This window comes from Canis lupus, chromosome 38 (assembly GCF_003254725.2).
Source record: "Canis lupus dingo isolate Sandy chromosome 38, ASM325472v2, whole genome shotgun sequence".
Lineage (NCBI taxonomy): Eukaryota > Metazoa > Chordata > Mammalia > Carnivora > Canidae > Canis > Canis lupus.
The window spans coordinates 24,120,842-24,257,756 of NC_064280.1; the positions used below are offsets into that span (position 1 = coordinate 24,120,842).

Below are 136,915 nucleotides of genomic sequence, written 5' to 3' on the forward strand. Positions count from 1 at the left end.
ACAGAGAGAGAGAGACAGAGACACAGCCAGAGAGAGAAGCAGGCTCCATGCACCGGGAGCCCGACGTGGGATTCGATCCAGGGTCTCCAGGATCGCGCCCTGGGCCAAAGGCAGACGCCAAACCGCTGCGCCACCCAGGGATCCCTATTTTAACTCTTCTAAACCAAGAACAGACTGTATGTTTCCATTCATTCAGAACGTGTCTTTTGCCCCTCAGAGGACTCCGTGCCTTTTCTTCATTTGGGGTCTGTACCATTTTTGTGAAATCTCTTCCTAAGAATTTTATAATTCTGTCATTTTTTTTGAATGGACTATTTATTCCCGTTTTCAGGTCTAGTTGGTTATTGCTAATAGAGAGAATAGCTTTTTTAATAAATTTATTTTTTATTGGTGTTCAATTTGTCAACATATAGAATAACACCCAGTGCTCATCCCGTCAAGTGCCCACCTCAGTGCCCGTCACCCATTCACCCCCACTCCCCGCCCACCTCCCGAGAGAATAGCTTTGATTTGCATACACTTACCTTGTCCCCATGACAAAAATTCCCATCTAAATGCAAGTCGTTTTTTGCTCTGTCAAATACCGTTGCTTGGATTTTCTTTTTTTCTTACTGGGGTTCAATTTGCCCACATATAGCACCCAGTGCTCATCCCATCAAGTGCCCCCCTCAGTGCCCGTCACCCAGTCACCCCCACCCCCCGCCCACCTCCCCTTCCACCACCCCTAGTTCGTTTCCCAGAGTTAGGAGTCTTCGTGTTCTGTCTCCCTTTCTGAGATTTCCCACTCATTTTTTCTCCTTTCCTCTTTATTCCCTTTCACTATTATTTATATTCCCCAAATGAATGAGACCATATAATGTTTGTCCTTCTCCGATTGACTTACTTCACTCAGCATAATACCCTCCAGTTCCATCCACGTCGAAGCAAATGGTGGGTATTTGTCGTTTCTAATGGCTGAGGAATATTCCATTGTGTACATAGACCACATCTTCTTTATCCATCATCTTTCGATGGACACCGAGGCTCCTTCCACAGTTGGGCTATCGTGGCCATTGCTGCTAGAAACATCGGGGTGCAGGTGTCCCGGCGTTTCACTGCATCTGTATCTTTGGGGTAAATCCCCAGCGGGGCAATTGCTGGGTCGTAGGGCAAGTCTATTTTTAACTCTTTGAGGAACCTCCACACAGTTTTCAGAGTGGCTGCACCAGCTCACATCGTCCCCTCCAAAGCTAGAACACAGCAGAGTCTCCCATACAGTCCTCCTTCTTCAAAAAAGCTGGCAAGGTTGGTGGGTTCCCCCGTGGGGCCACAGCGTGAAGTCATGCCAGGCCTCTGACGTCACTGGGGTTGCCGTGGCGACCTGATGTGCTTTGACCCAGGGTCGGAGGGGCAGCCCAACGGGGCAAGAGGGTTCCCCTTTCTCCACATTGTTGCTTGGATTTTCCATGTATGAAAGGTCTTACCATCTGCAGGAAGAGTTAAGCTTAGCTCTTCTCGTCACATCTATAGAGGACACAAGGGTCCCTCTGCCTTGCCAGCTGGGTCTCGGGCTCGAGAGAAGAGGACTTCTGCTTGGTTTTCCAAAGGCCACGAGGCCGGCATCTCAACTCGGGCTCCTCACGGCTCACCAGGCCTGGCCCCGGCCTCCCGGCACATTCTCTGTGTCGAGCGCTCTTTGCCCAGCAAGAAACCGGCCCCACTTCCCGTTTCTCTTTTGCCAGCACCACGACCTTAAACGTCTGAAGTGCAGCGCAGGGTGTGCGACTCTGCACCCTCCAAAATGCGCTCCCGGGAGTGGACTCTACATTTCTAAGGTGAAACTGCCCCCAGGCCAGCGCCATCCCGGAGCTCTCAGGCCTTGATGTGGCCGGCGCTGCTGAAATCTGGAATCCGAGATCCAGGCCGCGGATGTGACTTCCCACTTCCCTCCATTTCAAGCTAGAGCTTGAAATTAATCTTCTCAGGAAGCTCTGACCAGGCTGCTTTCCCCCTCCGGTTCCTCTGCCCGCAGCTGCTGCGTGTCCGCACGCAAACGAGGCTTCCCTCGGAGGCCTTTTTCACACGGAGCACGTCGTAACCCACGGGGATGTCCGTGTGCATCCCGACGTCGGACACACTGTCCAGCACAGGCCCGGCGGGGGGGCTCAACATTCCCTGGCTCAGGGCTGGGGGTCATCCCTGACGCGGCTGCAGACAATGCTTCGCAACCCACAGGTGGCAGGTGTACATGTTCGACTGCAGGTTGAGCGCACAGCACTTTGCTTGGCTTCCATGCTCGACCTCTAACTTCTAGGTCTGAGCCTCACTCCTCTTGGCGGGGGCGGGGGGGGGGACACAGAACCTCAGCTTTCCCCAGTCTCTGCCGCGGTTCCCGGAGTCCTGACCCGAATCCAACAACCCCCGGTGCTTGTCCCCTGAGCCACGCAGACAAGCGAGGCTCAAATGTTCGCCTCGCTTCCCGCACCGCCTCTCAGATCCGGTGTCCGTCCTGACCTTTCGGTGCCACAGTCACAAGCATGTGTCACAGCTTCCCCGCTCCACCGCCCAGGACTGCCCCCTGGTCACTCTCCCCGGGACCTGCCGCTGCCCTGGCACACGTGTCACGGGCAGCTAGAGCCCTCACACACACCTTGCTCTGGCTTGCGAAGATCTTCCAGTCTAACCTGCCACGTCCTACACCGTCTGCCATCACTGAACCTTCGGCGACGCAACCTGGGGTTCCTGTCTCCCCGTTCTGCAACATTCTTCCCCGGGGCACACGGGAATGCACGGGCACCTTGTGTGCGTGGGTAAGAATGAAAAATAAAATCTCAAGGAAAGGAATGAAGACATGCGTTCAAACATGAAATATTATCCAGATACATAACTTCAGAATTTTTCCAAAAAAAAAATGAGTTTGGGCCCACAAAGTTTTTCCGCTTATGGTTTTTTATTTATTTATTTATTTATTTATTTATTTATTTATTTATTTATTTTTAGGGTTTTTTTTTTTTTTTGCTTGTGTTTTAAATGTCCCAGGCCGTCTAGGAACAGGGGTGCGCTCAAGGTGGGGAGCCCGCAGGGTCAAGACACCAGGCACAAGCCCCAGGGCTGTGCTGCACAAAGGCCAGGTGGAAGGGTCCAGCTTAGCAAAGGTGGACGTGTGTCCGCTGATAGACGTGAGGGGAAAGCCCCTCACCCTGTGAGCCAGAAGGAGGAAGATGTGGGACTCATTCCTGGATAATCCTGACTTTCCCAGGGAAATAGAAAAGACGGTCAGGTGCAGGGTGAAAAGCCAAGGGACTAAATGTAGAAGAGCCTTCTAGGGACGGTGCAGCAGGATCACAGAAGCCCTGGGGGAAGCCAGCCTGAATTGGAAACCGCAGCCAGAGGGCCCAGCCTCCCCGCGCAGCGCCCCACGGCAGCGGCCGCACTGAGCCAACGGGGCAGGGGGCGCAGAAGCCGTGGGGAGACCGTCGGGGCAGGGAGCCTGAGGAGTGGACAGTCGCACGGGAGGGTCCCCGTGGCCTCCGCAGAACAGAGGCCCATCCCGGGAGGTGGCGCTTGGAAGCCGGGGCTGTGCACGCACAGCAAACGGTACATCCCTCAAAAGCCTGTGCCCCGTCACGCCTGCCCTGCTTGGTTTATCACCGGGTCGCCTCCTAACCCCAGCATGGCCTGGCAGGGAAGCTCTGGGAGGGGAAGCCACGGCCTCACCGCGAAGCCCATCGACTCTGTGCCAGACTTAAGAGCAAGGGTCAGGTGAGGGACAGCCTCGGAGAGCGTGCCAAGGCCTCCATATGGTCACAGACGCACCACGGGCACCCACCCGAGTCCAGTTAGGAAGCAGAAACCACAGCATAAGCAAAACAGACGGGGGTTAGTAGAATCGGTAAACGTGAGAAGACGGTAACTAAGATAAAAAGAAGACCCTTCGGAAAACTGCAGGGCTGGGGAAGAATGTGCAAGGAGGCATGGCTGGAAAGGTGACCCTGCCCCTCCAGGGCTAGAGCGCAGGCGTCGTCGGAGCAGGTGGAGGCCGAGAGGGCCACACGCGGCCTGCAGTCGGTGCGCACGCTGGAGCAGTTCTGCAGACACGGCAGGGGCACGAGCATAGGCCGGGCAAGGCCCTGCAGGTGGAGTGGGCTCCCGGACGGACCGACGGACAACGTGCCAGTGATCCTTGGGGGCGCCGGTGTCGTGCAGACAGGGCATGGGAAGGTTATGGCCCGGCTGAGGGCACAGGGCCGTGTCCAGGTGCTCTGGGCAGGTGGCAGGGCCCGGCAGGGTGGGCACCTGCGCACCCACTGTGCGCTCCCAGCCCGGGGGGGCAGAGGGGCCTGGCAAGGTGGGCACCGGTACACCCACTGAGTGCTCCAGGTGGGAGGATGGCCTGGCAGGGTGGGCACCCACTCTCAGACCCACTGCGCTGGCCGGGACCTGGGGCAGCCCCTCCCTCCCTCGGGCAGGGCCCCCCCACCCCCACCGATCTCAGAAGGGACTGGAACGTGCGGCCTGAGTGTGCACCGGCCACCGGGAGGGTCCACAGCCTCCACCGCGGGAGGAGGATGAGCCAACTGGGCGCCTGGGTCAGGTGGTATCAGGGACGGTAACAGGGCGAGGGGGGGCGGTCCTTGTTTTAGTTTAAAGATTTTATTTATTCACGAGAGACAGAGGCCGAGACGCAGGCAGATGGAGAAGCAGGCTCCATGCAGGGAGCCCGATGTGGGACTCGATCCCAGGGCCCCGGGGTCACGCCCTGGGCTGAAGGCAGGCGCCGGCCCACGGGGCCCCCAGGCGCCCCCAGGTCCCTGCTGTGAAGGCGTTACACACCACACGCTGGTCCGCATTTGCTCCCCACCCCCGGGAGGTCACCTGTCGTCTCCCGCCGGGTGCTGTGCCCAGATGCCAGGAAGGGGTGGCTTATACCCCGTTCTGCAGGCTGGGGGTCCAAGGCCGGGCGCCTGAGTCAGGATCCTGCTTCCACTTGACACAGGAGGACCCTGCGGCCAAGGCCCTTGCTGGTTCGCCTCCAGCCTCCCCTTCCAGGAAGCCCCCCGCCCCCCGACTAAGCCCAGGCCCGGGGCCCCACTAGCCGTCGGAGGAATCCGTGGCACCGCGTTCCCCAAAGCCAAGGCGCCGCGTCTGAATGTCAGAACCCCCCAAAGGCCTGTTCAGACACACGTTCCGGGGGCCCCGCTCCCGTCCCTCACTTAGTAGGGCCGAGACGGGGTCCCGGTCAGGAGAAGGCAGCTGGGAACCAGGGCCCTGGGAGCCGGGAGGTCCTCGCCCACATCCAAGGCTCCACCTGCGGGCCCAGCGTACAAGAGGCCGAATATCCTAATTCTCTCCAGCAAACACTCTCCAAAGTTTAGCCCCACTTCCCGGAGACACTCGAGGGTCCCCAACTGGGCGGGACCAGCGCAGCCGGCCCAAGCCGACTCCTTCAGGACTCCCTTCCTCCAATCTCAACAAAGTGGCCGTTTGGAAAAAACCGCCCCACCCAGAGTAACTTCGTTTTGTTCTGTTTTTTCCTAACCCGCTCCCATTTCCCCTTCGCAAATCAGTTACAGCAAATAAACCCTGAGACACCCCCGTTTCCCACAGCCTTTCTCTGAAAGAGGAACATGTCCCCCTTGTTAAAGCCGGATTCGCAGAAGCAGCTGTGCCCCCGAACTACCAACCTGTCATTCAGGACCAGCTCTTTTCCAAAAGAGACCCGAACTCTGAGCCCGCCCGCGGCCATCCGGGAGCCGCCCAGGGGAACGCGGCGCGGGGCACACGTCTTGGAAGAGCTCGAGTGCGCGTGTTAACGGGCTCGCGCGAGAACCTAGCCATCGGCTCCCCTGGAAAATGTAGGCTCTTCCTCGATTCATGCGCCCCTTCCTCTCCGACTTCCTGGGGCGCGAGCGCTTCCCAGATCGCGGCCAAGGGCGCCACCCGACACTGACGGCCGCACACGGCCTCGCGCGGCGTTCCCTGCGTGCCCCCGGACCTTTGCACGCCCTGGTTTACAGAACCCCTTGCGGCTTAGAAACTTGCAGTTTACTGAGAAAGAGCTTTGACCTTAGACTGTTAAAGGGCCGTGATGCAAGCTGCCCTGTGAGTGTCCTGTGTCCCCGAGGCAGCCTTTCTTCACCCTCAGCCGCTGCGCCCACGTCCTGGGCCCTTGGGGTCCTGAGTCCCACACGGGCAGGTGCGGCGAGCACAGTCACAAGATGTCTTGATAGGAGCTGAGAAGGTGTAGGGGGGAGAAGGCATTAAGGGGGGCGCAGGGGGCGAGGCAACAGGGAGAGGCTGAGGGAAGGGGGGTCAGGAAGGGGACACCTACCGGCGCGCCCTGCACCAGGCGGCTGAGCATCCAAGGCACCCGATCACCAGGAGGGACCCCAGCACGGCCACGGCGACCAGCCACGCGGAGGAGCGGCTCCTCCCTGCGTGGGGATCACAGGCTCTCACCCCAGGACCCCTTCCTACGCCCACAGGAGGGTGTCGAAGCACTTCTCACCGCCTCCCCCCAGGGAGCGCCCACTCTGTTCCTCTGCAATCCAGGGAGCCCGTCTCGTCTCCGGGCCTAGGGGCCAGGACCCCGCGCTGGAGCACAAGGCGGGACCCCGCGCAGAGGAAGGACCCCAGCGGCCAGGCCGACCTGGGTCAGCTCTTCCACTCCCCCCGCGGGATCAGGGCCAGCGGACCCGACCCAGCTCAGTGCCCGTCCCTTCAGCCCTAAACTCAGAAGAATGGCACCGGTTTCAAAGGAGCTGGGGACAAGGGGCCTCCAGGCGGGGCACAGTCAGGGAGCCCTCAACCCTGCCTCTCTGGGGGAGGGACCCCTCCTGGGATTCTTTATTTGACACCTACTTCTGGACCTGCAAATTGTTTGGTCTCTTTTTTCTTAAATATGGGACATTTATCTCAACCCCCCCCCCTTTTTTTTAAGATTTTATTTATTTGACAGAGAAAAAGAGAAAGAAAGAGAAAGAGATAGAGCGTGCACTAGCACAAGCCGGAGGGTGGGGGGCGGGCAGCAGAGGGAGAGGGAGAAGCAGGCTCCCCACCAAGCAGGAGCCCCACCCAGGGCTGGATCCTATGATCCCACGACCTGAGCTGAAGGCAGACGCTCCACCGACTGAGCCCCCACCCACGGTGGACGGTGCCCCATCCCGACCCTTCTCCTGTGCAGACTTTGTTCCTCTAAGTGGCTGCCCTCCTGGCGGGGAGCGGGCTCATCTTGGAAACTCCTCTGTCCTGTGTGTCCAAACCCACCTGTGGCCCAGGCCCCTCTGGATGCTCGCAGACCCCCCTCCTCGTGCACAGTGGGGCCCCAGCCCCTCCTCACCCCAGTGGAGGACCATGTCCTGGCCCCCTAGACTGCTGTGCTTCACCCGGCAGGACAGGCCGGCTGCCTCCTGGGCTGCTACGTCCAGGGTCGCTCGGAGATACCACGTGCCGTCAGCATGGGGCAGGACGTCGCCTCGCCGGGTGCCCCGCTGCTCCTGCTCGCCCCGCATCCACGTCACCCGCACAGGCTTGGGGTGGAAGCCGGAGACGTGGCACACCAGCCGCAGCCGGCCAGGCCCGGGAGCGGGGCCCGCGGACAGCCAGGCCTCGGGTCGCTCTGTGTCCAACGAGGAAGCGGGGGATCTCAAGGTGGCGACCCGCTGGGGTGGAGGCCCTCCTGACTCTCCCTCACAGCCCCTCACAGATCCTCCGGGATCCCCTGCAGAGCCCTGTGAGGTGTACTGCTCTAACTGTTCCCCGGTCTCTTTGGGCAGAGACCCTGCTTGACCCCCACTGTCTACCTAATTCAGCTCCTGGGACCCCAGGGGTGCTGAGTGAGCCTCTGCAGGAGGAGTAAACAGCCTCAGGCCCCCACCCCACTCCCCGGTGACCCCAGAGTCTGGCCCCAGCGCCCATGCACCGGGGTGCAGGCAGGGGTGAGGGGCAGGCTCACCTTGCTTCTCCAGTTCCGACCTCCCTGCCTCCAGCAGGCCTCTGACAAACGGGGGGCAGGTGTCCCGGAGGAGCTCCCGCACCGTCCTCCTGGTCCCCTGGTCCTTGTTGAGCTCCTTGGTGGCCCTGTGCACCCAGCGCGGGGCCTGGGGCGCGGGCACCCAGTGAGACCCTTGGAAACTCAGGATCTCTTCCCCCTGGACGGCTGCGTGGAAGAAGTCCTCGGAGGTGTTCCCGGGGCGCACCTCGCAGCCGGCGGACACCTGGATCTCCAAGGGGTCTGCGAGCAGGCGGGGCGGGGACCAGGTCAGGGCGCGGGCGCGGGCGCGGGTCGGGGGCCCGGGGAGGGGGCGGCCGCCGGGGCCGGGGGCTCACAGCGCAGCTGCAGCATCTTCACGAGCTCCCGCACGTCCCGGGTGAAGCTGCGGCGGTACAGGCCCAGCTGCTCCTGCAGCGCGCGCCACCTCCCCGCGCCCCACGCGCCGCGCGCCCAGGGCCGGAGGCAGCGGACGGCGTCCGAGCCGTTGCTCCAGCCGAAGGCCTGCAGCTCCCCGAGCCAAGCCTGCCCGTCCGTGCGCGCCCAGCTGCCGTTGGCGAACACCGACACCTGCAGGCAGCGCAGCCGGGACGGGGACGGGGGCGGGGACGGGGGCGCGGACGGGGACGGGGGCGCGGACGGGGACCGGGGCGCGGCGGGCGGATCGCCGGCGCCCAGCGGCAGCCACGCGGCCCACAGCAGCCACCAGCCGCGCGGGATCCGCACCTGCGCCGTGGCCCGTCGGGGGCCCCGGGACCCTGGGTCTCCGGCGCCCCCCGCGCGCGCCGCCCCGCGCGCCCCCAGGGCTCCCCCGACCCACGGGGCGACCCCCCCACCCAGCGGCGGCCGCGGAGCGCCCAGGGCACCGGCTGGGGAGCCCACCTCGCCGCCCTCCCCGCGGGACGGCCCCTCCGCCCCAGCCCTCCCCCGCACCCCCCGGCAGGATGTCGCTCTTAAAGCCGCTCCTCGGGCCGCGCCCCCCGCGACACCCCTCCCCGTCCCCTCCTCCAATCTCCGTCCCCGGCCCATCCTCCCCCAGAGCCCCATCCCCGGCCCATCCGAGCCCACAAGCTCACATCTCTGGCCCCATCCGAGCCCACAAACTCCAAGGCCCCGCCCCTCCTCCTCCCAAGCCCCCATCCCCCGTCCCCATCCTCCCCCCAAGCTCCCATCCCCTGCCCCATCCTCCCCCCAGCTCCCAGCACCCGCCCCATCCTCCCCCCAAGCTGCCATCCCCCACCAGTTCCCAGCACCTGCCCCCATCCTCTCCCCCAAGCTCCCATGCCCCTCCCCATCCTCCTCTGAAGCTGCCATGCCCCACCACATCCTCCCCCAAGCTCCCATCCCCCACCCCATCCTCCCCCCTCAAGCTCCCATCCTCCACCCCAAGCTCCCATCCTCCCCCCAAGCTCCCGTCCCCCGCCCCCATCCTCCCCCTCCAACATCTGAATCCTCCGCCCCTCCAATCTCCTTGCCCCCACCTCGCACCCCCCAATCTCATCAATATCCCCCTCAGTGTCCCCAGCCCCTCTTTCCCCCCCATCCAGGCTCCTGTTTCCCTCCTGCCCCCCTGCCCCTCCCGCTCACCCCCTGCCTCTCCACCTGCCCCGTCTGCTCCAGCCCCTCCTCCGGTCACCCTCCAGATGTGAGCCTCTGCCCGAAAGGCCAAAAGCCCATTACGACTGCACGGGGACAGCAGGGCCCCCACGGCTCCCAGTGGCCCTGAACAACCGGCCGGGGCTCCAGAGCGTCCACGCTAGTGAGGACAGGCCCCTCTGGCAGGTCCAAACCTAGACGCCCCGACACCTCCCAGCCCCGCACTACTCTTACCTGAATCCTGGGCAACTCCTCCAGCCCCCGTCTTTGGAAGCATCTCGAGTGTGTCCTCCTCTACCTTTCCAGCGCCACCACCACCGCCCTAACCTGCGGCTGCATCTCCGGAAGTAGGTTTCTTAAGATAAAGACCACGGAGGTGGATGGGGCCTGGCCTGACCTCGGTGGCCCTGCTGTGTCCCTCCCATTGCTCCGTGCCTGGCCCAGCCACCAGGCTTTCAGTTCCTCCAACATGCAAAGCTTCTTCATGCCTGACCTCTTTGTAGAGTTTCCTCCACTTGGAAAGCTCCAGGCCCGCTCCTCCTGTCACCCCCTTCTGATGCGTAGTTTCTCTTACTCAGACCTCAGCTCAAAGGTCACTTTCTCAAGGGGTCTTCCCGGATCTCCCTGAATGAGCAAAGGCAGACAGGAAGACCCTAAGGGGCCCCTCTCCGCTGCCAGCTGTGTCACTCCCCGCTCCCCGCGCACATCTGCTGGTAATTACAACAAGAAGAGGGCCAAGCTCTGTCTCTCTCCCAGCCCTCCCGGCCCCCGCGGAGCCTGCGGGGTGCAGGGACAGTCCTCCAGAGACAGGGCTGTGTCTGGGAGGCAGCCCTTACCCAGCCCGCCTCGGGGCGCTCAGTGCGGCCCCAGAACACTTTGAGACCACACGGACAAATTATTTTGAGGGCTTCTGGGAGGCCCAGCTGCTTAGGCACCTCCCTGCGGCTCGGGTCATGGTCTCAGGGTCCTGGGATCGAGTTCCGGTATCGGGCTCCCTCCTCAAAGGGGAACCCGCTTCTCCCTCTCCCTCTACTGCTCCCCCTGCTTGTGCTTTCTCTCTGTCAAATAGATAAATACAATCTTCCAAAAAATTATTTGTGCTGCACGGGGAGAGTGACTGAATGAAGCTGTGAAACTGACCAAATAGTGGCTGGAAGCCCAGAGAGGAGGCGGAAAAGTAAAAGGATCAAGGCTCTCCGAATCCCAGCGCGGTGCCTCACTTAGCGTCCTCCCAGCGTCCAGCCTCCTGTCAAACTTGAAGAATCTGTTTATAGTTTATCTGCATCCTCGAATTTTCTAGTGCTAACATCCTTTCTGACTCAAGAACTGTTTGTGATTTTTTTTTTTTTTTATCAGAAACAAAAGCCAGGTAGCATGACCGTCAGAGATCGGGGTTATGGAGGAGATACGCCAACGAATTTTCCAAAGGTCGCGTGAGGCAGATGCATTTAGCCACGACAGCTTTAGCCGCTTCCTTCTGGAGGAGACTCATGGAGTCACCGGAGGACCCTGGGGGGCAAGGCCAGGTCCCATCCCACAGGTTGGGGTCACAGAAGCAGGGCACGGGCGTCATCAGGAGGAGGGGCCAGAGTGCTCCCCCGGTGCTGGGAACCGGCTACCATCCGAGCCCCCAGATCAAGCCCACCCTCGCTTCTAGAGCATTTTTGGTTCCCCAAGAGCCGTCACATGGGCCACTTCGCGTGCCCCCCATAACAACTGCTGGAGAGAAGGGTCATCACCCCAGGGGGCCAGGGAGCGGCCTGGCCACAGCAACGTGGGCCAGCACTCCGATTGAGGTCTGCTAACCCCTGGCCCAGGACTTCTTTTTCTCAGGGCTGCATTGGGGGGGGTGGGGGCGGCACGTCCTACTAGGAGATAGGATGATACCAGGTGACAGGATTCCTGTGGTTTCCTTCAGCCTCGAGGGTCCGTGACCCCAGGCCACCACGGCCGGGGCAGGGTGGAGGCCGCTCCGAGGATCACAAGGGTCTGACCAACAGTGGCCACAGACAGGACCAGCGCTGGAGGCCCGGCCGGGCACCTGGGTCTGCGGCTTGACTTCCACCCCGGCCTCCCGGTGGGGGGGAGGAGGCCCCGGGACCACCCGGGGGGCTTCTCGCGCCCCCCGGGGCTCCTTCCCACGCTGGGCCTGCCGCTGACCTGAGCCGACCCCGGCAGGCTCCACCCGAGTGTCGTGGGCGCTCTGACCCCCGAGAACTGGCGCCCGCGTGTCGCTCTCAGAAATCAAAGGGCTCCTTTCCGTTCTCACCTCCTGCCCTGGTCTGACTCGACACGGTGCCCAGTGGCCACTACACTGCCGGCCGCACCGCAGGTCCCGATGCATGTGTATCGGGCAAGAATGTCACTAAGCGCGTCTAGTCCGCGGCGTTCTGAGCCGTCTGAGCGGTGACTTACCCGTCCTGCTAAAGGCTCCAAAAGGTGTCTTGCCGGTTATGTCCCCTGCGGTCTTCAGCACTTACAACCGTCCCAGGCGCGCAAATATTTTTTTAAAGAGAACGAAGACGGGTGGTATTAACTCACCTTTCACTGCTGGGCTAAGTGGTGCGAGATTTCCGCGGGTTTCAGTGGGGACGCTGGGCCCCTAGCTCGGCTGCGTTCTTCCCAAGCATCACGTTCTTCCCACCAAACCTCGCACCTTCGCCCCTAAGACCCCCCGGCAGGCCCTGACTGTGCTGGCGACGGAGGTCAGGGGAGGGCCAGCGGATTTTCGGGATTTTCCCACCCAGGAGAGGAATGTGAGTAAGGGTGTGAGGGTCTGGGACCCTGGGGCCGAGACGGCGGGGCGGGAGGCAGAAGGGGAGCTGGGCCCCGAGGTCCCCCATCCCACTGCTCAGCCATCAGTACAGGTAGTGCCGCCAGCAGCAGCACGGGCGCAGCGGGAGCCGGGCCAGTGTGGACGCTGCCTGCGCACGCTCCTCACGTGCTCCAGGGGTGAGCCCTTGGTCCCCGCCCGAGGCAGTGGTGAAGCAGGGTCCCCGCATTCACAGCTGGGGTCACAGATCACAGACCGGATCTGCGCAGCCTTGGCCCATGGCTACCCCGCGGGTGCCGTGCACACCTGACAGCACCGCCAGCCCCGGTGCACACCCGTGCACACTAGTGTACACCTGTGCACGCCTGTGACGGCACCACCAGTCCCCGTGCACATCCGTGTACACCTGTGCACGCCTGATGGTACCGCCAGCCCCCGTGCACACCCATGCACACCAGTGCACACCCATCAGCACCACCAGCCCCAGTGCCCAGTACACACCGTGCACACCCGTGTGTGCCCGACGGTATCGCCAGCCCCGGTGCACACCCGTGCACGCCCGTGCATGCCCAACGGCACAGCCAGCCCTGGTGCACACCCATGTACACCCGTGCATGCCCGACGGCACCACCAGCCCCTGTGCACATCCATGTACTCCCGTGCATACCCGACAGCACTGCCAGCCCCCATGCACACCCAACGGCACCACAAGCCCCCATGCACACCCTTGCGCGCCCGATGGCACCGCCAGCCCCAGTGTGCACCCATGCACACCCTTGTGCGTCCTACAGCACCGCCAGCCCCGGTGCACACCTATACACACCGTGCGTGCCCTACAGCACCGCCAGCCCCCATGCACACCCATGCACACCAGTGCATACCCGTGCACACCCGATGGCACCGCCAGCCCTGGTGGACACCGTGCATACCCGTGTGTGCCCGACGGCACCGCTAGCCCCCGTTCACACCCATGCACACCCGACGGCACCATCAGCCCCAGTGCACACCCGGGCACACCGAGACCCGTGTTCACAGCAGCCATGTGTGCAAGGACCCCGCACTGCAGCCATCCAGCTTGGGAGCCCTCGTGCTTCCTTAGGTGGTGCTTTCAGGTATTTCTTCCGTTTCTGAGGCTCCCAGTTATTATATTTTCAGGGCTGCTTCTCCAGGGCCCCTGCAAGTCCGCCCTAGACGTCCCAGCACAAACCCGCTGCAGTTTCTTGCTCTCCCCCACGTCTCTTCGGCTCACAGTTATTCTTTCCTCCCTTTTCCCTCCCTTCCTGCACTTTTGGGTACTTTTCTGGGGACCACCTTCTACGTCACCAACTCAACTATCTCGGTTGTGCTACTGACTTATTCACTGACTTGCTAATACTGGAGACTGGTTCCTAAGTTCTTAAATTAGGTCCATCTGATTTTTGAGGAAATCCTCCTGTTTTCATCATACTGTTCTTCTTTTTGTGAGGGTTTCTCTTCCTTTTTTTCCCCCCATTTTAGCTGACTTTACATTTTTGGCATACTTGTTTTATTATCTTTTGCCTTATTTCGTTACCTGCAGCTCTTGGGACGTGAATTTTCTTACTGTAACTGCTGACTCTTCCACGAACGTAACGTGCACTTGTTCTTAGGTCCTCCTCTCCGTCCGTACGCTTCCATTGAGGTTTTATAATTGTTTCCCTGTGAGCGTCCCATCTGACCTAGACTGCAGGGGAAATTCATGGAGAACTGTTTTGCATTTTGCTGCTGGCAAGGTCCTAGGAATGCCAGTGGTCCCCATCAGTTCTTATGTAATTCCTCAGTATGAGGCTCACTGTCCTGGTGGATGATATCAGGCCTCAAATCAGCGCATATCGCAGGCCTGGAGGGTAATTTCTCCAGCATGATTTATATATATATATATATTTTTTTTTTTTTTAATTTTACGCAAAGCCCTAGTGAGCTTTCTCATCACTTCCTGGGGTCAATAGCAGGGTTTTCTTGGCCCCTTGTCATAGATTTTACACCTATTAGAGGAGCCAGCATCATGAAGGGGACCCGTCTCACAAATTTCTACCTTCCACGATCCCAAGCCACGTCTCCGGTCCCTGCCTGGGCAGAGCAAAGCCAGCTGCCAGCACGTAGGTGTAAGCAGGACCCGCGCGCCCGTGAACTGCTGCCGTCCCTCCCTCTTACTGTGGTGGGTTCGGGGCTTCTCTTTCACACAGGCAGGTCTGGCTTGACTGTGTGTTTATCATCTTCGGGTGAAACGTACAAGTCTCTGAACCCTGGGCTGGGGTGCGGCGGGTCGGGGGGGCAGCCCCTATTACCTAACTGTGTTTTGTTACCGGAGACTATTCACCACGGTGTTGGATACTGTTTGGTTGGTTGGAGAAGAGCATTTGCAGTGACATCCTGTCCAAAAGGAGTCATTCAAAGCGGGGAAGAGTCTGAGATCATCAAAACAAAGAGCAATTTAGGGAGCTCGCCAGACCAGCCCGTGTCTGAAGATCCTTCCCGCGTCCTTCGTTCACCCGGCGGGCTGCTCTGGCAGGTGGCGTTAGGCCCCGGGTGCGAAAGTCACCGAAGGCACAACGTAGCTCGACACAAGAGTGGGAGGACTCAAGTGGCCTGGAAATCCACGCGTGTTAGCCACCGATGAAACAGAACAAAGGGGGATCCCTGGGCGGCTTGGCGGTTGAGCACCTGCCTTCGGCCCAGGGCGTGACCCCGGGGTCCCGGGATCGAGTCCCGCGTCAGGCTCCCTGCGTGGAGCCTGCTTCTCCCTCTGCCTGTGTCTCTGCCTCTCTCTGTGTCCCTCATGAATAAATAAAATCTTAAAAAAAAAAAAAAAAAAGAAAAGGAACAAAGTTCACAGGTTAACCGAAAAGAGGGAGGAAAACATGTCTTGAATGGCTGCTTTCTCACGTCCTACAACTTTCCCTTCAAGGAGAGGACGGGACACCTCGCCCTTTGAACCTGGTCCAGAACTCCAGGACTCACAACTCACAGATGAGGAGCCTCTGAAACATTTTGCAAGAAACACACAGCTACACTTGCCAGGGGTGTTGTCTACACAGATCTCGCGGATCCGGGGGATTTTTCATCCCCCCCCCCAGGGCCTCTCGTCCATTCCCTTCCCCTCCTTCCAGCCTGCCCTGCATCCCCTCTCCGGCTCCTGCTCTCCTACATCCGCCCCCTGCTCCAGCCCTCGTCCCAGGTGGCATCTCAGGGGCTGCGTCTGCCCCGGGGGCACAGAAATGGAAGTTACTGACACAAAATGGGGTTCACACTGTGACCGCCGTGGCCCAGCTCGGGCCCCGACTTTTCGACCCTTCGGTGACTTTCCATTTCACCCACAGCCCACGCGCTCCATGAGGGACGGCATGTCAACCAAAGTTCACACCAGTGAGGGAAGGAGCTGAGGGAAGTGGGCCCTTCTGGCCGCCCAGGACGCAGGGAAGCTCGGCCACCTGCCCGGGGCTGCGCAGTCACCGCGTGAAGTACATGCCAGGCTTTTCCACTAGGAAATCACATAAGACACCGCGTTCATAATCTGAAAAATAGCAATCGCGCGCTAAAATGTCCATATTTGGGGTGCATCGGGCTGCGTGTATTACAGGGAGTCGCACCTGGCTCTTTTTACCTTTTTTTAACATGACTGCCGGGCGCTTTAAGTATGTACGTGGCTTCCGCTCTACCTTTAAGTAGACGGTGCTGTCCTAGCCTCATCCTAACTCTCATGGACAGCAACCCCGCTGTGCGAGGCCACGCAGGTCCTGCCGGCAGGTGCCCCAGCTCCCCACGGAGGCCAGCGAGGCCCCGCGCAGCCTGGCAGCCCTGCTCTGGTCTCACTTGCACCTGCCGTTCTCTGAGCATCAGGCGAGGGAGGAAACACAGAAGATGCTACCTGTTTGCTATTACAGACCCTTTGTTTCTCTGCCATAGCTTGGATTTTTTTCACTTATAATTAAAAATATATTTTTTTAAATTTTTATTTATTTATGATAGTCACACAGAGAGAGAGAGAGAGAGAGGCAGAGACACAGGCAGAGGGAGAAGCAGGCTCCATGCACCGGGAGCCCGATGTGGGATTTGATCCTGGGTCTCCAGGATCGCGCCCTGGGCCAAAGGCAGGCGCCAAACCGCTGCGCCACCCAGGGATCCCCCAATTAAAAATATATTTTAAAAAAATATTAGGGATCCCTGGTGGCTCAGCGGTTTAGTGCCACCTTCAGCCCAGGGTGTGATCCTGGAGTCCCAGGATCGAGTCCCGCATCAGGCTCCCTATATGGAGCCTGCTTCTCCCTCTGCCTGTGTCTCTGCCTCTCTCTCTGTGTCTATTATAAATAAATAAATAAAATATTTAAAAAATATATTTTAAAAATAGTGATGTAGGGGCATCTGGGTAACTCATTCCATTAGGCGTCTGGCTTGCCCTCAGGTCACGATCTCGGGGTCCAGGGAGGGAGCCCCACGACAGGCGCCCTGCTCAGCGGCGAGCCTGCTTCCCCCTCCGCCTCTGCCCCTCCCCTGCTCGTGCTCATGCTCCCTCTAACAAATAAATAAAATCTTTCAATAAATAAATAAAAATAGTTGTGATATATTAAGTTTCCATACGTGTGTATATAAGGCTATTGTATTGGAAGGGACATCTCTAAGACGTTCACGGCCTTTTTTCCGAATCAAGATTTCAACAGGCGACCTTTGTTTGGTTCCACAGCATAAGGGGTTTTCTGAAATGTGTACAAGACAGGTAACGAAAGGGAGGGTGGAAAACGTTAATTTATGACCCATCAGCCAGGCCTGATAAGGCACAGGAAGTAAAGTCTGTTTCCTGTGCTTATGAAAGGGAGGGAAAGCGGGTTTTCTGGGAGTTCTGCGAACCCCACCGACACGTCAAACAAGCCGCTGGCCAAGGCGGCAACAGGTAATCAGTACACGAGGAGGATGTCTGGGCGGGGGGGGGGGGGGGGGTGTCGTCTGTGCAGCAAGGCCCGGATGAGGCCACGGAGCCCAGAACATGGGTCCCTTCGTCTTGAAGCACCAGCCACCCGCCAGCCGCACACGTGAGCCGACCAAAGTCATGGGGCGCTTGGGAAACAGCAGCGGGGTCCCCGAAGAACCCGAAGATGCACGCGGTTTCCTGTCCAGCCCCAGATGTGCCTTCCTCGGCCGGGGAGGCGGGAGGCGGCAGGACCAGCCCTGCTCTCTGAGCAGCAGCCTCCCCCGCGTCCGCGCCCACGTCCCACCAGCCCTCCCCGCCACCCTACTCCCACCCCCAGCTGTCAGCCAAGAGGCTGGAAGGGAGAGCGTGAGTGATGGTTCCCTCGTCTGCTCCATCACCTAAGGGACCCGGGACACGCGGCTCTCAACTGCGCCCCAAGCGGGAGGGCCAAGGCCCCGCTCTGAAGAAGCCACCTTGCAGCAGCCGGGGAGCAAGTGCAGCGGGCTCCTGGGGCCTGCTGACATCCACCGTCAACAGACTCCCTCCCAACAACCCTTTTGGTCGGGAAAAGGAGGAAGTCACTCTCTTGACTTTCCAGGGCTTTCCACAAACACGCACCCAACCCGTGGTGCCCATCCCTGTCACGCCCCTGCACCTCCCATGGATAAATCAATCCATTTGCAGCGGGAAGAATCAGGTTAGACCCTGTAAGGCCTCTTTCAAGTAGAGCTCAGGCAGCACCACTTCCCCTTCCAAGCACACTGCTGTTCCCTCTTCTGCTTCTCCTTCCTCTGTACACTTTGTTTTCCCAACAGTGTGGTTCTCCAGCCCCCCGGGGTTATGAATCACCCGGGGAGGCACGATGTGCAGCCCCAGGAAACTCCCAGCAGGCGGGCAGCAGCAAGGCCTGCCCTCACTCACAGAGACAGGGAGGGTGACCTCGGCGCCCAGCTCATCCGACCCTGTCGTTTTTCCAGGGACAGTGAGGTGCATCGAGGGGAGCTGCTTCGTGGGAGAGACTCAAAGGCCCAGAGCAGTCTTCCAGACACGAGGGTGAGCAGGGAAAAGAACGGCTGACGACAGAGGCCGTGCAGGGAACAAGGTTTTGCAAGGGATCAGGTCTCGGGGGCGCCGGTCGCAGGGCCCTGCACCTGTCGGGGGGGACGCAGCAGCAGGTGAAGTGGCTTCCCAGGGCCTCCCCGTCGGGGACCGCGCCCGGAGTGCGGATGCTGGAGGCCATCCGACTCCCCAGCGCCAAACACGGTCACATGAAAACGCCGCTCCCACCCGGAGACGGTCGCCGCTCCCACCCGGAGAAGGTCCCGCTTCCCTCCTCGCAAGGCCACGCGGGACCCGAGTGTTCTCGCCACGCTGCACTGCTCGCGTTTCAGCGGCAGCAACAAGCCGGGAATGATCCCACTGCGGACACCCTAGCCCCGGTCACGGGGACTCCAGGGCTGCAGTCCTAACGTGCACGTTAACAGGACGGACCTAGGGCTGGGGGCAAACAGAACGAGACCCATACAGCATTTGTTGCATGGAAGGACGATGGTGAGAAGGAATCCAAGGGGCTTAGTGGGACCCAGCACAGGTGGGCTCGCTCCTTCAATGCGTATTCACTGAGCACCGACGACGTGCCGAGGGCACCCGGTGCCCCCCAGGACACGGTGCAGGCTGGGGCCTCAAGCCCGGAGACGGGCCTGTGGGATGGAGGGGACCAGCGTCCAGGTGGATGCGGGGCGACCGGGTATGGACGCGAGTCTCGTTTCCTTCATCTGCTGCAGATAGGAGCCGGTGGTCAGGACGGGCGAGGCCTTGACGGCCCTGCATGAGCAGAAGGCGGGCCGGAGAACAAAGGGCGCCCGGGTCAGGTCGGGGCGCGGTCGGTTACCACCCAGCTCCGGGCTGCAGCTCACGTCAGCATCCCTTGGCGGCCGTGGGACCGGGCCCCGCGTGGGGCTCAAGGGGAGCCTGCTGGAGATCCCACCCCCCCGCCCGTGCCTCTCCCTCCGCCTCTCCCCTGCCCGTGTGCGAGCTCGCTCGCTGCTCGCTGTCTCTAAAATAAGTACGTTAAAAAAAGAAAATACAACCGAGCGTTTTGTGAAAGTGGGGCTGACATGAGACGAGTGTGAGACATGCTCACCCGGCCCCTGGAGGAGCTCCGAAGGCTGGCAAGCGAGGGAGCCCTCCCGGCCTGCTGGCACCTCCCGCTCTCGCGGCCCGGCTGGAATGCACCGGAGCAGATACTCGCCGGCTGACTCGTCTCCCGCCGCGTCCTCTCGCCCTAACTGTGTCTTCACTCCCGCTGCCACCCCCTGACCCCCCGGGGACCCTAGCAGACACCCGCCGAGCAGCCGTAGGGGAGCGAGGGAGCCCCCGGCGCACCCCTGCCTTTGCCGTCCTCCCTGCGCCCCGTGGCCGCCGCGGTGAGGCCCAGGCCACGGTCTCGGACCCGGATGCACAGGATGCGGGCAGGGAGGGAACGTGTGCAGGGAGAAGCAGACTGCAGGCCCTGAACACGGTGCCAGGCGCTGAGAATATGACGATGGGACAACCGGGGGCCTGTACAGTGAGCAGACGACACCGACAATCAGTCGGTGGCCCACGGCCAACCCGCAGCGGAGCTGGGCCTCAGCCCTCCACCCGCCGGACGCGGGGCCAAGGACCTGCAGCCCCGCAGGTGAGAGAGGCTGGAAAGCACAGTAGCCTGCTGCGTCCTGACGGAAGGAGCGGCCCGGGAGGAAGCCTTGGAGGACGTGCTCCTCCCGCCGGATCTGCAGGAAGGCGAACACATTAGCACCGCATCCTCCTGATGCTCGCTTCCTAGTCTGGAAGACAGGCCTCCAGCAAGTGAACAAGTCCGTTCACGGCGAGATGATGCTAGAGGGAGATTAGGGAAGGCGCGGGACAGAGCGGCCAGGGAGGGCACCGGTCCAGGTACGGTTGCTGGAGAAGGCCTGAGGACAGTGTCTCAGGAAAGCCCTGAGCAAGGTCACCTGGGGGCAGAGGGGCGGTTAGGGTTAGGGTTAGGGTTAGGGTTAGGGTTAGGGGGGAGGGAGAGTATTCCAGGGAGGGTGTGCTTGGCGGGTTCTCACGACGACGACGGCGGTGAAGTCCGGGCAGCCGGAGCAGAGAGGCCTCAGGAGGAGCGGAGGAAGTCCCTGGGTGCGCAATCATATGGGGCTTGCAGAGGAATCACCGTGAGCATATTTAAGCGAATCAAAGGCGCAGTTTCACTTCTTTATGGTGGGAGCAAGGAATGCACATGCGGCTAGTATTAGTCAGACACCCCTGAGGGTAAATCCACCGCCCACAGGAATCGCAACGCATTCTCAAGCTAAATAATCACAATCATAAAATTATTTAGTCTTTGGGGATCCACGCTTGCCCCACCCCCGCCCGCTGCCGTCTTGTCTCCAGTAAGACAACTTAGGGCAGACCAGGGAAAAAAGGTTTCTCAACGGTTCAGGAAAATCTTTTGCGCGGGCAATGCTTCTGTGCCAGGCCAATCAGTGCACTAAGGCATGCTTTAAAAAAGAAAAAAAAAAAAAAAAAAAAGATTTTATTTATTTACTCATGAGAGACACAGAGAGAGGCAGAGACCCACGCAGAGGGAGAAGCAGGCTCCACGCAGGGAGCCCGATGCGGGACTCGATCCCGGGACCTCGGGGTCACGCCCTGGGATGAAGGCAGATGCTCAACAGCTGAGCCCTGCAGGCGTCCCCTAAGGCGTGCTTAAAAAAAAAAAAATGCTGAGGCCTAGCTTCCCCATTTGTGCAGGGTTCAACTCAACAACGGGCTTCCCCTAAGGCTAACACCTCAAACCTCAGGTCCCTCCCATCGCCAGGTAAGAGTCGCTGGGGGCTGCGCGGCACCGCACCTGCCCCACCGGCGAGGGACCCAGCTCCGCGAGCTGAAGGGCTGCAGGTGGGCTGCAGGTGGGCTGCAGGTGGGCGCAGCCCTGGCCGAGGGTTCACGGCCCCGTCTCCCCTAGGACGAGGCCAGGCGTGGGGCGCCTTGGGTTACTAAGCCCTCTGGGGCCACCGAAGCGACGCAACAGCAAGATACGGAGGACCGCGCAGCAGGGCGAGGCGCCGGCGCCCCCCTGCACCCCGTGACCTCGCGCCCCCGCGCCCCCGCTGGGAGGGCCGCTTCCTCCCCTGCACGCACGCGCCCCCGCCCGCCAGGCCTGCTCCAGCGGTCCCCTCTCCCCCCCCGCGGTCCTGCCATCGGGCCGTCACGCCACGGCCACGCGGCTCCTGCACGCCGGGCTCTCCGGTGGTGCAAAGCGCGCCTCTGCCCGCGGCGGCCGCACGGACTCCAAAGATTCGGCTTCGGAACTACAACACCCGTCACGCCCCGCGCGCGGGACGAGCGGCCCAGCCCCTTCCGCCCCCGTTAGCCAATGAGCTTCACCGACGTCCTCTGCCCCGGAAAAGCCACCGGAAGAGAGGGCTCATTCTGTGCTGTGACCCGTTCAGATTGACCCTCGGGGATTCCAAAAGTGCGGCGCTGCACGCGAAACCAAGGTGCAGGTCCTCGGCCCAAGGACGGGGCCTTCGGCGGCGTCCGTGCCGCTAATGAAGCGTGGGCCGCTGGGGCGGACGGCCGGGGCCACGCAACTCCTTGTAGGCTCCCTTCCCACCTCTTCCGGGGCGGGTCCGGGACCTGAGGCACATGCGCAGTTCGCCTTCCCCGGCGGGGTCCGGGACCTGGGGCGCATGCGCACTGCTTCCCACCGGCCCTCGAGTCGAGAGCCCTGATGCACTGATGGTCTTCAGTGCTCTTCCAAGGACATAGTATTTTGGGTAATGCTTTTTTTTTTTTTTTTTAATTATTTTTTTCTTCGTGTGTAACGTCAGGATGCAACAATGGAATGCTATTTTTAAAAAGCCTAAGGCTGTTGAGCAGCCCTGGGGTCACTGGGCGCCCGAAGTCAGGTGGAGCCGGGAGGCCCTGGCACAGCCTGCCGTGTGGCGCGGGGCGGCTGGGGACCCAGGCCTGCGGCGCAGAGCCCCGGGCCCCGTGCACTCTGCGGGAGCGCTGCAGAAACCAGCAGGTGCACCGGGCAGGTGCGGAAGCCAGCAGGTGCACCGCGCAGGTGAGAAGCCAGCAGATGCACCTGGCAGGTGCTGGAAGCCAGCAGGTGCACCAGCAGGTGGGAAGCCAGCAGGTGCACCGGGCAGGTGGGAAGCCAGCGGGTGCACCAAGCAGGTGCGGAAGCCAAGCCAGCAGGTGCACCTGGCAGGTACAGAAACCAGCAGGTGCACCGGCAGGTGGGAAGCCAGCAGGTGCACCGGGCAGGTGGGGAAGCCAGCAGGTGCTCCGGGCAGGTGGGAAGCCAGCAGGTGCACCAAGCAGGTGCGGAAGCCAGCAGGTGCACCCGCAGGTGAGAAGCCGGCAGGTGCACCGGGCAGGTGCGGCGTCGGGTCGGGAGCAGGTGCGGCAAGCAGGGCAGTGCCTTGGGGCCGCCTGGAGGAGGCAGCCCGGAAACACCGGGGTGGCGTCGCCAGGCCTTTCCTCCGCCGCAGATCCGCGCGGTTCTCCGCCCACGTTCCTTCCCGTCGGACCACCTTCCCATCCGCCCCATTCACAGATGACCATCACGTCTTGCTGGGGTGGTTTCCCCGCGTCTGGTGCCCCCCTCGCCCCGCAAGCCCTGTGGAATCCTTCTAAGATGCACGTGTGATCATTAAAGCAGGCCGTGGGTTCCCCTGACACGGCCCCTCCAGCCCCCCTGGCCTGGCCTTGGGCTGCAGCACAGCTCTCCCTCGTGCTCCAGTCCCCGCACACCAGGCTCCTCCCCGGGACCCCTCCCTACAGAAGCACCCTAATGAGCATCCTGGCGGGCGGCACCCTGCCCCCCCGGCGTCCACCAGAGCCTCCAGCCACACTCCGTGCTCCCTGGGGGGCCCCGCCGCACCCTGCAGCTCTCTGCTTCCTTGGCTACCAGCAGTCCAGTCAAGTGAATCTGCTCCAAAACTTCAGCCTCACACCAGGGTTGCACCGTCGAGCCCCTCCGCACCTGCCAGGCTTCCGCTGTGGGACTTGGTTGGGGGAACGGGTGCGACGTGTCCTCCGGAGGACTCCCGCTAATGTAAAGTACTCACTGCGCTGGGAGCTGGAGGGGGCACTGGGGGAGCTGGGGCGGGAGGGCAAGGCGCTCCCTCGCCTGACTGGGCCTGTAACCGCAGTCATCCAGGTTCTCCGCCTCCCGGGGTACGGCTGACTGGCCCCTGACATCTGGAAGGCACCCAAACGCTAGCTCTAATGGGCACGCGGTTAGTTTCCTGGAAGCCCTGGGGTCGCACGATCCCCGATGGGGACTCTGCTCCAGCTGTGCTGCTTCCTGCAGGCCCCAGGTCCTGCCCCTGGTGCTGCAACCAGGCCCCCCTGTTTTCTTGGGAGGAGAACCAGCCACATGGCTCAAGGCCTGCCGACCTCCGCGCTGCTCGCGTGACTCTCAGAAGCCTCAGAGACGCTTGTGCACTGGCAGGACCCCCTTCCCGCTAGCAGGCTGCCAGGGAAGGGAGCTCGCAGCTTCTGCTGTCGCTGCACTGCAGCCTCTGGGTGGGACGTTCCTCCCATTGGAGCCACCGTTGGCGGACCTGGAAGGGGTGAGGGAGCTTTCGTGTGTCTGGCTGGGGCCCTCCACGCCAGTGAGGACAGGATGACGGGTGAACAGCCCCCCGGAGTGCGATGCCTGTGCTCAGACCCCAGGTAGAGTCCTCGGGCGCTGTCCCCTCCCTCCACACCCCCCACGGTGGAGCAGGTGTTCCACAGGCCCACGGAAAACTGCCGCTTGGCCTCCAGGGCCCCAGGATGAGACTGGGTGTGGTTCACACAACGCGGTTCCCGACACAAGACCCTCCCATATCTCCCGCCCTGAATCGTCCGCTCTCCCCTTTAGCACGGGGGCAGCATCAGGGGCAGCATTTTTGTCCGAAGAGCCAAGTTTCCGGGTGAACTAAAACACGAGCCTACCCGGGACATCACATTCTGCTGTTCATTCCGCAAATACATGGGAGCAACATGCATATGGTGGTTTTCAGGGAAACAACAGCACAGACGGTTCCCGCTCTCAAGTCACCATCGGCCCCGGGGTGGGGGTGGGGCACACGTTGAGCCCCAAGGGCCCTGCTGGACTTCCGCATGCATGGCTTGGAGGTGCAGGTCAGGGTCCCAGGCTCAGCCTTAGGACTGGAGCGGAGCACACGGGGAGGCAGGAGTGGGGAGACGCAGGGCGGCGGGGGGTCAAGGAGGAGGAACTCCTGGGCTCCTTGCTGCGCAGTGGGGGCGGTGGACAGGCAGATGGCATGGGCTGGAGGGTGGGCTGGCGGTGCTGGCGGTGCCTGCGAGGGGGGTGATGTCTGGGTGCAGGCACGGGGCCACGGGGTGCGGGCAGCCCCCTGAACTAGGGGAGGGGATGAGACCACCAGAGGGGACCCCAGAAGACAAGGGCGGGGGTGGACTGGGAGGGAGCGGCCGGCAAACAGCAGGACCCTGGGGGAGGGTGGGGAGGGCGCAGGGGTGGGGGCTGGGGGGGTTGCCTAGGGGGAAGAAGAGGGCAGGAGATGGGGGGACTGGGAGGGATAGGACAGGGGATGTAGGGGGGCCGGGCGTCGTGGGCTCTGCAGGCCGAGGGTGCAGGGCTGCGGAAGCCGACCCGGCTCAGGTTGGTAAGCCCGGCTGTCAGGCCAACGGGAGACAAGGCCGCCTGCGGGTCGTGCGCCCCAAGGACGCAGGTCTGTTCTCCCGCAGGCCTGGAGGTCAGAGGCCGCCAGCCGGGCCCCTCGAGGAGGCTGCAGGCGGGAATCTGTCTTGTGGCCCTGAGTGGCCTCCAGAGGCGGCCTGGACTCCTGGGCCCGGCCTCCCCTCGTCTTCAGAGGCAGCCACATGTCCCTGTCACCACGGAGAGCATGAGGCTACGTGGCGCCTCTTGGGGGGGGCGTCGCTCAGCCTGCGAGGGGGGTCAGTCCGCTGGCGCCTACTGGGTACCCGGTGGATCATCACTAATAACGTCGATGTTTCTGTGCTGAGGAGATGAGGAGCCTTGGGAGAGACGTTGCAAACCCGAGAGAGACTCGGGAGCAAGGCCGCGGCCGCGGGGCAGCAGGCGGGGCGGTGCCCACAGCCCTGCAGAACCTCCCACGGCCCTGCAGTCCACTGTTTCCACCCTGCTCCTTCGGGTGCCCACGTGCGGAGGGACCGCGGGCCACTCGACTTCAGCTGGCGGCCTGGCCGCCTGTTCCCGAAATCTCACCTCCGACCTATCGTGTGTCCCCATAACTCCCCCCTCCTTGGCTCAGCCTCCTTTGCAGATCCATCTTGGATACAGCTTTGGGATGAAGCAGCAAATGAACTAGTGGAGGAGCAACTCTGGGGGATCCCTGGGTGGCTCAGCGGTTTAGTGTCTGCCTTCGGCCCAGGGTGTGACCCCGGGGTCCCCGGATCGAGTCCCACATCGGGCTCCCTGCATGGAGCCTGCTTCTCCCTCTGCCTGTGTCTCTGCCTCTCCCTCTGTGTCTTTCATGAATAAATAAATAAAATCTTAAAAAAAAAAAAAAAAAGAGCAACTCTGCAGGCAGGGGAGGGGGGCTTGTGGGTTTAGGGGGATGAGGACGGAGCCGCCCCCAGCCAGAGGCTTCTTGCCCAGCAGCCTGTGTCCGCGGGGTCAAGGGCACGGACTTCGAGGAACAGAAGCAGGTCCTGCAGGTCAGAGGGGTTCTTGGAGTGGGGGGGGCAGGGGCGCCACCAGCCCCGGGGAGGAGCGCGCACTGCCTGACCCGGGAGGTGCAGGCGGAGAAGAGCAGAGCCACGGTGCAAGGAGCCTTGGAATAAGAACAGCCCCATGGTGGATTTTTTTTTTTTTGTAAAGTCAAATGCCTGGTTGTAGGATTTCTGCACGACTTGGAGCAAACCAGTGCACCTCTGGAGCGGCGCTGCCTGCGGGGGTTAAGCCGGCCGGTCAGCCTTTGCCCGCAGCTGCGGTCCTGGGTGGCGGTCACTGGCTCTGGTCACCGGCTCGCAGACCGTCGATTCCTGAGCAGGGGCCCCGCGAGCTTGACCTCCTCTCTGTTCCACGTCGGAAAGTTCGGGGACTCTACAGAGACGGGAGGCCGGAGGGGGTGGCGGGCGGAGGACGTGCAGATGCGTGTGTGCATGTGTGCGTGTGCGTGTGTGTATGCACGGATGGCGGGAACTGGCTCTGCGGTGATGGAGCCCAAGCCTCCTGCTCTGCCACCTGCACCTGTGATTCAGCCCAGGCCCCAGGCCCGAGGCCGGCGGCACTGTCACGGGCGCAACAGGATGGCGGTCACAGCTCACGGGGGCCGCAGAGACGAGAGGCGCCGGCACAGCTCAGCTCTGCAGCGGGGAGACCGTGTGGGAAGATGGGCTTGGGGCGCAGCCACCGCGGGCCTCTACGGAGCACGGCCTCAGGCTGACCCCAGCGCGTCATCAGGGGCACGGGAAGCCCAGGCCTCCGACTGCTGGCGGGAGCTTCCGTGGGGTCACGGCCAGGGGCACGCGCGGGGCTGTTTCTGCTCCGGGCACCGGGATGGAGGGAAAGCTGAGCACAGGGAGGCCACGAGTGTTGGCTGCACGGTCGCTGCTCCGAGACAGAGAGGAGCTCAGAAGTGCAGGACAAGTGTCCCCCCGTTCCAGGTCCTGCTGCCTCCCTGGGCATCTGGGTACCGCCACCTGGTCCCCCAGAGATGCAGGCCCACTGGTGGTGAAGTCGACGTGTGCTGGGTGCGTCGGTTTTGTTTCCCCAGAGATGCCAGAGGGGCTTCACCATGACCCAGAGGGGAACGAGGAGCCACGCGGTCCTTTCAGACATCCTGAGTGCTTGGCCGTGTCCTGCAGGTTGGAAACCCGAGCAGGGAGCATGAAGGAGACCAGCAGGCCTGGGGGGCCATCGAAGGCCTTCGGTGCCCCTTGAGACGTGAGTTGGGGCAGCCGGTCAAACCACAGCCCTGGGGAGGCCGCGGACTAGGACCTGAGGAGCATGACAGGTAAGGGACGGGGAGGCCCAGCCTGCCACGGAGCTGAGAGGAGCCCCAGGGGTCTGCAGCCGGGAAGCAGAGGACACACGGACGAGGATGCTGACGGGCCTGGGGCTCGGCTTGCGGGGGCGGAAGATCGGACCACACACTTTACACGGTGACTACACGGTGCGTGACTCCTTCCTCAGTGAAGACGCTAAAAAATAAAAGAGGACAGCGATGACATGTCCTAGTGGACGCGGGGAGGAGGGGCCGGAGCGCCGAGCGTGTGTCCACGGTCACTGTCTCCGTCAGCTCCTCAGACAGGTGAGGGACGTGGGCAGGTGGTTGGCAAGGTCCCGTGCCCGTTTCCCGGGGCTGGAATCAAGTGCTGTGCCCCCTGCAGAGGCTCTGGGGCAGCGTCTCTCTGCCCGTCCGGCATCTCCTCCTCCTCCTCCTCCTCCTCCTCCTCGGCGGCGTGTCCGTCTCTCCTGCAACTCGCGTCCTCCTGTGTCACGAGGGCGCCTGTGACTGTGTTTGGGACCCAGTAGGATAAGCAGGAGGGGCACCTCCCCTCCAGGTCCCTAAGTCCACCCGCCTTCTGCGTGACCGTAACACCCCCACGTCCCAGGGAACTGGCACAGACGTCCAGGGAGGTCGTCCCGGGGTGGGGGAGCCACTCACAGACCCGGAGGAGAAGCAGCTCAAGGAAAGCTGCCCGGCCCTGTATCCTCTCTCCTCCCCGACTCTTATTTAAAATGACCTACATTTGTGTCCTGTTTTATGGTTGAAAGGTCCTTATGCCTCATAAGCTCCTTCCAGTCCCATAAAAACCAGTACGCGTTGCATTACTGCTTTAATTCCGTCCGTGAGGCATAGGTGGGGGCTCGGGGAGACGACGTGACCCTACGGAGGCCACAGGCGCCGCACACATGGAGGGCTGTGCTCCGACAGGAGTCCTCCCGCTGGCACCACCTGCCCACCTCTCGAGGTGGCTTCGGGAGTCCCGAGGCCCAGCGGGGGAGCTGCACCTGGAGCTCACAAACACCGCGCGTTTCATGTAAAACGAGCGTAAGATGACTCCAAGGTGGGGGGCGGACGGGCTGGGCACCTGGGAGCCAAGGATGCACATGGCGGTGGGTTCCCTGGGCCTTCATTTTGTCTCATGCATCGTGGGTGGGGTGCTGGAGAAGCACTACGAGGGGCGTAGACCAAACAGTCTCAAGAAAAGCCTGCGGGGCTTTCTGTAGCCAAACCCTGGGGAAAGGGCAATCCCGGGAGACATCAAGGTCTTAGACCATGGTTGGCCTACTCGAGCCAAACGTGGTTCCACCCCCACCTGTGAGCAAAGACCAACTGGGCATCCCAGGGCCCCACTGTTGCCCAGCTGGAGTGAGGCGCCCCTCCCCATGCCCCACCCCGGGTGGGGGTCCCGGGCTTCTGCATTTGCCCAAAGGTAATGGGGTCCCCACTCAGAGGTAGCAAAGTGCCCTTCCCGGTCACCTGGGGGCCCTGAGGACCCTATCCACCCAGCCGTCAGGCGTCACCGGTCTCCCCGACCCTGCGCTGATGAGGTTAGGCAGAGAACTTGGACCTTCACCCCTGCCTGGCGTTGATGTCACAGGAGCCCCGCCAGAACAGGAGAGCTAAATAGGATCCAGAGTCTCGGAACACCCAGATGTCCCGCAAGCAGAGCCGTACGGCACAGCAAGAACCACAGGAAAAAGTCTGATTTAAAAAAAAAAAAAAAAAAAAGGATGCTAACAGCAAGACGGTGCAGAGACTGGACGTACCCAACAAGGACTCTAAAGAATCATAAAAATGCTCCAACAAGCAGCTATGAATAGTCTTGAAACAAAGAAGAAGCAGAAAATCTCAGAGAAGACGTTGATGACACAGAAGGAGAACCACCTGGAAACTTTGGAACCACCCAGTAGGATCACCAAAGTCAAAGATGGCCAGGATGGGTGCGGAGGGGCCGGGGAGAGCGTCTGCGGCCGTGAGGACGCCGCGTCCGGCTGAGCAAGGCCGAGGAGCGGTCGCTGGGCGGGCAGCGCAGGCCTCCTCCTGCCCGCGCGCCCTCTGGGTCGTGCCCGACCCTCCAAGCCCAGAGCCCGGCGCTTCTGGACGCGAATTCCCACCTATTTAGAGGAAATACTTAACGAGGTCGCCCGGACAATGGAGGCGGAGCGGGGTGCAGCCCGCGGGAGGCCTGTTTTCCGCCCCGTCTCTCACTGGGAGGGTGTGGACACCCTGAGTCTTCACGGCCTAGGGCGATTCTGCGGCGCTTACGGGAACCTCCGCGGGTGACAAGCTGCCGTAGAAGTACACGCTCATGCTTGTTCTGACGCCCGCTGGCTGGTTTTGACTTGGTCCTGTGTTGCACACAGTCGGCCCTTGGGGTGCACGGGGTCTCTGCTATCTCTGCAGCTCCCTGATGCCCGGGGTCTCTGCTATCTCTGCAGCTCCCTGGTGCGCGGGGTCTCTGCTATCTCTGCAGCTCCCGGGTGCGCGGGGTCTCTGCTATCTCTGCAGCTCCCTGGTGCGCGGGGTCTCTGCTATCTCTGCAGCTCCCAGGTGCGCGGGGTCTCTGCTATCTCTGCAGCTCCCTGGTGTGCGGGGTCTCTGCTATCTCTGCAGCTCCCGGGTGCGCGGGGTCTCTGCTATCTCTGCAGCTCCCGGGTGCGCGGGGTCTCTGCTATCTCTGCAGCTCCCGGGTGCGCGGGGTCTCTGCTATCTCTGCAGCTCCCAGGTGCGCGGGGTCTCTGCTATCTCTGCAGCTTTCTGCATGTCTACCGTTATGGCCAAATGAGAAGAAGAACAATAAAGGGGGTTCGGGGGCGCCCTCATGCGCAATCAGGGAGCCCTTCCCGACCTGGAGGCGGGGCGTGAGGGCTTGTGGACTAGAACCTTTGATTCAGACCCTTGCCTCCCGCTCAGGTGACGTCACAGAGCCTCAGGCGCCCCACCCACCACCTGGGGTGCATCCATCAAGCCACCCCGTGACGACATCCATCCCAGGGCGGCGGGCGCACGTGAGCACCAGGGCTGAGGACGCGGGGAGGGGCCGCCGGCCGTCTGGGGTGTAGCCATCGGGGCAGTCTGCGTCCACACCCCTCGGCTCCCCATGTCTTCCTACAACTCCCAGCCTTCCTGTGGGACAAGGGCACCCTCGCCACCGCCATAGCGGACCCCGCCTACCTGGTGAAGGTCCTCTCCTTCTCTACGCTCTTGATGACACTCGTCGTTCTCCTCATCCTGGTCTGGAAAGTCACCAAAGACAAAGGCCCCGCGGTCAGAGCGCGGAACCTGCGGAAGGAGGGGACCTCGCTGGCATGAAGACGCAGGGGCCCTGCCGTGGGCGCCCCTGAGGGCCCGCCCGGAGGCTCAAGGGGTGGGGGGAGCCTGCGTCCCCGAGCCCCTGCCTCCCTCGCCCTCCGCCGCCGCGGCCTCCGGTGAGGCGGCGCGTCCCTTGGTCCCCTGTCCGGGCCGTTCCCGGGTCCTCTCTCTGTGGATCTCCTAGACGGAAGCCGTAAATGGCTCTGGGTTTCTGCGTGAACAGAGAAAAGGGGAGCACAGAGGGCCACACACGGATGTCGAGGCCCGGGTCCTGTGTCAGTGGGGCGGGCTTGCCTCGGGACGGGCGGGAGCCCCGGGGCGCCCACGGCTCACGGCCCGGCTCCAGGAGCTCGCCGCCCCGAGTCCTGGGCCGCAGGGTTGTGGGACTCCGGGAATGTCCCGTTCTAACCTAGTGACTCCGTCCTAAGCGTCGGTTCCCGAGCATCCAGCGAACTGACCCGCTTTGCAAGTGGCGTCCGAGTTCAAGGGCCCGTGCCCTGGAAATGCGCAGTCTCCCTCGGGCTTGGGTGGCCCCCAGGGGCATTTGACCATTTGCCCGGAAGGAATTAGCAGGGTTTTGGGGAAATGCCTCGGTGTCCAACCCCAGCGTTAAGCCTCCCCCTCCCCAAGAGCCCTTGCTGTTGCTTAGAACCCTGGGGCCGTGTCCCGGGTCTCTGACCGTCCGCTTCCCCTGGAATTGGGCTGCGAATCTGCATCTGGACCGTGGCTCGGCCATGCGGTCCCACCTTCACCCATAGACGTTAAGGAGCCTGGTCACCTGGTGCTGATGACAGGCCCGGCTCAGCGCCAGACCCAAGGGGGGCCCACCCGGGCCAGCAGGGCTCCCAGCTGTCTGCTCCGCTGTCTCAGGAGACGTGGCTTGTTCCATGGTCCGTGAGCTTCGGCGGGGACGGAGCACGGTGGGCCGGCAAGGTGCCCGGAGACCTCAGGGCGGAGCAGGACGCGCCTGTCTCTCCTCTGCACGTGGGTCCCTTTCTCCGAGGCTGTTGGCATCGTCTCCCGCCGCTACTGCACCCCGACTCCATCCAGCACGCCAGCTTGGGAGGCAGAGGGAGGGGTGGGGCCTTGCCCTGAGTGTGCACGGCTTCCACGCGCGGCTCAGGAGGAGGGCTCCGTGGGGGCCCGAGCGCGCCGCGGGGTCGGCCGCAAGGTCCTCGGCACCCCGACCTTCGCCGACCCGTCTCCCGCCCTGCAGAGCCTGCGGTCAGCCGTCAGATGCTTGCAGAGCGCGTGCCATGGGCCAGGCTGAGTCCCGGGCGGCGGGGCTGCAAGGGGAAGGGGCCCCATCTCCCCTGTGCACTGAGACCCAGACGTCGGGGAGGCGTCACACGCGGGCATGCCTGGTTACAAACCCAGACACGCGCTCCGGCCTTACGGGGGGGGGGGCGTGTGGGGTGTGAGTGTGGAGCTGGCCATGGGCCGGGCGCCCAGGTGTGCACGGGAGGCTGCGCGGAGGCCGACCCTCCGGAGCAAGACCAGCACCGCGGGGCCGTCAGGGGTGGAGTTGGTTGTGTCCATGGAGAAGGACGGACAGGGCTTCTAGAGCAGAGAAGGACGCAGGAGGACGGAAACCCGAGGGCGGTGGAGGGGTGGGGGGTGCATCTCGCAAACCCTGGAGGGCAGGTGGCCCCAGCCGCTAAGGCCCTGCGGTCAGCAGCCAAGTGCGAGTGTGACAGGCCGCTCCCTGGGGCCCTCGGTCACCCCTGCGCCCCCCAAACGTCCCGGTTCACGCGCCGACCGGCCGGGCTGCACTGCAGGCCTAAGGCCACCCGATGGCAGCAAAGGGCCAGCAAACTGGGCCTGGGGGCCACAGGAGGCCGGGAGCCTCCCCCTCAAGCAGGACAGCTGGCCCCAGCCCCCCGCGGGGACGGCCACCTCTCCCCAGGAACGAGAGCCTCTCGGGATCTCCCGGCCCCGAGTTCATCCTTTTTAAAACACAGACAAGGAGCACGAATCACAGGCCAGCTCTGGGCAGCCGGTCGGTCCTGCCGCGGTCGGGAAGGCCGCTGACCCCGCGGCCGGGCAGCTGAGGCCGGAGCTCAGAGGGGCGCACAGCCCCGCGGGACCACCCCCCTCCGCGTCCCCGGCTTCCCCGGCCTCTGCACCTGCCAAGTGGTCTGAGGGCTGCCCGGGCCCCGTGTGCACAGGGACCGTCCAGCTGTCAGAGGGTGACGGGGACCAGAGGGAGGAGGCGGGGAAGGGGCTCCACGGGTGGCTGAGGGCCGGCCTCGGGCCAGCGTGATGTTGGAGACAGGCCAAGGTCGAGTGCTGGTGGGGTGCTCCAGGGGCGGATCCATCAAGGAGGCCTTCCTGAGGCAGGGACATGTTGGGGTACCAGGCAGGATGTGGGGTGCAGGGAAGCATGTGACACGCACGATGGGCCAAGGAGCAGGGAGCCAGCCGGGCCGAGAAGAGAGGACCGGCGGTGGCACGGGCCTGGACGGCCGACGAGGGCTCCCACATCCAAGCAGGAGGAACAGGGCAGGCTCTCGACGACGGAGGGTGACAGCACCATCGAGGCGCAGGCGACAGGACTGGGAGAGGCTGGCTCACGCGCCCACTTCCCGGTCCTTCCGTGCATCTGTGACCTCGGGATTCCCGTTCCCTCCGCCTCCAGTGCCCTTTCCTAGACCTGTCCCTGCTCGCCACTGGCTGTGAGGACGGAGGGAGGCGGAATTCTGAGCTCCGTCTGAAAGCCTCACGGGGACCGACCTTGGACCACAGCCTGTCCCCGCACGACCCCCCCATCCTCATCTCTCCGTTGGGAGATGTGGCCGCTGCTGCCCCCAGGGCCGCGTAGACAGCGCGCTCCCCCTGTGGCCCGGCCTGGGACCCGGAGCTGCTGAGCTGGGGTGGGAGGAGTCAGGGCCCAAGGGTGCCCAGAGGGGTCACGTGGGGCGGGATGGGGGTGGGTGGGTGGGTGGGTGCTAGGTTCACCACGTCACCCGGCTGCGCAGCCACCGGCACAGTGAAGCCGTGACCCTCAGAGCTGGGTCCTGGGGTTCTGGGGGCCCCCACAACCCTTCCCAGGGTGGAAGCTGCTTTGCTACAAATATCTCCGTGTTCTTTGCCTTTTCATTTTTAAAAATTTTTAGAGTCAAGCTCTGCACGCAGCATGGGGCTGGCGCTCAGGACCCCGAGCCGGGCCTGGGGCTGGGGTGGGTGGGCAGCTGCAGTCGGTGCGCTAAGTGGCCAGGGTCAGGAGGCTCGGCCCGGCCGCCGCTCAGCTCCTGCGGAGGGCGCCCGAGGTCCCTACTTGCAGGTGAGCGGGTGGGTCCCTAACAGGGTGGATGTGGGGACACCACCCAGCGCACCATGCTCCTCGGGGTCCTCCGGAGCTTCCGAGGGGGAGACCCCAAAGCCCCCGAGGCCGACTGAGGCTCCATGTCTGTCTCCTGACCTGCAAGCACACATCGGCCACCCCGCCCCACGGCAGGTGCAAGCGGGGGGGCGGGTGTCTGTGTGCTCCCAGCTCCGCTTCCTGGGCCCCCGCCGGCAGCCCCCCATCCCCCATGCCCTACCCCATCCCCACACCTCCCCACCCCTACCCCCCGTGGGCTGTCCTACAAGGGCCGGGTCCGGGTCTGCAGTAGGAGTGCCGCGGGCGGTGCGGCCGACCTGCTGGGTGAGCAGCTACACACAGTCCCCATCCCGCCGGTCCGGCCGCCTCCATGCGGGGGGTGACAGCCCTCCTGGATTGGCCGCAGCGGTGAGGGCCCCACTGCCACCACCCCACGGCGGCATCCCACCCAGGAGCCCGCGGCCACTCCCAGTGCAAAGAGCGCTGGGCATCCCTGGAGCCAGGAGCTCGTCGGGTCCCCCGGGCCTGTCCCAGGAGCTGGCACGGCCGACTGGGCGGCGGGTGGTGACCGAGGGACGCACCTCTGCGGGGCTCCCGGCAACTGCTGTCCTCCAGGTACGGGGCTCTCCGTGTTGCCTCGCTGCCCCAGGACCTTTGCATCGCTGCTGCATCCACCCTCGGGGCACCTGTCTTCATTCTAAAGGAAGCGGATCCTAGAAAAAGTCACAAGGGGGCTCCTGGCCCCAGGGGGTCACTCACTTTCTGCACAGATGAGCCTCAGTTTCCCTGGACAGCAAGCCCTTGTCTTTTCAGCCTGAGGATTGGCCCCCGCTCCTTTGGGCCGGTGCCCCCAACCCTGCCGCCGCCACAGGGCCCTGGCCTAGCGAGCGGTGCAGTCGTGGAAGCTGGTAGAGCAGTGCAGGGCCTGGGCAACCGCGCGGGGAGCTGCGGGGGGGCCACAGGGGGAGCCGCAGGGGGAACCTCATGGGGAACGGCCTGGGGACAGCCCGGGGACGGCCGGAGCCAGGCCCACATGCCCTGCCGTGGGTGGGGCGAGCTGGACGGTGCCCGATCCTCTCCAGGGAGGAGGCCAGAGCAAGGGGGCCATGGAGCAGCAGAACACCTGGACCAGCGTGGGCCTCCCAGGACGGGAGCCCTGCGTCTGCCGCCCCCTCGAGCCCCAGCCTCTTGGCTGCCCCGCCCCTAGAGACCCCATGTGTCCCTGAAGCCCTCGTGGGTGGGCCCAGCAGGACGAAGGCCCGGGTTCCTTTAAGCCCTGTCTCCCGTCCCCGCGCCATCCACCAGGAATTCCTGTCCGTACAGACTTAAATGTCATCTCCTGCTGTTGATCTGTCTCCTGTCGTTTGGGGTCTTGGTCCCACTAGAAGGACCACGACGGGGACGGGGGTTCTTGCTTCCCGACCGTGAGGAGTCCGGGCGCTTCAGCAGCTGCCCAAAGGGTATGGACAGGTCTGGGATCCTGACCCAAATGGTCCCCGGGGTCCTCTGGGGCATCTGCGTCCAGCCAGGCTCCCGGCTCCGAGCCCCCTGTGTGCACAGGGACGCGGGGTGACACTCAAGGGTGAGGGGCCCCTTTCCTCGAGCGCCTACGTGTGCCAAGCCTCGCCCTCCGCGCTGCATCCCCCCGGGGGCTCGGGGAAGAGGAGCACACCGTGCACACGTTAAAACACGGAGACACAAAGGCTCACAGAAGAAGCAACCGCGCCCTGCTCCTCGGAGGCCTCACGCTCCCCCCAGGAGCCCCATCCCGCCTCGGGCAGAGCTGGCCTCTGGCGGGACGTGACCAGCTGTGTCCTCAGCTGCACGCTGAGCAGGACGCCTGTCCCACGGGGCTCGCTCGGGACCAGGGGAGCACACGTGGGGAGAGCCAACGCCGCCCTGGGCCTGCTGGCCAGACCCTAAAATGTGGCGGCCCGCGCCGCGAAGGCCAGGGAGCCAGCGCCCGCGTGTGGGGCTGGGGCGGGAGGGACGCGGCCTCCGAAGGCCTCCATCCCACCCGCAGCTGTGGATGTCAGAGCCCCGCAGGAACGCTGTTTGCTTGCTCTCTGGGCATCACCTCTGAGGGCCCAGTGGAGCTCCCGGCCCCGCCCCGGGTGGCCGGCCAGGACGCAGGCAGGTGGCGGCGGGGCCCTGGGGGGGCAGCCCCGGGGGCCCGGGCTCGGAGCGCGCACCCGTGTCTGTGGGTGAGTGTGATGCACCTTCCTGCGCGGCCAGGGCGGCTGCGGCTCTGCCAGGACACGGTGGCCGTCTCAGCCTTCTCCCACTGCCTGTGCTGGGCGGGGTGGTGGGATGGGGGGGCGGGGGGGGCCGGCTGGGGGCCCCGACCCACCCACGTGGGGCCCCGGCGGCGGCTCTCCTCCGGGTGGCGGATGGCGACAGTGGCTCCCATGCAGGCCCAGGCCTGGGTGCTCCGAGGGAGGCCGGGAGCCAGACCCCGAGCCTGGCGCCAGACTTGGGGTCTCTGCAGCACCCCAGGGCCCGGGGGCCCCAAAGGCGCCGGGATCGCGGCCGTCCTGGGCTCCCAGGCTCCTCCCCACGCTCCCTGCTCCCACTTCTTCGCCTCTTCCCTTCTCTTTCCCATTAAAACCTTTCCTAGTGCGTGACAGGATTTTTTTTTTAACATTTCCAGGAGAGATACGGCAGACGGTATATATAGCCTCCCAACCTCCTCCACTGTTTTTTTTTTTTTTAATTAAAATGGTAGTGATTTCCACTGTAATCTTGAATTTATAATTATTTTATGTTGACCGGCACGGAAGCTAATGAAAATAAATCAAACCTATAAACATATTAAGCTTGTTTTTTGCTGTTTTTTTGTTCTGTTTTGTTTTGTTTTGTTTTTTAAGAGAAAACCATTCTGTGCTCCAGCCAAGGGAGGCTACGGGTCCATTTCCAACCCTCCGGGAGCTGAAGGGGAGCCACGCCTCCCTCACGGGCACGAGGAGCCAAGGCGGCCTCCCCGCAGCGCCTGGCTGCCGAGGACACGGGCCGCCCGGGTGTTTGTCCGCGGAGCGTGGGGGGCCCCGGCCGCAACCTGCTGTGCCCTGGATCCGCGGAGGAGAGCTGGATGGGGGGCAGGAGGGATCCCCGGGTTCCCGTGGGGGGCTTGGGACCCCCGGAACGGAAAGCAGCCTCATGGGTGGGCCCCGGGGAGGCATCGAGCCCCCCGGACGCTGGAAGGGGCGTCAGGCCACGCGGCCCGCAGGTGCTGACGGGCTGGATTCGGGGCCGCCCTTGACGGGGACCACAGAGTGACCCCAGGATGAGGTACCGCATCAGGTTAGCATCGCAGCAGGAGGTTGGGGGGCGGCTCCGGGGTGAAGGGTAAGGCCCCGAGGGAGCCTGGCCCGTGCCTGGTGTTGGCCCCACAGAGGCTCGGGCCTCGGCCTCCAGGTGCCAGCGTGCCGCGTGTGTCCTGGGTTTGCGGCAGATGAAGGGGGGGAAGATGCCGGCCCCCACCATCCCCCCCGGTGCCCGCACCCGGCACTGGTCCCTGGCTTCGCGGGACGCCGGCGGGCACGGTTCTCGGGCGGCCGAGTCCTCCCGGGGGTGGGGGGGACCATCCGGGGCGCCCGCCGCCTGACCGCGCATGGGGCCGGGGGCCAGAGGCACAGGCATAAAACCAGGGTTAGTAACCTCGAGCCTGTCAACGGCCTTCAGGTGGTTGGGTGAGCGCGGCCCTGGGGGCTCCTGCGCTGACCGGCCCGGCGGGCGCATGGGCGCGTCCTCTGCACTTCAGGGGGACGTCGGGCGGCTGCTGCTCGCCAGGACCAGCAAGGGAACGAGGAGCTTCCTTCTCCCGGGGGCGATGGCTCCACACCCATGCGGCCTGGAGCGCAGGCCCCAGGACACAGCCAGGGGAGCGGGGAGGCCGCCCGGCCCTGCGGGGTTTGGGGTGCTGGACGTGGGACCCACACCCGCCTCATTCCCCCGCTTCTATGGATGAGGAAACAGAGACGCAGGAGGTGCCAGTGACCCTTGTCACGCCAGCCGCCCAGTTGGAGCTCCGGGCAGGCCCCTGCACAGAACGTTCCAGGCCTCGGGGCAGCCGGGGAGCCGACTGTGTGGGGTGGGCTTGGCCGAGCCTGAGCCGCGGGAGCCGGGCCCTCCTGCTGCGGGGACAGGATGGCTCCCGGGCCTTTGGGAGGTGAAGGGCCGCTGTCCCCTCCGTCCCCTCCATCCCCTATGGGGAGACCCGAAGGCCTCGTGCTCACCGAGGGGGACCGGCCAGGGAATGCAGAGAGCCCCAGGGGTGAGGTGCAGAGCTGCCCCCCAGTGTTGTGCGGCGGGAAGCACGCCTCCCCCCTGCAGCCTGCCCCCCACCGTGTCCTCCCCACCGCCTCCCCCCACAGCCTCCCCGCCATGGCCTCCCGCTCACAGCCTCCTCCCCCCTGCCCTCCACCGGCCCGAGCCAGAGCAGTAGAGCCAGGGAACCGCAAGGCCACAGCAAGGGTTTGCAGGATCCGAGATACTTAACTCGGGAGAGACCCGCCTGGTGCCTCGGAGGAGACATGACATCACATCACGGCGATGAGTAACGTGGAGGGGGTGGGGGCGGGGGGCTCCCCGGCCGGCCTCGCCCGGGGATTACAGACACTGGGCGGAAACTGCAACTGCAAGGAGGCAGGTTCATGCTCCGTAGAAGCAAGAAACGTCCTCCCCTCGGTCCTGCCAAAACAATAGGAAAGCCTGGTTTTCGGAAAGTGCTGATAATAAATCAGCAATAGGGCACGTTCACATCTATTAGGTTGAACCACGTAGAATTGCTGATGCTCGACCATCTCTGACCTAGAAAAACAGCACTTGCGTGCATTTCCTCACCTCAGAGCAACCTCAGCCCTCTGCTGGCCTGCAGGCCCCCGAGCCCCGTCCCCGCCTCCCGCACCCCGGGGCACCCCCAGCGGGCTCCTCGCGGGGCCATGGACCCTCACACCTCTGTTTTGCTGCGGGAGCTTTGCCACTGCAGGTGCCCCTGCCTAGAACATTCTCTCCGCAAGCTGACCTGGGCTCTTCTCGTCCTGTACACCCCCTCGTCCCGCCCGCCCTGCCCCCCGCCCGCTCGCCCCGCGGTGTCACCCTCCACACGCTGTCCTCCATCGTCCCCGGGAGCGCCACGGGGGCAGGCGCCCTGTCACCCTGCGAACTCCCCGGGTTTGGAACAGTGCCCGCCCCCCGGTGAACGTCCAGTATGTATATTTGACAAGAATGAAGGACTGATGAGTGTCAACCAGCAACTCGGGGCCTGGAGGGGTCGCATGATGTTCCCAGCGGCTCCGAGCAGCTGCCTGGAGGGGCTGAGGGAAGCCCCGGGACTCAGATCCCCAAGCACAGACTCTCGAGAAGCCGCCCTGCTCTCGGAGACCAACAGTCTTGATGCAGACTGTCCTGAGGCTGGATAAACGCTCCTGCTCCGGGTGCAGAGGAGGCGGGGTCCCGCGGGGGCGGCCTCGACTCTCGGGGGTGCAGACCCCGGGGCCACCTCTGCTGGAGAAGGCTCTCCGGGGAGCAGAGTGCTGGTCACCTCCAGAAACCCACGACCAGGTACCGGGCCACGGGGTGGGCACGGCGCCGCCTGAGGGGCACTACCGACCAGGGCCTGTTATACGGGAACGAAAAACATGAAATGATCCTCACTTGGCAAATGCGTGCGGGATGTATTTGCCTGGCGACAAATGAGGGAGCAGTGCCAAGTAGAGAGGGGCATAGAGAGGACAGGGAGTGGGACAGGGAGAGGGACGGGAGAGGGATGGGAAGAGGGACAGGGAGAGGGATGGGAGAGGGACGGGGAGAGGGACGGGGAGAGGGACAGGACAGGGACACAGAGAGGGATGCGGATAGGGATGTGGAGCGGGACGGGGATAGGGACAGGAGGGGGATGGGGAGAGGGACGGGGATAGGGACGCGGACAGGGACGGGGATAGGGACGGGAGAGGGACGGCGAGAGGGACAAGAGATCCGCTGGCTCCTGTGTAAGGAGGCACCTGGGAGCAGGTAGTCACCACGTAAGGATGGGGGTGAGGAGACGCTCGGCCTCCGCCTCAGGTGCTGGGTGTGCAGACAGCTGGTCTCCCGGGTCAGACACGGGGGACACAGAGGCCACTGCCCGTCATCGGCTCTCAATGGGGCCGTCAGGACACAACATGAACGGGGGAGGCGGGGCGGGTGGGCTCCACGAGTCGCACCCGAGGACATCGGCACCCATGGGCGAGCGCTCGGCAGGTGCTGGGGCTCGGGTGCCTCGTCGCCCTGCGCGTTCACAGCATTTTCCAAGGCTGCGCCCGGGCGCTGACCTGCGGGACCCTGCAGGCCTGAGGCACCTGGGGCGGCTGCCGACTGCTCCCGTGTCCCCAAGGAAAGGGGCCCCGGGGCGCACGCTCAGGACCCCCTTTCCCCGGGCAGGGCCCATCATCATGTGGTGACAGCACCCACCTGCCGGGCAGAGAGCGCCGGGCGTCAGAGAGCCACGGGTCACCTGTGATCACTGCGCCCTGACCCGCACCACGCGGGGCGGCCTCATCCTCCAGCCTGGGCGCTGGGTCGGTGGGACCCGCAACGTCCTTCCACGCGGCCAACGCACGTAGGTCAGTGCACGGCCCTTGGGGGGAGGACCTGGGTGCCCGGCATCCACGGGGCTGACCATCCCGTCCCCCTGCAGCTGCCCACTGTCCCGTCCCCCCCGGGGCTGCCCACTGTCCCCTCCCGTCCATCCGTCCTCCACGCATGTACCGGGGCCGAGGCCACCACACAGGGTCACCGGCCCGGGCCTCCGAGGAGGGTCGCAGGTGCATCAGGCCCGGGGGAGGGGTGGGCCTCCGGGGGAGTGGCCTTTACAGCTGCGGAGCTTGGTGGTCCCTGCCTGTCCGCAGGCTGGGGGCGGCAGGGCGCCGGGCATCCAGCCTGGACGGCACCTGCCCAACGGGCCTCTGCGATGCGTGCCTGTTTCTCCTCGTCTTTCCTTCCTCAGGCCGTTCCGCTCGCCTCTGGACCCCAAGTGCTGCAGCCCGCTTCCCCCCCGCGGCCCCCGGCCTCTCATTCCCGCCCGCCGCCTCTCCCCACGGCCCCCATGGCGCCGGCCCTGCCTCAGCGGGGCCTCCGCGCATCACCGCCAACCTGCTCCGAAACGGTTGCCTCACCTGTGCGTGCTGCTCAGCTGCGCCACCTCCGTCTGTGCGTCCGTGTCCCCGGCACGCGGAGTGGCCGCCGCGGGCCAGCGCTACTTTGCTTGGCTGTCCCACGCGTGATGCAGACCACAAGGCCTCGCGTGTCTCTGGTGATTTATGGCTTTCGAAAAGCGTCGTCTGAACACAGCCTTTTCTCCCGGTGCTCCTCAAACACGCTTGTGAAACGGTCAGAGCGAAATCCTTTCGGAGGCCACCGCACTCCGGGATTTCGGATTTGTCGGCGGGATGCCCGCGCCGCCCACGGCACCCGCTCCGTCCCCCGCTCGGGACGTCTGCACCTTAATAACTGGAAACGGTCCGGCTCCCCCGCCTCTTGGCTCCTTTGGGATCCGGACTCCAGGCCCCGTCACCCCCTTTCCTGCCCCAGGAGTGGAGGAGGCATCGGCCTTTCGAGCGCGGGGTTGTGGCGGCTGGAGCCTCCCGCCGTTGGCGCCCCGCACCCCCCACCCCCTGGCCTCAGGGCCCTGCGGCACTGCACCCCAAGTCAGCGCCTCGAGGGGACGCGAGCAGACCATCCCTGCAAGCGCAACCCCAAGGACCAAATCCCCCCGAGTGTGACCCCATCACCCCCAGCCTTTAAGTAACCAGAACTGCCCACGCCTTAAAGGACACAAAACATGGTACTTTTTAAAACATTTATATTTATATATATAAAAAAATTAAATATATATAATATATAGTGTGTTTGAGACTAAAAATATAGTACATAATATTTAAAAAAAAGGAAAATGAAAACAGAGTAGGAAAAGGCGTGAGGGCACACAGACACACGTTGCTAAAAACCTACGATGGTCTGTCCTAACAAAAATAATATTCTTTTCTCTCTTCTCTTAATCGTCATCATGGATCCGTTTATTATTGGGGTTCGGGAGGACAAAATGCAGCCGGAGCCGGGAGTGGAGGCCGTGACCCCAGGCTGGTCGGGGCGGAGAGCGCAGCCCCCCTCCCGGCGAACGGGGCGCCCCCCCTCCCCCCCGGGTCTGGCCGCTACCAGGCGGCGCCCAGTGGGACTGCACGGCCGCTCGGCTGCTCCGTCCCCGGTGGGGGCGTTCCCAGGGGCGGGGGCACACCTGACCCCCAGACACAGGTAGAAGGCCGCAGGCCCACCACCCCAGCGAAGGCCAGGGGTTGCGGCGGGCGGGAGGCCAGGGGCAGGGGCAGGAGGCTGGCGGGAATGTGACAGTTCTACGCAATCGGAGCTACTAACATTATTATTATTATTACCGTTATTATTTTTCAGGGCAGGCTTGTACCAGAGCCGCCCATATGGCCTGTGACTGCTGCGCAGCAATGGTTTCTCCAGGGACGGGGCCTGGAGCCCCCTCACAGTGATGCTCGGCGGGCCTGACCCCGCCCCGCCCCCGCGCGCACCTGGCCGCGCACCTGGCCCCGCGCACCTGGCCCCGGGCACCTGGCCAAGCACCTGGTCCCGCGCACCTGGCCAAGCACCTGGCCCCATGCACCTGGCCGCACACCTGGCAGAGGGAGCCCAAGGCAGCACAGGGAGGCCAGGCGGGCAGGTGCTGTGGGGGGAACCAGGGAGGGGGGAGCTAAGTCGAGCTTTGTAGCTTCTTCACAGAAACACGCCTGTCCCAGCACTGTCCCCTGATGAGTGCGTGAGTGTCCCCGGCTCCCTGCCGGTTCCACACGCCGTGACTCCCTAACGGGAAGGGCCCGCAGAAGAACACCACATGGATGGGGCAGCCGTGGGGAGCCAGGTCTGGGCCTGGACATGCAGGGGCAGGGGTCCCCACAGCCCGCCTGGCTCCATCCTGAGGAGCGCAGGGCCGCACAGAGCGGGGGGCACGGGGGCTCTGTCCCAGATGCCCCTCTCAATGCGTCGGGCAAGAGGGGCGCGGGGGGGCCCGCAGGCGGGTCAAGCTGACCTTCCCTCCCCAGGCAGGGCACCCCGCCCCTGCGGGCCCCTGCCTGAGCTCACCACCACCCTGGGGCTGGGCCCCCACCAGGGCAGCCCCTGCAGCTCCCCCAGAGTCGCACCTGCCTCTGGGACATTCGGAGTCTGTGTCACAACGCTCTACCCTCCTGGGTCTCTCGGCTGCACGGAGGGGGCAGCGCGCTCACCTCCCCGTGTGCTGGGGGCACCCCGGCTTCTCCGCGCCCAGCGAGGGCGGCTGCGGCCCTTCCCCTTGGTCCAGGCTGCCTGGAGCCGGGCACCAGGGGACGCAGCCCACGCCCGGGCCTGGCCACACACAGGAGTCGGGCGGGGGCCAGAGATCGCCCCACACCCACCTCACATGCGGCCCCCAGAACACCCTGCAGGCGCGTGTCCCCCACACGTCCAACCAGAGGCCCACAGCCAAAGCACCCTCCCAGAGGAGCCCCTCCGGCGGCCCCTGCCCCGCTGGCGTACTGCCCCCCGCTCCCCACCCTGGCGCTGGGCCTCCACCTCCCCAAACAAACAGCAAGACCAGGATGGCAGCCCTTCATCAGACCAGCATGCAAGAGGCTGGGGGCGGGGAGGGCCTGGGGCGCTGGGGTCCCCCAAGCCGTGCCCAGAGCAGGGAAGGGGCTCCGCTCACAGGTGTCTGGAAACCCACGGTCCCGAGCCGTCAGCCGAGGTGGCCAGTGGCTAGAGACCCCGGGTGCCTCCGCATCATCGTTTCGGCCGAGTGGGCCCAGCACTGACACAGGAAGGGAGGAGTCACAATGCGGCCAAACCCCGAGTCCAAATGAACAGTTTCTGGGACGCTCGTGTTTAAAAAAGCCATCGTGGTGTTCAGAGGTGAGCGGGCCGGGCTGCGCGCGGCTTGTTTCTGCGACGACCGTCAGGCCAGGCAGGAATCCACCCGCATGGGAACCTGCACCCTTCCCAGGCCTGTCCCGGGCTCGCCCAGGGGGACGCTGAGGGAGGGCCAGCCCCGGGGGAGGGGCAGGCACAGCTGGAGCCCCTGTGGCTGCTGGGGGGGGGGGCACGCAGGGGCAGCCCACGGGCTGGGCATTAGCCGGTCCGTCCCTCCCAGGGCGGGTGAGGAATGTCACCCCGCAGACCCATCCGCAAGGTGGCGATGGCCCGTGGCTGATGAGCATGTAAGTCGTTAAAGCAAACAGGACTAATGAGTGGTGACCACGAGAGAGAGCACGCGGGTGCCGGGGAGCCCGGGCGGGGGCACAGTTCTCTTTGGTCAGAGGTGGTGGCTGGGAATGGCCGCGTGGAATGTGCGTGTGGGGACAGCATGGGCGTGACTGCCTGCAGTGCCCTCCCGCGCCACCTGCCCGGGGCGGCCCTCCCCTCCCCTCCAGGCCCCTCTCCCGCCGACACCTGACAGCGTGTCTGGGGCTGGCGATACCCGTCCCCTGTGGCCCCCCACACTGGGCCCTCGACCGAAGCTGGACACTCAAGGCACTGGAAGTGAAAGGAGGAATCTGATTGGTCCAAGAAACAAAATTAAAAAAAAAAAAAAGACTCAACAACAAACCCAAAGCTGTCTCCGGACACTGCGGCCTGCGCCCCCCCCGAGTGGCGGCCTCCTGAGGGCCGGGCCCCTCCCCGAGCCTGTCACAGCCTCCGGACAGGTCTTACCACCTGAATGTTTAAAAATGGATTCAAAGTGCTTGGAAATTCAGAGTAAATGGACGGTGCTGGGAATCTAGCAGAGAACGGGTGTCCCCTTTCCCTCCCATCGGGGCTCTGCGCGGGGGGCGGGGGTGGGGACTCCCTACAGCTCTTTTATTTTGTCTCCCCGAATGAGGTTTTCATTGTTTTTTTGTTGTTGTTGTTGTTGTCTTTGAAACCTAGCCTGTGGCATCCCACCCCGATGCCACCCGCTGGCACAGGCCCCAGAGTTGAAGCCGGGATGCGGGCGTCGGGGCAGGAAGGGGCTCGGGCAGAGGGGTCCCGGGGGGCTGGCTGTCAGCACCCGGTGCCCCCCCCCCCGCCGCCCCCCATCTAACTGGCTGGCTCTGCACGGACGGGAAAGAAAGCAGCTACTGGAGAAATCTGGATCCTCTGCAGGCCGAGGCGCAGGTGTCCCCACGGGCGCGCGGGTGGCAGCGGGATGAGGGCTGGATGCGAGCTGGGGCGCGCCCGCTAACGCTGACCCGAGGTCCCCGCTGCAGCTGCAGCCCGGGAGGGGACTGCGAGGGCCGGGCCGGGCCACCGCGTTTCCACCCACCCGTGCGCGCGCCCCCTGCGCACCCGGGGCCCCGCGCGCCCCAGCACCTGGCTCCCCGGGGCCGCGCCGGCGCAGGGCGAGGGCACAGGTCGGAGGAGACACGTCCTCCCGAAGAAGAGGGAAGGGCAGGCCCGGGAGGCCGGGGCTTGCGGAGCACCATCCTCGGGACGGGGTGTTTCCGGGAGACCCGCTCCCCGAAGGCCGGGGCCGCCGGCCGGGCGCGCGCCTACACGTGCGTCTGCATGCGCTGCTGGAAGCGCTGCCCGAAGTCCGAGTGCTGCGACGTGTAGGAGAAGCGCGTGGCCGTCGCGTACTTGCCGATGGGGTCGTAGGCCTCGAACGGGGTCCGCTCCAGCCCGGCCGGCGCCTGCGGGTAGCCCAGCCGGTAGCCCGGGAAGCCGGCGGCCGCGGGGAACGGGTGCGGGCCGAACTTGTCGTAGTTCTCGTAGGACAGCGCGCCCGCCCCGTCGGCGCCCGCGGCGTTAGGGGGCCCGGCGGCGGGGGGCTCCGGCCCGAAGTCGGACGCGGGGGCGCGGCTGTAGGAGCTGAGCTGCGCGTAGCCGCTCGAGTGCGACAGGCGGGAGGCGGGGCGGCCGTCGAAGCGCGCGGGCCCCGGGGCGCGGTAGTCGGCGTAGAGCACGGCCCGGGACGCAGGCCGGTCCTCGTGGGCGCGCACGTTGTAGTAGCCGTTGGTGGGGTCCTGCGGGCGAGGCGGGCGCGGTGGAGGCGCGGGAGCCGTGCACCCGCCCCCCGGGAGCCCGCGCCCGTCCCCAGGCGCCCCCACTGCGCGCACCTTCACGTCCCTGAGCCCGCGCCCCCTCCCCAGCTCCCCCATGCGCGAACCTCACCTGCCCAGGCCCCCCCAGACCCCCCCAATGGGCGCACCTCACCTCCCCGGGGAGCCCGCGCCCCCTCCCCAGCCCCCCCACGGTGCACACCTTCACCTCCCCGGAGCCCGCGCCCCCTCCCCAGCCCCCCCACGGTGCACACCTTCGCGTCCCTGAGCCCGCGCCCCCTCCCCAGCCCCCCCCATGCGCGAACCTCACCTGCCCAGGCCCCCCCCCACCGCGTGTACCTCACCTCCCCGGGAGCCCATGCCCCCTCCCCAGGCGCCCCCAATGCGCGCACCTCACCTCCGGGGAGCCTGGGCCCCCTCCCTAAGTCCCCCCCCCACTGCGCGCACCTTCACGTCCCTGAGCCCGCGCCCCCTCCCCAGCCCCCCCATGCGCGAACCTCACCTGCCCAGGCCCCCCCAGACCCCCCTAATGGGCGCACCTCACCTCCCCGGGGAGCCCGCGCCCCCTCCCCAGCCCCCCCACGGTGCACACCTTCACCACCCCGGGAGCCCGCGCCCCTCCCCAGGCCCTCCCACCATGCACACCTTCACCTCCCCGGAGCCCGCGCCCCTCCCCAGGCCCTCCCCACCATGCACACCTTCAGCTCCCCGGAGCCCGCGCCCCCTCCCCAGCACCCCCACGGTGCACACCTTCACCTCCCCGGAGCCCGCGCCCCCTCCCCAGGCCCTCCCCACCATGCACACCTTCACCTCCCCGGAGCCCGCGCCCCCTCCCCAGCCCCCCCACGGTGCACACCTTCACCTCCCCGGAGCCCGCGCCCCCTCCCCAGGCCCTCCCCACCATGCACACCTTCACCTCCCCGGAGCCCGCGCCCCTCCCCAGGCCCTCCCCACCATGCATACCTTCACCTCCCCGGAGCCCGCGCCCCCTCCCCAGCACCCCCACGGTGCACACCTTCACCACCCCGGGAGCCCGCGCCCCTCCCCAGGCCCTCCCCACCATGCACACCTTCACCTCCCCGGAGCCCGCGCCCCCTCCCCAGCCCCCCCACGGTGCACACCTTCACCTCCCCGGAGCCCGCGCCCCCTCCCCAGGCCCTCCCCACCATGCACACCTTCACCTCCCCGGAGCCCGCGCTCCCTCCCCAGCCCCCCCATGCGCGAACCTCACCTGCCCAGGCCCCCCCAGACCCCCCCCTAATGGGCGCACCTCACCTCCCTGGGGAGCCCGCGCCCCCTCCCCAGCCCCCCCACGGTGCACACCTTCACCACCCCGGGAGCCCGCGCCCCTCCCCAGGCCCTCCCCACCATGCACACCTTCACCTCCCTGGAGCCCGCGCCCCCTCCCCAGCCCCCCCACGGTGCACACCTTCACCTCCCCGGAGCCCGCGCCCCCTCCCCAGGCCCTCCCCACCATGCACACCTTCACCTCCCGGGAGCCCGCGCCCCTCCCCAGCCCCCCCAATGCGCGAACCTCACCTCCCCAGGCCCCCCCCCCCACCGCGTGTACCTCACCTCCCCGGGAGCCCATGCCCCCTCCCCAGGCGCCCCCAATGCGCGCACCTCACCTCCAGGGAGCCTGGGCCCCCTCCCTAAGTCCCCCCCCCCACTGCTCGCACCTTCACCTCCCGGGAGTCCGCGCCCCCTCCCCACCGCCGCCCCCGCACCTTCATCTCGTACTCCTCCCGCGTGTCCATGGCGTCGCAGCGCAGGTCCTGCTTCAGGTCCACGTCATCCTTGAAGGACTGCAGAGCCGCAGAGGTAGAGGTCAGGGCTGGGGACTCGCCCTGTGCCGCCCGGCCCCACGCCCTGGGGCCCCTGGCTGCGGGGTGTGGGGGTGAGGTGGAGTCTGGGGTCGCGGGCAGACCGGGTGCTGCGGACGAGTGCAGCAGAGGCTCTGGGGCCCGTGGGGGCAGAGACCGGAGCTGGTGCCAGCTTTGTGGCTGACGCACAGTGTGACTCCGGGCATGTCGCTGCCCCTCCCTGGGACGGCCCCTGTCTGAGCTGCTGGGCAGCTGGACCAGAAAACTTCCAGGTGTTTCCAACTCTGACTGCGTGGGAAGGACGGGGCCAAGTGCGGCCTGTGGAGGGCGCGGCCTGCAGGTCCTCTGCTACTGGGAGACCAGCCAGGGGAGGATGTGTGCGCACATGCGTGTGTGCATGAGCGTCTGTGCAGCTGCGTGTACGTGTGGAGCACGTGTGAGCGCACATATGCGTGTGCATGGGACCAAGGCTGGCCCGGGAAGGGACGCGGGGGAGAAAGAGGTCAGTAGAGCAGAGGGGCGGGGGTCCCAAGAGCGGGAAGAGGGGAGTGGGCCGGGAGGCAGGGGCCCTCACCGAGTAGATGGCCTTCATGACCCGAGTGGCAGTGGACACGCTGGCAGTGTCATCCTCCCGGTCGGAATGCATCGTGAGCGGCTCGCGGTTCACGGTCTCCACCTTGATGTCCAGCTTCCGCAGGGTCACGTCCTTGCGGCCTGGACAGGGAGGGGCAGCCTGGACGCTCCGCCAGCCTCTGCGGCTCAGCCCGGGGCGCCTGGGCCTGCCCGCTGGGGGCGCAGGGTGGGCGGGGACCGTACTCACTGCCTTTGCGGCGGCGGTAGAGAAAAAACACCAGGGCGATGAAGAAGAAGGTGAGCAGGACGCCCGCGCCAATGGTGGCCCCCGCGATGACGCCCACGGGCAGCACTTCTGCAGAGGGAAGGGAGGGCTGGGGTGAGGACGGCGGCTCACGAGGACCCGCAGGCCGGGCCCCATGCACTCCACTGGCATCGGGGTCAGGCCCTGCCCCACGCCTGCCCCTGGGCCTGCCATCCTTCCCCACCCCGTGGCCCCACCGCTCGGGAGCGGGTTTCCCCAGCTGGGCCCCATGCAGGCCCCAGAGAGCTGCTCCCCACGAGGCCTGCCTGGGGAGAGGCCAGGGAGCAGGACCCCAGCTGCCTGCACCCCAGCCGCGGTCACCTCGCTCTTCCAGCTGGATGATGGCCGTGCCCGGCCCAAAGCTGTTCCAGGCCGTGCAGTTGTAGTGGGTCTGAAAGTCGGCCTCCATGACGTTGTTGATGGTGAGGGTGGACAGCACCCCGCTGCCCGAGTTGGTCCGCTCCACCGTGTAGCGCTCCAGGGTCCCCACCTCCAGGAAGTTCTCCTTCCATGCCCAGGCCTGAGGCGGGGGAGGGCAGGGGGTGATAAGGAAGGGCACCCTCAGGGCACCCTCGTCCTGCGTGTCCTGCGTGTCCTGCGTGCCCTGCGTGCGTCCAGCCTTGCAGCAAACCCAAGTCACAGCTGCTGCCTCCAACCGCAGCACGGGGTCCCCAGCCCAAGAGAAACTGGCTCCCGGCGTGCCGGGGAGTCGGAAGCGCTCAGACATGCCTGGGGACGCTCCAGAACGTGGATGCCCGGGCCCTAACTCTGAAATATGAGCCTCCAGGGGAGGGGTCCGGGAGCCCCGTGTTCATAGCAATCCCGTGAAGGCAGGTACGGCCGGGCCAACGCACCGACGTCTGGCAGCCCCGATGTCTGGCCCCCGTGTGGCCCCCCGTCCTCGCCTGCAGCGTGACAGGCCCAGGCTCCGGGTCTGTGGTCTGAGAGGCTCACTGACCGCGGCGCAGTCCCAGCCTCCCCCTCGGCCAACCCAGGCGGAGGCCATCCAGGCTCCCCGCCCCATGCAGCGGCGGCACCTCCCCAGGGCCCCTCCAGTGCAGCCGAGGGGCGAGGGGCGGTGGCCGAGCGCTGGCTCCCTTCCAGGATCGATCCTCCTAACTCCGCGGAGAAGGCCCCAGGGAGCCGTGCGCCGCCACCCGCGCGGCCATGGTAATGAAGTGTCCCCGGGCAGCCGCGGAGTTAGCCCAACGGCCGTTAACTTGATGAGGGCCTCGACGGCTAATGGTCATGGGAGGACTTAATGGCGCGTGGTGTGGGGACGAGGGGGTGGGGGGAGGCAGGAGGGGCAGGTGGCGGGCACCGGCCTCCCGCACCTGTTGCTGCACCCGCCCCGTGCACCCTCCGCCAGGGAGCCTGCCCCGGCAGCTGAGGACCCAACGGGGCTGGGGAGCGCTCATAGCGGCTCAGGGTCACGACCGGGGCCGGGGGCGGGGGGGGGGGGGGGGACTCACGATGCGGTCGGGGGGCGGCGTGCTCCCGATGAAGCACTCCACCTTGCCGCCGTCGCCCCTGACGGCGTACTGCACCGCCTCGCTGGAGATGATGGGCGGCCCTGCAAGCAAGACGCAGTCAGGGCCGGGGCGGGGGACAGGGGGCGGGGGACGGGGGGCGGGGGGCGGGCCGCCCCGTAGGCCGCTCACCATTCACGTAGAGGGGCACCTCCCTCTCGGCCACGCCGATCCGAGGCACGATGGCGCGGCAGGTGTAGGTGCCGGCATCGGCCTGGGTCACGGACTTCAACAGCAGCTGGTTGCTGTTACTCAGGACCTGGGCAGAGAAAGCAGCCTCGGGTGGGGAGCCAGGAGGCCTGGGCCCCTGGGTGCGAGGGGGGCCCCGCATTGGACGCAGTGGAGAGAAAGCAGGAAGGGCCACAAGTGAATTCCCCGAAGGGCAAAGGGCGCATCCCCCGACCCCAAACAGAGCCGCGCCGACGCCCGCCGTCTCAGCGGCCTGGGCTGGTGGGGGCACAGCGGCCGGTGGCTCGGCGATTCCCCTGAGGACGAGGCCTCCCTGACGCCCCTTCTAGGGCTTTCCCTGCCAAACAGGGTAGGCGGCTTCCCCCCGAAATCCCTCTCCCCGCGGCTCCGGCCTGCGCGGTCCGTGCTTCCCGCCGTCCGGAGTGGACTCATTCACCCCGTCCGCGGAAGCCCCTCCGCTGCCCCCCGCTGCCACGGAACCGTCCAGCTGCGCTGCCGGGAGAAGCGGGTCTCGATGGCAAGCACCGGCCTCTGCGTCCCAGGGCCCTCGACACGCCCGGCTGCAGCCTGTCCCCACCGCACCCCGCCGTCCCACCTGCGACCGACTCCTTGCTCCGGGCGCCCGGGACGGGCAGCAAGCGTCTTACCATGTTTGAATCCTTTTTGGTCCAGGTGAGGGTGAGGGGGGGATTGCCCACCCAGACGCAGGTGAGCGTCACGTCGGAGCCGATGTCTGTGGTCGTGGGCTTGGGGTCCACGACGATCCGGGGGGCGACTGCGCAGAGAGGAGCCGGGCGAGAGTCTCAGCATCGTCGGGGGCCCACGGGCGCCGTCCTCTGTCCCTCTGCTGCCCCGGCCCCTGGCCCCACGGCGCCCACGGCCCCCCCGGAGCCTGCCGAGGCCCCTGCGGCCACTCACAGTGCACGTTCACCAAGGTGCTGACGTTGGTGCTGCCCACTTTGTTGTGGACCTCACAGGACACCGGCTCCGTGAAGAAGGAATAGTCCACGTTGGTCTCGTAGCGACTCTCGTGGGCGTCCTCGATCACGAACCCGCCCTTGGCCCACCTGGGGGGAGGGCAACGCAGCATGGGGCTCAGGGCTGGCCCCCCCCCCGCGCCCTCAGCCCCAGCCCACGCCCCGTGAGCTCCCGCCCAGCCACCCACCCCCGCCGTGCACCTGTAGCCCAGGATCTCGGGGTTGGCCGTGGCCTGGCACGTGAAGACGACACGCTCGCCCTCCTGCACCGTCTGTGGCTCGATGGACAGGGTCACCGTGGGAGGGTCTGCAAACAGGACGCGGAGGGTCTTTCCTTCTCTTCCCAACACACGGCCCGGGCGTCCCCACTGGGCGGAGAGCCGGGAACCGGAGCCTGTAGCGTTCCAGCTCCGGGGAAGCACCTTCCCCACGTGACCCCGCAGGGTCCCGGCAACACCTCGCCCCCGCACGTGGGTTAAGGAAACCACCACGAACATGCGCTCGCATTTTGCCCCCAAATCGCTTTTAGTTTGGAGTCTCAGGGAAGACCCTGCAGGCCTGGGTTTTAAGCCTCTTCGGGTTTACAGAATTGGAAACTGAGGCTCAGGGAGACTAGGTCACAGCCTGGGTCATGGGCTGGGCTGCACGCGGCGCCGGCCGGGTCCCGGGGCCCCCTGGGTGCTCCCCGCTCACGGTGCACGTCCAGCTCGATGGAGGTCTCCTTGCCAGTCGGGACGGCCTCGTTCACGCTGCGGCAGGTGAACACGCGCCCGATGTCCAGGTCTGTGGGGTTAATGAGCAGCTGGCTGACGGTGGTCTCTCTCTTGCCGTCCTTCAGCAGTTCCTGGGGACACGGGGGGGCACAGGGTCAGGCCACAGGCCGCCTAGGCTGCCATCGGGACGGCCGGGCCGTGAGCTTCAATGGGGGTGCAGCCCGCCCCCCCTCCCCCGGGCCCGGCTCTGCTCTGCTCCTTGCTCATCAGCGTCCAGAGAAACTGGGCAGAAAGCGCAGCGGGTTCCGTGCACCATCCTCCCGGACCCCGCAGAGTCCCGACTGCAAGGCTGCAAGGTGTCCGCGCCGGGCGGCTGACCGCGGCCCCCGTGCCTTGCCACCCCGGGGCCTACGCCGTGTGTCCAGCGGCCCCCGCGGCTCCTCCACGTGCAGCTGCCCCCTCTGCAAAGCCTTGGCGGCCACCCCGGCCCTCAGGACCACCGGGCGCGCGCGTCCGTCCGTCCTGCCTGGCTCTGGCCCGTGTGTCCCTCCTTGTGTGCAGGAAGGAGCGCCCACCTCCCGACACCCCTTGGGTGGAGGGGCCGAGGGCCTGGGGGGCAGCGGGCCTCACCGTGCTGGCCACGGCGCCCTCCTGCTGCGTCCCGTCCCGGAACCAGATGATGGTGGCGGCCGGCTTGGCGTTGAAGGCTCGGCAGGTGAGGTTGTGCGGGGTGCCGGCCTGCAGCAGGAGCACGGGGCCGCCGTCGATCCTGGTGTCCTCGGGGGGGACTGCGGGGCGAGCAGAGCCAAGTCGGGGTGGGGCCGGCAGAGCCCCCGCCCGGTGCCGTCCCTGCCGCTGCAGCCAGCCCCTGGCGGCGGGGGGGCTCCCCTCACTCACAATCACTGTGCCGCTCGCTCCTGGGGGCTTCGGCCCAGGCCACCAGCACGGACCCCTTGCGCCCCCCGCCCCCGTCCGTGCACAGCCCACACGGCGCACGGGGGGCTTGGCCTCAACCCGGGGAAGCCTGGGCCCTGGACCCTGGGCGCCTGGCGCGGAGGAGCGCCCTCCTGCCTCCCACCCTGTGGGCCCCGTCCCAGGGCTGGCCCCAAGCCACCTGCAGGCCAGCACCCCGTGCACTCCCGGCCTCCCCCACCCCCCACCTGGCGACACAGCCATCCCCGCCAGCGGGTGATTTCCTGCAGCGGAGCTGAGAGTGGGCCAGTGCCCTGCCAGACACCTGTGAGGCCACCGAGCACCCCCCTCACGGTCTGGGCTCCCCAGCCTCCCCGCACTGGCTCACCTACACCTCTGCTGTCCCCCCCACCCCCATCCCAGGCTCCCCCAGCCTCCCTGCACTGGCTCACCTGCACCTCTGCTGCCCCCCCACCTCCATCCCCCAGCCTCCCTGCACTGGCTCTCACCTGCACCTCTTCTGTCCCCTGCCATCCCCCCCACCTGCTGCAGGGGCCACCCCGCCACAGCCACCTGTCAGCGGTTCCCAGGCGGGTGCTCTGAGCGCCTCACCTACCTTGTGTTGGGGGCACAAGGTGACTGTGCGGCCCCCACCCCGCCAGGGCTGCTGTCCCCGGCTCCCAGGCATTGCTGCCATCCGGGCGCCTACCGACAGTGCACAGTAGGCCCCGGCTGACCGCAGGAGGGATTGGCTGGCTCAGATTTCCGATGCCAAGAAACAGGAGGCCCCCCTGCCCTATCCCCACAGGCCCCTGAAGCCTGGGATTACAAGCTCCTTGGAGATAAGGCCGCTCCTTGCCCTGAAAGCCCGGCTGCCGGGGCAGGCGACAGCCGGTCCCCAGGGATCCCAGCCCACCCAACCAACGACGAGGGGCGGAACACACACAGGCAGGGCTTCAGGGATAATCCCCGGGTGCGCCCAGTGTTGGCCAGGCCGGGAGGGGCTCCGTGGGACACGCTTCGGGAGCCGGGAGGCCCCTGCAGGCCGGCGGGGGCGGGGCTCCCGGGTAGGAGCCCTGGAAGGGGCCCACCTGCGCCCACCTGCGCCCACCTGTGCCGAGCTGCACTCTGGCCCGCAGGGGCGGCTCTCCAAGCGGGCTGCCCTGGCCTCTAAGCCTGGCCCATCTCCGCACCTGTCAGGGGACCTGGGGAGGCCCTGGGGTCCGGGCACAGCCATGCCCAGCCTGGGGGCTCTGGGGAGGTGGCGGGGGGTGCTGGCCCGACCGTGTCCCACGTGCCCGCGCTGCCTGTGCGGCTCACACGAGCCCGACTGTGCGCTGAGGCCCGGGTTCCTCCTCCCGGGAGCACCTGGTCCCAGGCCAGCGGGTGCACGCGCGGAGACGGCGTGGGGAGGCCGGAGTGGACACAGACCCCACGCGGGGTCCACCGGCCCGGTCCTGAGCCATCTGCCTCTCCGAGTCCGCACAAAGGAAAACGGGGCCACTGAAGCACCTGCCCCGCCGCCAGCTAGAGGCACACGTGCACGGGGATGCCCGTTCGCAAACACATTTTTATGATTTGTGACAAATGTGCGTGTCAACATGCACACGCGTCCGCGGCATCCGTTTTCCTGTTTGTAAAATTTTAAAAAATAACAGGGACCCTCCCCCAGGAGCGGTGCCGTGAGGTCAAACGGGAAGCACGGGCGCGACGCACAGGGCCGGTGCCCGCGGGGGCTGAGCGAGGTGCCCGAGGGCCGCGCATGGGTTCCGTCCAGCCTCTGTGGCTACACCACGGGCCCTGAGTGGGGTCACCAGGCCACCCGGGGACACCCCGGGGTCGTGACCTCTGCAGGGCCCAGCTCTCCGGACCCCGACACAGGACCACGTCCTGTGGCCCTCTCCCCGCCCCCGCCCACCCATCAGCCCATCCCCCTCCCACCCTTCCGGGGGCTCATCCCAGGTCACAGATTCCAGGCGACCGGAGGGAAGAGAGGGAGCGGGATGGAAAGGAACGGGGCAGCCGGAGGACTAAGGGGGCGTGGTGGGCAGAAGCAAGCCCTGCAGAGGCGGGGGCCAGGGGGCGTGTCGGGGCCGCCCCCCGCTATGCCGCCGGCCGGGGTCCCCCCAGGAGGGACATCTGTTCAGGCAGCAGGACCCCAGCTCTCAGCGCCCGGCTCACCCCCAGGGGAATCTCAGGGCCGGGGAGGGGGTCAGGGGCCTGGGGACCCGGTGAGGGGGGCAAATAGCCCCGGCTCAGTTGCTCGGCTGGACTGGGGGGGCCCGGAGCAGCCCTGGGGCAGCAAGGCCGGGCCCCGGGGAGCCCCGTGTCCCGTGGGTGGAGCCCAGCCCAGCCGGCCGAGGCCGCCTCACGCACCCGCCCGGGGCCCAGGCGCCCGCCCCGCTCCCTCCTACTGGACGTGGCGCTGGGGGGTTTAGGGACGGCTGGGGGCTCCGGGGGCAGCGCGAGGCCAGGAGGAGGCCGGGGCGGGGGCAGGGCCGGCGGGGGCCAGGGCCTTACTCAGCACGGTGAGCTTGGCCCGCCGCGAGCGCAGGGCGGCCTCCGTGGCCTGGCACTCGTAGGACGCGTCGTCGGACAGCTCGGCGTCCGTGATCTCCAGGTTGTACTGGCCAGCGTCCGCGGAGCCCACGACCCGGTACCGTGGCCACGCTGCGGGGACACGGCAGGGAGGTAAGCCCCTCACTTCCTGTCCCCACTTCCCGTCCCGGCCTGCGACCCCGCCGCCCTGGACGAGGAGGAGGAGGAGGTCCCGGTGGGGTGCGGGCTCAACGCTCACAGGGGTTCCTCGGACACCGGGGTGAGCTGAGGCCCGGGGAGAAGCGGCTGTCCCGCGCACCCCCCGTCCTACGCACCCCTGCCCACAGGACACAGGGCAAGGACCCTGCCCGGAGGGTGCCCGAGGGCAGCAGGCTCCTCCGGGGGACGGTGGCTGTGCTCCCCACCCCCGGGACCACGGCCTCCCCTCCGGCTGCCTGGAGCGCCTCCCTGGCGTCCGTCTGTCTGAAGCTCTTCTACCTACAGGTCTCTGGGTTTCCCTCCGGGCCTCAGGCTTCCTGCTGCCCTCTTTGCGCCTGGCGGCAGCCAGGAGCAAGTGCAGCGCTTGGGGTGGGGGGCAGGGTGGAGGCTGGCGGGCACGCAGCGGGAGCACGGGGAGGGGCGCGTGGACGCTGGGCCGGCGGGAGCCCACTCACCTTTGAGGCCCTGGCCCATGCCCAGCGCCAGCCCGTCCTTGGTCCATTGCACGATGCCCGAGTAGTTGAGCAGCACGCAGGGGAGCACGGCCCGCTGGCCCGCCACCACCGTCTGGTCGGCCGGCTCCTGGCTGAAGCGGGTCTGGGTCCCTGGCAAGGCCAAACGGGCACCGGGTAAGGACACGCAGGGGGAGGGGGCTGCACCACGGGCCATCCTCCTAGGCCCCCCGCCCGCCCGGCCCCTCCCCTAGTCCTGCTCCCCGCCCTGGAACCCCTCCCCGATGGCCCCTGGGAACGTCCTGGGAGCGGAGGCGCTCGGCCATTGCAGACTTCGGTGCCTTGTTATGTAAAGGGTCGGGCCCAGGCAAGTCATGCCGTGTGGGGTACACACAGGACACCGGGGCCGAGGCGAGGGGGATGGGGGATGCCGGGGCCCGGGCAAGGGGGACGGGTGGGGGGATACTGCGGCCAGGGCGAGGGGGATGGGATGAGGGGGACAGGGGGATGCCGAGGCCAGGGCGGGGGTGGGGGGACACGCTGGGGTCAGGGCAAGGGGGCTGGGGGGACACCGAGGCCAGCACAGGGGGGACAGGGTCAGAGTGCAGACATGAGCCTGAGCCTCGGTCCTCCCATCCGGGCCTGGGTCATCTCACCCGCCCCCCGCTCCCGCCCCCGCCCCCACCCCTTTGCAGGGGCCAGCTGCGTCCTGGTACAGCACCGCTGGCCATCCCGGGGCACAGCTGGGCTCCGTACCCTGCGCCCACCAGGTGTATTGAGTGAGCCGCCGCCAGGCACACACACGAGCGACTCTGTGGGTCAGCAGAGGATGCACCCCGAGGACCCACCCCGAGGGTGCACCCCAAGGATGCACCTTGAGGACCCACCCTGAGGACCCATCCCGAGGATGCACCCTGAGGACCCACCTGAGGACGTGCCCCAAGGACGCACCCTGAAGACCCACCTGAGGATGCACCCCGAGGACACACCCGAGGATGCACCTCAAAGACACCCCGAGGACACACCCCGAGAACACATCCCAAGGACCCCTCTGAGGACGCGCTCCAAGGGCACACCCCGAGGACCCCCCCCGGGGACCCACCCCGAGAACCCCCCTCGAGGGCCCACCTGAGGGTGTCTGCGCAGTGTCAAGGGCGGCCCCCGAGCCCGCTTCTCTGCGCCTGCCCCGACTCTGGGGCGGGGGGGTGTCCACGTGCCCCCGCCCCGCCCCGCCCCGTGGGAGCCCAGCGTGTATGACTGTTCTGCTCCCCTCGGCAGAGCCCCACGGCTGCGGCGGGAGCGGAGCCGAGAGCTGCACAGTAATTGCCTTTAATTGCGGAGCCCAAGTGGAGCGAGGCCCGGGCTGCTGGCAGCTCCCCCAGGCGCTGCGGGAGGGGGTCAGGGGTCCCCAGCTCGTCCGCCTGTCACTGCCCATCACTGCCGAGAGCTCAGGGGGCTCCTCCCGCCTCTTCCCCGCACCCAACCCTCCGGGGGCCTCTCCACGCCACAGACCTCCCGCCGAGCCCCCCACACGGGCCCCAGGCCGAGTCCCCCTCCCTGCTGCCTCCTCCTCCAGCACCGTGTCTCTCCTTCTTTCCAAACCGGCCCCACGTCCCCTTCTTCCCGGAAGCCCTCCTGGATTGAGGTTCCCGAGGTCCTAGGCCATGCACAGCGGGTGCCCTCGGTCTGCACTTCCGTCCCAAATGGGAACAGGCTGCGCCCACGTCTCCGTCTCTGGGAGACCGCATCTGCGGGGGGGGACCTCCGCGTGCCAAGGTCAGGGCTGGCCGTCTCCGCCCTGAGTCTCCCTGGACAACTGACATCCAGCTTGCCTGCTTCACCAGCGGCCAGGCGGGGCAGCGTCTCCACCGCGGGGGCAGCGTCCACGGGCATCTCCGCAGACCCGTGCCCACCGGGCGCCCACGGCTGGGCCTCGGAGGTTGGGCAGGTGCCGAGATGGCAGGGGCGGCCGGTGCACAGCCTCGTGAGCACTCTCGGCATCGCCCCCCTTGTTACTCGGTTCCCTCACGCCGTGCACCCCTCTACTGCACCTGGAGCTGCGCCCCATGCCCGCGGTTCTCCTTCCCGGCTGAGCCCGCCCAGGGCCAGGGCTGGGCCTCATGCCCGGCTTCCCTGCGGGGCCCGGACCCCTGATCTCCAGGGGGAGTCCCCAGAAAGCACCAGGAAGCGGCTCTGTCCATGGGGAGCACGCAGCAGCCGCCCCTGCGGCGGGAAGGAGGGGAGGCCCTGGCGGGCAGAGGCGGGGGGAGCTCGCAGGGCAGGGCGGGCCGTGTGTGCCCGCTCACGCTCACGGCGGCGGTTAGGGCCCTGCGGGTGCGGGGTGGCCTGGGAGCCCCAGCACGGACGCTGGGGCCTGCGCGTAAAACCTGCTCCTGGTTGAGGCCATTGGGTCGGAGGTCTCCCTGGGATTGGGCCAGGGCACACAGTCAGTCCTGAGAGGCTCCCCGGGGGAGGCAACGCAGGGCCGAGCTGGGATAAGGAGGGGAGCCTGGACCCGGGGACCCCACGCCACAATGGGATGGCTGAGGAAGAGCCTAGAAGGTGAGCCGTGAGGGTCACCTGCTGGGGCACCGCCGCGAGGGCAGATGAAGGAGGAGATCCTGGGGACACCCTCCGGGTCACAGAGGTGTGAGGAGCCGGTGCCGGTGGCCCAGCTGGCCTGGCGAGGACCAGCCACGGCCCCGAGGCCTCGGTGCCCCCAGGATGCGCGTCTCCCACCTGGGGCCCAGGCATGGCTCCCGCTCCAGGAGGGTCTCGGGGGGCCCCACCCCAGACCAGCGACACAGGCTGAGCCCGCACAGAGGCCGGGAGGGGGAGGGACACGAAGGGGACCCAAGGAGAAGCTGGAGGGTGGCAGGGAGCGGCCCGGGGAGAAAGGAGGAGTGCGGGGGGCCGGGGCGCTCTGTGCCTCCCACGGGAGCCAGGCTGGGTCACACTGCAGAAGCCCCGTCCCCAGCACCTGTCCCCGCGCAGCTCCCCGCCCCACTCCTCCCTGCACTGCTTGGCTCGGGTCGCGGCCCTTCTCGAGCCTGCCTGGGACTCAGGTCCTCGTGTGTGCGTCTGTGTCCCCCACCCCCGGAGCCCCTGGAGGACAGGGACGCTTCGATTTACCTCTGTCGCCCCTTCACTACGGGCAGCGGCCCCTAGGGACGGTGACTCCCAATCATAAGGTCCAGCTACGCACCAAGCACGGGGCAGACGCGTCACACACGTGTCCACCATCACGATCGCTGTGCCGGCAGCTGTTCCGTCCACTTTATACAAACGGGAAACGAGGCTCCGGGGACGTAAGGTACGGACACTACCGAGTAGCAGCGACGAGCACGCACTTGGGGCGCTCAGCCCCGTGCCACCCCCAGGGACACCCAGTGTGCGGGGCTGGTCCCCACTTTACGCCTCGGACTCCAGCTCGGCTCTCCGGACTTGGGCCAGGGCGCCCCCCGCCCCGCGTCATCTCCCCTTCCGTTGGGCCCAGGGAGCACAGGGGTCAAAGCCCACGTCTGATTCGGAACCAGAAGGGACGTCTCGCTCCATCCTGCAGGCCGCGGAGATGCCTGCAGACGCTGCGACCCACGCCACGGGCTCCATGTGGACACACACGGGCTGCAACGCGACAGCCCACACGTTCCCGGGCGCCCCCTGGGGCACGCTGCCCCTCGCACGCCCGCGGCCCAGCCTCCTGTCCCCAGAGCGCTGCCTGCCAGGCCAGCCGGGGAGCAGGGGGACGGGGCCAGGCACACGAGGCTGCGGGAGGGGGGCTGGCGGGGGCCAGGCCCTGTCTCCCCAGATTTATCAGCCACGCAGTAACCCACGCTCCGCACTCCAGCTTGCTGCTGGCTCAAAGAGAAGCCTGTGATTCGCCCCGACAGCTCTCAGATGGAACTAAATCTCTGCACACTCCACCCCTCCTCCCGCCACGCTGCCCCCCTCCCCGCCCTCACATGTCGGTGCCGCTGTCCTCCCAGCACCCCCTCCTCCTGCTCTACGACACAGCAGCCAGGGAGGGCCCCTCCGTCGGCCTCGCTCATCTCCCGGAGCAAAGGAGCAAAGGACTGCGATCTCCGGCTGGGCCCGGCCGAGGGGACGGTGGAGGACAAAGGGGGATTCGCACTTCGGGCAAAGGAGCAGAGAAGGCGGGGAGGGCGGAGGCAGGGCCGGAGGGGCTGAAGGTGGCGGGCACGCGGGGCCACGCGGGAGGGGGACACGCCGGGGCTCCGGCTGGGACAGAAGCTGTCGCGGGCGCGGGGGGCGCGGGGGTGGGGGGACGCGGCTCTGCTGACCTGGCGTGGCCCGAGTCCAGGCCAGAAACAGACAATGTGCCGTGGCCCCCGGAGGCTCTGCCAGGCTGAGAGCCGGGGTCAGGAGGCTGGCACAGGTGCCCTCGGGCGCGGCTGAGCAGACGCCAGGTGACGCGAGATCAGATGTGGCCCCAGACAAGCCTCCCACCGCCGCCCCAGCCCTGCTGCGCCGGATCCATCTCGCAGCCCGAGGCGAGCAAGTGGCCCTGGGCACCCAGACTCGGCCCCCCCACCCCCTCTCCCCCTGCCCGAACCTGTCTGCCCTCCCTCCCTCCCTCCCTCCCTCCCTCCCCCGGAGCGGGCTGGCCAAGCTGGGGAAGGCACAGCCCAGGGGGAGTCTTTCCAGGGACCAGATGGGATTTTACAAGTGGCCACACTCTGGCCTGGTTTCCCGTGTCTGAACAGGCCACAGGGCTGGCCGCGGGGCCGGCTGGTCCTCCCAGAGACCGCAGAGCAGTTCCCTGGTCTGTGCCATCGGGCCAGCCCCGGAGAAGCAGGGACAGGAACCTGAGAGAGGCTGGGCCTGGCCCCGGACCAGCGCCGGGAGGGCACACGGCAGCCGTGGGCGGCCCCGGCCCCTCCAGCTCTGGGACTTTGCTTCTCTGGGCCTCAGCCTCCTCAAGCCAGGACGGCGAGCCGCCGGGCCCCAGGGCCCTCTGGCTCTGCTGCTCTCAGATCCTGTGGCATCACCTGCTCCCCTGGGGCCTCCGCCAGACCTTGCTGACCGTCCAAGGACTCGGCCCCGTGCCCGTCCCTCTTGGACCGCGAGGAAGAGCTGGTGCACCTGCGGCCAGCCTGGCGCTTCCTCCCGGCCGGGTGGGGGGGCCCGTGGGTTTGGGACAAGACCCAGATGGTGACCCCGCACAGGGAAGGAAGGGCGGCCTCGGCTTCCCCTGCAGGGCGTTCCCCGTCCACTCTCCTGACATCCCCTCTGCTGGACTCACGGTGGGCAAGCGGAGGGCAGAGGGCCGGCCGCCCCGGTCCTCGGGGGACCTGCCAGCCTGGGCCCCTCGCGAGGACTTTGAGCTCCCGAGCTCTGAGAGACTGGCAGGTGCAGCTGGACGCACGCCCCCTCCCCCGTGCGCCTGTGGCCCGGCGGCCCCCTCTGTCCTGCCAGCCCGGGCGACACCTGGGCCAGACGCAAGCTGACAGCTCTATGCAAATATGCCCCTGGCAGGGGACCCGGAGAATGTTTGGTGGGAAGGACAAGGGCATGAGAGCCCAAGTGGAGCTGGCCGCAGCAGGTATGACAGCGGGAGCGGGGAGGGGGCCGCACGAGGTGACGGTTCTGCTGAAAACCTGAATTTCAATCTGGCTTCAGTGGGCAAGGGGAGGGCAGTGCGGGAGCAGAGGCAGGTGGCCGGCAAGGACTTCGCTGACGGGAGGGGGCGGGGAGGACGGCGGAGGCCAGGCCGGTCACACAGCCAGAGGCCGAGGAGACGGACGGAAGGCGGCACAGAACGGGGACCCCTGCTCCCCCGCGCCCCCCGGCCCTGCACCTGCTGTCCCCCAGCAGCCCCCAGCCGGCAGAGTGGGCGCAGACACGGGGGCGCGGCAGAAGCTGGGACAAGAAGAGAGCCACACCCAGCAGAGGGAATCGGGGCAGGCAGGGGGCAAAGGAGCCCAGGGGCCACTGTGGCGAGCAACAGGAGGGAACCAGACAGAAAACGGAACGAAGAAAAGAAAATGAGAAAGAGAGTCCGAAGGTCAGAGAAGACAGGGCCTTGGTCACCATCCAACAGCTTTACTCCAAGAAACTGAGGGTCGGCAGAGGAGGCAGGTATCCGGTGGCCCCCGAGCCGACCTCCCAGCCAGAGACCCCGTCTGGGGGCACCCCCAGCCCTGCTCGTCCTGCACGGGACCCCCCTCGCCCCCCACGATGGGAGGGAGAGCGCGGGAGGTGAGGTGTGGACCAGAAGGCTGGGAAGGTGGACGGAGTGGGGGTGAGGAGGGAGCGGGGCCAGTGATGGGGCATCTGGCAGAGGACAGCGAGCAGCAGGGCCGAGGCCGAGGGCTGGGCGGCCGCCTCGCAAGGCCCTGAGCATCTAGGTCAACGGGAAGAAGTGAAATCCTTGAGAAAGGGAAGGGATTTCTGAGTGGATTAGCCAAGGAGGGGGAGAAGGAGACAACGAGGTGACTCCAGGGGCAGCTGGGGGCCAGGCCCGGGCTCCCCCACAGAGAAGGCCCCCGACCCCCCAACAAGGCTCAAGGCCCAGGGAGCGAGGCAGGCTGCTCCCCAGACCCTCTATGGCGGGCGGGCGGGCAGAAGGAGGGCTTTCCCCCACCCTGGAGCCGCGAGCCTCTCTCTCGCCAGGCAGGGGCTCTTTGGGACACCTGTCCCCTCCCGGGTTGAACGACCTTCACTGTATCCCTCACCCTTCACACCCCTTCCTCTCAAAATTAAAAAAAAAAGGAGAAAGCCCAGCAGATCCAGGTATGGGACTTTGTCTCCCTCGGGGCCGGGGCGGCCTCAGCACAGATGACCCCGCAGATCCCCCGACGCCGCGAGCCGGGCCAGGCAGGCCCCCAGGACGGCACAGGGTGCAGACGGGGTGCCCCACTCCCCAGCAGCGTCTGCGGGAAGGGCTGGCCAGGAGCCCCCAGGCCGGGTGACAGCAGTGACCGCAGCTCCCCAGGGAGCAGGCTTCCCTGTCTTGCAAGAACGTTCCCTGCAGTACGCTGCGAGCGCTCCCCACATCTGCAGGGGCTTGGATGAGGCCGATGATCACCTGCCAGCCACCTCCCGGGGGCCTGGCGCTTTCCGATTTTCCCCACGTGCCTCCCATGTTCCCCTCTTGCTTAGACACAGGCCTATCAGATAATCAATCCGTAACCGTTTGATCAGGGTGGCCGGACACGGTTTGCGGGACCAAGGCCGAGGGGCAGAAATTCTGCACAGAGTGTGGGGACAGAGAAAGGACGGGCCACACACAGTGGTCCAGGACGGAAGTCACACATGTCGGAAAACTTCTGTCCTGGTGATCGACGGCGAACCTCCGCGGGTCAGCGACAGGCTGAGTGTCCGATTGCATAGAGTTAGACCATGGCTTCGTGTGTCGTACATGCTGTGTTTCACGGTGGCTCCTCGGCCGCAAGACGAGGCTGTAGACTGGGACGCCAGGCGGCCTCTTAGGCACCTTCCAAAGTGAGGCGCACAGACGTGCTGGGTGCACAGCGGGTGCCCCATAGACGCACGGCATTTGAGCCTCCGGATGACCGAGTGGACAGTGACTCGGCCGTCACCGCAGGTGGATCCCGACGTCCCCCGGTGCCATCGGTGACCCACCACCCTGCACCGCCTGGGCGGCCAGCCAGCACCCGGGCAGCGCCGCCGACGGCCGACCGGTGGGGGACGTGCCCTCCATCAGTGGAAACACGGCGCTGTCCACACGTCGGGCTGAGCCCGGGGCTGCGCGCTGGCGGCCCTGCGGCGCTCGGGACATACTCCACGGACACGCACCTGCTGGCTGGTCGTCCACGGAGCCCTGACGACGGGGCAGGGAGTGGGGGACACGGCCCCAAGGGAGCGGGAGCCCAGACGCCACCGACACGGGCCGAGACACCCGCGAGCAGCTGCAGGGCCAGGAACTGAGGCGCCCGGGAAACTCGGAACTCGGGTCGTGTGTCTTGAAAAATGAAACGCGGGATCCCTGGGTGGCGCAGCGGTTTGGCGCCTGCCTTTGGCCCAGGGCGCGATCCTGGAGACCCGGGATCGAATCCCGCGTCGGGCTCCCGGTGTATGGAGCCTGCTTCTCCCTCTGCCTGTGTCTCTGCCTCTCCCTCTCTCTCTATCATAAATAAATAAATAAATAAATAAATAAATAAATAAATAAATAAATCTTTAAAAAAGAAAAAAGAAAAAAAAAGAAAAATGAAACGCTGTCCCCGTCTGGGCGTTCCTCTACCTTCCAGAGGCTTCTACACCCTTGAGAAAGGCTGCACGCAGACAGGGCACGTCCTGACGGAGGAGACGGAAGTGGAAGCCGGGCTGCTCTGAGGTTCGGGGCTGCAGCGTGTCGCCCATCTGCTCAGCCGCGGCGGCGGTGGGTGTTTGGTGCCCGCGTCCGTGTGCGCGTCCGTGTGGGCGTGCGCGTGCATGTGTGGGCGTCCGTGTGGGCGTGTGCGTGCGTGTGTGCGCGTCCGTGTGGGCGTGCGCGTGCGTGTGTGGGCGTCCGTGTGGGCGTGCGCGTGCATGTGTGGGCGTCCGTGCACATGCATGTGTGCGTCCATGTGCGCGCGTCTCTGAGGGCGTGCGCGTCCATGTCCGTGTGCACGTGTGCGCGTCCGTGTGAGGGCGTGTCCGTGCACGCGCGTGCATGTCCATGTGCACGAGCCCGTGCATGTATGCGCGCCCGTGTGCGTGCGCGTCCGTGTGTTGGTGCGCGGGGGGGGGCACGTGTGTCCCTGTGTGCGCGCCGCGCCTCGGGAGCGCGTGTCCCTGCTCCCCTCCGCACGGGGGTTGAGGCGGAGGCGCCGCGGCGGCAGGTCGGTCCCGGAGCTCCCACTTACCCTCCACCCAAAAGGCTCCCCGCAGCGCCGCGTGGAGGCCCCGGGGCGCGACGCCGGTCAGTCCTGCGCACCCCGCGGCTCCGCCTAACTTGGGGCGTCCTGCCCGGGCGAGGGGCCCGGACCTGGGGCCGAGGGGCCGGCGGCGCGCAGGCTCCGTCGTGACCGGCGCGGGGGCTCAGGTGGCCGCGCGGCACCGCAGGGGCTCCCGCGGGTGGGCCTCCGCCGCTCACCCCGCCGTCCCCTCGCCTCCTCCGAACCCCCTCCTCCAGGCAGGCCTCCCACGGCACCACCCGGGCTGAGCCCCCCCCCCGGCTTCCCACACGTCCTGCCCACTAGTGTCTCCGCCGCAGGGAGGCGCGAGGGGTCTGGGGCCGCGCAGGAAGGACGCAGGTGCAGGCCGGGGGCCTCTCCCTTCCGGCCCCGCCCGCTCGGCCGCTGGGAGCCGGGTCTGTCTGTCCTTCCTCCCTCCACCCCCGCAGTCTCTGCAGTAACCTCCCGAGTCCCCACCCGGCAGCCGCGCCCCACGGGGATCTGACCGCCCGGGACGCCTCTCTCGGCGGATTCAGCCCCGCGATGTCCCCCTGGGTGACCCCCACCACCCCCACCCCGCGACGGGACAGGGCCGGCATCCGCCCCGGATATCAGAGCCCTTGAGGCTCGGCCTGCCCCCCGGGGTGGACGGGGCGGCGGGAGGAGGAGCTCGGGGAGCTGGGGCAGGGGGGCTCCGAGCGCCAGGGCGAGGCCCGGACGGGGTGGGGTGGGGGACGGGCCTCAGCGCGGGTTCTCTGAGATGGAAGTGGCACCGGGCGCGCTGGCCTTGGCTCAGATCATCCTAGACCTTCCTTCCCGAGCCACCCCGACCTCCTCAACCTCCTGGGACCTCACGGGGCGCCCCGACCTCCCTGGGCATCCTGACCTCTCCGCACCTCACCAGGCACCCCGACCTCCCCAGTTGCCCTGAGCTCCCCACGCAGAGCAATGGCAGGAGGGATGACCTGCTGGGGGGCGCACTGCTTCACTCAGGAGCCAAACGACCAAGGGACACACAGGCCACCAGCTGTGCCCCTGCTCACGCAGTCCCGGACACCTCGTCCCCCTGGGAATGACTTTCCCTACCAACACCGCGGCTCCGGGCTGGGCGGCTGCACGCGGCAGGTGTCCACACTGCAGGGAATGCGCTCCAGTCCAGGCAGGAGGGCGGGATGGGGTGGAAGGTTCCCAGAGGGCAGCCAGCGGGGCAGGAGCAGGGCAGGCCCCACGGAGGTCGGGAGGGCGCGACCCGGGCCTGTCATTCGCAGCCCCGACGCCTCCAAGGAGGTAGGACGGTGCCCCACGCACGAGACGGGACAGAGGTGGGCGGGTGGGCAGGGGTGCAGGGGGGTGCGGGGGCTTCGGCTGCCCTGTAGTGACCCGGTCAGGGGGACACAGGAGGGCAAGGGGGGAGGTTCCAGAACTGGGCTGGGCGGGGCGTGGGGGCTGTGGAGGGCGACGCCACGATCATTACACGGAGTCCAGTAAAGTCCTGGGGGCGCCAGGTGGCAGAGGAGCGCAGGTAAGGCACGGGGGGTGTGAGGGGTGTGGGGGGAGCCTCACCCTGCCCCCCGCCCCCCCACAGCAGCACTGATTCCAACCGGAACCTCGTCCTGGCAGCCAGGCCACCCCATCCCGGCTAGAACCCACCCGAGGCGGCCAGCAGCTCAGGTTCCCTCGTGCCTGCCGCTCAGCAGGCGGGTATGGACACGCGAGCCTGGAAAGCCAACCTGACCCTCGTCCCAGCACCTGCACCGAGCGCCCGTGGCCCCAGGCCCAGCTCTGGCCGCCACCCGCCTCAATCCTGGGGGCTGTCCCTAGCGCACCCTCGCTGACTTCACTCTGTCCCCCTGCTGAGTGGTGACCGCGCATCCGGGGACGCGGGGCCCCGGTCCTGGTGGGAACGTGGGCCCCTGAGTTCTCAGGCTGGGTGCGGGTGCTTACACGCCTCGAGGACGCTGCCCAGAGCTCGCTAGCTTTTTTAATAAAGATTTTATTTATTTGTTCATGAGAGACCCAGAGAGAGAAGCAGAAACACAGATAGAGAGAGAAGCAGGCTCCATGCGGGGAGCCTGACCAGGACTCGATCCCGGGACCCCGGGGTCACGCCCTGGGCCGAAGGTGAGCCCCCGGGGCCCCCACCCAGAGCTCTCTGCCCCAAGCAGAGGGCTGAACACTGCTGGACACGGCCGGGGCTCAGGACGAAAAGCCAGACGCTGAGGCCCCAGGATGAGCGAGGCCGACCCAGGAGGCACCCGAGTGGGCGGTGAGCATGGCGACGAGTGGGTGGGCGCCAGCGCAGAGCCACACACACGGGTGCCCGGCCCGACGCAGGAGGGAGGCCTTCGTGCGGCGCCCGCGCAGGCGCAGGCCCTGCAGTGGGGAGGGTGCCCTGGGGTGCTGAGCCGCGGGGACCCTGCGCTTCCCTCCCGCTCCGGGGCGTGGGGCCGAGGCGGGCCAGGAGCTGAGCCCTGCGTCCTGCTGCTGCCTCATGGGCCGCGGGCGGAGGAGCAGGTTGGAGCCCGCTCGGGCCGAGGGCTGTGGCATCGCCGTCCCTCCTCCTCCAGGCGATGAGCACCGGGTCCCAGAGGGCAGCCCCGGGGGGTCTCCAGGACCAAGCCGGGCCTGGACACAGACCCCGAGGACCCCCACGCCCACACCAACCGCCCCATTCGCCCCCGCGGGACCGGGACGGGTGGGACCGTGGCCTCGGGGCAGCTGCAGCCTCTGCGGGGTGGGGGGGGGGGCACCGGAGGGGCGGTGGAGGGGCTGCCTCGGCCTGGCCAGGCGCCTCGGGCACTTCTCCGTGGCCACGGGCCTCGCAAGCCTGGGGGGACCGGGGAGGCAGCGACGGAATAATAATGAAGGATTTTTAATAACTCGTCAGCTCCGGTGTCAGCTGAACGGCGCCGCGCAGCCCGTTGGGAAAACTTCGCGAGGTATTGTCTTCCCAGGAAGGGAGACGGAGCGGAGGGCGGGGGGCCGAGAGCTTCCAGCGAGCACGAGGGAGCACCGGGCAGCGTAGGGGCAGGGGGGGCTGGTCTCAGGCCCTCGGGGCGCTTCCACTCCTGCCATGCGGCCACCCAGCACCGGGTGATGACAGCCCGTCGCGGAGCCCACCCAGGTCGCGCCCTCGCCCAGGAACCCACCCGCCACCCTTCCACGCCCCGTACTCGGAGGAGGACACTGGGGCCCAGGGGCGCCGCGGGGAACCAGAAACCCACGTCTCCCCAAAATGAACACAGCTTTACCAAATCCGACTGTCGCGCGTACTTTCCTATGGCTGCGCTGCTCGCACAGGGCGGTGCGCGGGGAGCGGGTCAGGATGGGGCCGTGGAGAGCGTGGGGTAAACCCGCCTCCACTCGCACGTCTTCTCCCCCATCACTCTCGGTGGGCTTCCTGGAAGCGGCGGCCGTGCCCGTGGGCCGGGAGGTGGAGAGACCTGCCAAGCCTCGGGAGCGACAGGTGGAAAGGGCTCGGTGACGCGGATGGCGGAATGTTCTAGGAGACTGAGAAGCCCTGGCAGGTACCAAAGAGCAGGGGTTGTCATCGGAGGCGCAGAGGCTGCAGCGGGCAGGCCGACAGGTGCCGGTTCTTGGAGGTCAGGGACGTATGGGCCTGTGGCTCCAGGCACGCCGAGACCTGGCGGGGCGCCCCTCGGGGCAGGACCAGCACCCCTGAAGGGGCGGCCTGGGGGAGGGCAGGGCACGCGGGGCCACCCGAGCGGCGGGGCTCCAACACCGAGCCTCCCATCACGGCTTCAGAAAGGGAAACCGAGGCAGCAGAGAGCAGCCCGTGCTCCCCGGGGACGTCCTGCAGCGGAGCCTGCCCCCGCCCCCACCCTGTCCCCACCTCACCTCCCGCCACTCGGCAGGATGGAAAGTGTCACCCAACTGTGACGCCTCATTAACACTTGGGAAGTCGTATTTCACAGCCTCCCCCGGCTCTCAGGTGGGGGGTTATCGTTAGAGCCGCAGGTGACGCAGCGACGCGTGACCGGGGCACGGGGGGGGGGGGGGGGTGGGGGGGGGCAGCCCTGACCCCCCGGGCGCCCTGGCCCAGCCCCACACCCCCAAGCCGCTGGTCAGTCCAGGAGCCAGGAGGAAGGACGGAGGGCGGAGGAGGCCGGCCCTCAGGAGGGACCGACGGCAGGAGGCCCAGGAGGGCCCTACACAGGGGCTCCCGGAGGGCAGGGTCAGAGCAGGCTGGGGAGCCCGTGTCCCGGGGGAACCGGGACAGCGCAGGGGCGGCAGGAGCCCACAGACACGCTGGGGCTGTGGCCCTCGCACCCACCTCCCCCCGGGCAGAGGCAGCTCCCAGGCCTGGAGCCTCCATCATGGCCCACCCGACCGGCCCCGCAGCCCCGCTGGGGCCTCCCTGCCACAGACCCTCCATACGGGAATCCTGGGGACTTGAAGACGGGGGAGGACGCGGGGCATCGGAGCCCAGGGCCATGTGGGCATGGCAGACTCAGGTAGGGACGGCGCGGGGACACCTGTGAGGACGCCAGCTGCGCCCTTCCCTCCCGCCCGGGCCCCAGGCCCCCTCACGAGGCGCTGGGGGATGACGCCCGCGGGTGCCCCCTCCTCCCGAGAGGCCCCCGGGATGGGCAGGTTCTCGGAGGGCCCTCGGGGCTCCGGCAGCCTCTGGCGGGGCTTAGCTGGGCCAGGGCGCGGCCCTTAGCGCTCACACGCCGGGGGTCACCCCAAGTCACATAATGGTGATGAGGACACCTCGGCCGATGTCCACGGGCAAGTGGGTGGCCAGAAACCTGGTAACTTGTGCGGAGGGTTCCCCGCGGCGCCCGCCCCGCTCCCGCCCCCGTGGAATCCTGGAACAAGTCTGAGAGCCCAATAATTCAGTTGGAGTCTGTTCCACACTCGCAGCACGTCCGGGGGACCGGCCGTGTGCCAGCGTTTCCACCCAGTTCCAGACATGAGGGGTTCGCAAGGCACAGCCCTGTTCTCGGGGTGCCCATGATAAACCGCTTTCAGGAGAGATAAGGCTCCCGCCAGCCACCGGCGGTGTGCGTGGGGAGAAATGATTAATTCTGACACGGGGAAAACGAGGCGGGGACCCGGGCAGAGGCCGGGTGCAGGCAGGACAGCCTCGCAGCGGCACACAGGAGGCGACGAGAGCCCACGCAAAGCCCGCGGGGAGGGTGGGGTGTGTGGGAGGAGCGAGCCTTGGCTGGAGCTCCGGGTGCTCGTGGGACAACAGGGTTGTGGGACGACAGGGTTGTCGGGATTCAAGGTGACAATCCCCTTGAACGTGCAAGCCACACGCGCGTGGCAATTATTCGGCACCACGCTGTCTGCGGCTCCTCGGGCATAAGAGGGGAGTGGGTCGTGGCAGGTGGTGCCTCCATCCCCACCTCTCGCACCTTTACCCCAGCAGGCGTCAGTCCAGAGTCCCACCCACCTCGGGCCCCCCATGGAATCCGCACAGGGGGGCGGCCCGGCACACGCGAGCGCCACGTGGGGTCACGGGCACACTGATCACTGCGCAAGGGGTGCAAGGGGCGGCCGACAGGGAGGCCGTCTGGCCTGGGAAGGGGTGGGGGGACTGGCAATCAGGAAGGCCCCAGGGAGGGGTAGCGAGGAGCTCTGCCAAGCGTGGGGCGGGGGGGGGTCCCCAAGCGGATGAGGGAGCCCATTGCCGGGGTGGAGAAGCTCCTCCAGGAAGCGTGGACGTGGGAGCAGGGGCTTGGGGGGACAGGGGCCTCTGCACGTGATCGTGGTGACACAGAGACCGCGGGCATAGGCCGCTCTGCGCACTGGGTGCCGGGGAGGCCTGGGGTTCGGGCACCGGCCCAGAGGAGCGAGGAGGACCGAGAGGGAGCACCTGCCAGCAGCTGCGGCTCGGCTGCGGAGAGGAGCTCCAAGGATGTAGCGCTGCCCCAGTGGGGAACGCACGGAGGACGCGGGGTCAGCAGGACCTGGAGCCTGGGAGGAGGCGGAGGCCCAGGGGTGGCCTTGTGCCCGGGCGCGGGGTCCACCCACTCACGGCGGGAGAAGTTGGGAATCCTGGAGGGGCGTGGGGTGGCCTGACCCCAGGTCATTGTGAGGAGTGGGGGTCATGGGGGGGCACGGGCGGGTGGACCCCAGACACTCTGCTCGTGCGACCGCAGCATGGAGGCCGGCGTCAGGGTGCGGCCCCCAGAGCCAAGGTGACCGGATGCCCCGAGCACGACAGGACTCGGGGGAGGCCCTCGCGGCCGTGGGCGGCTGTTGGCCGCGTTCAGTGGTGAGCGTGGAACGAGATGCACGCACAGTCGGGGCTGCTCGATGTGAGCCGTCGGAGTGTGACAACGGCCGCCGGTAGGTCGTGTGTGCTATGACCCTGCCTGTGATGGCCTGTGGCCCTGGACGACGGGCACTGGACACCCTGCTTCTGGGCACAGGGAGCAGCAGGAGCAGGCTCAGCGGCAGGAAGGTTGCAAAGGCACCGGGCGTGAGCGTGAACCAACCTCACAGCCTCACGGCCGCCCATCCGGCCAGACCCCCACACGGCCGCGGAAGACCAGGGGGCACTGAAGGCCTAGGAGGGACCCCACTCGGCAGGGCTGCGGGGCGAGGGCTTCCCGCGCTTGCGATGTCGGGAACCAGGCGGAGGTGAGACTCCGGAGAAGCGAGGCCAGGGCGCAGGGCTGGCCGACGGCCACCCGCGGTGCCACTGCGCTCCCAGGGCCTGCAGCCGGACGCCCGGAGGACACCCCGACATGACGGGGACCGAGGCCCGGCGAGGGGAGGTGAGCCCCCCCAGCCCCGGAGCCGGTGGCCAGCAGCGCCAGGGGCACAGCTGCGGTCTCCCCGGGGCCATCCCCGCAGAAGCACCCCTGCGCACTGAGCACCCCGCCGGCACCCGGGTCCGGCTGTAATCAGGAATGCTGTCTTTCTAGAAGCCCCCGAGCCCCTTCTCCGACACCCCTGCAGGACCCAGGCACCGGCGGTGGGTGCGCTGAGCTGAGACCCGGGACCCAGGAGTTCTCTCTCCACGCACGTGTCCCCCCTGCACCCCCGCACAGTCCTCCACTCCCGACACCAACTCTCATCTTGAAACCTCGAGAACCACCACGGGTCCCCCTGCAGCGCCTCGAGGCACGCTCACCAGCCCGCGCCCACGCGGGGACTCCAGCGCCAGCCCCCACCCAGGTGGGCAGTGGCCGCAGGCGCCCCGACCCCTCCACCTGGTGTCCCGGCCCCGCCGCCCCTGCCCCGCGGCTTCACCCTGCACTCAAGTCGGCACCCGCACAGCGGCCTCCGTGAACGCCCTGGGGTCACCCCGCGTGACCCCCTCCATGGTCCCGGTGAAGCTCAAGCCCGAAGGCCCGGCCGCCCTCCCTGCTGCTCCCCCGCGTGCCCCCACTCGCCGCACGGACGCCATGGGTGATGCGTGGGACCCCTGACCCAGCCCCCAGAGCCCCACCGGTAACCCCACCGGTAACCGTGTCTCTCTTGCCCCTCGCCCCAGAGATGTCTTGCTCAAGCCGGTCCGCACTTGCTAACGGCAGCTTGGCCTCTCCACCGAGCGCCCTCTTCCGGGAAGCTTCCGCCATCCGGCCCCGCCCTGCCCCTTGGCCCCGTGCCACGCCCACCGCGGCCTCCCCTCTCCGCCTCCCCTGCCGCTTCCCTCCCCCCCCCCCCCGCCCACCCCCGGCAGTGAGTGCTTCACACCCTCCTGGCCCAGTCCTAGGACCCGCCACCTGAGCGTCCCCGGGCGCCCGCGGGGCAGGACGGGCGTCTGTGCCGTGACAGGTGCGCAGCCGCGGGGTGAGCGCCCGTGCGGAGCTGCTGACTTGCGCGTCTCACGCTATTTTTATACGCGAGCGAAGCGGCGCGTGCCCCTCCCCCCGAAGGTGTCCGTTGCACCTCTCCGCGGCCCAGTTTGGACCCCGCGCCAGCCAGAGGTCACCGAGGGCAGGAAGCGCAGCTAGGCCTTCCCTCGTGGCTCAGCGCAGGGGCCGCTAGAACAATCTAGTCTTTGCGTCTCGCCCCGTCTCCCTGTAGGAGCGCGGCTGTCCAGGGCCGGCTCTGCTGCGCGCCTGGAGCCGGGGCTCCACCACTGAGCCTCCGTGCTCACCTGTGATAAGGGGTGACACTAGTATCCCCCGCGCACGGTGAGCCCGAGTCAAGTGTCAGGCATCGTTCTGATTTATCTTGCCCTGCCCTTCCACCCTTATTTTTGCACATCTCTGGATTTGGGGACTGGATGGGTGTCATCAGCACCGAGGAGCCCAAGGGCCGGAGGGCTGGCACAGGATGCCCACTGCTCGGCCACCCCCGGCCCAGGACCGCCTGGAGGTAAGAGAAGGGAAGCCCGGGCCAGGGGAAGGAGGGCAGGGCGGGCAAGTCCTGGGCAGAGGGCAGGCAGCAGCTCTGGGGAGGCGCGTGGTCTGCAGCTCGTCCCACAGGAGACCCAAACCGGCCCAGAGCACGGCCCTGCACAGCCGCAGCACATGGGAGCAGCGTGGCCGCGCCCCCGGCAGCCCTGGGGAGGCTGTGCCCAAGGGATCGGGGACCTGGGGACGTGGCTCCGTGTCTGCAGTGTCTGCTCGGAGCCTCGGGGGGCCCAACAGGGCCGGCAAGGCGGTGCCGTGGGTGGGGGGGCATGAGGGTGAGACCTGCCCATGAGGGTTGTGAGGGTCGAGGACACAGCGCCTCCCAGCTCTCAGCCTGGGTGTCATGACGGCTGTCACCTGGGAGGCGCCCCTAAACGGAGGGAGCTCCGAGGACCTTGGAACCTCACTTATTTAAGCCAACCCAGGTCTCCGTGGTGGGAAGGTGGCCCCCGCGCGAGCCCTCGCAGTGGAATCGGGACACCCCAGGCCCCGATCCCACCACCAGCCAGAGGAGCCGCGGGCCGAGGAGGGCTGTGCCAGGTGCGTGGGCACGTCAGCCCCCGGGGCCCCCAGCGAGTCAGCAGGCAGGTGCACGGGGCCCTCGCTTCGGGGTGCTGCTCCCCTCCTCCCTCTAGCTTCTCGCCGTGACCCCGGTTCGCCCTCTGGAGCCACACGAAGTGGACCTGACGCTTCTCCCGGTGACGGGCTCCAGGTGAGGGTGTGGCCAGGACCTGCCCCGAGTCCCTCTTCTCCGCTTTCTGGAACCGCCCCTGTGCTGTGGGCCCTGGCCCCCCGCCCGCCCCCCTGCACAGCAAAGCCCCCCAGAGCACTCGGGGCTCTCCCCCCGCCCCCCCAGGGACTCACACTGCGGCTCCCGGTCACCCAGGGCCCCCCGGGTGGCGAAGCCCAACGCGGCTCCTTGCCTTCGCTGCCACCTGGCTCGATGGGTGAGCAGCGCCGGGCGCAGCTGCCCACGGCTCCCCCGCCTCCTCCGCAGGGTCCAGCCGGCCACCCCCTCGGGTCCCGGGCCTGCTCCGTTCCCCGCAGCGGGTCCACGGACTCAGCGTTTGCACCCTTGGCCAGCTCGGACGTCTCCCTCACCCGCCGGCCCCACCCGCACGCGGCCTGTTTCGTGGCCGCACTGGGGTGTCCAAGGGCCATCCCACCTCGTCTCTGGAACAGACCCCCTGGCCCTCCTCCCCTAAAGGCGGTCCTCCCGGCACGGCCGCCTCGACTGGTGACATAGCAGCCAGGCAACCCTGCTGACCCAGGGAGCGGCCACGCCTGTGCCCAGAGCGCACCATGGGCGTCCCCCTCGAGGTTCTGGTCGCCGCCGGTGAGTCCTGGGGCGGAGGCTGTACACCCTCGGGACCTCCCAGGTGACCGAGGGTCTGTGGGCTCTTGGAGCACAGCTCTGGGTGGATCCACACGGTGCCGGCAGCTGGGGTCAGGGCCGCGGTCACCACGCCGACCTGCTGGCCCCGGGGACGGGACGGCCCGGGGGCTCCACCAGGGGCGGGCAGCTCCATCACGAAAGCCCCCTAGACGCTGCTGCTGCGGCTCAGGGGGTCCCAGTTGGTGACCCGCATCCCCTCCCGTGAAGCCGTCACTGAGGCACGTTGCCCAGGTGTGCAAGCTGCTCACAGACCCTGCGGGGCCGTGCTCACAAGTGGGGCTGGCCTGGGGACCCCCGGGCTCCTGGGGGCCGCACCGAGTTGGGCGATTGGCGTCAGGATTGCAGGGCGGAGGGTGCGGACCTCACGGTCCGTGGGCGTGAGCACCGTGCACCCCCCCCACCCCCTGTTCTCTTGCTCACTTCACCGCGTTCATCCTGCATTTCCCTCGAACACAGCGGGAGCCTCCAACCTCAGGACCTTTGCATCTGCTCTTCCCTCTGCCCGGACCGCGCCCCTCGCCGCCCCCGTGCGTCGGCTCCCCCACCCAGACCTGGCCTCAGGCACCTCCCTCCGGCTGCCCCATGTCCTGTCCTTGTCGGTGACGTGTGCCAACATCCACCCTACCTGCCAGCTTCCCTCCTAACCTGTTCACCGCCTCCGCCCCCCACCGCGTGCCTCCCCTCCCAGCAGGGGCCCTGCTGCAGCCTCCTCCGCAGCCTTTGGACCATCGCCCGCACTCGGGAAGGCGGCGGCCCATCGGGGGCCCTGACTGTCTGCGTTTCTGTCTGGCCCAGGCCTCTGTCCCCTGAAAGGGAGCAGCCAGGCAGAAAGACAAAGGCCGCGTCTGACCGCAGGGTGGGGGCCAGGCGCAGGGGCAGCGTGGGGAGAGGGAAGGGGGCAGTACAGTGGCAGGGGTCCCGCGGTCCGCCCCGCGAGTCGCCAGGTGCCAGCCGGTGCCCGTGTGAGCCCCGAGGCTGTTTCCTCGGTGTCAGGCCCTTACGGGGATGCGCTGTGAGGAGCCCAGGCCCAGCCTCCCGACCCCGGGGGAGGCGAGGGTGCGATGGACCCTATGCACGGGGCGCATCGGAGCAGGGCTGGCACTCGAGGGCCTTGCACACCCCAGAGCCTTCCACCCCAAACCACGGGGTGTGCAAGGAGTGCAGGGAGGCTGGGTCACAGCGGGGTCACGGCGCCGCCCATGCGAGGCTGCTGCCATCTTCAAGAACTTTTGTCCCCCCCCAGCAACCCCAAGGACACGGGAAGTGGTCAGAGGACAGGCCACCTGCCTGTGCCCTAGACGTCACCTAAGCCCTCCCCTGCCCCGCCCCCTGGACGTGCCCCTCACCTGCACGCTCACCTGGAAACCGGATAGTGACCATCCCTGACTCCAGCACACACTTGCTGGCTTGTCCTCTGGGAGAGGCCCTGGGCCGGGCTGTCCGGGCTGTCCTCCTGGGCTCTCATCCCCGAAGCTGCCTCCTCCCGCCCCCGCCCCCTCGTACCCTGACCCATCCCCCTTCCCCTGGCCCCCTGACCCCCTCCCCCTCGTTCCCTCCCCCCTCGTTCCCTCCCCCTGGCCCTGGCCGCACTGGGCAGTGCAGCAGGTTCCATGAAGGCCCTGAACCCCCTTCTTCTCATCTCCTTCCCCAGAAAGAAGCTGTGGAGCAGAAAATGAGCTGCCCCCCGCAAACCCTTCCCCCGCAGGGCACCCAGGCCAGGCTGCCATCCAATGTGAGGCCAGCGGCCCAGGCGCCAGCCCACGACCTGCTTGCTCGTAGCCCAGGGCCCCGAGAGTCCGTGAGAGAGCGGGGTTGGGTGGGGAAGGGCAGCCCCCTCCTCCAGGCCGCCCGGCCCCGCAGCGGGCTCCCCCCGCCAGATGTCGGCCTGCTGTCACCCTGCTCGGGGCTGGACCACCATTCCCGGCCCCTCGCACGGCCTGGACCCCCCATCTTTACATCAAGCTGACGGTCGGTGCCAAACCCAAAGCACCTTCTGCGTCTCCTGGGTTGTCCCCCACGTCCGTCTCCCGAACGATTCCGATAGCGGGTCTACCCACTGCGCGGCCGCCCCCCTGGACCCCAGCGACTCTCCGGGGCATTCACCTGCCCATGTCACCCCAATTTATCCGTCTGCACGCCCCCCCCCCCCCCCCCCGTCTTGCTTCGCTCCTCGGTGCCGGCGCCTGGCACATAACAGCTGCTCAGGAAACTTGAAGGAAACCAACTGACGCCCGAGGCTCCGTGCACCCTGCGGCCTCCCCCGCCCCACACCCACTTGGTGGCTTCCGCGCCGCCCCCTGAAGCCGTCACCCCAACACACGGCAGCCCCTCCATCCTGTCCTGCTTACTGCCCCGCCTCTGGGGGCGCCGGGGCGCCTCCCCCTCCCCCCGCCCCGCCCCCCCAACCCTGCACAGGGAGCCCTCCCTCTCCCCACAGGCCGGGCCCTTTCCTTACTAGGCCTCAGGGAAGGAAACGCCTGCTGGAAACGGCACTTGCACTTGCGGGGCTGCGCCCTGCATCCTCTCCCGGTCCCCCTGTGCTAGGAGACCAAGCTCTGCCCGCCTCCTCCGTGAAGCCCTCCAGGTGAACAGCCAGTCCCGTCCCGCCCTCCCAGGCGAGGGGGCGAGGGCCCCACATTTCCGGGGCCCGACTACGCATCACCTCACTGCAGCGCTGGAGGGCAGACGCGCCCCTGCCGCTGACCACGGGCTCAAGGGGGTCACAAAGCTCGTCACCGAGTCGGGATTTGAACCCCCGTGTGTCCGACTCCGCAGGTGTGGCCTGTGTCCTCGGGGGGCCTCCGCCCTCCATCACGGGCCCCTGGCTCCGCCCCGTGGCATATGCATGCGTGCGTTTCCCCTGGGCTCCCCGAAGGTCCTGGATCCGTGCGGTTCATCGAGCAAACACAAGAGTGGCTGGGCGGCCGCGCGGGGGTGACCGCACTCCCCAGGCAGGAGCCTTGGCGAGGAAGCGTCCGCAGGGGGCACCCCGGGGAGCCGCAGTGCCCTGCTCCGCGCAGGGGAGCCCCCTGTGCATCCCCGGCCGCCTCTCTGGAGCCTTGCGGTGCACGCACATCGGCAGCCCTCCCGGAGGTGGCATGGTTGCCAAAAAACAAAACACCAAACACATCCAAACAAACCAAAAAACATAACGACAACACCCACGGGTGATGGACGCAGCTCCCTGCAAAGAACAGGCAGACACGCCCCTTGCCTTCTGGGACCTCCCTGTGGGACCAACACGCCGCAGGTAGCAACACCAGGCCACCCGGTGACACGCCGGGAAACCGGAGACGGGTGCTCGGCCGGGCTGTGCTTCCCTCGCAGGCCCAGGACACCAACGGGGGGAGGCGAGGGGCACCCCCACCCCCACCCCCACCCCGTGCTTCAGAGCCATCTGCATGGCAGGAGGAAAACCGGCTCCAGGGGCTGGTGTGGGGCCTGGGGGCAGGTTCTCCGATGTGGCCACTTGAGCGTCCCCGTCCTGGTGCTGGTCCCTGTCCTGGCCCCCATCCTTGTCTTGGTCCTGGCCCCCATCCTGGTCCTGGTCCCCGTCCTGGTCACCATCCTGGTGTCCCAGTCCCCATCCTGGTCCTCATCCTGGTCCCGATCCCCTTCCTGGTCCCCGTCCTGGTCCCCGTCCTGGTCCTGGTCCCCGTTCTGGTCCCCGTCCTGGTCCCCGTCCTGGTCCCGGTCCCCGTCCTGGTCTCCGTCCTGGTCCTGGTCCCCGTTCTGGTCCCCATCCTGGTCCCGATCCCCTTCCTGGTCCCCGTCCTGGTCCTGGTCCCCATCCTGGTCCCCGTCCTAGTCCCGGCCCCCATCCTGGTCCCTGTCCTGGTCCCCGTCTTGGTCCCCATCCTGGTCTCGGTCCCTGTCCCGGTCCCTGTCCTGGTCCCGGGAAGAGGGTGGGCGGGAGGAGAGGGAGGGCAGGGGAGAGGGTGGGCAGGGGGAAGGCCGGCATCAGTGTGGAAGGGGACGGTGCAGACCCCGCCCTCGCACCCCCTCACTCCCACCTGTAGCCCCCCAGGCCCCACCCCGGGCTCAGGCCTCACCAGCCACGCCCCCCCCGGCCACCTGCTGACCCCTGGTCCCAGAAGCACCTCCTGCAGACCCAGAGGCACACGGTGTGCAGAGTCCACCCGGGTCCCTGGGGCTTCCGTGTGGTGCCAGCTGCTCCCTCCGCTGACCTGGGCACCCCCCACCGAACCCAGGTGAGGACCCCAAACCAAGGCACCCAGAGTTTAAGGGAAGATGAACCTCGTGCCCCGTGTCTGCAGTGTTGGCCTCACAGTGCGCGGGGTGCTGGGGAGTTGGCCCTGCCCTCGGGGGCTCCCCTGCAGACCCGCCCAGCCTCCACCCTCCTCTGCACACCTCCAGGCGGCGCGAGCGGGCCGGTCAGGTCTCCCCGGCCCCGGGTCCCCCCACTGCCCGGTAGCTCACAGCGTCCTGCCGCCCTGCCTTCACCTGCCCGCGTCCCCAGACATCAGGCCGCGCCAGCCCCTCCGCCCTCAGGCGGGACCCCTCCAGCAGGACTCTGCCCACGAGGCCAGGCCCCGGACTGTCCCCAGGGCTGGGCCGGCCACCCGACACGCCAGTGGTCGCCGAGCACCTGCTGCAGCCCTGCCCAGGCTGAAGTCTACACGCGCTGCCTGCTCAGGCGACCGGCGGCCGCGGGAGGTGGGAGCGCTCACCTCGCAGCCCGGGCCCGGTCCCCGCGGAGAACCAGACAAGGCCGTCCTAACGGGACCCCACAAGTGTGTGCACGTACGTGTGTGCACATCCAGGTGTGTACCTGTGTGCGTCCATGTGTGTATGTGTGTGCATGTGACAGTGTGCACGCAGGCGTGTGTGCTCATGTGGGCATGTTTATGCGCATACGTGTGCAGTGTAGATGTGTGCTTGCACACGCCTGTGCTTGTGCATCCATGCATGTGTGTGCATGCATCTATGTGTGCACGTCTGTGTGTCCGTGTGTGAGCATGTGGCAGTGTGCACATAGGTGTGTGTGCGCGCATAGGCATGTCCATGCATACATGTGTGCATGTGTGTACATGTGTGCGTCCCCACACGTCCATGCTTGTGCATCCATACGTGTGTGCGTGTGCGTGCATGGCACAGAAAGGGACAGAGAGCAGTGGGCGGCAGAGGCAGCAGCAGGACAAAGCTGCCATCCCAGAAGCCGAGCTGACCGAAGGGGACCTTCCTGCTTGTTCCTCCGTGTCAGGGTCGCCGTCCCGCGCCCGCGCTCGCCCTCCCCTGCAGGGACCGAGGCACAGGGCGGCCTTGCTGACGGGCTGGAGTTGAATCCGTCTGCGTAGCATCCCGTCCAGGACGACGTCTAATTAACACTCTTATTGGGGGCACAAACCCCCACAACCGTCGATGGGGGCCTCCCTGCAGGGCCCGCGTCCCGCCAGGCGCCTGCCTGCCCCAGCCTGCAGCTGCCTTACGGGACGTGTCCCCACAATGGGACGACCGCTCCCCCAGTCCAGGACAAGCAGACAGCGTGGAGGTCTGACCAGTGGGCCAGAGGCTCAATTCCGGGTGCAGGGCCCGCGAGGGGCGCCGGCTGGACAGCCCCCACCCCACGGGGCCGGCCCTGTGCCCCCGCGGGACCGCATTCCGAGTGCGAATCCACTTTCTGCCTCCCTCAGTCTCTGCAGGCTCAGGGAGGAAGAGGCCTTGGGCGTACGATTTCCCCGAGTGCACAATGATGTTGGGGACACAGCTCCGCGGGACGTGGGACACAAACCCCTCTGCTGGATACGGGTTTGCCCAAGTCACACGCCCAGATGCGCCGTGGCCAGGACGAGGGGCACGCAGCTCCCGACTCCGGAGCGCAGGGCTTCTCGGGGAGCGACGGCGCCCGGCCCGGCCCCCCAGAGCCCAGGCCCCGCTCAGGACCTCGGGAGGGCCCCAGTGTCACCCATGGAGAAGCCACGGGGAATCCCACGCGCAGTTCCCCATGGCTGGGCTCCTCCTGACGCCTCGAGAGACCGTGGCCCCACACCTCAGGGCCTGCAGCGGGGGCCGCACCCCACCACACCCTGCTTCCATGCGGGTGACCTCAGGGAGCCTCCAAGCTCCGGGGCTTCGGTGTCCCTTCCCGGAAGCCCGGGAGGCGGAGCGCTTCTGGGCAACAGCAGCGGGACAGACAGCTCCCGTCACCACCGGCGGATTTGGAGTTTTGTACCACGTGCATCACGTGCTAAAAATAGAAACTTAAAAATGTCACAGAAACACATGACGTCATCAGGTGACGGCACTGTGCACACAAGGCCGCTGCTTCCCTGCCCTCCTCCCCGCAGCCTCCCGGCCTCGCATGCGGCCCCCGCGACGGTCCCGTTGGCACTGCGCCGCCCACACGCCCACAGCTGGGCCCCGCGGGGCGACCCGACCCTCACGCCACGCTCGCCCCGGGCCACACGCCACTCTGTGCTTCAGCAGATGACCGTGAAGACGCGGGCCGGTCATCCTCCTCAGGGAGGGGACCCTCGGGGAAGGGGGCTGTCCAGGCAGGCCACGTGGGGCGGCGGGGGGACACGCTGCTGCCTGGACGGGGTCCCCGGCTCCACCCGGCTCCAGGCGGGAGGACAGCCCCCCCACACGGCCAGTCTGTCCATCGTGCGATGGGGACACCAACACCCACTTCCCTTCGTGGGACTGCGGTGACAAGGGAACACACAGGTGGCAGGGAACGGAAAGTGCTCCAACCCTGCTGCTCAGGAAACCGAGAGAAGAGAAATAAAACACAACGGAGCCACCTCCTACATGTCCAAGCATCGGGGGTGCAGGGGGAGGTCACGGGGGCAGGCAGAGGTCACAGGGGTGCAGTGGGAGGTCACGGGGTGCAGCAAGAGATCACAGGGGTACAGTAAGGAGGTCACAGGTGTGCAGTGGGAGGTCACAGGGTGCAGTGGGAGGTCATGGGGTGCAGCAGAAGGTCATGGGGGTGCAATAAGGTCATGGGAGTGCAATAAGGTCATGGGGGTGCAATGGGAGGTCACGGGGGTGCAGGAGGAGGTCACAGTGTGCAGCAGAAGGTCATGGGGGTGCAATAAGGTCATAGGGGTGCAACAGGAGGTCACAGGGGTGCAGGGGAGGTCACGGGGGTGCAACGGGAGGTCACAGGGGTGCAGTGGGAGGTCACGGGGTGCAGCAAGAGATCACGGGAGTACAGTAAGGAGGTCACAGGTGTGTGGGGGAGGTCACGGGGTGCAGCAGGAGGTCATGGGGGTGCAATAAGGTCATGGGGGTGCAGCCGGAGGTCATGGGGGTGCAACAGGAGGTCACAGGGTGCAGGGGAGGTCACGGGGTACAGCAGGAGGTCATGGGGTACAGCAGGCCACGGGGTGCAGTGGGAGGTCACAGGGTGTAGGGGAGGTCACGGGGTGCAGGGGAGGTCACAGTGCTCATGTGTCTGAAGTGGTCCCAGGCTGATGCTTCCAGGGCTGAGAGGCCCCTGCCCTAGGAGCTCCCGGGGACTCTCCCTGAGGGCCCAGGCCCAGCGCGCCCACGGAGGTGATCTGCCCACCGGGTGACAGTGGAGCCGAGCCTCCCCCACCCCCCAGCCCTGCCGGCCCATCAGCCCCATTTCAGAGAACGGCCTTGGGGCAAGGTCACTGGCAGCGCAGCCGCCCAGCGCTCGGGCCCAGCGGCCCCATCAAGGCCTCGCCGGGAGGCGGTGGACAAGCTGCCTCACTTCTCTGCGCCTCAGACTCCGTTCTGTGACGGGGACCCACACCACAGGGCCCCCGCGAAGGCCACTCACGGCTCACACGGAAACGCCAGAGCGGCCCTGGTGCCTGGCGCATGGCTGCAGCCCGTAGGCTGGGGTTACAACCAGCGGCGGCGGCCTCGGGACACGCTCTGGCCACATCCCCGGGGGCCTCCCTTGCCCGGATGCCCCGTTACACGGTCCCGGGCCGTGACAGGCCCCGCTGGGTGGTGGCAGCGCGCCCGGCCTCCACAGCACTGAGGGGCCGCCCAGGGTGTGTTGTACCAAACCCGCGGGGCCGGGGCAGGAGGACGCGGGGCTGCCCCAGATGCACTTCCCGAGCCTGTGACATCAGGAGGCGAAGCGTCATGGCGGCCTAGCCTGTGACACGGGGCGGGGGGAAAGGCCCCCGCAGGTGCTGGGAACCTGGGGACGGGGACCGCGGCTCCAGCTGCTGCCCCCCCACCTCTTCCTCCCGGGGCTCTAGGCTCTGCGGCTCCTCTAAGAGGCCAGCAGCGCCCAGCGCCCAGCGCCCAGCGGAGCCGCTGTCCCCCACCTCCCAGGCTCCCCGAGGCACGGCACCCGCCACCAGCGCCAGGGAGGCCGTGTCCCGCGGTCCCCACCTGCCATCCTGCCAGCTCGGCCCCACGCTGCCCTCCCGCCCCTCCCCTCCACTCCTGCTGCTCCCGGAGGGCCTTCCTCAGACCTCCTGCCCAGGAGGGAGGCACACGCGGCTCCTGGGGGGGGAGTGGGGCATCCCCTTCCCTGCTGCCCCTCGGGCCACAGCTGCCTTCACCGTCCACCATCGTCCCCTCCCTGGGCCCCAGGATCGGCTTCCTGAGGTGGCCCCATGCCCCTGCCGTTTCCTGACCTTCTTTGCCCCTCCCAGGCCATCCCTGGTCGCATCACTGCGACTCTCCTTCCACCCCTCTACCCCCTAGCTGCCCTCTCCTGCCGTCCCCCCTGCTGGTTCTCCTCCTCCCCCAGGGGGCTCCACCAGGGAAAGGCGGTGGACCCTGCGGGTTCGTGCGTGGGCAGGAGGCCGGCACCTCGGGGAGCACACTGGCGCACCTCCCCATGTCCCGCCCCAGGAGCCCAGGTCCACGGCGGGTCCCAGAGACCCAGGGGCCCAGGAAACCCAGGGGTGGACGGGCCTGCGGGCCGGAATCGGGGCCCAGGAGCCAGGAGGCCCGCCCCACACGGGGGGCGGCTGTACCGGCGTGGCCGGGTCGCCTCGGTGGCCTCCTGCCGGCCACTCCGGGGCCATCCACAGCAGAAGAAATCTGCGGCAGGAGCCTTCAGGTGCGGCCCCCTTGGCCTCTGAGGGACCGGGCGGCGCCTCTGCTTCCAGAACCGCAGCTGGCGGCTGGGCTGGGTTCTGAGGTCAGGGTGGAGCGGCCGCTGGGGGGACACTCCGATGCCCCCCAGCTGTGTCCAGGCCCCCCTCCCCCCGCAGGCCGTGATGCCGTCTTGCACCCTGCACCCGAGGCCTCCCTGTACTCATCCTCCTGCTGCACAACCTCGGCCACTACACCTTCCCAGTGTGTGTGCAAAACCTCTGCCTCAGTTTACCCCCTCCTGCCACTCATTCCTGCCCCCGTTTCTCCCAGATGATGCCGCACACGGCCCGGGTGCCTCCCCTAGCACAATAACTCGGGTTTCCTTCCCATTTTTTATTTTTAATTTTTTTTTATTTTTAATTTATTTTATTTTATTTATTTATGATAGGCACACAGTGAGAGAGAGAGAGAGGCAGAGACACAGGCAGAGAGAGAAGCAGGCCCCATGCACCGGGAGCCCAACGTGGGACTCGATCCAGGGTCTCCAGGATCGTGCCCTGGGCCAAAGGCAGGCGCTAAACTGCTGCACCACCCAGGGATCCCCTCCTTCCCATTTTTTCAAACAGTGACATTGCACTTCCTCCAGGAAGCCTTCCTGGAATGATCCTGTCTTTCAGAAGGAGAGAAATTACGGAAGTGTAGCTTATGGAAGTGTAGCGCGAGTGCACCCAGCGCCAGGGCGCTTCAGCGTGTTGCCTGAGCAGCGGGAGTGTGACCCGACCTCCTCCCGGTGCTGCCCCCCCAGGGGGAGGGGATTTCCAGAACCACCACTCAGACCCCACCCCCCAAGCAGCCTTCCCTACAGTCGAAATCTCCTGTCCGCAGTGGGGCTCCTAGGCTGTGCCCACGCCGGGGAGGGGCGGCCCAACTGCACTCCTGACTCGTCAGCGCCCTGGGCCTGGCACCCGGAAAAGCGGGCCGGAACCTCGGAGCCTCGGGGCGCAGGGAAACGTGGGCGCTCGGGCCCCTGGCTAAACCCACAGGGCCCTAGGCCTCCCCTCGCAGGCCCCGCCCCCGCGGGCTCCACTGGAACTTCTAACCCTGCCCCCCCTCCTGCCGCGGCCTACCATCCTCAGCCCTCTTCACGGCTCTGGGACAAGCCCGTGGACAGGAGACACAAGGAGCCCCGTGGGCCCCACGCAGAAGTGCGGAAGGCCCCCCTGGACCCCATGTCACCTGGAGAGGTTGCTCCTGGGTCCTCCCGGCCCCCCCACCAAGTCCTAGGTCTCTTCTTGCTCACACAGCAGCACCGGGTCCACACGGGTGGGAGTCCACGGAGCGCAGGGCAAGGTGGACTGGGCCGCGCACTCCAGCAGGTGCACAGCCCTGTTCGCACACAGGAATCCAGATGTGAGGGCCCCTGGCGGGGCTCAGTGGGTGAGCGTCTGCTTTCAGCCCAAGGCGTGACCCCGGGGTCCTGGGATCGAGTCCCGCATCAGGCTCCCTGCATGGAGCCTGCTCCTCCCTCCGCCTGGGTCTCTCTCTCTCTCTCTCTCTCTCTCTCTCTCTGTGTCTCTCATGAATAAATAAATAAAATCTTTAAAACAAAAGAAGAAAAAAACCCAGCTGCTGCGGCAGGAGCGGACCCAGGGGAGCAACGCTCACCTCAGCCCTTGGACCTTCCCCTTCTCTCTGACGCGGCCGCTGTGAAATCTGTGCCCGCGTGGGGTTCACCCCTCGGCCGGGGGCCAGGTGGCGGGGGGCAGAGGCTGGGGGGCAAGTCCAACTTCTGAGCGTGGCGTGGCGGGGAGCCCGGGGGCATGTGCGGTCCCGCGACCCCGGGGCAGCCCCCAGGCTCTGGGTGCGCGCGGACCGGGGAAGCGAGCCCCAGGAGTGCAGGTGCCCCGTCCTGGGCTGAGGCAGCAGCAGCGCCAGGCCCCGCCCGAGCCCTCGAGCGGCCCCTCAAAGCCCGGCCTGAAGACGCCTCAGGGCGCTGAGCAGAGTCGGGGGCCGCGGAGGGGTGACTGCTCCCCGCGCTGTGCCCGCCTCGCGCCCACGAGCCCGCGGGGGTGCACAGGTCCCCGGGGGGCGCCTCCTCTGTCCCCGCACAGCGCGCCCCCCAGCCCTGCTCCAGACCCGCACCTGGAAGGACGTCCGCCGGCCAAGCGGCCTGGGGCTCTCCGCGCCCCGATAGCTTCCTCCCCTTGCGCTCCAGCTCCGGCGCCCGAGCCCCACCGCAGCCGCTCACACAGGCCTGAGGGAGCACACGCGCGGCGTGCCCCCGGCCCTGTGAGGGAACCCCTTCCTGCAGCCCACACAGCCCCAGGGCCTCCCGGGCCCCAGGGAAGGAGGAAGGCGAGAAACACCACGATTTCACCCCGAAACACAGACGGCCACGGCTGACACGGTCTGCCTTGACCCGCGCAGACCTCCTTGAGTTACGGGCCGGAGGGGAGGCCTGGGGAGGTGGAGCGACGGGCTCCGAGCCACACCCCTGGCACAGGAAGGACCCCGAGGTGAGGGCGATGCCTGACGCACCCTGGGCCCCCTAAACCCAGGAGTCACCCCTGCCCGCGGGGCAGGCGAGTTCTGTTAGGGGCAGGATCTGCTTCAGGTTCAGGACGGACGGGCCCTGGGCCCCCAGGAGAGGGGCCTGGTTACCAACCGGCCACCCGGGTCTCAGGAAGAAGTGAAGACCTTTCATGATCTGACCCCAGGAAAGTTCACCAAGTCCTGGAATGAAGTCCAGATACAGCGCTTCCGACGGAGAGCTTTTGGGGTTTCGGCGGGGGTGCCTCCTGGAGGAAGCGCTGCGTCCATCCGGGCGCTCGGGCTCTGAGCAGAAGCCATGCCACAGCCCCCTCGAGCGCCGGAGCCCAGCGCCCTCCGGGGCAGCGCCACCCCAACCACGGTGAAGGCAGTCCCGTCGCCCCCCGTACCCCAGGAAGAGCAGCAGGTGTAGACAGTGCAGAAGTCATTGGCTTCGGAAAGCAGGAAAATGAGTTTTCAGCAGCACCTGACGGTGTCCCGCCGGTGTGTGCAGAGGCTGCGGCCGGGAGGCAGGCCCGGAGCCCTCCCTTCAGGGGACCTGCCCGGAGCTCGGTGGGGCGGTGGCTCTGCAAGCTCCGTGCATGTGTGTGCATGTGGCGTGTGCACGTGAGTGCGTGTGTGGAGTGTGTGTGCACGTACGCCCGCATCGCCCCCCTGTGTGGCAGGCCCCAGAGGGAAGGGAGAGCACGTCCCCACCGCCCCAGGCGCCTGGTCCGCGGGGGAGGCGGCGGGCATGACCCACTGTGACCAAGACTGACGCAGGGGCCACGTTGAGGCTGAGGCTTCTGCTTGGAGAGCAAAGGGTGGTTTGCTGGGAGGACGCGGAGGACAGGCCTGAGAGGACTCCCTGCGCCCTCGGGGCAGACGCAGGTCCAGGAGGAAGGATGGGAAGAGGGCTCCCTGGGGACCCTGCACCCGGGCAAGGGAGAGCTGGGAGGTGAGGAAAGGCAGGGGCTGTTCAGGGGACTGAGAGGGGACACACGGTCTGGGCTGGCTTTCAGTCCCCTTAGAGCAGAGGAAACAGCAAACCCCAGGTCCCCAGACCCCCAGGCCCCCAGACCCCCAGGCCCTCGGCCCCCTGACGCCCCACTGATGGGCCCTGGTGGGGCTCTGGCTCAGGTCCTGCCCCCAGGCTCATTCCCGGGCGATCCCTGCCCCAGCCGGGCCGCCTGTCCCTGACCCCACAGAGGGGCCGCCTGTCCGTCGCCAGGTCCGTCGCCAGGACCCCCGCCCGGGCCTTCCTCTCCAGGCTCTGAGGCCTGGGGCCTCCCTTTCAGCCCCGCTCCCCTCCCCGGCGCTGCTTTAAAACTGCAGGGGAGGAGGATGGAGGGGAGCAGCCCTCTGCCCTTCCCCGCTCTGCCTCTGCGGTTGCGCTCGGCAATGATCCTACAGGCCTGGAATCCCAGGAATTTCCTGCCCCGCGCTCCCTGCGAGAGCTGAGACCCAGCAATTAGGCCCGGAGTTTCCACTCCTGCTGCCCCCGCCCCAGCCAGGCGCCGGGGCACAGCCCGCTCCCAGGGCCCCCCCACCCCGGCCGCGCCAAGGCCGCCCCTGGGCCACCCTGCCCTCACCCCGTGGTCAGCCGCCCCAGCCTGGGCCAGAACGGGCCACACCCTTTCCTCCGCCCCCTGGGATCCCGGAACCCTGCTGGGCACACGGGGCTCCCGCCTCGGGATCACTCAGTCCTTTTTCTCTCTCTTTTTTTTTTACTTTCTTTTCCTTTCCTCCAACCAGGCCCGGCCTCTGCTCCTTCCTCCTCCGGCCCGGCCTGTTTCTGTGCGCCCGCCCGCCCCAGCCCTGCCCAGTCTCCCTCCTCCCGCCCTCCCCCCTCGGCTCCTGGGCTCCCAGAGTCTCATTAGGTACTGACTCCTCCGATCCGCGCGTCCCGGCTCACCCTCCGCAGGCTGACAGTCAGGCCTGCTCCCCAGCAGCATGTCTGTGGCCGGGACCTTCCAGAAGCCAGGGTGGAAGGTCTGGGCTCCCACTTCTGGGGTTCAGGCAGAGACCCGGGGACCAGAATGGGGGAGGATGCTCCGAGTCACCCGAGGGAGCCCTTACATAACTCCCTTCTGCAGCAGCCAGAAGACCAGAAGCGAGTTTCTCTCCCTAATCACATTTTGTTGAGGCTCCTGGGAAGATCCGCCCTCGTCCCCCATCGCACGGGAGCCCACGCTGGGTGCTGGGTCCCGGGTGCCGGCTCGGGCCGCCTGGGAGTCAAGCACTTGCCGCAGATAGTCCTCCCGCCGCCCGGCCGCCCGGTGAGTGGGGGCTCCGTCCTGCTCCGTCCAGGGCCCCTTCCCGCCCTGCTAGACCCCCTTCCTGATGCCCGCGCCACCCCCTTCTCATTCTCCCTCACGGCAGCGGATGTTTCTGAATCCTCTCTGCCCCGCGACCCGGGAGGTTGGACCAGCTGCTTCCACGCGCCCCCTCGCCCACACCGCGCACTCCCTCCCTCCCCAGGCAGGCACCGCCCTCCGCCAGCCAGGCTACCCCGCCGCCGCCCTCACCCGGGCCTCCTCTCCTCCCAGGCCCTGAGTCCTGGTAATCGTGGGCTGGGCTGAAATGCAAACCCGGGCTTGGAGGCTTCCAGAAGCCTCGGGAGGAGGAGACTCCGGTGAAAATGTGGATGGGAACATGCGCTACCCGCTCCCTTCAGCTGTGAGTCTCCAGTACCCCCCTTCCCTCCCAACAAAGCTTTTCTGTCAGGTTTCTGACTCTGATGAAGACTTTTAGCCGCAGCCCTTCTCCCCGCCCCCCCCAATTCTGAAGGATCTTTTGTCTTCTGAGCGAAAGAACTGAGGGATTCGAAAGGCGGCCTTCTTTCTTTTCCCCCTTGTAAGTAATGGGGGAAGAATTTTTAAAAGAAAAAATCTGAAGGATAAAAGACAGGAAAAAACAATATGCAGCTATTTTCTTTCTCAAAAATTTATTTTAATGGAAAACAAGAGAAAGACCTTGAGGAAAAGACAGAAGAAGGCTGGGAGAAATGCAGAAGCAGGAGGGGGGCTGGAGGCATGTGACCCGGCACTTAGGAGGACCATCACTAGGAGCACTCGGAGGCTCATAGCAGGGAGCACGCGGGGCCCATCACTGGGAGCACTCGGGAGCCCGTCACTGGGAGCACTCGGGAGCCCGTCACTGGGAGGACTCGGGAGCCCGTCACTGGGAGCATTCGGGAGCCCGTCACTGGGAGGACTCGAGAGCCCGTCACTGGGAGGACTCGGGAGCCCGTCACTGGGAGCACTCGGGAGCCCGTCACTGGGAGGACTCGGGAGCCCGTCACTGGGAGCACTCGGGAGCCCGTCACTGGGAGCACTCGGGAGCCCGTCACTGGGAGCACTCGGGGAAGCCCATCACTGGGAACACACGGGATCCTGTCATTGGGAGCACATGGGAGGCCATCACAGGGAGCATTTGGGGTCTCATCACTGGGAGCACTCGGGGGCCCATCACTGGGAGCACTCAGGAACCCATAACCGGGAGCACTCAGGGGAGCCCATCACTGGGAACACATGGGATCCTGTCACTGGGAGCACATGGGAGGCCATAACAGGGAGCACTCGGGGACCCATCACTGGAAGGACTTGGGTGCCCATCACTAGGAGGACCCAGGACACCCGTCACTGGGAGGACTCGGGTGCCCATCAACAGGGCTGCATATCTACTGAACAGTTTCTCCCAATTAGAGAGAAAAGAAGGAACTGGAAGCCCCCGCCGAGGCCGTAGGAAGAGCGCTCCCCTCCGTGCAGCACCTGGCGGTGCCTGGCATTCAGTAAATGCTCAATAAGGGCAGGGATGAGCAAAGCAGGCTGTCACGGGCTACAGGTGCTGTTTTTCGTTTCCCCCGGGGACCAGATGAAAGGCTGGCTGGGGACGGAGAGACAAGAGGCACAGGGCTCAGGCCTGTCTCCCGGGGTGCAGGTGTGCGAGGCCCCCAGAGGTCACACGGTGCCGACCTCTTCTCGTCCTACCCGTGCCCTTCCCTGGGCCAATGAGAAGGCGGGTGTGATCATCACCACCTCGACCCGGCGCCCGTGTCCCAGCGTTCAAGGGAATTACTTGGCGGCAGTAGTGGGTGTTGCCCGCGGGGAGCCCCCCTCCCGCGCCCCCGGGGGTGGACTGCACCTGCACACTTCACCTGGGGCTCCCGCGGCTCTCCACAGCCCGCTCCACCGACGATACCAGGTGGCCTAGGACCGCGGCTCGCATCTTCGGAGCTGCTCACTGCCCGGCTGCCCGCCCGTGTGCAGGTTCTGTCCCGTCTCAACGGACCGGATTTACCCCGTGAAAGATTCGGGGCCACATACACAGCCGTTTAGTCCAGGATGCGCATGGTACGTTTCGAGGAGAAAGTCGGCAGTGGGCAGTGGGCAGTGGGCGAGGCGGGGCCGGAAAGAGAAGCAAGACGGGAGCAACAACTCGAGCTCGGGTCCGGTTAGTCCGCTCGGTGCTCGCCAGGAGCTTCCGAGCAGCAAGTGCAACAAGGGCGAAGCCAAAAATCAGTGACGCAACGTATCGTAGCCGCGAAATAAAAACCAGCTGGCGGCTTGGGAAGAGCACGGCCACGGCACGTTCTCCGCAGATGCTCAGCAAGGACGCGTGGTGTGCTGAGCCACATCCACAACATCTGCCCCCCCGAGTTTCAAGGCTCAGGGGAAGCAATTCCTGGGGGGGCCCGGAGCCTGTCAGCCCCCGCCAGCCGCTCTCTGAGGCTCTGGCTCAGTCTGGGGATAAACCCAGAGTATCTGCAGGCGAGGACAGCAGGGGGGCGTCACGGCGGAGGGAGAGCGCCCCATGGGAGGCCGGACTCCTGCCCCAGCACGGCCACTGCTCCCACGGCCACCGGTTCTTCCCGGGAGGCACCTGCAGGGAAGGAGCCAGAAGCCAAGACTGTGGGCCGCCAGCTATGCCGACGTCTGCGGCGGGGGGGGCTGCTTGAGTGGAACCCCCAAAATACAAAAGTACTTGGGCATTTAAAATAAATCTCTATGGCATACACGGAAGCCCCAAATATCGTTTAGCTCCTGGCCATCCTGAGGCTGGGGAGAGGGGGTCCTGCTGGAGCCCCCCCCCCCCCCGACCTGGAGCATCCAGGTGAGTGGCTCCAGCAAAGCTCGCAGCCACTGCTGGACCCTCACCCCCTCTGGACGGAGAGCCCAGGGACCCCATCTCACCCCCCACCCCACCCCCGAGGCAGCACAGAGGTCAGCCAGCCAGTGACCCCGCGTCCTGTACCCTGGAGATCACTCGGCAGGAGGCCGTCCACACCTGAGGTGCCCCACCGTCCCCGGGGTGCGGGGTCCAGAAGCTCTTCCGAGGGGGGGATCCTGATCCGACCAGAGCCCTGCCCGCTGACCCCGGCCTCCTCCTCAGGGCTGGGGGCTGGGCCTCCGGGCCTGAGCGGCCGGGCGCAGGGGAGGAGGTGGAGGCAGCACTGGAGCTCAGGTGCCCCTGAGCCCCTGGGTGAACGAGGACCCGGCGTCCCTGTCCCCGGCGTCCACCCCCGACACAATGGCCAGGAGTCTGGAACCTGCAGCCTGTTACTTAATTATCTCTGAATGGTTTTTGTTCCTGGCTTTAAACATTTACCCCTGTTGGGTTTTCACGCCTTCACCAGGGCCTCTGTCTCCTTTTCTTTGCGGTTGCCATGGCAACGACTCCAGGCGTACAACTGCTCTCTGATTTTAAATAAAAAGTTGAGGTTTCTCCCTCTCTTCCCTCCCCCCCTCCCCCCTCGTTCTCTCTGGGATGGATGAGGTTTCGCTCTCATCCCGGCCCTCCCCTTCACCTTCCTCCCTGCCCTGCGCCCTCCATCCAGCTGCTTCCTTATCATCACCTCTTCTCTCATTTCCTCCTTCCACCTGCCTCTCCCTGGCCCTCCCCAGACCTTCAGGCTCCAGGCTGGCCCTAATCCCCAGGCTACGGGGGTGGGGCGGCGGGGGGGGGGGGGGCGGTGGACAGGGCACATCCGGGAGCCCCATGGGCTCCTGATCTCACCACCGGACCTCCAGGTCTGTGCCTCGGAAGTGGGGCGGGAGGGGTGTTGGGGGGAGGCGGCGGGAACGGGGTGCAGGCTCCGCTCAGGGCCCTGGGTCACCGGTGCTCACTGCTGACTGTCGGGGCGGGAGGCAATCAGCGGCTTTCAAACCTGAGAAGCCTCGGCAGGTGCAAGGCGAGGGGCAGTGGGGTACAGGGGCGCCCTGGGGGAGACCCTGCCGTCCTGCCGCCTGGCACCGCCTGCACCGCCAAGGCCGAGGGGTGGCAGGGCAGCCCCAGGCGGGCAGGCCGTGGCGTCGGGGACACCTGTCACTGGAGGCATCGCTCCGACACCCAGGGGTCCTCGGCCCTGAGGCCTTTGCGTGAACGCACCCTCACAACCCCCGGCGGGAGCGCAGGCGGGCTTGCTGGGACGCGGCGCCGTGTGAGGTCACCGTCACCCTGACGGTCAGGGTCTGGGTCTCCTGACGATGAACCCAGAGCATCAGGACTCGATCTGACCGCGCGCTTCCAGCGGCCCAGGTCCCTGCCCGGTGGCCACGCAGGTGCCGGGACCCGGGTGTCCGCCCCACGGGGCATGCACGCGCCCCTGCGCAGAGGGAGCGCCCCGGGCAGGCCCGGCCGGGGAGCCTGCTGGTCCTGGGTCCCCCCCAGCTGCGAGGAGCCCACGGGGCCTGGGCGCCAGGTTGTCGGGCCGGAGAAACCCCAAACAGACACAGTAGGTGCCCACGGAGTGAAGCGGGCCTGTGACGCTCCGTCCCCAGCGTCCTGAGTTCGAGTCCTGGCTGCGCGCGGAGCTCATTTCACAAGACACTAGAAAAGTCAGAATCAGGGGCCTGAGCTGGGGGTGCTCAGAAAGAAGAGGCCGAGCACGGGGTTGGGGGACCCGGACCGGGGGGAAGAGGCTCAGGCAAGGCTCCCGGCGGCGACCTCCCAGGCCCACCCCGGCCCTCCAGAGCCCAGCACCCCGGGGACCCCGCCTGAGCAGCGGCCCCAGCGTGCAGGGGGCAGGGGCCTGACCCCAGGCCTCTCCCAGAGCAGACCCTGACCCTGCCGGTCCCGAGCTCCCCACCCGCCCGGCGCCCGGACCGGACCCCTCGGCCTCCAGGGCCTCCGGGGCCCCTCCCAGGCTCAGCCCCTCTCTTCAAACTGGCTCCCAGAGGAGGAAAACAGGCCCCAAAGCTCCCCTGGGGGCCCTGACCCTCGCGGCCGCCGAGGAGGCCCAGGCATGACTTATGAAAGAGGTTGGGGTTTGTTGTTTGTTATTTTTGTTTTGTTTTTCACAAAACACAACCCAGGGCCTCGGGGAACTTGCAATCTGGTGGAAAACCGAAAGGTCAGTGCTTTAAGCGGAGTCTGTGAAATGAGATAAAGGGGAGGTAAGTCAGGAGGGGCCCCCGGAGGCATCGTCGGGCATGGGGGGGCGCCCGCACGCGGCTCCCGTCTGCGCCCTGGTTTTCATTCCTCCCTCCCCCCCAGCCCAGCTCCAGTAGGGCTCGGAGATGATTAAAACCAAAAGAATTTTAAATGTCTGGAATTCACTTTTCACCGCTGATGCCATTTGCTTATTTTCCCTCCCTCTCCTCCCTGCTCGTAATTCCTCCTCCTGGGAGGGCTGTTTGCTTCCCTGCTCCGCTCGCCCGGACGGGGCGGGGGGTCCCAGCGCCCCAGGGCCCACCAGGCCAGGGAGCCTGCCCTGCGGGGAGCGGGAGGGAGGGCGGGGAGGGCGCGCGGCCTGGATCTGCCTGCCCCACGTTCCCAGAGCAAGAGAAGAAATAGCTTTCGGGGAAAGAAAGCTGCCAAATGTTTATGTTCCCACAAGACTCGGCAAAGTCTTTTCATAGACCCGAGCTGACGGTCAGGGCGACGCCGGAGCACGTCTCCCCAGGGAGAGATCTTACGTGGGCCCGGGTGCGCCCACAGCCCCGCTCAGGCCCCCACCCTGAGCGCAGGGTCCCCCTGGGGCCGTGGACATCATGTGTGCCCCGAGCATATGGTCTACCCTGGACCGTGGACGCGGACTGCACCCTGAGCACAGGGTCCCCCCAGGATTGTGGACACCGCGCACCCCGAGCACCTGGTCCATCCAGGACCGTGGATGCCCAGTGCACCCCAAGCACCTGGTACCCCCAGGACCGTGGACGTCACGTGCGCCCCGAGGGCCTGGTCCGCCTGGGACCATGGACCCGCGCACCCTAAGCACCGGGTCTACCCGGGACCGTGGACACTGCGCACCCTGAGCGCCTGGTCCATCCAGGACTGTGGACACCCAGTGCACCCTGAGTGCATGGTCCACCCGGGACCATGGACGCCGCGCACCCCGAACACCTGGTCCGCCAGGACCGTGGACAACGAGTGCACCCCGAGCGCAGGGTCCCCCCAGGACCATGGATGCCGCGTGCACCCCGAACGTCTGTCTGGTCCATCCGGGACTGTGGACACGACGCACACGGCCCTGGGGGGGATCTGCTCCTGGTTTCCTGCGCCAAGTCCAGAGCACGCCCGACAACATGGAAACGTGCCCCCCCCAGGCCGCCCCACCCGCGCCCCTTGCCGTCCTGGACGCCCCCGCTCCGGCCCTCTGGAGCCCGTACCTCCCCAACCCGAATCAGACACCCAGGGCCGGCCTCCTCCGGCAAGGGCAGTTCTCCTCGTGAACTCCCACAGGACGGTGGCCAGGAGCCAGGAACCGGCCGCCAGAGCCGCCAAAGTCTTGGAGACTTAACCTCCTCATTTTACGGTGAAATAAAACACAGGCCAGGTCACTGGGTCACAACCGGGGCTAAGCTGCACAGCCAGACTCCCGAGCCGGTGCTCTCTCGCATCGGCTCCTGGATACAGCCGTTCCTGTTGCGGTGCCTCCGCCCCGGAGGCTGGCTCAGAGGGGGGACAGAAGGGCTCGCGGCGGGCACAGTGGCCTCCTTGGGGGGCCTCACCCTGCAGAGGGAACTCAGGGGCTCAGGGGCTCGCGTGACAACCCCAAGGCCTCACAACTCTGGGGGAAGCGTGAGGAAAGCCTGAGGCCCGCGGTGAGGCCGGGGGCGGGAGCCTCATGGACGCGGAGCCTCAGGTCCCTGGCACCCGGCGATGGTGGCCCGTGTCCCACGGGGTGGGGCCCCGCGCTGCCTGCCGGTCCCCGTGGGGTTAGGTGAAGCCCCAGGGGACGCCGCCGTCCCTTCCCTTCCAGCACAGACTTCTGGGGCCACGACCCGGGGTCCCGCCTGGATGGAGGCCCCCACCCGCGGGCCACTCGCCCGGCACACGCCGGAGGGACCTCACCTGCGACCACGTCGTGCTCCTCACTAGGCCCCTGTGCGGCCACAGGGGGGCGGGGGGCCGGGGGCGCACAGCTGGGGGGGGCCCCAGGGTGCAGGTGCAGGTGCAGCGGGTGGGTTCAGGGGCGCAGGTGGGCCTCCCCGGGCAGCACCTCCCTCGGCCCCCTCGGCTCCCACGGCTGCAGGGGGCACCCAGGCCGCCCGGGCCCCTTCTCTCCTCCCTGCGCCCCCTCCCACCTGCGCCCCCCCCTCGGCGTCTCTCCCTTCCCCCCTCCCCCGTGCTGCCGGCTTGGAGCAGGAGGTTATGAAAATGAGCTGCGTGCCCAGGAGACTGTAATTATCTGCTAAGTGTGAAAGCCAGAGTGATTAATTAAGAGATAATAAAAAGGAAAGGAGGGCGAGAGGGGGCCTTGCGGCTTTGCTTTGATGATAGAACCTGAGGTGAGCCCGGCAATTAGGGGAATCTTTATCGAGAGTTAGCCATAATCCACAAATTATCAGGCACCGAATGCTGCGGGAGCGGGCCCGGCTCAGGCCTGCCGAGGGACAGGCCTGCAGACGCGGAAGGGCCGCGGGGGACGCGGGAGACCGGGCCGAGGGGAGCACGGGCACCGGGCGGCCGCAGGGAGCGGGTGCGAGCGCTGCGGGGTCACACCTGACGGGGCGACGCCACAGCTCCCGCGGCCCCCTCGCCTCACGTGGGCAGGCTCCTCCCTCAGGGTCCCTGCCCGGGACCGGCCTCGCCCCCGTCCCCCCCAGGGCCCCCGCCCCCACCAGGGCCCCATCCCCCCTACCAGGGCCCCATCTCCCCCTCCAGGGTCCCCATTCCCCCACCCAAGGCCCTCGTTCCCCCAACCAAGGCCCCATCTCCCCCTCCAGGGTCCCCATTCCCCCCCCCAGAGCTCCCATTCCCTCAACCAGGGCCCACATCTCCCGACCAGGGCCCCATCTCCCCCACCCAAGGCCCTCGTTCCCCCAACCAGGGCCCCCATCTCCCCAACCAGGGCCCCATCTCCCCCTCCAGGGTCCCCATTCCCTGCCCAAGGCTCCCATTCCCCCAACCAGAGCCCCCATCTCCCCCTCCAGGGCCCCTGTTCCCCCCCCCAGGACCCCCATCCCCCTGACCAGGGCCTCTGTTTGCCCCCAGCGTCCCCGACCCCACCCAGGGCCCCATCCCCCCCATCCCCCTGTCCCCCAAGTCATGTGTGCCCATGCCCGTCCAGGGCACCTTCCTAATGGACCCTGCAGACCCGAATCTCTGTCTCCTTCCAAGCAGATGTACAAGGGGTTCGAACCCACTGTCTAGACAACCCTCGCGTGCGGGGGAGGATGGCGGCCCCGCTGCCCCCCAGGGAAACCACGTCTGCTCCCTCAGGGTCAGGTCCAGAGCCACGGTCTGCACCATCTCATGGGGCCCAGGCTCCCAGGGGACCCCACTGGCAGACCCCACCCTCCTCTGCCCACACGGAGGCCCCCGGTCCCGCCCCCCGCATGGCTGGGCCGAGGACACCCCGATGACGCCTGCTGTGACGCTAGGACGGGGCCTGCTGGGGATCCGCCTCCTCCGCGCTGCCAGCCCGCAGCCCCAGCCGTCGGGGCCCACTACCCCGGCCCCGAGCAGCGGGAACGGGGTGCCCCGGGCTGTCGGCCAGTAGGAAGGATGCCAGGGCCCCCCCAGCGCCCGCAGCCCTCAAACGGGACCCGGGACGAGTCAGGGCCTGAGTGGGGACACCCAGAGAGCAGCCTCGGTGCTTCGCCGGAACCACCTGCCCTCGAGGGGACCCCCTGCGCTGGCTCGCGTGGGGCCTACGGGCACCCGCACCGGTGACCCCTGGGCTTGCTCTGCCACCGGGACCCCTGACTCCAAGGAGAAGAGGAACGTGCCGGCGGGGAGGGTCGTGAGTCATCCACACGGAGGCCCCCGTTTGTGCAGCTGGAGCCCCAACGAGACAGCTCCCCGCGGGGCCAGGAGGGGTTAGGGTGGGAGGCAGAGGGGAGCCTCCCACCCGGGGCTCACGGGGCCTGAAGCAGGGCGGGTAAGGCACGTCCTTTCTCCTCCACAAAGGACACAGGCCGAGGTCTGCGTGGACTCGGTCGGGCCCGAAGAGTCGTCCTGAGAGTCCAGGGACGCGCAGGTCCCTAAAGGGTCGTTTCCCCGCTAGCGTCCCTGACACAGCCCTTGGTTCCAGGCGGGGAGATCCACAGCCTCCCTGGAGCCCTGCAGGTCTGTGGGCAGGTATCCCCGTGTGCGCATGCACCTCGTCCTCTGAGGGCTCCTGCTTCCCCCCGTGGGTCACCCAGGGCGTCCCTCTGCAGCCTGAGGACCTCCTCCGAGGCCGGGCTCTGCAGCTCTGGAGCTGGCAGCTGCTGTCCTGGCGAGGCCCCGGGGCAGAAGGGGTGGCGGGCACCAGGCTCAGGGAGGCTCTGCTGTCCGGCTAGGGAGGCCCACGGGGGGACCGGATACGAGGACTCCGTTCTCGGGCGCCCCTCGGCAGGGTGTGGCAGGCCCACGTCCCGGGGTGCCCGCCTCCGAGCCTCCCGTGTAGTCCAGGACCCGGGGCTGCGGTGGCGCCTCCACCTGCAGGAGACCGTCCAAATCAGAGGCGCCCTTCGTCGAGACCCTGCAGTGTCCCCTGAGACGCTGGGGTTTGGGACCCATGGCTGTGACACGCCGAGTTGGGACCTCCTGCAGAGGTGGGGTGCCGGGGTCACGCCTACCGGGGACAGTGCGGGGAGCGCTGCAGCTGCCGAAGCGGGGGCTCAGGGCTCCCAACCAGGGCGCTGCCCGGGGCGCTCGCCGGCCGCCTGGGCCTTCGCGGTCCCTGCCCGACGCCGCGGCACCCCGACGCCCGCCGTACTTGGACAATGACCTGCCGTGGGCCCCTCGCAGGGCAGTAGCAGCGAGGTGCCGGGGGCCGCTGTGCCGCGCACTGTCCCCGTGTCCGGGGCCAGGGAACTGAGGCTCCTGTCCAGCGGCTTGGTGGCAACGTCGCAGGTGGCCGTCCCCCAGATAGCCTGGCAAGGAGGCCCCGGGGTGCTCCAGGGCTTACCCGACGCCAGGCGCCGTCTCCGTGACCCGACCCTGGATGGAGACCAAAGGCAAGAGCACAAGCTAAATCCCCTCGGTGCAGGCCCCACGGGCCCCGCTCTCAATTTTCTGCATAAATGGAGAGCGGCCGCCGCGCAGATAATCCAGAAGTCATTTCAACTTGGCTTTGCAATGCATTAGATTTTCTTTTTTTTTTGCAAAGTCAGATTTTCCCTTCTAATTATATTTGGCTCAAACTGACATTAAAATGAGTTTTCATTCCCACTTCACCCACCCACCGCCTGCCGAGGGGGGACTTCCCGGATGGGAGTGGGGTGATAGGCGCAGCAGTGGGGGATCCGCGTGCCCAGGGCAGCTGCCGTGGGCGCGGGGAGCGGATGGCACCCGCTCGGGGCCCGGGACCGGAACCCGGGAGCCCTGCTGTCCAGACCGAAGGGCTTCTGGAGACCGAGGGCACCCGGGGGCGCAAACGTCAACTTCTCTCGGGGGCGTCGCCCGCCGACCCGGGGTTCCTGCTCCTTAGACGACGCCTCCTCCCCCGCAGGTCCCTCGGGCCCCGTCTGCCCATCTCAGCTCCTCTCCTCCTAATAACCTCCCAGTTAAGCGAATCGAATGGGAAGAAGCAGTTAAAAGCACCTCCTGGCTCGACGCTGCTGGGTAATGGGGCGAGCAGGGCCCCAGGCTGCTCCTGGGAGGATGGGGAGGAGGGGGAGAGCCTGGCTAAGCTGATTACAAGGACAAAGTTAATTTAGAGATGAGCTCCGGTGGGTGCAGCGGGGGCGGGAGGAGGAGGAGGACAAGGAGCTGAGATTTGGGCAAAGCGGGCTTTACGGAGCCCCAGCCTTTGTTCCTGGAAATCATAATTCTGGGGAGGGACCTCGGCCCGCTCCCTCGGATTCCGCGGCTCCTTCCATCCGGAGCAGGGGGCACAATCGGGGATTGTCCAGAGCAGGGACACGGACTGGGGGACTGGGGACGGGGATGGGGACGGCCGCATTCCAGCCCTCCAGCGCAGCCAGCCTCCATCTGCGGTCCCCTCCCCCGGCCGGGCTGCGGCCTCCCCGCCTCCCCTGGCGGCCGCCGGTCAGACCTCAGCATTTTTCACATTCCTCCCTCAGCTCCATCCCACAGCGTGTCACCCTGCTTGCCGGCGGGATGGGGTCCACCCTGCGCGGGCCCTCCCACCCGCCCCGGTGCCTAAGACAGGGCCCGGCCCGGCCGTTCAGCAGCACCTGCTTCGTGGGACCCAGGCTCGTGGTCGAGGCCGGAACCTTCCTCAGAGCTTTCCATCTGAAGGGCAGCTCGGGGCTCCGGAGGTGCACACAGTCTGGGCTCCCAGCCCCCAGGTGCACGCGTCTGTGGCCACCAGCCCTGGGTCACCTGCACTGGCCCTCAGACCCAACCAGATGGCTCCCCTAGACTCTGGGCAGCCCCCAGGACCCCCCAGGACCCCCAGACCCTCAGGGCCCCCAGGACCTCCAGACCCTCCAGGTCCCCCCAGATCTCCCCAGGTCCCCCCCGGCCCCCACGCCCCCCAGGCCCTCCAGGACCTAGACCCCTCAGGCCCCCTAGGCCCCCCAGGCATCCCCAGGCCCCCCAGCTCCCCCAGGCCCTCCAGGCTCCTCTAGGCCCCCCCAGGCCCCCCAGACCCTCCAGGGCCCCCTAAGCACCCCCAGGTGCTCCCAGGCTCCCCCCAGCTCCCCCAGACCCCCCAGGCTCCCTCAAGGCCCCCCAGCTACCCCAGGTTCCCCCGGCCCCCAGACCTTCCAGGCCCTCCAGGCCCTCCAGGGCCTCCCCAGCTCCCCCAGGTCCTCCCCCAGCTCCCCCAGGTCCTTCTAGGCTTCCCCCAGGCCACCCCCCGCCCCCCGCTCCCCAGCTCCTCCCCGGCTCCCAGCTCCCCCAGGCCCCCCCAGGACCCTCCAGGTCCCCCCAGGACCCTCCCAGCTCCCCCAGGCTCTGGGCTCTGGGCCCTGCCCTGCCCTGGGCTCCCCTCACGTACCTTTATCTTAAACCTGAGGGCTCCAGTCAGGCTCGTCCCCAGCCAGAGAACCCCTCCCCCCCCACCATGCAGGAGCGGGCGGCCGCCTGTGGGGCCCTGGTCCTCAGTCTCCTTGGCCGTCTAAGGGAAGGGCTGCAAATCTCACCTGGAGGGCAGCCTGGCGGGCGAGGCGCCTGGAGAAGGGGCGTCAGGGAGGAGTGAGGGGGGCTCACCCTGGACAATGGAAGCGGGACTCACACGCCCCGCAGTGCCCAGTCCCGCCTGGCTTTCCCCGACCTCCCGGGATCTGTCCCGGTCTGTCCCACATCACCTTGCCCCAGGCCCCAGCAGACCCCCCCGGCAAGTGACCTCCAGGGCCCCCCCCGCCCCCGCACTTTGCAGCCACACCTTGGCTCCAGAAGTTGGGCAATTCGGCGGCGCTGGCCCTCCTGTCTGTCTTCCCGCCGTTCGCACATCCTGTCCATCCCTGGCCCTGGGCCTGCACGACGCCCTCCCTGGCCCCTGCAGCCCCCGGGGCGTGGGGTCACCCTGCGCAGTGATGCCAGGACCCGGGGCACGCACACCTGGGCTTCTGGGACGGGACAGGCCTCCGATATCGTGTCATTTTTTAAAATTCCTGCATAACGCCCATAAGGCTGTGTCAGACACAGTGACATACATTGGCTGGCTTGAAAAAATAAAATGACTTCTCCCCATTTTACGGAAGAGGAAAGGGGCCTCCTGAAGCCAGCGAATCAGGACAGGAGGCCCTGCGGGGCAGGGACGGGGCCTTAGGTCTGCGTCTGTCCACAGGAGGCGGTTCTGCCGATGAAGGGCCCGGTGCCCCCACCTGCCACACGCCTTCCCTGAGGCTGTGCCCCCTACGCTGCCGCCAGAAGCCAGAAGGGGCGGAGAGATAAGGAGTCCCCCAGAGTCCAGAAGGATCCGCATTCCCCTCCTGGCCTGGACAGCCTGAGCACAGAGCCCCTGACCCCCCAGGACCCCCCCAGGAGCCCCCTAGGACCCCCAGGACCCCTCAGGCTCGGCTCCGCTGTCCCTTCTCTGTGGAGGGACGCCCCCCAGGAACGAGGGAAGCTGCCAGGGAGAGCTAGAGATTCCCAGGCCTGCATTCAAGACCCTTCATCCAGAGGAGGGCGGTTGGCTGCAAGGCCCATTTATTTCAATCCAATCCCAATTTTGTTAAATGGGCTCAAGGAGGGCAGGGAGGGAGGCGGCATCACCCCCGGGGACAGCAGAGGCTCCTAAGCGTTGCTGGAGAAGCCCAGTGCGGAGGGAGGGGGAGACCGGGAGCTCCGGGAGCCGAGGGGGCAGAGAGCAGGAGGGGAGACAACACGCCGCCCTGGAGCTCGAGCTGCCCTCGCCCCAGGTGCTCAGAGGACCTCGGCGGGGCCGGGCGCTGCGACCGGGGCAGGCGGGTGCGAGGGCTGGGGGCTGCAGCGGGGGGTCCCAGGACGGCGCCCTGGCCGGGAGCGGCGTGGATGGGTTGGCCGGGGCAGACCGGGGACCCTGTGTATGGGCACATGTGGGCTGAGAGGTGGGTGGGTGACGGGGCACGGGCGGCGGGGTGAGCGTACAGACACGTGCCCGGGGGCACACGCTGCACAGAGGGCCTGTGCACGACGTCCTGAGGACACGCGCGCTGGTCCCGACTGCCTCCCTCCCCAAAGTCGCGGCTCGGGCTGCAGCCCCAGCTCCTCCCCAGCTCCTCCGTGGCTTCCTGGCCTCGACCCCGACCATCTGCCTCTCTCCTCTGGCTCTTCCTCGTGTGGAGACAGAGCGAGGACAGACCTCCTGCCCCAGCACGTTGCCATGGGTCCGACGTCGGGCACTACGACTCACAAACACAAAGCGGGTCCTTCCTAAGAGCCAAGGACCTCCTCCCTCACTAGAAGTGCGCCCGCAGTCGCTCCTGGCTCCGGGGTCGGCCTTCCCGGGCCTCCCGTCTCAGGTCTGTCCCCTCCGCTGCCGCCCTTCCCCGGCCTGGGCCCCACTGCCCGGGAGGACAGCCTGGAGGCCCCGGGCAAGAGGCCAGGCTGGAGCTGGGGGTCAGGAAGGCTCTCAGCCCTGGACGCAGGGCGACGGATGTCCCCGCCGGGCGCAAGCAGCCCCCGGGTACCAGGGAGACAGAGGCATTGGCCCCCAGCCCCTCCCTGCAATCACCTCTGGCGGGGTCCGCGATCTCATCTCCCAGGCGGAGAAGCAGCACCGTCCTGCCCGCGTGGTAGGTGCTCGTGTCCCTCCCAGAGGAGGTGGCATGGGCGGCGGTGCGGAACCTGTGGGGCATTCCGCAGCCACAGAGACCCGAGCGGAGGAAGAAGGGGGGCAGCAGGGGTCGGGGCAGGACGCACGGTTCCCACCCCACTAACGAGGCCACAGAGCGCCGACGCGGGGCCGGAAGGTGGCACGGCCGGGTGCCAGGGGTGCCGGGGAGGATGCGGCTTCTCCCCTCCGGGCTGCCCCAGCTCCCGGGGATGCTCGGCACTCGGAGGCACCTCCACCCATCGGGGGGCCCCGTACACACGCATGTGCATCATGGAGGCACCTGGACGCAGGCACACCCATTGCAGGGGCCCCGGGACACATGTACACCCATCATGGGGGCACCTGGACACACCTGAGCCCGTCATGGGGGTCCCCGGACGCACGCATGCCTGTCATGGAGGCACCTGGACACATGCACACCCATCACAGAGGCCCTGGGACGCACATACGCCTGTCGCGGGGGCGCCTGGACACACCTCCGTCTGTCATGGGGGCGCCTGGATGCATCTGTGCCCATCATGGAGGCACCTGGACACACGTATGCCCATCACGGGGGCACCTGGACGCATGTACGCCTGTCATGGGGGCTCCTGGATGCACCTGCGACCATCATGGAGGCACCCAGACGCATGCACGCCCACCGCAGGGGCGCCCAGACACAGGCCCATGGGGGGGCACCTGGACGCACCTGCGCCCGTCGTGGGGGTGCCTGGCTGAGTGAGGGCTTTGTAGCCACGCAAGGAGAATCTTAACATGGGACCCGGCACCCCAGGTACGGCCTTGAACAAGTTCATTGAACTCAGCTTTGGTTTCCTCATCTACAAACTGGGGAGGGAAGGACCCACTTCACGGGGTCATTAACAGGACTAAGGGACACGGTGAGAAGCACACGGTGGGAGTTCAGCATGCACTGATTCGGGTGCTGTGCTGTGCGCCCGCCCCCCAAGCTCTCGTCACCCATGCTTGGCCGCGGAGCACCTCAAAGCCCCCATGCACAGGCCGCCGCAGACCCCGCCTCGGTCCCGCCAGGAAGGCCTGCTCCGAGGTGACCGCCGGGTGCCCCCACAGGTGCTCCCACAGACGCGGCTGCAGCCAGGGAAGCTCCTTTCCAAAAGGCCACGCAAGAGCCCGGTCGCACCGCCCGAGAAAACCCAACCCGTACTTGGACGGAATAAAGGATTGCTTTTAAAACGCGAATGAGTTCCCCTTTACGGGATGCTCCCTCCCTCCCTTCCTCAACTGCCATTCCATGGCCCCCCCGGATAGATCTATCCCTGGGGGCACGTGGGGTCCCTGGGGGCAGAGGGGACACGGTGCAGGCTTTGAGGCCAGTGGGTTCCCACAACTACCAGCAAGACATGGACCCCGTCTGCACCTCAGTTCCCCATCCAGGAAAGGGGACCAGCACGGAGCCGACCTCGGGGCTTGTTGCGCGGATTAGACTAGAGGACGCGGGGGGGGGGGGGGGGGGGGGGGGGGTAGTACCTGGTGCGAGGGCCTCGCAAGTGACCCGCACTAGTTCCAGCTCAGGAACGCGGCCACCTCCGGCTCGTGTCCCTCCTCGCTGCCTGCTGGGGCCCTGGAGCCTTCCCCCTGGAGGGAGGGCCAGCCTCTTCCACTCTGCTCTCCTGCCCGCCCCGGAGCTCCCGACACCTCCAGCCCTCCGAGGCTGCTCAGTTTCCCCTCCTGCCGCCCCCACCCCCGCCGAGGGGGCCCTGAGGTCGAGGACAAGAATGGAGAAGGCAGAGGAGCACAAGGAGGACCTGCGAGAAGGCAGTGGCCACCCGCCTGCCGCCCTCGAGGCCCAGCCGCAAACCCCGACAGCGACGCGCCTCAGCGGCGGGCGCTCGGCAGCACGTTCACGGCCGCCCCGACCCCATGGGGTGCGCCTTCCGTCCTCGGTGTCCTGGTGAGCAGAGGGAGGCCCGGAGAAGGCGCCAGCCGCGCTCAAGCTGACCCAACATGTGCACTGAGGGGCCGAGGGCCGAGGGGCCGAGTGGCCGTAACCACGGTGCGAGCAGCCTGGAGCCCGCCATGTGGTCACCACGTTAGCCGGCGCGGCCTTCCCACACTGCGGCGCTTGCATCCCGCCAACCAACCCATCAGGGAGTCACGGGCACTTCATTCGAGTGCGCGGCACTGGTGTCAGAGACTGGGGCGCGGGGGACAACTCAAGACCCGTCCCCAGGGCAGGACGGCCAGGGGAGCCTCCATCAGGACACGGGCTCTCCAGGCGACGGCTGAGCCGGGCCTGGTGACCACGTGCGGTGGGGACCAAGGCCCGGTGCCTCCCCGCCTGTCCCTCACACGCCCGCTTTAGCCCCGAGGGGAAGGCGGCGTCCCCCCAAGGTCAGAGGGGGACCCATGGCTCCCCGGCCTCCAGGCGGCCCAGGGGGCGTCTGCAGCCTGTGCGCAGGGGGAGGGCAGGGCGGACTCCCATGGAACCGGGGGTGCAGGAGGCTCTTGAGGCCTCCCCTCGCGCGTGGCGGGGGGGCCCTGGGGACCTCTGGGGGCTGGAGGGACGGATTCCTCTCCTCCCCCCCTCCATCCCCCGAGGCAGCTCCCGCCCCAGCCAGCCTGTCATCCCACATTGCTCTGATTAGCTATAATCTTTCTTTTTCAATTTCTCCTCCCAGAGACTGGGGAGCGAGAAAATCTCCCAGAAAATGAATAAATATTTCAATTTTCGGCGCAATCAGTCTGAGGAGCCGGCGCATGATGGAAACGGGGGGAAGGATAATGGGTTTCATTTAGATAAGATACAGAAAATTATTTAGTGAAAAATGAAGATTGATGAAGCCCATTGAAATTCTTTAAAACGCGAGTTTTATTTCTCTGCCTGGGCTGAATCTGTCCTCCCCCCTCCTCACGGCCCCCCCCCCCCAATTTCACTGCTGCCACCTTCTCCCCTCCCCGGCCTCCCCCAGCCCCTCCCCCTCATTCCTCTCCCACTACCCCAGTCCCCGACCTGGAACTCTTTCTCTCCAAGGATGGAGGCCAAGGAGCATCCCGCACCCCGTGGGGGTCCCAGTGCCCCCAGGTCCCGGCCCGGCCCTCCCCAGGCTCCCCAGGCCCTCCCAGGAACCTCAGCCCGGGACTTCCTCTTCCTTCCCGGCCTCGTCCCCCCTTCCTTTCCTTGGGCCCCCTCCCCCACCCAAACGCTGCACACCCCGACATCACATCGGTCTCGCTGTCTGTCCTGTGGGAGCCAGGGGGGCGCCAGGCCACCCCGACCCTCGCCGGTCCTGGAGGGCGGGAGGCACCAGCGCGCTCCCCTCCTTCACCGCCTCCTGCCCATCCAATCCACATGGCTCCCCTGCTTGCTAGCTGCAGCTTTTGTCGCTTGGAGCTCACTCTGCTCCAGACTGCTGACAGGCTGGGGCTGCGGGAAGGGAGCGGACACGGCCTGCCCCCGCCACACGCCGCGTGACCCCGCCGGGCTGCCCCCCACCCCTCGCAGCCGCCCGGCAAAGTCAGAACTTAGGTCCTCTTCCCAACTTTCTGCCAAGTGGCTGCTTGGCCTGCCAACCCCAGGGCCAGGCCGCCCTCCGGGCGCCGCCTCCCACCCGGCTCCCACTGGGGATGAGCGCCCTTCCCGTGTCTTAGCTCGTGCTGGGGGGGCCCGGGGGGCCCCGATGGGAAAGAAGGGTGCAGGCCAGCCCTCCACTGAGACAGCCGGCGGGCCCTGGGGGCTGCAGAGGGCCTGGCGACGAGAGGAGGGGTCCCGCAGCACCCCCATCCCTACACACACGGGCGGCCCGGTGCAGCCAGCACCCCAGGGTGTTGCTCGGCAGCCTGGCCTCCACCCACGGGGGGACCCCCGTCTCCACGATGCGGGCTGCACACCTCCCTAGGTGTCTGCTGTGTGGACGTCCCTTCAAGTTTCTTTGTTTGCTGGAGGGTTGGTGTCTGTGGAAGGGCTTCAGTGTGTGTGTGTCCTTGTGGACGCCCGCCCGCACACATGCCCGTGTCTGGGTGGGTTGGGGTGTGTTTGGGTGCGCGAGCGTGCAAGCCGCCGTGGGGGAGGAATCTGTGTGCCCGGTGCCGGTGTCTTTGTGTGGATGTGCCAGCTCGCTCGGGGGATGCCTGTGGGGAGGTCCGTCTCCCTAGGTGAGTGGCTGTCTCGGCCGGGGCTGGGGCCGCTCCTCCGTGTTGGTGTGTCAGCTCCATTTTTGGAAGGGGGCGGCCAGCTCGGCGGGTTCACTCTTCTGGGAGTGAGACCCAGGGGAGGGGAACGTGCACCCCGAGCCTGGGCCCTCAGCTTCCCCAGCTCCCCCACGCCCAGCTCGGGGTCCGCTCGGGCCTCATCCCTCTCCACCGCTCCCTCACCTCCCGGCGGGGGCCTCTCCCCTGCCAGCTCCTAGTAAGCCCCACGGGCAGGCTCTCCCCCAGGAGGGACCCGCGCCCCCTCCAAGCGCCCCCCAGGTCCAGCCGCCCAGCTGCCTGGAAGTCGCTCCCAGCCGGTGCCTCCGCGGGCAGGGGTCCCACCGGGCCGGGCAGCCCTCCCGTGCTGCAGGGGGGCGGCCCAGGCAGGCCGGAGCCCCCCTCCCCGCGCCCCTCCCCCGGGCTGGCCTGGGGTCGGGATTCCCTCGGCATCTTCCCGGAGCAGGGTCCCCGCTCCCGGCGGCCCGACCCCAGATCCGAGCCCCCAGCGCCCTGGCCGCCCCGTCGCCGCCCCGTCGCCGCCCCATCACCCCCCCATCACCCCCCCATCACCCCCCATCACCCCACAGGACCGGCAGGGGCGGGGAGGCCGCGGGGGGCTCGGGGGGCGCTGCGCGCGGGTCCCGCCGCGGCCCGACCCCAGCGCGCGCCCGGGGACAAGTTGGGCGCATCCGCGGGAAAGTCGGGCCCGCGCGGGGGGGGGGGCGAGCCCGCGGGCGCCGGGAGCCGGGAGCCGGGAGCCGGGGCGGCCTTACCTTGCGAGAAAGTGTCGGAGAGAGTGAGGATCCAGACGAGGAGGCTCAGCATGCTGCCCGCCGCCCGCGCGCAGGGGCCCGACTCGGCGGCCAGGCGCGGGGCGCGGGCGGGAGGAGGGCGCGGGCCGGAGCCCGCCCCCGGCCCTGCACACGCGCGTGCACACGCGCACACACGCTCGCACGCGCGCACCCGGCGCGCACAACTCACTTCCCGGCCGCCGCCCCCCGGCCCCGCGCCCCCGCCCGGCCCCCGCGCCCCGCCGCCGCCGCCTCCCGGCTCGCGCTCTCCGGGGCTCTTCCGCCCTCGGCGCCTCGGCCCTCCCCTCCCCTCCCCTCCCCTCCCCGCCCCTCCCCGCCCCTCCTGACGTCTCCCGCCCGGCCCGCCCCCGGCCCTCCGGCCCCCGGCGCGCACGCACACCCCTCGCCCGGACGAGATGCGGCGGGCGCGGGACCGGGGGACCCGGGGGGGCGCAGGGGACGGGGGCGACGCGGAGGATGGGGGGCGCGGAGGACCCGCGGGGACGGGGGGGACCTGCGGGCGGGGATGGCGGGGATGGGGAGGCCGGCGGGGGGGGGGGGGGTCGGGCGGGCAGGTGGCGGATCTTGGAGTCAAAAACCACAAAAAGCCTGCTTTCTCCTGGTGAATCCCACACCCAGACTCTAACCCCGAGATCCCCGAAATCGGGAATTCTCGGTGCCCTCCCGGGGGTGGGGAGGGGGCGGTGCGCGCGGGTCCCCGCCTACGAAGCCCGGAGCTGGGACCGCAAGCGGCGCCCCGGGGCCGCGCCCCCGCCCCCTTCCCCGCCCCCTTCCCCGCTCCCGGTGGGGCCCGGCCAGCTGTCGCAGCCCCCGCCGCGGGAAGGGCGCAGAGGCCTCCCGCCTTTGTTCATCCCGGGTGGTTCCGTCCAGGAGGAGAAAGTAGGGAACTCCGGGCTGGGGGGGGGGGGCGGGATCTCGAAGCCGGACGAGCTTGCGACCCTCTGGGGTTGGGAGACCTGGGAACGGGGACGGGAGGGAGGCCCTGGGGGCGCCGCGGCCTTTCCTGGGGGTCCCTTTCCTCGGGGCCCAGCTGGGCGACCCGCCCCCTCCCAACCCCAACCAGATGCTTCTGCGCCCAGGGCTGGGGGGGTCCTAGGGGAGGAAGGGGGCGGAAATCAGACTCTGCGCAGCAACCGCACAACTTCGCGGGATTCTGGGTCTAGACAGGGCTGCGCTCGCTGCTTTCCACCACTCCTGGTCTCCTGGGTCCCTAACGCTACCCGCCAAGAATTCTGGATTTCGCCCCAAAAAGCAGGCGCACGGCGCTCCGGTGCCCTCTGCTGGCGCGAGGTGGCTCCTTTGGGGACCCTGAGGCCGGTGACCGGTCCTCGCGCACCTGGGGGGCGGATGCTGGGGGGACACCAGCTCGCGCCCGAGGCCCCACACACTGACCCCGGGGAGCCCGTCCCAGGTTCAGAGACACACGCGCCCCGCACAGCACACCTGGAAAGTCAGAGCCGGAGCCGCCGAGGCCGAGGAGGAGAACCAGCCACCTGGGCACCACCGAGCACGTTTCTCCCGTGCCTGCTTGTGCTGCACGATTCTAGGCCTTGGAGATACAACAGTGAGGGGGGGGGGGGGAATTTAAAAAAAGAAAAGGAAAAGTTCTTCTTCCGTAGTGTTCCATCCTGGAGGGGAGGAAGAGGCAGGTGTCACGTGTGGTCACTGCCGCTTTCCCCATGAATACGTACGAAATGTAAAGTATACCAGGTGGCAGTGAGCGCAGCGAGGGACGCGCAGGGGCAGGGGAGACCGCCCTGCTAGAGGGGCCCACGGGCGGTGACTCAGGTGAGGCTGAGGAGAGCAGGCCGGGCCATGAGGGGCAAGAGCACGCTCAGCTGAGAGCTCCTCAGCTGCCACCCTCCTGCTTCTGCTCAGGTGTGACCGTGATTCTCTGTGCGGGACAGACGGCGTTGTCCTGACTGATGTCCCTGCCACCTGGAAGCCCCAGCAGCAGGACAGCCAGCTGCCCTGCTGCCGGAGCAGTAGCCCCCCCACCCCCGGCTCCCGGAGCCTCCTTGCGCCTCTGTAACCGCACATCCTGGCCCCCTCCATCCTGGCCCGCTCTGTCCTGGCCCCCTCCGTCCCAGCCCGCTCTGGCCCAGCCCCCTCCGTCCCAGCCCACTCTGGCCTGGCCTGCCCTGGCCCAGCCCCCTCCGTCCCAGCCCCCTCCATCCTGGCCTGCCCTGTCCCGGCCTGCCCCATCCCGGCCCCCTCTGTCCTGGCCCATCCTGTCCCGGCCCCCTCCATCCCATCCCCCTCCGTCCCGGCCCCCTCCATCCCGGCCCCCTCCGTCCGTCCTAGGACACCCTTCCACAGAATCCCCTCCCGTAAGCCACTGGGTGCCCAGATCAGGAGCCAAAGACCCGCCCCAGCCCGGGGCCCTCGACGCCAACCGGGAAGCAAAACCCCCTGAGAAGCTTTTTAAAAGCTCCAGGGCCTTGGCCTCACTCCAGAGGCTGATCGTCCGGGGTGTGGGGGGAGAGCCCCGAGGTGCTCGCCCTGCCCCGCGGCAGCACTGCTGATGGCCAGGCCCGCGCACCCCAGGCTGCGCTCTGCTCCCTCTGCTCCGGGCTCCTCTCTGTGGTGCAAACGTTGCCAAACGTGCCAAACGTTGATCCAGCGAATCAACTGGATTCGCTGAGCCTGCTGGAGCCTCCGCACCGGCTCTCGTCCCAGGATGCAGTGTGGGGCTGCACCCCCAGGGTCAGGTGGGGGCCCCAGAGGCCGAGCCTGGGTCCTCTCCGCCGGACTAGACACCGCGGCCCAGGACACGCATCTGCCTCCTACCCCGTCCAACTTGGTGCCCCTCGGGGCAAGGGCTGTGTGCGTCCCTGCTGCGTCCCGAGGGCAAACGGGAGGAACGGGAGCTGCTCTTGCCACCCTCCAGAGGGGCAGCAGGACCGTCGAGGACAAAGCACGTGGGTTGGGACACCTGCCAGGGGATCATCACACAGGCAGTGTCCCTCATGTTCCACGTGACCCGGTGGTGTCTCCCGGACCCAGTTCCTCCCCGACCCGGTTTCTTCACCTGCAAACGAGGATGAGAGCCCTGTGGGGGGGCGTGAGGGCGACAGGGGTCAGCGGCTGTGCAGCTCTCAGCGCCCCGAGCCGGGCCTTGGAAGCCGCCTCCCACACACGGGTGGGCGCTTGGCCCGGCCGCCCAGACAGGCCTGCGCCTGCAGATGGAGGGAGGGGTCCCCGGGGACACGCCACCACCGAGGGAGAGAAGCCGCGTAAGGTTATATATGGAGTCACAGAAACATTAATAACTTTTTGAGAACAAAAGCAAAAAGAGCAAGAGGTCGGCGAGTGAGCAGAGGCGATTTATGGCCCTCGGCGGACGAAGCCACGCAGAGACACAGAAGTGGGTTCTCGGTCTGGAGGAGAGCAAACAACGGCAGAAGCCTTCTACAGATTGTCCCGTTTCCCCCGAGGGGGCGGGGGACGTGCCCCGCTGCCCGCGGGAGACAGACATGGACAGCGAGGCCTGCGGCCTGGAAAGCCCTCCCGACAGCGCAGCGCCCCGAGCCCGTCCTGCCTGCGCCCGGGCCGTGCCCTCTTTGGCCTCCTCCCGAGCTCCTCAGGCACCGGGGCTCCTCCCGGGTCCCCCTCGCCCCCAGCGGCTGCGTGGACCCATCCAGATGGCGGCCTGGGGCTCGCCTGCAGCGACGCTGCCAGCCCAGACCCCGCAAGGGAGCGGCACGGCTGGTGGGGTCTGCGGTGTGCGGGGCAGGTGCCCCCCGAATCCTTCCACTCCTGCCTCAGATCCCAGCCCCGACGTGGGGACAGGTCCCTGTAGTAGAGGCAATGCAGGGTCGCGGCCTGAGCCCGCGGGGGGGGGGGGGGTCCTGCTGAGCTCGCCCCTGCACCCAGAGCCGCCCAGAGCCCCTGACTCCACAAGGTGCTCACCTCCTGCGTCTGAAGGTGGGAACGGAGGCGGATCCCACGGAGAGGGCCGAGTCCCTCATGTTCCCTTTCCCCTGGTTGGGCTTCCTTGGTCCTCCTCCCAGGCCCGCGGCCTCCACACCCCGCACGGTCCAAGGGCTCCTGCCTCAGCCCCAACCCCGTCCCCAGACCTGCCTCCACCGTGGGGCCGCAGCGTGTGCTCCTGGCTCGGCGCCACTGGCGGGGCCCCAGGGCAGCCAGCGTCACCGCGTCACCGCCCAGGGTGCTCCGGCCTCTGGACGGGGGACAGGGTTTCAGGGTAGAGAGGAGTCAGGTCCATGCGGGGGGAGCCTGGAGTCAGGCTGGCTGAGAGCAGGACCCTGGCTGGGGGGAGACGAGCCCACTCACCTGCGCGTCCATCCTGTGCACATGCACGGAGGTAGCACCTGGGACGGGAAACTGAGGCAGGCTCGGCCCCTGTGGCCCGGAGCTGATCACGCGGGGTGGGGAGGCACAGACGGAGGGAGACGCCCGCAGAGCCCGAGAGCGTGCGTGCGTGCGTGGAGGTGCCAGGACCCGCAGTCACGTCCCCATGTGGACCACGCCCCTTTCCTCACCGGGCCTCGGTTTCCTGCCAGGGCTGAGGCCCCGGACCCATGGCCCCTCGGCTTCTGTGGGGCGTCAGGGGCTGCTCCCCGGAGAGGCCGCGGAGGGGTTCCCAGGGGCGCAGGTGTGCTGGGCAAACGCCCGGTCAGAGGCTGCTCCCACCGCGTCCCAGCTCCCTCCCGCCGGGAACGGGCCCAGCGGGGCTTGCCAGACTGTCTGGCTGCGGCTCTGGTGGCATTTCCTAAAGGGACAGATGGAGGATGTTGGTCTCATGTCCCCCCACTGCCTGCGTTCCAGCCTCCGAGGCACAGCCAGCAGCGAGGCCCTGGCACCCCGTCCGCCCCCCTGGCGGGCGCCCCTCCTCCATAAGCCCACCTGCCCCGGCCCGGCCCCAAGTCCTCCCCCGAGAGCCTGACACTGGGCTGTGGAGAGACACCCTAAGGGAACACAGGCCAGAGGGAAAAGAGCCCCCTGACCCCCCTGAAAAAGACCCCACAACAGGAACCGGCTGCTCCCGAGTACGGTCCTTCCCGGGGGGCCCAGGGAGGGGGAGGCAGCCGCCAGGGTGCGGGGGGGGGGGGGGGTGGAGGCAGGGGGTGAAGGAGCAGCCCCGAGGCCCACAGCGGCAGCTACACGGGAGCCGTGGGCCCTGGGGATGTGGGGCGCGCTCCTGGCGCAGACGTGGCCGTAGTTTCATGGGCGCTCACCGGGTGAAGACGTCGCCGGCCGACAGCTTATCGTGGGTCCGTGTCGTGAGGAAGGCACCAGCCTCCGTCCTGTTCAAACCCGGGACCGCTGGCGGGCACCTCCGGGTGGGGGACGTCCTCGCCGTCCGGCGCCTGGGGGGAGGTCACCCCACGGGGTCCCCGGGGGCCTGCCTCTGCCCTCCGCGGCCCCCAGCTCTTGCCCGTGCTCCAGCCTCCCTGGTGGCTCTGGGGCCTTTGGGGTGCACTGGGCCTTGCCCTGCTGACTCCGAAGCCACGCACGGGACCGTCCACTGTGGCGATCGTGGTGCTTCCCCTGTAGTCGGCTCCCTGGACGGAGACACGCAGACCGACGTCCCTTTTCTGGATTGTGCAAAGGCGACAGGGAGCCGCACGGCTGGCAGTTGGGCCGCGGGAGGGAGGCGATGGGCTGCAGGAAACCAGTCCTCCAAGGCGCTGCAGGGAGAACAGAGACGGCGCGGAAGTGTATCTCCCCTCCTCAGCGTGGGTGGTGGGGACACACGCGTTACCCAGAATGTGCAAAAAAAAAAAAAAAAAGAAAAAAAGGAAAGAAAAGAATAAAAGATCCCAGGGCACAGTGAACAAAGCTATAAATACCGCCGAGTGTCGGGCGACATCACCTGAGCACAGTGCGGCGATTTATGGCCAAGTCACGGGACCCTACAGTGTATTTATAACGGAGAAACTCGGCAGCATGGCTCATCGTCCGCGGGAGGCCACAGGCCGGTTCTTCTGGTGAAACAGCTTGGCTGGGGGCCCCGGGGGGCTCAGCGGCGGGGCGTCGGCCTGCGGCCCCCCGAGACCGAGTCCCGTGTCGGGCTCCCTGCACGGACCTGCTTCTCCCTCTGCCTCTCTCTCATTCTCTCTCTCTGGGTCTCTCATGAATAAATAAATAAAATGTTTTAAAAAAAGAAAAAAACGAGTTTTGTGGGCCAGGCTCCTGCCCAGAGGAACGAGAGAGCCCTGAAGATTGGCGCGGTCGCCCCGAAGGCCCAGTGGCTCCCGGTTTCCCGGTGGATGGTGAGCCCTTGAGCCGCGTGCGGGACACACGCCTGGTGACCCCTCTGTGGCCTCGACAGCCCTCTGGACTCTACGCCCAGCAGCCTCCGGTCTCCAGGTCTTCAGGGTTTCCCCAAACAGGACAGGGTGTCACCGCTGTGCCCTGGCCCTGCTACCCCTCGCAGGCGGGCAGGCGGGCGGGCTGGGACCAAGTCACCGCGTCCTGCCACCGGGAGCAGCTGTGGGGCATGCGCGGGCCGGGTCGCGGGGTGGGGGGGAGCCCGAGAGCAAAGCCCACCTGTGGCGGGATCCCCGGCGCGGCCCCGAAGGGCGTCCCAACGCTCCAGCCGGCAGGGCCACGTGCTTGGGGGCTGCTACAGAGAAGCTGGACAGTCGTCGTCTCTTCTAGGGTGGCTCAGGATTGACTAAGAAGGATGCTGAGGTGCTGTGGCCGTTCCCTGGCTGTCCCTTGGCCCCGGGGCCACCAGCAGTTGCAGCCCAAGATGCACCACGGCCCCAGCGGGCCTCCCCCCGCACGGTGGGGGTCGAGGAAGCTGCCTTCACGCTGCAGCCTCCCCCTTGGACCTTCATACCTCGATCCCGCCACCCTGAGAGCTCCCCTCCTGTCTAAGCCTCGGCCCCACCCCGCCCCAGGTGTGCCTTCAAGGAGAGTTAGCACCGGGCAGGGCTTTAACCAAAGGAACACATCTCTCTCTTTTTTTTTTTTTAATTTGCCTTTGTTTTTTATTTTTTTTTAAGATTTTATTTATTTATCATGAGAGACACAGAGAGAGAGAGGCAGAGACACAGGCAGAGGGAGAAGCAGGCTCCGTGCAGGGAGCCCGACGCGGGAATCGATCCCGGGACCCCGGGGTCACGCCCTGGGCCAGAGGCAGATGCTCCACCGCTGACCACCCCCTAGGTGCCCCCCAAGGAGCACATTTCCGACGGGGTGATTATGGACACTGTACTTGACGGGGAGCCACGCGGGTACGAGACGGGCCTTCCAGGACGAGCCCGTAGACTACCGCCCGCCAAGGGGCCACAGCCGGAGGTGGGCTGACCGCCCGCTGACGGGGTCCACCCGCTCACGGCGCTGCACGGCTCTGGGCGGCACTTGCCGGCCTGGCTCCGCATACGAGACACGAGGGTGCCACGTTAGGACACACAAGCGACGACGTCTGTTCCTTTTCTTCGTGACTTTTGCGTAAGGCGACGAGCGGCGGGTGTGGTCCTCCCCGATGCTTTGTCGAGGGGGACGTCCTGAAACCGCTCGGCTATGAAGAAGGGCCCAGCTCTCCTGTTTCCACGTTTGACGAGCATCCTATGATCGGACGCAGGATGACCTCCGCAGCGACTTTAAAGCTCATTAGGCATCCTTAAACACTCTCAACACCAAAAATGTGCATTTTGACCAACCACAGCGGGGGAAATCTGAACAATCCTCCTCTTTCGATAAAAAAAACCTCCTAAACTATTATGAAGAGTCAAAGGGTGTGCAGCCAAAAAAAGGAGAAAAAATATGACGTAGCGTCTCAGTTACTAAAAGTGATTACGTTATTTTTCTGGGTTTTTAATGAGCTTTTCATTTCCCAGCGTCTAGAAATGCATAATCGGTTATGATTCCTTTTCTCATTTTTAAAATGGAATTTCACTTCTGTACCTATTTGTGAGCTTGTAGTCTTGTGTGTTCCTTCTCTTCCAGGGGGGCCTCTTCCCCACCCCACCAAACAACGCAGGCTTCATGTCCCACAAAATTGGATCCACTTGGGCCACGGAATCGGTATTTGATTAAGATGATGATGAATAATGATGGTAGTGGTGATGCTGGGGACCACATAGTAGTGGTGGTGCTGGTGGTGGTGATGGCGATGGTGGAGGTGATGCTGCTGCTGGTGGCAGCCCTTGTCCTGGCCCCTGCCCTGAGCCCGCACCGTTCCACGGCTTTGCTGTGATTCGTCTCATCCGCCTCCAGGAACCTCATTTCCTCCATCTTACGGGGGCGCAGGGAGCGCCCTGGGCCTTGAGGGAGCCTGCCCGGGGCTGCCCAGTGGCGCTTCCAGGCCGGACGCGAGGCAGCGGCCTACTCTCGGTCCTCATCCAAGTCCTGTCGCCCTCATGTGCGGGGAAGGGCAGGGTCCCCAGACCCCGAGCAACTTTGATACTCAGGGTCAACGACCCGCTGGGGACCCCTGGCAAACAGCAGGGGCCTCGCGACTTCGCCCCCACCCCATCCCCAGCACCAGCCACCTGGCCCTTCGCCTCCGCGGGGGGCGGGGGACCGCGGTTGGCTGCTGTGACCTGGGGGCCCTGGGGCACCGGCCACCCTCCAGACAGGAGCCTTTAGCAGCTCGGCGCCTCCAGGGATGGCTGAGGTGGCGCCGGCCGCCTGTTCATTCCCTGGAAAATAAACTGGAACCACCAGGGGCTGGGGCCGGGGGGGGGGCATGGGGAGCACCACACGGCCCCTGGGGCCTCAAAGAATTTCCAGCCGCCCCCCCCGGCCCCCTGGGTCCCTGCCCAGGCTGCACCCCCTCCTGGCCTGCACCCCTCAGGTCTGCATTCCCTCCTGGCCTGCACCCTTCCTGGCCTGCACCCCCTCCTGGCATGCACCCCCTTCAGGTCTGTGCCTCCACCAGATCTGCACCCCTCCTGATCTGTACCCCCTCCTGACCTGCATCCTGTCCTGGCCTGCACCCCTCCAGGCCTGTACCCCTCCTGGCCTGTGCCCCTCCTGACCTATACCCCCCCCCGATCTGTACCCCATCCTGACCTGCATCCCTCCTGGCCTGCACCCCCTCCTGAACTGCATATCCTCCAGGCCTGTACCCCTCCGGGCCTGCACCCCCTTCAAGCCTGCATCTCTCCTGGGCTCACTTCTCAGCACAGCTGACCTCGCCTCCGGACACAGCTCTGCGGGCTCTGTGACTGCAGCATTTCTCAGACCCCGGAGGCCACAAGTCTGGGAACTGAGGGTCCCGCGGTCACACAGTCTGGCCTCTCTCGTGGCTTCGTGGGGACTCACTCTGTGCCCCGCGTCCCAAACTCGTCCTGTAAACTCGCCGGTCCCGCTGGGTCAGGGGCCCCCGGACGGTCTTGTTTTATCTCGATTCCCTCTGTGAAGGCCCTGTTTCCGTGCACAGTCACGTTCCGCGGTCCCGGGGCTGGGACCTCAACATGTGACCCTGGGGGACGTGGTCCAGCCCGTAGCACCTGCCACGTGGGAGCGGTCTGTGCCCGCATCCTGCCCTGAACAGGGCTGCCCTAGGCTGGGCACCGAACCTCCCCAAGTGGCTGCACAGACGCATCCTAACTCCTCCTCTCTTGTGAGGTGTCCCCTCCCCACCAGACTCAGCGCCACATCCCCCTGCCCCTGCCACCGCCCCCCACCCCGGCCCTGGGGGATGAGGCTGGCTTTGCTGCATCTTCTGGCGTCGGCAAGGCCACAGGCAGGTGAGGTTGGCCTTCCTCCTCCCTCCCCGGGTTTTAGCCCCGCGGTCCCCTCCACCGGGTTCCAAGGGGCGGCCAGCACAGCTCTCAGGCGGCTCCTCCTTCACTCTCCCCGTGGCCATGGCGCGGGCCCCGTGACCCTGTCCCCGAGAGGGGCGCCGGGCCGCTTCCCCACCGCAGGCAGGGGCCGCCGGCTTGGCCAGGAGGGGTGCACCTGCAAGGGCTGGGAGGGCCCCGGGGCCTGGAGGTTTCGCCCCGAGGACCCCGCTGGCCCCCCGCCGTGAGCCGCTTGGCTGGTGACACCGGCCCCTGGAGCGAGTCCCCCGGAAGGGCTGAGACCAGGGGTGACTCTGGAGCCGCTTCTCCCTGTGCGTGTTGCCGACGGCTGCACCGGCTGGGCCGCTCACGGTTTGTAGGCCGGAAGCCTGCACGGGAAGCCGGCCGGAGGCGGGGCGGTGGGGGGGGTCGGGGGGCAGGCGGTGGTCTGGGGGTGCAGGCGGCCTGGGAGCCCGGGCCGGGGGTCTGTGTGGACGCGGCGACTGGCTGGGGCCTCCGGGCTCCGTTGCTGTGCTGTGGACTGACGGCCTGGGCCCTGAAAGCCAGCGCTGCCCCCCGCTCCCGCCCCGGGGTTGGCTTGGGGCCGCAGCTTGCCTGCCCTGGCGCGGCCTCCCTCACCCCTCCTCCTCCCTCCCTCCTCCCTCCTCCCTCCTTCCTCCCTCCTCCTCTGCCTGCGCCTCCCCCCAGGACACTCCCTTCTGGTGATCTCAAACCACTTGCCGTGGGACCTGAATTAGACGGGGAAAGCCCTGGGCTCACTGCCGTCAAGGGTCAGACTGTAGACAAGAAGTTAAGAAAGGCTCCGCACATCTCAGGCTCTGGGGATGCCCGCCTCCTCCAAGAAGCCCTCGGGAGGGCTCGCTCCGGCCTCTCCCTTCTTGGAACGAGGAACGCCCACGAGCGGCAGTCCAGTCGTACCCGAGGTCCTGGACGCTCAAAGGCTGCCCCGTGAGTCCTCGGCAGCAGGGGCCAGAGAGCGGCCGGGGGAGGCCCTCATCCATGTTCCACAGACAAGGAGGCCGCGGACACTCACCCGCAGCCCCGACAGGCAGCCTGGCCCTGACCCGCGCCAGCGTCTCTGGCTCCTGCACCCGCCGCCTCTCACGGTCCAAGCCACTGAGCACGCGTGTGCACACACATGTGTGCCGACGGCCGCTTTCCAGCACCTCAGGGGACCCGGGGCTCGGGGTGGGGGGTGTCCTGCAATGTGCCGCCTCCGAGATCCCTGGTTCTGACCTCAAACCCTCCCCTGCGTGCAACAGGTGAGCACCTGCTCTCAGCGCCCTCTGTGCAACCTGCTGGCTCTCAAGGAGTGAGGAAGCCAGGGACGGGGTCTGGGGGGATGGCTTGGTGATCTGGGGGACATGTGGGGCCGGCTGGGGAACCTGGGGGGCTGGCTGGGGGGCCTGTGGGGCTGGCTGGGGGGCTTGTGGGGCCGGCTTGGGAGACCTGGGGGGGCCAGCTGGGGGATGTGTGGGGCCAGCTGGGGGGACCTGTAGGGCAGGCTGTGGGGACCTGGGGGGCCGGCTGGGGGGCCCGTGGGCCCGGCTGGGGGCATGTGGGGCCTGCTGGGGGGCCTGTAGGGCTGGGCAGGGGCCAAGACCCGCCGTCCAGCAGCCCCGGCCAGCAGACTTGACAGCCAAGTGGTGTCTAAGCAGCACTTCCTGCAAAGTGCCCTGCAGGGAGGTGTAATGCGTCTCTATTTAAAATTAATTTTTCAGGATCGGAAGCCCGGGTCTGAAAGGCAGCACTCCCCTGGTGGCCTTGGGCAGGCCCAGAAAGCCGTAACTCTGGAGAGAGACGCAATAAACCAGAAAAAACCTCCTCCCAGGTGAGCAAGGAGCCACGTGTCTCCCTAAGAGAACGTTCTCGCGGATGCTGGCCATCACCTCGCAGGTGCAGGCTGCCCCCGCCCCCCCCCCCCCCCCCGTAGGTGAGCTGGCGGAGGGGCCGAGGCCCTGCAACCCGTGCACACGAGGACTTCTCTTCCCCTCTGCTCAGGCTGCGTCTCTGCTCACACGTGAACGGGGCAGCGGACAGTGGCAACCTGCGGGCTCGTTGCCAACAGGGAACACCAGGAGCCCCGGGATCCCCGTTTCCACCAACGCTGCGAGTGCCCAGGGGCGGGGATCACGGGATTCCTTCCTCCGTCCCTCCAAGCCGTGCTCAGGGTCCACAGCGAGGGGGGCGCTGCCCCAGGCATCATCCAGAGACCTGGGCAGGCTCGACCTCCCTGTACGCAGCGGGCTGGGCCACGAAACCACTCGGTAAGGCCTGTCGTGCCGCCGGTGATGGCAAGTCCTAAAGTCAAAGGGGAGCAGGAGGTGCTGGGGGACGCACTGGCCACAGAAAGCTCCTCGGGGGAGGGGACAGGAGAGCCCTGAGGGGGTCAGAGGCGCAGGGACGGGGGGGGGGGGGTGCAGAGCTTCCTAACCAGGTCCAGCAGGTTGCGGAGGCTGGAGGGCAGGAGGGCGTCCGGTGTTTGAGGAGCCGCGAGGACAGTGGAGGAGGCCGAGCTCCGCCCCGGGGCTTTACCTCCGACATGACGCGCTGCCAGGGGAGCTCCGGGCCTGGGTGAGAGCAGCACGGCCGGGGTTTGAACAGGAACAGTGGCCGCCGAGGGCAACACGGAGGCCAGAGGGGAGCCGCTCAGCAGTCGGGCCAGGGCTCGGCGGAGCCAGAGTGGGGCACCTGCGGGACGGAGGGATCCTGGCCTGGCTTGAGGGTGGGACGCCGGGTGACCTGTGGGGTTGGGGTGAGGGGTGGTGGCGGCAGCAGGTGCCCTGAGGGCCACATCCAGCCGGAGCTTGGGCACCGTCGTGGACCGAGGAGGGAAGGGGGGCGGACGGAGTGGGCCCAGGGGGCAGGGGGGCGGCCAGGGCAGGAGGGGAGCTTGGCTCGGGCCTGACCCTGAACGTGCGGCGTGCACCCGACACCAAGGGCCGAGCCCGCAGGGAGTCGGGCGACGGACTCGGGGATCAGGAGAGTTCCGAGCAGGAGATGTGACTTTGGGGGTCACCATAGAGGTGGCATTCAGGGCCTGGCTGAGGTCACCACGCCGTGTGAGGTCGCCCGCAAGAGGCCGCACATCCAGGAGGGAGACCAGCACGAGCAGGAGGGGGAACACGGGGTGCCCCCCGGGGCGTGGGAAAGAAGGGGTGGCCGTGCACGAGCTGCGGCGCGGGACCCGAAGCAGCGTCTTGGACGTGGGCTCCCCGGGAGCTCGGCGCGTCTGCCCCAGAGCCGCGCTGCACCGTGTGGCCTGGGGAACTGCAGGACGAGGCCGTGGGCAGGTGGCTGCCGTGCGGGGTCGGCGTCCCAGGCCTCACGGTAGGGCCGCCCCAACTCGCCGGTCGGGGTGAGGGCGACGCGCAGGTGCCCGCAGCTGTGGCCACGGAGGGGACGCTCAGTGCGCAGACGGGGTGCGGCGACCGGGGTCGGCAGCCTGATCCTCGTTCTGGGCACCGAGCCGTCCGAGGGGCCGCGGCCGCCATGGAGTGCTGGCTCAGCGGGCGCCATGCAGCTCCTTCCTCGAGCCTCGACTCGCAGCACACTTGGGGGGGACACTGAGGATCGGAGCCCGAGATGCATGGGGGGGCGCACTGCAAACACCGCTTTTGATGTGAATGGAGGCTTTGCTCCTCAGGAGAGGACCCCCCCGTGCCCCGATCTCCCCGGAGTCTGGACCCACGAAGGTGGTGCATCTCCCTGCACCTGCCCCGCTCTCCAGGCCTCCCCGCCGCGGTAGTGACCCCGGTCACCCGTCAAGTGTCCATCATCCCCCAGGCTGGGACCACGTCCCGCAGGGCAGGACCCTGACCCCCAGGGCAGGACCAGGACCTCCAGGGCAGGATCAGGACCCCCAGGGCAGGACCGTGACCCCTAGGGCAGGACCATGACCCCCAGGATAGGACTGTGTCCTCCAGGCCAGGATCAGGACCCCCAGGGCAGGACCGTGTCCCCCAGGCCAGGACCTTGACTCCCAGGGCAGGATCAGGACCCCCAGGCCAGGACCACGTCCCCCAGGCCAGGACCAGGATCAGGACCCCCAGGCTGGACAGGGGGTGAAGAGAGCCTTCCTTCACCCGCGCTTGTCTCCGGACGGCACCTGTCCTTCCCCGCCTCTCCCCGTGTAGCTCAGGGCTCTCGCCTCGCAGCATCCGTGCTAGAGCCCGCGGTCCGCTCCCCGCCCAGGTCCCAGAGCACGGGCGGGAGCCACGGGAGATGCCGTGCACCTGCCCAGCACCTGCGGGCTGCGGGAGGCCCGTGTCGTCAGCTCTGGAAGACGGAGGTCGTGTCTCCTCCAGAGCCAACAGAAAGCCTCGGGAGGGAGCCGGGGCCTCGGTGGCGCGCAGCTCGGGGCCTCCGGGAGCCCACATGGACCCTCCCTGGAGACGAGCCCGTGCCGCAGGCTCTCCGCGCCCGATCCCTGGGCTCCGTCCTCCGGCTGGTCCAGGCCTGAGCCGCACCGGTTGGGGGATGGCTCAGGCTGGTCGTGGCCGGGGTGACGGCAGTTGGAGCGGACAGCGGAGGCCTGGACCTCAGGGGACGTCGGGCGCTCTGGGCCGGGCTCCGTGTCCAGGGGCCGCGGTGGCTCCGGTTGCGGTGAGGCAGCACCTGAGGCCGGGAGTGGGTGAGCGAGCGCCCAGGACACCCGGGGATGTGCCGAGGACGAAGGAGCTGGCCGGCGTCCCCGCGCCCCTGGCTGACGGTGGTGCTGGCGCGGGGGGTCAGGGGATGCTGGGGAGGCCGTCACTGGGTGGGGCCGTGGGCACGTGTGCGTGTGCGCAAGGGTGTCACCCGTCCCCCAGGGTCCCCTCCTCCTACGGCCGAAGGTGCTGGAAACTAGTGACGGCAGCTCACCCCCCCCCCCCCCCGCTGTGAGCCACGGAGCTGAGAGCCACCCGTGGACGGTCCAGGTCATCCTCTAAAATGTGCTCTGGCCCGAGGATGCAGAAGCTCGGGAGCCTGCTTGTGGCTGCTCGGCCGGCGCGCTGGAGCCTGGTCGGGGTCAGCAGCAGGCCTGTCCACGGACCGGGAGCGTGGGTGCCCCCCCAGCAGCCCTAGGAGCCGCGGTGCGCTCGGCACCCGCAGCGTCTCAGCTTCGCCTGCGCCCGGGGAAGGACCGTCCCTCCACCAACCTGCAGGCAGCCTCCGTGGGGCTCTTATCCCAGCCGTCCAGCTCAGTGGGGACCCGGAAACCCCCTGCTTGGGCGCAGGCTCCAGTGTCTCCACGGGCTCCGTGCCCCCCGGGACTCCGAGACGCCGGTCACACCGAGCACCGTGCTTTCCCGCGCATCACATGGAGCCCCCGGGGTGTGCGGCTGGTTGTTGGCTTCCCAGAATCCAGCGCGCAGCCTGGGGCCCCCGAGGCACCACGTGTGTTCCCCCAGCGAACGCCGCTAGGAAGGAGCCCTGGGCCCTGCGGTCACCCCAAGGACCCACCTCCGGAGGCCCAGGGTGCCGATCCGCCCCTGACCTCACATCCTGGGGCAGCGGCCCAGGAAGCGGGCACCTGGGGAGCCACCGGGCGGCTTGCGCGTCCCACGCCCTCCGGACCTCAGCTGTGAATCAGCAGGTGCCAGGATGTCGCCTGGAATCACTCATTTACAGGGACTTTGTGACAGATCCGCGGCCCCATCGTTTATCCCTCTGATGGCGGAGCCAGGGTCACACTGGTAAATACCCACGTACTGCGCAGGGTGGAGGGGCTCCCGGCAGGTGACTTACAATCTCACATGTGGGGCTGGGAAACGGGGGAGGCCGGCTGGCAGGTGCTCAGGGCGACGCTGGCTGACCCAGGGGGCCGCACCCAGGCCTCATCCTCAGGGTCGGTGAAGAGGGCAGGCACACGTGCACACGGAGACGGGCTCAGCCCCGAGCCCTGCACGTGCCTCAGCTGATGCCGGGGCCTCCCGGACGTCCCCGTTCCCGCCTGGCTCATGACACCCTCTGCCTTCGGGTCAGCGTAGCCGCCGGGCCCAGGATGTGTGTCTTCACCCCCGTGCACTTGCTTGCGCCCACGGGTGCCTGATGGCCGGCTCTGCCTTCCCACCACTTTGGGTTCAGCTTCTAGCGCAGAGCCCGTACCCCCAGCAGCCATAGCCACCGCACCCGGGCATGGGGTGTTGGGCCCTGTCCCTGCCCGGGGGCCGCGGGCCTGCTTCCTGAGGCTCAGGCCCTGGGAAGGGGCCCTCCTCCCCTCGCGGCCACCAGGCCTACCCACAGCGGGCTCCCCGCGCGGCTCCCTGGGCAGACCAGGAGGAGACCCGTCCTCTTCCCCCCCCCCCCCCCCCCCCACCCTCGGCCCAGCCGAGCTTCCTGGAGCTGGAGCCTCTGCTCAGGCCGATGCAGCTCAGGCTGATGAAGCTCCCGGGGTGGGGCGCGGGGGGGCTCGGCCGCAGGGAGAGGGCACCTGGGGGGAGTGGGAGGCGCAGGGTCGCCCCAGCCCCAGGGCTCCGCCCGGAACACCCTCAGGGCCCCACGGAGCTCGCAGCGCCCTCGGTTCCCTGGTCCCACAGTCCGCGTCCCGAGGCGCCCTGCTTAGCTGCTGCTACGGACCGAGCCCGGGGCCCCAACCCGCCCGGGAGCCCTGACCCCATGCACCGCCTTCGGAGACGCAGCCTTTGGGAGAGAATCGCGGTTCAAGGGGCTCGTGGGGGTGGGGTCCCGGCCCCGCAGGAGGAAGAGGCCGCGGAGCTGCGCCCCCACCACCCCCGCCCCGCGCACGGAGGGCCCCGAGGACCAGCGAGGAGGGGCCTCGCCAGCACCAGGACGCGCCCAGGCCCCGGGCTTCCGGCCTCGGGGACCCGGAGCAGCCCCGAGCTGCAGCTGCGGCCGCCCGCGTGGATGCTTCCCGCCGGCCCCGACCGACCCGCAGCAGGGCTCGCCCCGCCCCCAACGGGATGATGGACAGTGCGAGGCCCCGCCCCCGACCGGATGATGGACAGCGCGAGGCCCCGCCCCCGACCGGATGATGGACAGCGCGAGGCCCCGCCCCCACATGGGGAACCACAGCGCGAGGCCCCGCCCCACAGGGACTACAGCGGAGGCCCCGCCCTCCACTCGGACACGACTGCCCCCGGCCGCGCGGGCTCCGCAGACCCCAGACCTGTCCTGCACCGGGCCCTGCGCCTGGCACCCCCAGGTCCCAGCCTGTGCCCCGCAGGCCCCGCCCCAGGTCCCAGCCTGTGCCCCGCAGGCCCCACCCAGGTCCCAGCCTGTGCCCCGCAGGCCCCCACCCAGGTCCCAGCCTGTGCCCCGCAGACCCAGCCCCAGGTCCCAGCCTGTGCCCCGCAGGCCCCCACCCAGGTCCCAGCCTGTGCCCCGCAGGCCCCGCCCCAGGTCCCAGCCTGTGCCCCGCAGGCCCCGCCCCAGGTCCCAGCCTGTGCCCCGCAGACCCAGCCCCAGGTCCCAGCCTGTGCCCCGCAGGCCCCCACCCAGGTCCCAGCCTGTGCCCCGCAGGCCCCGCCCCAGGTCCCAGCCTGTGCCCCGCAGGCCCCCACCCAGGTCCCAGCCTGTGCCCCGCAGACCCAGCCCCAGGTCCCAGCCTGTGCCCCGCAGGCCCCCACCCAGGTCCCAGCCTGTGCCCCGCAGGCCCCGCCCCAGGTCCCAGCCTGTGCCCCGCAGGCCCCGCCCCAGGTCCCAGCCTGTGCCCCGCAGGCCCCCACCCAGGTCCCAGCCTGTGCCCCGCAGGCCCCCACCCAGGTCCCAGCCTGTGCCCCGCAGACCCAGCCCCAGGTCCCAGCCTGTGCCCCGCAGGCCCCCACCCAGGTCCCAGCCTGTGCCCCGCAGGCCCCCACCCAGGTCCCAGCCTGTGCCCCGCAGGCCCCCACCCAGGTCCCAGCCTGTGCCCCGCAGGCCCCGCCCCAGGTCCCAGCCTGTGCCCCGCAGGCCCCGCCCCAGGTCCCAGCCTGTGCCCCGCAGGCCCCCACCCAGGTCCCAGCCTGTGCCCCGCAGGCCCCCACCCAGGTCCCAGCCTGTGCCCCGCAGACCCAGCCCCAGGTCCCAGCCTGTGCCCCGCAGGCCCCCACCCAGGTCCCAGCCTGTGCCCCGCAGGCCCCCACCCAGGTCCCAGCCTGTGCCCCGCAGGCCCCCACCCAGGTCCCAGCCTGTGTCCCGCAGACCCAGCCCCAGGTCCCAGCCTGTGCCCCGCAGGCCCCCACCCAGGTCCCAGCCTGTGCCCCGCAGGCCCCCACCCAGGTCCCAGCCTGTGTCCCGCAGGCCCCCACCCAGGTCCCAGCCTGTGCCCCGCAGGCCCCCACCCAGGTCCCAGCCTGTGCCCCGCAGGCCCCCACCCAGGTCCCAACCTGTGCCCCGAAGACCCAGCCCCAGGTCCCAGCCTGTGCCCCGCAGACCCAGCCCCAGGTCCCAGCCTGTGCCCCGCAGGCCCCCACCCAGGTCCCAGCCTGTGCCCCGCAGGCCCCCACCCAGGTCCCAGTCTGTGCCCTGCAGGCCCCGCCGCTCCCTCTGCGGTGCAGCGGTGCCACCTGCCGGCCACAGCTGCCGCCTGCCCAAGCCGGGGCGGTGCCTCCCTGCAGCCAGGTGGGTCCTGGGAATCCGGGTTCCCTCCGGGGATCCGCGGCAGGTGGGGTCTGCGGGGCCGGGCCGGTGGTAGCCAAGCGGCCTCGGGCAAGCGGCTGACCCCAGGGCCCGCTTCCTCTACTGCTACTGGGGATAATCCGCGTCCTTCGCTCATGCAGCCGTGAGCACGGTGCTCTGCGCACAGCACCCAGGGGCCATGCACCCAATGGCAGCCGTGGTGGCCGGACCTGGGGGCTGGGGATGCTTCCCATAGTGACGTCCAGCATGTCCCCTCCCCCTCAGCTGGCGGGTGGCGGAGCAGGGTCGAGCGGCCGGGGGCAGACCCGGCCAGGGCCTCCCACGCCGTGCTCCTCTGCTGCGGGGAAGCCTCACTCAGGCACCTGCTGACCAGCGGCTCCTTCATACACGCGCTGGCGTAGACGCGGGCTGGGCTTGCAGCCCGGGCCACCTCGTGTCCCTCCCACCTGTGCGGCCAACACCCGGCCTGCGATGCGGGCTCCCTGACCTGCCCTGAGGACCACCCTGGGCAGACGCAATGGCTTCCCGGTCACTTCCTGGCTTTGAAAGAATGTCCTTGTCCCGTTGGCCTCAAACTTAAATGTCACAGCAGGTTCCAAGCTCCTCGCGCCCCCGGCAGTGCCCTGGCTGCGGCTCAGAAACGGTGGCGGGGTCCTTGTCCCTCTGCACCCTCCTCCCGGGGCGGCGCCGGGCCAAGGTTCCCACCTTGCCGTGGTGTCTAGCTCGGGTGGCCCCCGTGTCCTCCGCTGAGGCAGCTCGTTCCGGCGCTCGTCACGGCGGGGCCCTCACGTCCAGCCTCCAGCCTGCTGATTCCCGGGGCCCCCGCCACAGCGGCAGCCTTCTCGGGCGGGACCCAATCACCAGCTCCAGGGGGGGACCTGCCCTCGCAGGGCCTGGGATCCTAGGAAAGCAGAGAGAAGGCGGTCACCCCGGGAATGGCAGAGACGCAGCCTGCACACGGCCGCCTCCCCCCGGCCTCCCCACCGCCCCCAGTGCGGCGGCGGGCCCCCCTCCCGGGGCGGCGAGGTCAGGCCGTGCACGCAGGCGAGCCTGGGCTCAGCAAGGGGATAAGTGGCCTGTCCTGAAGGGACCCCAAACCTTGTGGGTCACCCCCTTGGGCCCTTCTTTTGTCGGCTTGTTTCAGGGGAAGGAAAAGCCTCATGAGAACCTACTCATGTGGGAACCCAAACCTCCTGCTCAGGTGCTGATCTTGGGCCGGGGCAGGGGTGACCGTGAGGCAGGGGTAACCATGGGCAGGGTGGCCATAGGGCAGGGGGGCCGCGGGGCAGGTTTGCCATCTTCTCCCCGGTTCCACCTACCAAGTCAGGACGTCCCCTTACACCGCCGGGTCTTAACAACCCAGGGTTCTCAGCTCTGGGCTCACGCTCAAGTGTAGACTGTCTACGTCTATGATTTAATTCAGCAAGTGGATTATTCCAACGTGTTGTACCACTTGCCTTCCTTATGAGGCCAAACACTGCGTCTTGGGCGTGTGTCTTTGTCATCACACACAGACCTACTGTTTTTTAAAAAGCCGCATTCTGTTTCTCCCACACGTTTTCTGCCTCTTGTCTTGTGCGCGACGCGGTTTCACGACCCTGTCCTCAGAGCTGCCGGGGTGGCAGGTGTGCTGCTGCTGCCGCTGCTGCTTCTGTTTTCGGATTCCTTCCTGGCGCTGGAGTGCCTGAAGGACGGCTGGGGAGCCGGTGTGCCCATGTCGTCGTCCCGTAGTGGGGCGGACGCCCCTACCTGGTCCTTCACCCCTGGTTCTTCCCTGCAGCCAGCGGTGTCACGTGGACACCTTGTGCGACCTCAGTACCGCCTCGGGGGTCTTACAGGAAGGAGGTCGGAGCGTCAGGCCCGTCCTCAGAAGCAGACGGGAGGCTGCACGCGAGGGTCTTAGGAAGGACCCTTGAACCCTCTGGACTCGGGTCCTTTCCCCTCGGCAGGCGGCCCGCGGGAGTCCAGGCCCAGGCCAAGGCCTGACGAACGTGGGCCGAGCACGCGGGGCGGGTGCGGCAGGTGCTCTGCGCTGTGCTTAACCACGCGTGAGCCTCGGACGTGTGACGGCAGGCAGCCCCCACCCCGGCCCCACGGCACTGCGTGACACGGCCCGGGCTCCGCGTCAATGTCCAGCTGAGCGGGGGCCACACAGCTCCGCGCACCTGCTGCGGGTGGGAGCCCGTGCACAGGCCCCAGGCCCGGGGAGCGGGGAGCGTGCGGCTGGGTGCTGCTGCCGGGCCAGGCTCGGGACCCAGGCGGCTTCCAAGGAGCAGCAGCTGCTAGAGCCAGGCGGCTGAGGCGCCCCCACTGCTGCCCGGGGCGGGGGGGGGGGGGGGGGGGCGGGGCTGACCCCTCCGCGGGGGGGAGGAGGAGGGGGGAGCAGCAGGAGGCCCATGGCTGGCGCCGAGCTGGAGGACACGCTGGGTAAAGATGCTCGGGGCTTGGCCAGCCCTCCCCCCCGCCCCTCCGCCTGACATGGGATCCACGTCACATCTGGGGCCACAGGAGCGTCCAGAGCAGGTGCCACCGAGCCCTTCTCGCGCCCTCCCTGCCAACCCCGGGGCCGCCCAGCCAGAGCCCGTCCGCGCCGGCAGGGGGCACTGGCTCCCCGCAGACCGCACTCTCCCCGGGCTCCCCCTGCAGACCCAGGCTGGACGACTAAGGGCCCACCTGGCCTCGCTTGCAGCTGAGGGGCCTGGTACCGGGGATGAGGGGGGCCAAGGGGTGGGTAAAGGGGGTGGGGGTACTGAGGGGCAGGTACTGGGGATAAGGGGGCTCTGAGGAGTGGGTACCGAGGATGAGGGGGGCTGAGGGGCAGGTAGAGGGGGTGGGGGGGCCAAGGGGCGGGTACCCAGGATGAGGGGGGCTTAGGGGTGGGTACTGGGGATGACGGGGCGCTGAGGGGCGGGTAAGGGGGGTTGGGGGGCTGAGGGGCGGGTACCGGGGATGAGGGGGCCGGGGGACGGGTACAGGGGGTAGGGGGCCAAGGGGCGGTAATGGGGGTGGGGTGCGCCCTGTGCCAGCACCGAGGGGGACCCCGAGGAAGGGTGAAAACGCGGCCGGCGTGGGGAGGGGAGGCCGAAGCAGGTCTGAAGCGCCCTCCCTGCGCGGAGGCCAGCGGGCCGCGTCCTTCTGTCCGGGCTGTGTTGTGTTCCCCGAGCAGGTGAGGACATAGGAGGAGCGACCCAGGGTTCTGAGGCCTACACAACGCTCCCAGGCACGTGTGTGGAGCGTGCCTCGCACCCCTCAGCAATTTTCTTTTAAGGATTTTATTTATTTAATCATGAGAGACACACAGAGACCCAGGCGGACGGAGCAGCAGGCTCCCTGCGGGGACCCGATGCGGGACTCGATCCCAGGACCCCGGTCCACGCCCTGGGCCGAGGGCAGCCGCTCACCCGCTGAGCCCCCAGGGCCCCCATCAGCTCCCGTTGTCACGGAGCTCACACCCTAGTGAGTGCAGCGCCAGTGTGGGTGGAGGGTCCTGCGATGCTCCCGGGGCTCGGGGGGGCTCGGGGGCGGGTGCTGTGAGGAGCGGGCGAGCGCCTGTGTGCAGCTGGCAGCCCGGCGGGGAGGACACACGTCGTTCAACAGTCGGACGTATTCAGACTAGAAAGAAGCAACCATGCGCAGGTGAGCTTGGCCAGGTGAGTCCCCCTGGGCCCCCGGGTCCTCAGTTCTCTTCGTCTGCACGAGGAAGGGATCAGAGCTGACCGGGGGCCCTGTCACAGCCATGGTGGGGTGCCCTCGGATGCACCTGCTGGTTCACGCAGAGGCTGGCGGCCCCGAAGCCCCTGCGCATCTCCCTGTCCCCTCCGTGCACAGATGGGCACGTGGTGCCTCGTCACGCGGCAGGGTGAACACTGTGCACACCTGGCGCCTCCCCCCGCCGTGCACTCGGGGAGCCCTGGGTTACTCCGCCTGAGGAGCTTCCCGCAGGAGAGCACGCGGGTACGAGGACTCAGCCGCGAGGCTCCTAGGGGCGAGACGCTGCAGGTAATCTAGGTGCCACCCGTGCCAGGAACATGCAGACCTGACGGACACGCAGGCTTGAGTCGGGCCGCGTGTCCACCGTCCGCGGAGAGGGCGACCCGGAGACATCGCACAGCATGGGCCCAGCCTCACAGGCCTGTGCACAACACCCGGCCTGGTGGCCCCAGGAGCGTCGGGAAGGAGAACGTGCTCCCTAGAGCAGAGGCGGGAAGCGACCCGAACGTCCACGCACACGCGGACAGAACCCCACTCCGTGTCGGCAAAGCCCCAAACACGGTTCAGCCCAGGGCCCAGGTCTGGCCCCAGTGGGCGCCCGTCGGGACCTGCAGGCCAAGGGCTTGTTGGAAGGGAGCGGGGCTGCCGCTGGGGAGCGCAGGTCCTGGGGTGATGGGGTGGCTCCGGGCCGCGAGCGGTGCCGGCGGGACGGGGACATGGATTTCACACTCACGCGTGCTCACTGCTAAGCAAACAAACACAACGTGGCGGGATGAAGCGAGGGGGTGGTGGGCCTGGCTGTGTCGTGGCTCCCTCCACCTGGGATGGCGACCCGCAAGCTCGGGGCCTTGGGGTGAGGGGGGCGCTGGTCCACCTGCAGGGGTGCAGCCCAGACGGGACCCTGCCCTGTGGGGACCACGGCGGCCGCGGGGCGGGAGGCCTGGAGGCTGGGGCTGGGCGCGCTGTGGCCTCGGGCTTGTTCTCCACGTTGCCTCCCCGCAGGCGCCCCGTCCCCAGGGCTTCGAGGCCAAGAGGGTTGAGCGCTAACCCGACCCCCGCTTTGCCGCCCCCTCAACAGCCAGAGGCGCTGGGCTCTGCAGGCGTGTGGCCGGCGGTGCCGAGGCTTCACCTGGAGCTGGCCCGGCTCTGCGCCCCGACGCCTCACCTCCGTGGGCCAATTCCCTCCCCCCGGGCTCCTCCCCTACCCTCCTTGGGGGCTCCAGTCACCGGGAAACGTGCCCCCAGGACGGCCAAGGACGGGCCTGCCCTCCCCAGCCACAGCCGCGGGCGCCGGGGTGGCCTCGGCCCAGGAAAGGCCCCTCTGGAGGCCAGGTCGAGCCGGGCGTCTCCCCAGAACCCCGGGAAGCGGCTTCAGATGGTGGCTCAGCAGCGGCGGTGCCCTCGGCTGCCTACGCAAGTGCACACTCAGCAACTGAGTAATCGGGGTCGGAGGAATGACAGGCGTTGGGACCGACTGGCCCCAGACGGTAGGACGTCCTGCGCCGCCACCACCGGACGGACTCCGCTCCCGCCCCTCAGCGCCTCCCCGCAGCACAGGTCACAGGACACGCTGGCCCGCGGGGCTCGGCTCAGGGTCTGCTCCCGGGAGCACCGGCTCCAGCCAGGACCAAGGTCACAGGGTGGCCGTACCCCAGGGCTCCCTTGGGTCTCAGGGTCTCCCTAGAGGGGACAGGACGGTCCCCGGGGGTACAGGACCACGGCAGCGCCGTGTCACAGAGGGAGGGATGACCCCAGGGGGCGGGTGGGAGTGGGACTGCAGGTGTTTCTGTACGACACTCACTTCACTTCCTTCGGATATCTTCCCAGACGTGGGGGCGCGGGATCCCGGGGCAGCCCTATCTACCTTCCTGAGGCTCCTCCACACTGTTGTCCCGGCAGCCGCGCGTCCTCGCCAAAAAACCCATTAGCAAGACCTTTGAAATCAGGACGTGTGATGTCTTGTTTGCAAGATTGCTTTGGATATTTGGGGTCTTTTCTGGTCCCGTATGAATTTAGGATTGTTTTTTTCCATTTCTGTGAAAAATATTGGAGTTTTCATAAGGGTTGCACTTTGGGTAGCATGCACAGTTTATTAATTCCATACCTATTTTTTAAAAAGATTTTATTTATTTATTCATGAGACAGAGAGAGAGAGAGAGAGGCAGAGACACAGGCAAAGGGAGAAGCAGGCTCCATGCAGGGAGCCCGACGTGGGACTCGAAGGACCCTGGGGTCACGCCCTGGGTCAAAGGCAGATGCTCCACCGCTGAGTCACTCGGGCCCCAATTCCATTAATAAATATTAATAAATATTTATTATTATAATAAATTATAATAATTTGTATTATTATAAATATATTTATGATATATTAATAAATAATATATGTATCATTAATAAATATTAATAAATAAAAGTACAGAATTACTTTGCTATTTATTAATAAATGTGTTGATTTATTAATATTTATTAAAATTAATAATTTTCCAATCCAAGAACACAAGGTATCTTTCCATTTATCTGTATCTTCTCCAATCTCTTTCATAAATATCTCACAGTTTTCCGTGTACAGATCTCCCCGTGTGAGACCTGTCCTGGGGCGGTGGAGCCGCTCGGCAGAAACGGTCCATGTGGACGCTCGTGAGCTTCCCACCCGCAGTCTATTCCAACACCTGCCCCGGCTCTGGGGCTTCCTGTTTATAAACTGATTTATTGGTTTTCATTGATCGTTTCCGACAGTTCAGTTTGGGTTTGCTGCTTCTCTTCCTCAAATCTCCTCCCCCCGGGGTGGGACTCATGCTGCTGTAAGTCGTTTCCAAGGGAAAGCATGCGAGGAGAGCGCCGTTCCACCTCCACCCGTCCCCGCGCATCCCGCCCCGCAGAGCCCCCCGAAGCACGCGGCCGGGCCGGGAGACACCTGGTCCCAGTGCCGCGCACTCGGCCTCACAGGGCCACGCCGAGCGTGGGGGGCACCCAGGGGAGTTGGGCGCTCAGGGAGGTGGGTGACGCTCACACAGACAACCGCCAAGGGGTCTCGTGTGGTGAATACCGTGAGGGAGGACGGAATGCTCACTTAGCACCGGGGATGCACTGTCCGCCGAGGGAGGCAACAGGCGGCTCCGTCGGTGGAGGGCCCAGCTCCAGGTTTCCACTCAGGTCGTGATCTTGGGGTCATGGGACGGAGCGTGGAGTCTACTTGAGATTCTCCCCCCGCCCCTCCACCCCTAAAATAAATATACTGTAAAAAAATTTCAGTAAGTGTTGGTCCTTTACCACGTGCGCCCTGCTGCTCTGTGTCCCCAGGCGCCCGGAGCAGGAAGTGGGCACGGCCGCCCTGCTCCCGAGCACGTCCTTTGCAGCAGAGGACCCGACTGGACTCCGGGCCCCACCTCTTTCATCTCCTGTGACCTCCGATGGTTATTGAGCAGCATCGCTGTGTTCACAGCCCTGGCTCCTGGGCCTGTGGATCGCCCCCCGCCTATGCGCGCCGTCAGGAGGCCACGCAGGCTGCGGACCAGGGGTGCAGCTGGCCACCCACTGCGAGGGGCCTGTCGCCCTTTTGTCAGGTTACCTTGTAATCGCTAAGCATCTTGTGATCCTAAATCAGTCCCCAGCTTCACGACGGCTGCCAAGCGCTGCAGCTCCGGATCCATGGCTCCTTTTCATTGATCATTGGCTTTCTCCCGAGGGGAAGAACCTTCTAGACAGTCTGTGTATGTTTATCATCCCCGTTCTTGCAGACAAACTGTCGGCATCACGTAGGTCTTGCAAACCGACAGCCCGGAGCTCCGCGTGGGGCACCTGGCCTCGAGCCTGAGAGCGAGCCGTCCGGGGCGCCTGGGTGAGCGGAGTCTGTTTGCAGCAGCTGAAGCGCACGGGGCTCAGTGCTGGGGTTTGTGGGGCTCCTGATGGCACAGAGTGCAGACCAAGGAACCGTGTCCTGCGGCCGTCGGGGAGCCGGGTCCACGCAGCCCTCGAAGGCCCCCTGTCTGCAGGGCACAGCTGCCCATTGGGGAGCTGGGCCCTCAGCCGGCCCCGCACCCCTCAGCACGGGCTGGGGGTCTCCTCGCGGGATTGCAGAGCAAGGCCCGGCTCCCCGAGCCCCCCGAGCATGCCCGATGCAGTCCACCCCGCCTTCTGTCGAGCAGAGAATCGGAACGCCATTGCCTCTGGCCTGCGAAGACGGCATTCGGAGGAAACCTGCAGGTGGCGTGCACCCACCCGACTCAGGGATAAGGGGAGCTCCCGAGACTGCACTTGCGTGCTGTTGGGGCATCACAGCGTAGCCCGCACGCGCCTCCGTGGGGGAGGAAGCAGTCCGGCAGCCTTGACCTGACCGCCGGGTGCCCTTCCCTCGTGTGTCCTCTCGTTGTCGGCAGCCGGTTGTGGTGGGACGGTGACGTCCACGGTACGGTCCACGTCAGGCTTCTGAACACAGGCCAGGGGTTACAGGCGGGACGGCCCTGCTCTGTGAGAACAGAGGCGGGCCGGGGGCCTGGGATTGCATTGGGGCCGCGTCCTGTCACCCGATGCAGGTGACCACTCAGTGCCCGCGACCCGGTCCCCCCACGCGGCACAGCCCTGGGGCTTGTGAGCAACACAGGGAAGCAGTAGGGCAGCCTGTGTGCAGGCCCCATCTGGCCTCTTCTGTCCCCTCTGCTCCGAGGATGGTCCTTTCACGGTCAGCCTGCCGCAGTCACCTGCCCAGAAGCTTCTCCTGTCTGCGGCCCTCGGAGTCCCCGGGGCTCCTGCCCACCGAAGTCACATCCAGGCCGAGCAAGGTCATTTTTCTAACGCTAAACACAAATAATTATCCAAGAAACAGTTTGCAAAGCACGGCGCTGGGTGAAGACTGGGCGATTCCAGTCGATGGTAGGAGCTCTTACACAGCGGAACGGGGTGGGGGCAGGACCCGAGCGCCCGGGGGCGGGGGGGCCTGGAAGCTTGGCAGACCAGCCGGAGGCCTCCAAACCCCGTCCTGGGGCTGCAGCGGCCTGAGCACCGAGCCAGGAGGCAGGAGGCGGGACCGGCCTTCCGGGGACCGTGGTGGTCATGTCCCTCCGGGAACCTGCGTGTGGCCCTGGGGCCTGTGACCTTGGTGGGGGCTTCAGGGACAGAACATTGTGGGGAGGGGCCCACCAGGCCCCCGGGCTGTGGAGTGTCCCTAACGTCCTAAAATCTGCGGCCTCTGCTGCGTGAACGCTGTTTCCTCGGTTGGGCCCAGGGCTCTGTGGGCTCCGGGCAGCACAGACGGTGAGGGGTGACCCCCGACCACTGGAGCCACACCCTTCGGGGCCTCTGGAGCCACCGCTTCGCGCCCGCTGACCCATCATCTCCCACCGCCCGGGACCCAGCGCCTTCACCGTGCCTGATTCCGGCAGAGAAAACTGAGCTCACGGTGGCCACGTCCCTGGGTGGCCAGGGAGGTGGGGAAGGGGTGGCCCTGCATCGTGCCCCGCACCCCCGGTCTGTCCAAGGGCGATGATGCTGAGGGCGCCGCGCCTCCTTCCTCCCCCTGTGGCTGTGACCTCGCCTGCTGCTTGCTGCACGGAACTCCACTGACCAATGCTCGGGTGTCTCCAGTTCTTGGCTGTTACAAAAACTGTTATTAAGAATATTTAAAATAGGGATCCCTGGGTGGCGCAGTGGTTTGGCGCCTGCCTTTGGCCCAGGGTACGATCCTGGAGACCCAGGATCGAATCCCACATCGGGCTCCCGGTGCATGGAGCCTGCTTCTCCCTCTGCCTGTGTCTCTGCCTCTCTCTCTCTCTGTGACTATCATAAATAAATAAAAAAAAATTTTTTTAATTAAGAATATTTAAAATAATAATAATAATAATTTAAAAAATAAAAGAATATTTAAATGATTTCTTGGCATTAAAAATAATGTTTGCTGTAGGTTTTGGGTAGAGTCTCCTTATCAGATTAAGGAAATCCCTTTCTATTCTGAGCTGCTTACATTTTTTCACAAAACCATAAATAGGTATTTTGAATTTGATCAAGTGTGTTTGCTCCATGCATTGAAATGACCCTGTTGCCCTGCTCTTGATGTGCTAATGTAGTCAGTGAGACAGATCCTCCGAGCTTCAGCCTTATATTCTTGGAATAAACCCAGACTGGTCGTGATGCGCTATCTTTTTCCACAAAGCCCAGAATCCATTCTGCTATTTATGAAGGATTATCGCCCTTAGTTTCATGGATAGGCCTAGATTTTTCAGATTTTAGTGCACTTTTCAGATTTCACTGTACTTTGCAGAATTTTCAGATTTCACTGTACTTTTCAGATCTTAGTGTCAAAGGCATAGTGGACGCAGAATAGATTGGCCGGTGTTTTCTTGTTTCCCCAAACGATTTGCCTAAGACCGGAATGACACGTTCCGAGAACTCACCTCAACTCACCTGTGCCTGGTGGTGATTCTCTGTAGGAAAATCGAGCAACGGATTCCCACGCGTTAGTGGTTTTCGAAGCTATTTGGAGTTTCTGTTCCTTCTGAGTTGGTTCTGTTAAAGGCCGGTGTTCGTGCGTCTTTACGTGGCCTTTGGCGTCGTCTCTGCACAGCGCACTTGGGTCTTTTTTTTTTTTAAGATTTTATTTATTTATTTATGAAAGACACACAGAGAGAGAGAGAGAGGCAGAGAGAGAAGCAGGCTCCCTGCAGCGAGCCCGACGCGGAACTCGATCCCGGGACCCCGGGAACACAACCCGAACCAAAGGTGAGCCACCGCTGAGCCACCCAGGCATCCCCACTCGGGGCTCTCTCGTCCTGCTAGAGCCTCGCTGTACCCTCCTCTTTATATTCCGCGTCACTGGTGGCTCTCTCGTTTCCTGCCCGATTCTGCTAGAAGCCTACCCAGCTCCCCGTTTTCCAAGGCCTGGGGTAGAGCTGACTCGGGAGACAGCAGCGCGCCCCTGAGAACCGCAGAGCCGCTCCGGCGACCTGTGTTTATGTGCTTCCCCCCCACCCCGCCGCCGCCCCTCCCGGGCCCTGGAGGGAGGGTTTCTTTTCCTCCATGAAAGAGCCACTTAT

General features: G+C 66.8%; 3 protein-coding genes and 1 long non-coding RNA gene across 10 annotated transcripts; 2 read left to right on the forward strand and 2 right to left on the reverse strand.

Annotated features, from left to right (window-relative positions):
- Positions 1-4,613: 4,613 nt before the first annotated feature.
- Positions 4,614-8,998, reverse strand: LOC112642823 (antigen-presenting glycoprotein CD1d). Its single transcript, XM_025420632.3, has 5 exons — positions 8,308-8,998; positions 7,934-8,212; positions 7,319-7,597; positions 6,311-6,413; positions 4,614-6,212 (listed from the first exon to the last, which is right to left on the reverse strand). Exons 1-5 carry the CDS (start codon positions 8,996-8,998, stop codon positions 6,191-6,193), a joined length of 1,374 nt encoding a protein of 457 aa, XP_025276417.1. The 3' UTR covers positions 4,614-6,190.
- A 21,289-nt stretch (positions 8,999-30,287) lies between these two features.
- On the forward strand, positions 30,288-31,238 carry SMIM42 (small integral membrane protein 42; the record flags this gene model as incomplete). The annotated part of the gene is made up of 1 exon (XM_049106905.1): positions 30,288-31,238. A coding segment is annotated over one exon (300 nt), but the record flags the coding sequence as incomplete, so codon positions are not given.
- Positions 31,239-41,732: 10,494 nt separating this feature from the next.
- On the reverse strand, positions 41,733-108,165 carry KIRREL1 (kirre like nephrin family adhesion molecule 1). 4 transcript variants are annotated; one of them, XR_007409058.1, is made up of 16 exons: positions 107,854-108,094; positions 56,213-56,362; positions 55,521-55,670; positions 52,719-52,876; positions 52,069-52,219; positions 51,577-51,682; positions 51,317-51,465; positions 51,046-51,173; positions 50,342-50,516; positions 50,153-50,253; positions 49,002-49,200; positions 48,624-48,731; positions 48,378-48,517; positions 47,708-47,785; positions 42,587-45,944; positions 41,733-42,494 (listed from the first exon to the last, which is right to left on the reverse strand). XR_007409058.1 is itself a non-coding variant. In XM_025420683.3 (15 exons), the coding sequence occupies exons 1-15, from the start codon at positions 107,903-107,905 to the stop codon at positions 45,471-45,473; spliced, it is 2,319 nt and encodes a 772-aa protein (XP_025276468.3). In that variant the 5' UTR covers positions 107,906-108,165; the 3' UTR covers positions 41,733-45,470. The 4 variants fall into 4 exon arrangements, 2 of the variants coding, with proteins under 2 accessions (XP_025276468.3, XP_025276469.1); XR_007409057.1 differs by having other exon boundaries at positions 41,733-42,508; positions 42,549-45,944; XM_025420683.3 differs by having other exon boundaries at positions 41,733-45,944; positions 107,854-108,165.
- LOC112642933 (uncharacterized) lies at positions 88,199-89,251 on the forward strand. Of its 4 annotated transcripts, XR_004812736.2 has the most exons (3): positions 88,199-88,323; positions 88,431-88,610; positions 88,881-89,251. It is a non-coding gene; the product is annotated as an uncharacterized LOC112642933 (long non-coding RNA). The 4 variants fall into 4 exon arrangements; XR_007409060.1 differs by having other exon boundaries at positions 88,218-88,610; positions 88,714-89,251; XR_007409061.1 differs by having other exon boundaries at positions 88,218-88,610; positions 88,813-89,251.
- Positions 108,166-136,915: the final 28,750 nt, after the last annotated feature.

Bases quoted from the DNA above. Each gene is read 5' to 3' on its own strand.
- LOC112642823 (XM_025420632.3), bottom strand. From the start codon at position 8,998: ATGGGCCGGGGACGGAGATTGGAGGAGGGGACGGGGAGGGGTGTCGCG. The intron at 8,213-8,307 runs GTGAGCCCCCGG...GCCTGCTCGCAG, and splicing joins GAAGATGCTGCAGCTGCGCT to ACCCCTTGGAGATCCAGGTG. The intron at 6,414-7,318 runs GTGAGGAGGGGC...ATCCCCACGCAG, and splicing joins GGACATGGTCCTCCACTGGG to GGAGGAGCCGCTCCTCCGCG.
- KIRREL1 (XM_025420683.3), bottom strand. From the start codon at position 107,905: ATGCTGAGCCTCCTCGTCTGGATCCTCACTCTCTCCGACACTTTCTCG. The intron at 52,220-52,718 runs GTGAGGCCCGCT...CCGTGTCCCCAG, and splicing joins AGGGCGCCGTGGCCAGCACG to GAACTGCTGAAGGACGGCAA. The intron at 50,254-50,341 runs GTGAGCGGCCTA...TCTTGCTTGCAG, and splicing joins GGTGCCCCTCTACGTGAATG to GGCCGCCCATCATCTCCAGC.